Source organism: Vipera berus (assembly GCF_964194415.1).
Source record: "Vipera berus genome assembly, chromosome: 1".
Classification (NCBI taxonomy): domain Eukaryota; kingdom Metazoa; phylum Chordata; class Lepidosauria; order Squamata; family Viperidae; genus Vipera; species Vipera berus.
Window position 1 is genome coordinate 297,741,407 of NC_138202.1, and position 144,179 is coordinate 297,885,585.

General features: G+C 39.7%; 3 protein-coding genes across 4 annotated transcripts; 2 read left to right on the forward strand and 1 right to left on the reverse strand.

Annotated features, from left to right (window-relative positions):
- Positions 1–2,425: 2,425 nt before the first annotated feature.
- On the forward strand, positions 2,426–19,563 carry RNF8 (ring finger protein 8). 2 transcript variants are annotated; one of them, XM_081342159.1, is made up of 8 exons: positions 2,426–2,562; positions 5,233–5,361; positions 7,849–8,583; positions 10,704–10,766; positions 12,720–12,809; positions 13,119–13,226; positions 15,741–15,945; positions 17,702–19,563. In XM_081342159.1, exons 1-8 carry the CDS (start codon positions 2,440–2,442, stop codon positions 17,908–17,910), a joined length of 1,662 nt encoding a protein of 553 aa, XP_081198285.1. In that variant the 5' UTR covers positions 2,426–2,439; the 3' UTR covers positions 17,911–19,563. The 2 variants fall into 2 exon arrangements, with proteins under 2 accessions (XP_081198285.1, XP_081198286.1); XM_081342160.1 differs by having other exon boundaries at positions 15,741–15,952; positions 17,702–17,886.
- Positions 19,564–26,159: 6,596 nt separating this feature from the next.
- Positions 26,160–72,238, forward strand: CMTR1 (cap methyltransferase 1). Its single transcript, XM_081313683.1, has 24 exons — positions 26,160–26,327; positions 28,843–28,981; positions 31,742–31,896; positions 36,593–36,751; positions 37,267–37,359; positions 41,930–42,001; positions 46,721–46,815; positions 46,897–46,969; positions 47,169–47,367; positions 49,139–49,257; positions 50,863–50,959; positions 51,706–51,838; positions 52,453–52,632; positions 53,883–53,939; positions 54,759–54,816; positions 56,325–56,393; positions 57,485–57,616; positions 60,054–60,176; positions 61,456–61,547; positions 61,899–61,967; positions 62,921–62,968; positions 64,247–64,359; positions 64,442–64,550; positions 70,290–72,238. The coding sequence occupies exons 2-24, from the start codon at positions 28,849–28,851 to the stop codon at positions 70,423–70,425; spliced, it is 2,514 nt and encodes an 837-aa protein (XP_081169809.1). The 5' UTR covers positions 26,160–26,327; positions 28,843–28,848; the 3' UTR covers positions 70,426–72,238.
- A 1,033-nt stretch (positions 72,239–73,271) lies between these two features.
- On the reverse strand, positions 73,272–101,606 carry CCDC167 (coiled-coil domain containing 167). Its single transcript, XM_081313685.1, has 4 exons — positions 101,432–101,606; positions 85,246–85,340; positions 80,760–80,812; positions 73,272–74,446 (listed from the first exon to the last, which is right to left on the reverse strand). The coding sequence occupies exons 1-4, from the start codon at positions 101,603–101,605 to the stop codon at positions 74,343–74,345; spliced, it is 426 nt and encodes a 141-aa protein (XP_081169811.1). The 5' UTR covers position 101,606; the 3' UTR covers positions 73,272–74,342.
- Between the last annotated feature and the right edge of the window lie 42,573 nt (positions 101,607–144,179).

The window sequence follows — 144,179 nt, forward strand, 5'->3', positions numbered from 1 at the left end:
TTCTATTCTATTCTATTCTATTCTATTCTATTCTACTCTACTCTACCCTACCCTACCTTACCCTACCCTACCCTACCCTACCCTACCCTACCCTACTTTCTCCTCATTATTGGAAGGAGGCCCTGTTGAAGTAGAACTGTACTGCTTAGTCAATTAAAATGCTAACAGAAAGCTCCAATTATTCAGATATTTTGTTCTTTTTTGTCAATTCTATATTTAAATTCTTGATGAGACCTATAACCACTAAATCAAAATGTGGTTTGGTTGGCTATGGCTTCACATGCTATAGAAAGTAGAAACCCAACCAATACATTTTTGTTTATGGTTTATTCTTCGAAACTTAGCCAGTGGTATTTTATTCGGTTCTGTATAGACAAGAAAAACCAGGATTTAGAGAACAGCATGAACATACCCATTATCTTTCACACAAATAAGTGGTTCTTCTAAAATTACCAGCTGCTAGTTACAGTATGATAGATGTGCAAAGAATTTGAGGATCCTGATCCGAATTGGGGTGTCCCTGCATGGAAAGGATTTGGTATATTTAGAAGCAAGGAATCTGCTCCTGAAAGGTAGCTTCAAATGGGGTACAGAAATCACACATTTTTATAGAAAAGGTGATCTTTTGTGAAAGTGTAGTGTTTGAATGTGTTCATGTCATGTGATGTTTATTCTGATGAATGTGGGGTTCCTGGGAGAATCAGGTTTAATTAACTCTGTTAGAGTTTATAGATCTTTTTTCTTTGGTTTGTGTATTAAGTCTGGGTAACTTATTTGGCCGTTCAAGGAAGTTTGAGGTTTTTTTTCTGTTTCCTATAAAACTTTCCATACAGGCATAGCATTTCAAAATAAGGAATAGATATCTATTTCAAAAACATTGTTTTTATGCAAAGACATGCTGAAGGAAAAGTCTTCATCATGGTTCAGTCCAAGCCAGTGGCGTAGCGTGGGTTGTCAGCACCCGGGGCAAGCACCCGGCCGCTGCACTGTCCCTCCCCCAGATAGTCCCTCGCTCTCTCTCCGCACCGCACCGCACGCCTGGCACCCCCCCCTCCACAGTGGGCGGCGACCCGGCGGCTCGGATCGGATTCGCACAGCCAGCACTGCAGTGAGAGAGAGTGAGTGAGCCAGGCAGGGGCAGAGAGCTGCGAGTGCGACCCCCCCAGATGTTGCGCCCGGCCCCCCCAGATGTTGTGCCCGGCCCCCCCTGCACCCCCCACGCTATGCCACTGGTCCAAGCCGGGGATAAACAACATGGCGACTGCTTTAGGAAGAAGGTTACAGTTTATTGAAGAGGAAAGCCAGACAGAAGATGGTTCTAGCAGAAAAAGGACTGAGCACATGTAGGGAGTGGGTTTTTATACCTTCTGGAGCCCTGGATTTCCATCTGCATCTCTATAGAGCTGGTCCCTGCTTGGGGAAGGGAGACCTGGGGCTATTAAGAAAACTGGGCATGCTTTCCTGCCTCTTCAAGATCCTTTGAGGAAATATATTTTTCTGCCCTTTTAATATTTCCTTCTCTGGGGGGGGGGCTAACTTCCCACAAACATGTTTAACTGATGTCAAATATTCAACTGCGGTATTTCGCTAGCTAAAATAAAGAAACCCCCAAACCAACCCCCCCCCCAATTTGTTGAGTGCTTTTGAATTTAATGAACATAGGTGCTTAATCGGTTAAAATTAAGTTAAACTATTAAGCGAACGTAAGCTTATAATGAAATTGTAAAATATGTCACTCAAAGAATTTGGGTACCCTTGGAAGGGGGGTGATTTGGGCTAAATAAACTTCCTTTCATTACCAGCTGAATTCCTCGGAGTCTTGGTTTTTCATAGGTGCCCGGAGGACAAAGCGCTTTCTTGCAGACATTCTACTCCAGGGGTCTTCAAACTTGGCCCTTTTATGACTTGTGGACTTCAACTCCCAGAATTCCTCAGCCAGCTTTGCTGGCTGAGGAATTCTGGGAGTTGAAGTCCACAAGTCATAAAAGGGCCAAGTTTGAAGACCCCTGTTCTACTCGCTAACTTCAGCACAAAAGGAAATAAAAAGGCAACAATTCTTAAACCCACTCGAGAAGGTGAAAGTAAAAAAAGTTTGCGATGGTTTGCAAAGCGTTACTGTACCCCCCCAAACCAGCAGTTGGGGCACCAACGCCCCTTTCCCCGTCAAACGCAGCGCCCAACCAGCCCTGCAGAAGTCAAAATTGGGTTTGTGATACAACTGACGAATCAGCTAAACGCAACAGCAGCGCCCGCGGCTGGTCTCCGGTATCGATTAGTCCCGCCTGCTACTTTTGCCGCCTTGGGGGTACCATCTTTGTGGGGGGCGGCTGAAGGCTGCGAGACGTTGGATTTCTTTGCCCGACCTTAGGAGGAGCATGTCCGCTCTGCTCAAATCGAGCGATTGCTTCTGCCTGTAAGTGGCGGCGCGGGCCATGAAAGATGGCGGAGTGTTTTGGCGGCGACGACCGGATTTCTCGTCCCTCAGGATGGCTGGGGCGAGTTTGGTGCCTCAGGCGAGTTGGCACGAATGAAGGATGGCTGCTGCTGGAGGACGGGAGCGAGGTAAGAGGGGCCGAGGACCTTCTCTCTCGACCGGGGCTTGAGGGTCGAGGGAGGGACGGCGAAAGAGGGAGAAAGAGCCCCCGGCGCCCCCTGGTGGCTATTTAGGAATTACACCCGTGGGGTGCTCTGTGCTCCCAGGAACCTGCCAGCTTTTTTTTTTAATTTAAATTAAGGGGTCTGCATTGAGGATCACTACGTGAAAACTCACCTTGCTGCGTTAAGCGAATTACATTCCAGAACTGCTAGCGAGGTTCTTGGTGGGGGGGGGAACCTGTGCCAGACTAACCTATTTTTATGACAGTGATTAGTTCGGAGTAGAGCAGGGGTCTTCAAACTTGGCCCTTTTGTGACTTGTGGACTTCAACTCCCAGAATTCCTCAGCCAGCCATGCTGGCTGAGGAATTCTGGGAGTTGAAGTCCACAAGTCACAAAAGGGCCAAGTTTGAAGACCCCTGGATTGAGGAGATGCTGTAAATAAAGTGTTTTTGAAACTTGGCAACTTTAAGATGTGTGGACTTCAACTCCCAAATTTCCCTAGCCAGCATGCATGGAAGTTGAAGTTCACAACTTGGAAGTTGCCACCTTTTGAAAACGCCAATACAGATGCAGCATCCTTGACTTCAGCAAACATTTGGGAAGGTCTTCTTTCATAGTTACAGTGACCGTAATGCTCTTTATTATTAAGGACAGCTCTCTCTTATTTGGGAGAGCTGCCTTTTAAATTTATTTAACCGGTTTCCTGGTTTTGAGCTTGGATTTTCTCTTGTAAAGCAAAGTTTTAAATATAAGCAATTGTATTTTTTTATCCTCATGAACTTCTTTCAGATTTGCCTTCCTTTTTTTTTAGGTTTGCCCTTTATTTTATTTTTTTGCAAGAAAATATGTTACTATACTCAAGTTGCATCCTTGTGGGCAGGATGAGAAAATGTGGGCTGGATGGCACTGCTGTCCAATGGATTTACAGATGGTAGGACAGCTGCCTCTAAAGAGTGTTCACAAATGGTTCACAAAAGTATTCATCTATGAAGGGAAATTGTGCTGCCCTGTATCTTTATAAATGACCTAGAAGATGGGATGATGGGACTGTTTCTTGCATGCCTATTATACTAAGATAGGATTTGCTAATACAGGTAGTCCTCAATTTATAACCATTCATTTACTGACTGTTCGAAGTTAGAATGGCACTAAAAAAGTGACTTATGACCGTTTTTCACACTTAACGACCATTGCAACATCCCCATAGTCACATGATCAAAATTTGGATGCTTGGCAGCTGGAATTTATTTATGATGGTTGTCGTGTCCTGGGGTCATGTCGTCACTTTTTGCACCTTCTGACAAGCAAAGTCAATGGGGCAGCCAGATTCATTTAATAACGGTGGCAAAAAGGTCGTAAATAACTGTCTTGCTTAGCAATGGAAATTTTAAGCTCAATTGTGGCCGTAATTTGAGGACTACCTGAATCTTCCAGGACAAAAATCACAATTTGAAATGATACCAAAAGGTTTCATATTTAGCATACAGAAAGATTAATGCATAAGTATAGGAATATGGGATCCTAATCTGAACCTTCAGGTTTTCTAGTGGTGTCCCCATCATCACTGCAACCGAATCCATCCACTTTACTGCTGATCACTATAGTCTCTTTCCTTCCAACTTTCCCAACATTAGAATCTTCTCCAGGAAGTTAGGCTTTCATATTCATGAGAGACTTAAGCGCGTGCGCGTCCACATACACAAATCTCAGTATAGTCAGTTTTTGTATACTGGCTATGAAGGAGCGCAAATAACTGCTTCAAATGGGATAAACCCGCTTATTTTATTTTACTAAAAATAATTTTATACGTGTATATATGTATTTATTTATTTATTTTATTTATTTGTTTCAAACGACTGGGTGGCTTACAGCTTAATAAACATTAATTTTTTTAAAAAAAATCATTGAATATAAAATGAAAGAACAGACAAAATAAAATCATTAACACAAGATGGAAAAGGAGGGAGCTGGATATAAGGGGGTAGGGGTAAGGTTGGATTACCTTTTAATTAGTCAACCATCTCCAATGTAAACTCCCCCATTGGGACCCCAGGCCATCTGGCAGACCAGGGTTTAAGGCTCTGATGAAAAGTTAGGAGGGTGGGAGCCAATCTCACATCAGGAGGGTAAGATATTCCAAAGGGCAGGAGCCACAGCAGAGAAGTGTATAAAGAAATATACAAAGAATACCTCTTTTGGCATTCCATTTAGCTAAATTAAGATTTTGTTTTTATGTATATAATTACCTTTTTAAGTTCTTCTAAACTATGATTATAATTAAACTAAAAATAATTTGTAAATGTGTGATTTTTTAAAAAAGTGCTTTGGCAAATACATACATACATACATATATATATATATATATATATATATATATATATATATATATATATACATACATACATACATACATACATACATACATATATATATATATATATATATAACACTTAAATATTGCTCAGCAAAAGGACTGAAAAAATTGATTCTGCTCACTTTGGTGGTGTAATTGTATTACTTGCCATGTCCCCTGTAAATGAAGTGAAAATATCCCATATGCTGCTTTCCACTTCTGGCTTATAATAATTCATTAGATTACAATTTAAAACACATTTTGTCTATTTCTTTGTTTAGGTAACTGTAGGTCGAGGAGGTGGTGTCACTTACCAGCTGACATCAAAATCCTGTCCACTGATGATCTCTCGGAACCATTGTGTTTTCAAGCAAAATGCCAGTGGCCAGTGGACCGTGATGGATAACAAGGTAAATTAATCAGAAGAAGTGAAAGAGGCAAATGTGAAAACCAGTTTGAAAAAAATGACTTGGAAAGCCATAAGTTTTAATGATAGAAATATATATTTATTTTGTAGGCAGTTTTTGGAAAATAGCCTGCTATAATAAATAAAACAGATTCAGGATCTTTGTTTGTGAAAATGTCATCCAGAATGCAAGAGTATTATGTTTTACAGTATACTTTAAATTTATCATCTGGATTGGGGATTTGCAAGATGATAAGGGCATTTCAAATTTAATCAACTTTAGCTAGTACGGTCAATGATAAAGGTTTGTGGCTACTCCAGTCTGTTAACCTCTGAAGGGCTATTCATAGCTCACTTCTTACCTGAAAAATTGATGAAGATATTTAATGGACAATAGTTAAAGGTTGATGTAAATGGAAGGCCCCTTATCACTTAATTTCTTTGCTTGGTTGGATCATATCCCCCAGCTGACACATGATTAGTTTCATGTTGTTCAGGAGACCCCGTTGTTTTGAAGATTTTAGGGAACAATGCAGGGGAAATGGGAAGGTCCAATGCACAAGAGATAATTCTTACCCTATGTCATGTATTATTGAGTATAATCCTTTAAATAAATCTCAATAACTCAGCAGTTTTTCCCATCTCAGAGCTTGGACATTTTGGTATGGATACCTTCCTCTTCTCCCCCCCCTACTAAAAGCAGAGATAGAAAGATGAGATGTTGGTTCCTGTAGAAGGCGATAGCTCTCTTTTCCAGTTCAGACTCTGCCTTGCCCCAGATATCACAAATGGCTGAGTGCTCTGCCAGCCATTTGCTTGTCCAGGATCATCATCATAGCATATTTTCTACTGATTACTTTTCTTTCCTTTTGGTTGGCATTTATCTTGCTTTTGGGGAGTGTCTAAGGCAGGGGTCGGCAACCTGAAAAAGGAAAAGAGCCACTGGGAACCGGTTCCATCACACACACAAAAAAGTGGGAGCCGTGTGCGTGCGTCCATGCACGCGCATGTGCAAAAAACGTTTTGCGCATGCTCAAAATGTTTTTTCTTGCGCATGCGCGGATGCGCACAATTGCCATTTTTTAATGTATGATGGAACTGGTTGCGCGACGGCGACGGCCTGTTTGCACAGCTACCGCTTTCGGAGGAAGGTGGCAGCTCTGCAAACGGGCCGCGGCAGCTTTCCCAACAAGCGGCGCCACTGCCCGTTCCGAGAGGTGCGCGTGCACCTCTCGGAACGGGCAGCGGCGCCGCTTGTTGGAAAAGCTGCTGCGGCCCGTTTGCAGAGCTGCCGCCTTTGGCAGCCTGCAAACATGCCGCGGGAGCTTTCCCAAAGAGCGGCGCCACTGCCCGTTCGCGCGGAGGTGCGCGCGCACCTCCGCTCGTTCGGAGAGGTGCACGCGCACCTCCGCTCGTCCGGAGAGGTGCACGCGCACCTCCGCTCGTTCGGAGAGGTGTGCGCGCACCTCGGAACGGGCAGCGGCGCCGCTTGTCGGAAAAGCTGCCGCGGCCCGTTTGCAGAGCTGCCGCCTTCGGCAACCTGCAAACATGCCGCGGCAGCTTTCCCAAAGAGCGGCGCCACTGCCCGTTCGCGCAGAGGTGCGCGTGCACCTCTCCAAAGGTTTGGAGAGGTGCGCGCGCACCTCCGCTCGTTCGGAGAGGTGCGCGCGCACCTCTCGGAATGGGCAGTGGCGCCGCTTGTTGGGAAAGCTGCCGCGGCCCGTTTGCAGGCTGCCGCCTTCCTCTGTTCGGGCGGAGGTGCGCGCGCACCTCCGCCCATACCTCTCCAATACTGTATTTTCAAAGCAATCTCTGTAAGTGTGATGTTACGATAGACAGGTCACTTCTACATGTTTGAAGCACCTAAGTAAAGAATCAAATTTGTAAATTAACTGTATTTTGTCTTGCAGTGAAGATGCCTACATGATAACACTGCATTCCTCATTGGAGTGGGAGTATTCCAGCATGATTTGCTTGACCAAGTAGTTAAGATTCCCAAGAAATCAAAAGCAATAGCTGTTAGAAAATCTCGCGTTACACAATCAGAATTGGATGCTAGATTTTTTTTTTAGATTTTAATCATGGTAGCAGATTTCTGTTTAGGTACTTTTGCTTCTAGCAAAGGTGTAAAGTAGGGAATGGGACAACTCGCCATGGCCAACTCGGTGCTGCCAATTCACCAAGTTGGCCGTGGTGAGTTAGCTGTGGCAAATTGTCATAGACCCATGCAGGACTTTGGTAAACAGTATTATATAAGATTTCTATCTGGTTATTAGCTAATTAGAGGCCAGGCTAAATAGATAACTTTATTAAATAAATAAAAATAAAAATAAATAAATCCCTTAATAGCCATCTTAAATCTACTTATCCACTGGATCACTTTTAGTTTGGATCATTTTTTTTTCCTTTTAATTTTTTTTCTGTATTTTTCCCCATAAATTCTCCATAGCTCTTTTTTTAAAAAAATATGTTTTTAAAAAAATTTCTACAGAGTCTAAATGGTGTCTGGCTGAACTGTGAACGCGTTGAACCTTCAAGGGCCTATATTTTACAAGAGGGGGACTTCATCCAATTGGGTGTGCCTTTAAAACACAAAGAAACTGCTGAATACGAGTATACAGTAATAAAGGAAGAAAGGAAGATGATTAGCCCATTTTTAGCACTGAAAAATGAGCAGATGACAGAGAAAGTAAAGGACAGAACTAAACGTAAAATTAGCTTGGAGGAATCAGAGACCTCTGGAGCCGAAGGGCCTTCCCATTCTAGATCCAAGAGAGACCGAGTATCCTCTGATAATGACTCTTTGGGGAAACCTCAGGAAGGCGGTACTGACCTGTCTAAAGCACCGTTGGAAAACATGGAAACCCTAGTGCTGTTCTCATCAAAACCAAGCAAGAAGGAGAAGAAGAAAAACCATTGTAACTCAGTTCAACCCGATCAAGCGTTTCTCATTTCTAAGGAACAAAAAAACCCAAGTCTGGCAGAGTCTTGGAACAATTTGGAACAAGTCATAAAATCTCTGGAAGACATGACAAAGCTCAAAGCCAAAGTGCAGGAGAAGCAGACAGCCGTCTTGACTGTAAAAGAAAACCCCAAACTTGCTCCAGAAGAGATTCAGGTGTTGGAGCGGGAGCTACAACAACTGCAAGAACAGTTATGTACCGAGCAGCAGCAGCAGCAGCACCAAGTAGAACAGTTAGAGAAAACTTTCTGTGAGGAACTACAGGTAGGTATAACCACGATAAGCTTTTGTTTATCTTTTAAAATAGTCAAAAGTTTTAGGATGGACCTAAACTAAGGGGGGGCACTGCAATGTACTTGTATAACTTGGAAAATGCCAATATTTGGGGGGGTGGTACAGTATTATTTTAATAAAGTAACATTTGTGGACCTGAAAAAAGTAATGTTTTAAAAAAATTAGTTACATCTTATATACTTTTTAACTTTTTAAGCCTATTTTATGCTCAGTGGGTTAGGACGCTGAGCTTGTCGATCAGAAGGTCGGCAGTTTGGCGGGTCAAATCCCGAGTGCCGCATAACAGAGTGAGCACCTGTTACTCGTCCCAGCTTCTGCCAACCTAGCAGTTCGAAAGCACGTAAAAAATGCAAGTAGAAAAATAGGGAGCACTCCAGTGGGAAGGTAACAGCGTTCCGTGCGCCTTTGGCGTCTAGTCATGCCGGCCACATGACCACGGAGACGTCCTCGGACAAGCGCTGGCTCTTTGGCTTTGAAATGGAGATGAGCACCGGCCCCTAGAGTTGGAAACGACTAGCACGCATGTGCGGGGGAACCTTTACCTTTACCTTACTAGCTGTTCTGTACCAGCCTGCTACCGGCCCTGCAGAAAAGGCAGGGACAACCCCTTTTACAAGAACGCAAGAGGCTGGAATTACGCCTGCCAAATTTATTGCTACAAAAACAAACGGAACAAGACAAACCAAGAAACAGGAGCTTTAAGAAACAGGAACTATCCAAGCGGTTGCCTTCAGCAAACCAGCCCTCCCACTCATTCCCCTTATATAGAGTTCAGGGCGTGGCTTCTCTCTGCCTCCTTCCGAGGAGCCCCATTGCCTTCCTCTGTTTACTCTTAATTGACTGCCTCCTGCGTCGGGCGTCCTTGAACAGGGCCAGCTGTGGGTCATCTTCATCCTCGCTGTCAGGCTCACACAGCTGGGTCTCCGTGGTGACCAAGTGGGAGGGGCCTGGCTGAGGGCTCTCATCAGCAAGATCTTCAACCCCCTCAGCAAGGTCTTCAACACCCCCCTCCTCTTCTGAGTCGTCCGACCCAACTGCCGAACCCACAGGCTGACCCTGAATCACAACACTAGCCCTTCATTCAAAGAAAGAGTAAATACATCCTTTGGCTTCCTAAAAAGTGATCATCCCTAACATGAATGACCAGAGGGAGAAGGGAAAGGTCTGCCTTTTTAATATTGGCAAATCTTTTCAGATTTTTAGTCACTGTCATACAATTTCAGTCATCCTCTCCTTTCTCCACAGAACCTGAAAATGTGAAAAGGTTTCCTCTCTCCATAGGTTTTGCAAATTTCAGTCTTGATGATTCTAGGGAATTCCTCATATGTTTATTTTTAGAAATTGGAATTTGAGGGACTAATGTGTGCCAGTATGGGAAATGATGTAGTTCCCTGGGGTGTTTTTCAAGAATAAAACAGCATAACGAATGTTTAAAATATAGTTTTCAATTATAAAGAACCTTTAAGATAAAAGAGTAATTTCATTTAATGAAAAATATCTAAAATATTTATGGAATATTATATTCTGATTACTGGCTCTAGTTCTCCAGAGTAATTATACCTGTTATTTCTTGGGGAAGATATTTTGTAAGATATTTTAACTTGCAAGTTTTCAATAAACAATACTTTAAAAATACTCTTGGAAAAGGTAACATATATTAATATAGAAAAAAATCAATAGCAGCTACTAGGTTCAAGTGTTTTTAGCTGAAGGTATTTTTCTTCTTCTAGTATGATAAAAACCATTGATGTTTCACAGCCTTATCTGTTTCTTTAAATTTGTTGTTCGGTGGGTGGAAAAGAGAGAGAGAGACAGCCCTAATAGAGAAAAAAAAAGCATTTTGAACATTCAGCAGTAGACGAATTCATGTTAAAAGTACAGTATAGTGCTTAGCAGGATATACCTTTGACAAAAATAAAGATAATTTTTCAGGATTTATTTTTATTTTAAAATTTCAGTTTTCACAACCAGTAATTTTCTTCTGTTGCATTTTCTAAATGTCTGAAGAAAAACCTTTGTACATGATATCCAGCAAATTGACATTAATTTTTTTTTCTTCTGCTCGTGACTCATGTCCTGTTATTATTTAGAGAGCAAACAAAGAACATGGAGAAGAAAGACTGAAAGACCAACTAGCACAGGTTCTACTACAGGTAATTTAAGAGGTTTTTATGTTTTTATCACTTAAATCAGAAAGCTTAGTTATTAGGTTCACAGAAGTCTCTTCATTTCTCCATGGAATTAGCTTTATTCTGCTCTGTTTTATTTTCTGTTTATTACCTCTATGTTCACTCAGGATTTTACTTTCTTTGTGGCCAATTCCATCTTTTTCCTGGGCCAATCTAACTGGATTTGCCATTCCTATGCTATTTGTATCTTTTTTTAAAAGAATTTTTTGCCTTATTTTTATAAAAATATTCATCTATCTCCACCACATAATTATTGGCCTTACCTTGTTGGTCAAAAATTGAGAACAGAGTTAAAAACCTTTGGTTTGCCACAAATTCAGTTGTGAAGCTTCAGTCACTTAAGAGTTTCTCTAGTGAGGGACTGCAGGTTGTTTAATTACTCTGTAGTTGTAACTGCTTCATCCTCCTGATCTCCAGACCAATTATCTTCCTCTACTAGAGAAGCTAGTAGTTCCTGACATCTATAATTCTGTGTTGACAGTTGTACTACTACTGTAATTACAAGCTGTCAATTTTCCATTGTTTTGACAGCCTGCTTGATACTTTTCCATCATTCATTCTGTTTGGTTTTATTTATTTTTTATTGAAAAGTTTTAAAATACACATTTTTTAAAAAAACATAAACGCCCTCCCTCCCCCTCCCCCCCACTTCCCCTCCTTCCCCCCTGACTTCCCAGAGCTGAATACAGGGTATAAACTTTAACCAACTTAAGCTAAAATATGCTAACCAACTACAAAAAGACACTAGATTCTATCGCACTTTAACTCCTCTTAACATAACTAAATAACTAAATAATAATAACTAATAAAGTTTGGTTTTATTTTATATTTGTTTCTCATCTCTGTATTGCGTCCTGATGGGTTTCCTATCAAGTTTATATTTCCCCCGAAGTTTATATAATTCAGAGATAACCGAGGTGTGACCACTGATAAATTGCTAGGACATTAGTTTTGTATCTTGGTGTAATGCAAGTCATTATAGTGTGGGCTTCTGTGAGATAAAGGTAGCCAACTACTAATAAGACATTCTTCGTTATGAGGAAAATAATTGCCCAAAAGTATTGCAATGACATGGCTAACTACATTACCAAAATGTATATCATACGGCCACTTAGAATATTCCAGTTCATTTTCAGGAAATTGTTCTGGCTCGCAATTTATATTTTATTGGTCAATCTTTCAACAACATTTTATACTATCCTTCAGCCACCATGTCCCAGTACGTTTAATGCCAGAACAGTACCAAGTTATTAAAATAAAAAGTTTTTAAATAAAGAAAAACATATTTAAAGAAGAAGTAATGGTGCTAATGATGGTCGCTTGCTTTGCTTTCTGCTTCTTCCTTTTCTCCTTTAGGGTGATTGGTTTCAGAAGGGATTTGTGAGGGTGGAGGGGCTTAGTCCAACCTAATGAGGCAGCAACAGGAGGAGACAGTACTGAAGGCAATTTACTTAAGTACCGAACGTATACAGTCTATTTCTTTAATGTATATGTATATCTGCATTATAGATACCCATACAGCAGCATCTGCAGGGTTGGGGGCAAAGAGGGCAGAATGGTGAAAACAATGCTGTGATGTAGGACCTAGCCTTTTGTGTGTGTCTTCTGACATTACATGCATATACAAAAGGAATGGAGATTGCAGCACAACACCGCAATACCGTTTTCATCTTTTTCTCTCTCTGTGTGTATTTTTAAAGTTAATAGCTCTTTGTTGCCATAGGCTTCTACTTTTTTAGTGTTTTATAGTTTGATAATCTTGTATTGGTGATTATTTGCACATTTTATGGAGCACATTCAGAAGAACTGCATTTCCATGGCAATCAATTTCAGAGATATTAATTTGAATGCAGCATACTGTTTTTAATTTGAATCAGCATACTGCTGATACTGTTTTTGTTTGCTTCTAATTTTTAGCATCAGGCTCTGATGGAAGAACTGAACCGTAATAAGAAAGATTTTGAAGAAATAATTAAAGCCAAGGATAGGGAATTGAAAGAAACCAAGGTATGAACAGACCCCATGAACATATGGAAAAATGGATAGTGCAGACATTCTACAAATCCTCTTTTAAATGTCTATATGGTTTCTTAAGGAAGCTCCTGTCTTCCTTTCCACTGATAGTGTGAACTGCCTTCATTTCTCCTTCTTATGTTTAAATATGGTAGTGGACTGAAAAAAGTATTTTAACTATTTAATCATGTAGGCAAAATTTATATTTTGAATAAAGGGTACTTCATCTTATGAAGCATGCTTTCCATTTCCTAGCTTCAGCGATTGCATTCCTAGTGTCTTTGTGTTCTGTCTTGGCTATAGGAAGAGAAGGAGAAAGCAAGAGCACAAAAAGAGGAGGCACTGAGCCATATGAACGATGTATTGGAGAATGAGCTGCAGTGTACAATTTGCTCTGAACACTTTATTGAGGTAAAAATAAATATTATTCTTTTGTGTAAAGGAGAAAATTTCGGAGCAAAGTACCGGTTTGTTCTTCATATTTTCATGAAAATATGAGAGGAGATTAAAGCTTCCCTGTGAGGAAAGCTTAAATAAGATACAAAAGATCTCACAGAAAAAGATTTTTAAAAATGTAGAACAGAACTACTGGAGCATATCAAATCTATTTAGCAACAGTCAGTGAAAAAATCAGTTTAGGCAAAAATGAGAATATCAGAAATAGATAAAGGTTTTTCTGACATGCCTCCCTTTGCTTAGCCCCATTTTTCCAGGTTAGACACATGGATATTTGTGAGGGTGTGTTTTCAGGTGGTGGCATACAAATTGTTGAATCTCCATGTCCCCAGTGCTACCCCCTCTTGTAATCATACTTACCTGTATAATCCTTCTAGATGAGTTCTTTTGAGCTTTTAATGACTTGGCTGAGATACCCGTTTTCTCCTCAGTATTAATTATTTTGGATTCTCCCCCCCGCCCCCCAAGTTCTGGTTTATAAAGAGAAGAATGTGTGGGACATAATAGCTCTCTGTCGAGGCAAAATTGTTCCAGAAAACAGGACAAGTGGATTTCAGTTTCAAAAAAGAGTAAATTTTGGTTGAACATCAAAAAGAGTTTCCTTGGGTGGTGGTAAACCTTGCTGGAAAGGTTGGGACTCAGCCTGAATGGTTATCTGTCAGCGATATGTACTAGTTCGTGTACTAGGCAACATGGTGGACTAAATGATTTCTAAGGTTCTTTCCGATGCTGACATTTTATGATTTAGAACTTAACATATTAATACAGTATATAATTTTGGGGTCTGAAGGATGAGAGAATAGCAACACTTCAGACTTAACCTGTGTGAGGTGCCTTACACAAAAAGCATATCAGTGATGAGAGCTGTCCAATGACTTCTGCCAAGGACTGGTCTCGAGCCCAGGCCCACCTCAAGCGGCATTCAATCCAAGGAAGTAAATTAAAGCTAGACATTAGGAGGTAATATCCGATGAGCCTTTGGAAGTGGTTCCAAACTATGTGGTGAGTTCTGCTTTACTGGAGGTCTTCAAACGGAGGCTGTTGCCCCTTTGAGACCTGTCTGTTTCCCAGGCATGGAGACAGAAGATTAGCTGAGCCCAGGTGTGTTGGTTATTGGCCTTCTTGGATGCCATGTTATGTTTCTTTTATTTTTGATTATTGTTTTTACCTTGTTGGTTAGATATTGTTTCAATCTGTTAATCATCCAGAGTCATGTTTGTGAGGGGAATGGCTATTTATTTATTCAACTTATATAGCCACCCATCTCACTTTTATATGACTCGAAGCAGCTTAAACAACTAAAAAAAATGCAGTGTAAAAACAAATAAAAACAAAAACACATAGCAGCAAGGCATAATCTAACCTATCATCACATAACCAGGAGATGGGCTTTCACCCACCCTAAGAGTCCCAGGCCCGGGCAGAAAGCCAAGTTTAAAAGTTCTACAAGGATTTGGCTAATCTAATCTCAAAGAGGAGGATGCTCCAAAGGGCAGATGTCACAGCAGAGAAGGCTCTCCTTCAGGGGCCCAGCCAATTAATAGTATGCCCTTCCTGCCAGCTCTGGAAGGACAGGTAGAAACAATTAGGGAGAGATGGTTCCACAGGTAACAGAAGCCATGAGGGGCTTCAAAGGTGACAATCAGCATCTTCAGTTGCGCCTGGAAGCACACCAGAAGCCAGTGCAGCTTGTGGAGCAGTGGTATTACATGGGCCGAATGACTGGAACTGCCCACGTTGCTGCATTTTGCCCTAATTGAAGTTGAAGTTGAAGCATCCAAATGCTCTTCAAGAGCAGCTCCTTGTAAAGGGAATTGCGACAGTCTGATCTGGAGTTTGCAAGAGCATGAGTGGCTGTGAATAGGGTCCCCTAGTCCAGGAACAGGAACAACTAACACGCAACCCTAAGTGCAAATGTCTTGCTAGCCATGGCTGCCATCTGTTCTTTAAGCAGGAGCCATGAGTGCAGGAGGACTCCAGATTGGTCAGTGGATCTGTCTGACCAATGCCACCCATCCAAACTCAAAGATGGAAGATCCCTGGAACCATAAGGTCCAAAAACATAGTCCTACTTAGTCTTGCTTGGATTGAGGCAAAGCCTGTTGTGCCTGATCCAGGACCCCACCACTTCTAGACTCTCCTGGGATGTAAATTAACTAAACCAGAATTGGTTTAATACTATATAGTAGTGTTTTTATATTTTTTTATTTGAAGTCTTGTTTTTTTACCCAAATGTCTGTGAATGATACAAAATATAAATCTAATATAAATGTAGATAGTACTACGTAAGAAATATTAACAAAATCTGTTATACTGGACAGTGGAAATATGCAGAATAACCCTGGAAAGTGCTGGGTTCATATTTAGGAGTTTTCTTTTATACAGTTAATTCTTCCCCAGGATAAACTGTGATGAGCAAAAGACGACTTTCCATAAAGTGGCACTTTACTTTCATTCTTGTTTTTATAGGCTGTCACTCTAAATTGTGCACATAGCTTCTGCTCATATTGCATTGATGAATGGATGAAACGTAAGGTGGAGTGTCCAATATGTAGAGGGACAATATTATCCAAGACTCGGTCACTAGTTCTGGACAACTGTATTGACAGGATGGTGGAAAACTTGGATGATGAGACAAAGTGCCGTCGCCTGTCCCTTATTCAAGAGAGAAAAGGTGAGAGGTGGGTCTTCCATTCCTAGCAATTGCATCTTTTTTGTCAGCTGCTTATTTTAGGAAGTAATTTAGAAATGTATCAATAACAAGCTGAACATACTTCTTTAACTTAATTATTTTATTCATGATTAAATCTCTATCTACAACTCTGCTATAGTTTTAGGATTGAATTGAGCTCAAATTTGAAAAGAGAACAATACAACAAATTTGCCGCATATTTTACAAATTGTAAAGTTGCCTAGCTTCCCAGGATGTTTAAGAAAATTATGAAATAGGTTAACCCCCTATTTAATCCATATTGTTTAATACTAGCATGTATGTATGTAGTTTGTATCTCACTTTCTTCCATTATGGATATAGAAGATATGGTCTTCCATTGCAAGGACTGACCAGATACAGTTCTGCTTTGCTTGGGCTCCAAATAAGCTTGGGCTTCAAAGTAAACCAGGTCCTCAGGATCAGCTGATTAAAGTATCACGTTGCAAGTAAAGAAATGGTGTGTCTGTTGTGGAATGTAGTTTGCAGCTAAAATTTAGTGATCACTTTATATTGCTCCACTTTTCTGATATATAGTGATGAGATAATGGGTAGGCACCTTTTTGTAATAACTGATCTCTCTCCTCTTCTTAATATTCTCCTTGGAATAGTTGTGCCATTAAATAGGATACATATATAAATGAGACTTTTTCTTACACTTGTGGGAAAATCGTTCTAAAATGTTCTAAGAAGTCAGTAACAATAATTACTGTTGAAGTATTATGAATCAGTTCTTAAGGTAGCATAGTAATTTGCAGATTTTGTGTTCAGAATAAATTTAACACATCGGTGTAGGGCAGTGAACCCCAAACTAGTGTCTGAAGATCATTCACTGTCTGTGAGGTTACTGAAGATGGTTCCTGATGTAGGTGCAAGAATAAATATTATATTGCTTGAAAAAAGCCCCGAGATTTGACAATAGTTGACTTTTATGAAAAAAATGGTTCTAATTTTCTTGCCTTATATTAACAGCAGAGTTTTCAAACTTTGTCCTTGTGCAGTTAAAAGAAAAACTTCAAAAAATTCTTGATCAAACATTACTAGTTTAGGGCAGCAAAACTAGCACAAATGCAGTGGAACTATAAATTCTGATAGATTCATTAGGTTATAAAATGTTATCAACTGTAGGTAATAAAATATTAGAGTAAAACCATATGTATCTGCATAGAAACATGAAACCTGTGCATATCTGAATATGTTTATTCATGAGATTAATAGACTTCTACTCTGTATGTTTATATCTGACTTGAAATCATGGTAGGGCCCACCTCCTCCTCCACATTTAACTGCCTACGACCAATGGTTCTCAACCTCTGGTCCGCCGACCTCTGTGGGGCTGCCATGTCGTCACAAGGGGTCTGTGAAGGCTTGAAGAAATGTTACGATTTAAATCTTAAGTCTTGGGGGTCCATGACAATAGTCCATGGCCACAAAAGGTATTTAAAGGGGATCCTTGGTGAAGAAAAGGTTGAGAACCATTGGCCTGTGACTATGAAAGTTATCCAGTTGGTATCTCCACAACATTAAGACAGCTGATGGTGAAATAGCCTTGTCCAAGCCTTCACTAGATATTTTTGTATGTAATCTTGTGACAAGAGATTTATTTGAAAAATATTTAAATTACGGTAGATAACTTTAATATATTAAGGTATCTGTACCACCCTAAGTCATACAAACACTGTATAAACTAATTGCCGTATTTTTGTCTGTTTAATTGCAGGAAAGCAGGTTGTTCCACCAAGCCCACCATCAGACAGTGAAAGCAGTAGTCTTGCCTCTTCTTCAGACAGTGAGAGCAGCAGTCTTACCTCAACATTAGATAGTGAGAGCAGCAGCTTTCCATCTATGCATTCCCTCAGTAGCATTTTCACAAGCAGCTCTGAAAGCGATGATTATGAGGATGACTCTGATAGTCCCCATGTGATATGAAAGTATGCTCTGCATGCGTGCAGCTTTTTGAAATCTCCTCAGGATAGTTTCTGTGAGGAAAAAGGGTATTTGGAACAAAGAAGATGTGGAATTTTAAATTGTGGATTAAAGGAGCTTTGCAGGATCCTGTTCTTTTCTTCATTGCATATATGGGTATTTTTACTTCCAAAAGTCCAAATTTTCAGTTTTATGACTCATTTGTCACACTGGACTCATGGAGATTAAACCATGTCTGTTCTTGCTATGAAAACTAGGGCTATGCAAACCTATTTGAAAGATGCTTCACAGCATAAAGGAACACGTAATGAAAAACTCCTGTTTGAATCAACCAAACTGCTAATGTATTTTTCTCCAAATTCATGCTCTTTCTTTTCTACACTCAAGTGAAAAAAGCAGGAATAGCTTCCAGAGCAAATGCGTGAACCTGGCAAAACATAGCTGTTTATTGATTAGAAGAGTAGTGCTTCATACATGCTTCTGTATGTTACGAAGCAGATTTTTCCAAAGGTTTTCGTAGCTTGAATAAAAATTCTGGGTGAGAATGCACAAGCTTGAATATCACAAGCTTGAATTTTCTCTCAGTAACTTTAACAATGTTGGTCAACTGAATTGTATACTATGATATATATGTCTAATGGTTCATAAGCAGAATAAGAATGCTAGCCTCAGTTGTAACTTTAAAACACGTTGAAGATAATAGTTAAAGTTTGCAGAAACTGTACTGTGTTTTTCATAAAAGGATATAAATCTGTTTCCTCAATTTCTGTTGCCAGTATAGAATAAAATTAATCCAAAACTTTATGGGAGGGGAAAGTAACTTCCTTGAGATTAAAGTGAAGAAAACCACCTGGAAAAGCAGAGTGAAGAAGGTGCATTTCTGAACAAATGGAAGATCACACAATACCAGTGTTCTACAATTTTACGGTCATAAGTGTACAACATCCACGTTCCAGGCTTTGCATTCAGACCATCAAGCAATTGATTCTGCCTTTTGTTTTACTTGATATTACTTGAAGACATTGTTTATTTATTTATTAAGGTGCAAGATATAAAAAAGAAATTATCTTTTATTTCTCTGTTTATGAATTTTTGTACAGTCAGTTCAGTTTACCTATTTTGGTTTTGACAGGAATGATTAATTTAACACTTTAATAACTGGACTTTGCAAATGTAAATGTTAAGTATCATTACAAGTAATTGTAAGAAGCCTTAATAGTTATCAATACATTACTGCGGCAAAACTTGTATGTGACAAGGTCCTATTCAGACTACTTAGCCCAGAATTTACTGGTGGAGTTACGGTCATGTGAAAAAAGTTAAGTACACCCCCATTGAAATGTTTGTCTTTTTCAACGTATTTCAATATAGATAATTGATCTTAATTTTAACAATATTAATAAATAAGTATGCTACATTTATCACCTCAAATACCTAAAATTAGTTTCAGGTGCACCAGATCTGGTGCAAATGATTAGAATATTGTCAGAGAAGGTTTGGGAGGAACCTGTCTTATTCAAACCTAAGACTATTAGTTTGCTTTGCTCTTAGTTGCTGAAGTGTGTGGTATACACATGCTTATATCAAAAGATATTTCTGAGGCCTTCAGAAAGAAGATAATAATTGTCTGTGACCCTGGGAGGAGATTTACAAAGCTTGCCCCCCAAAATTGGGCATTAATCATTTCATTGTACAGAAGATCTACAAATAGAGAAGATTTCAAACAACTGCCAATTTACCCAGACCAGGTTGTCCCAGCAAGTTCAGCCCGAGAGCGGAACACAAGTTGCTGAAAGAAGTTTCTGAGAACCCCAGGATTTCATCATGTGATCTAGAAGTAGCTGTCGCTCCTGCTGATGTCAAAGGGCATGTCTACAATTAGAAGCTGCATAAATTAGATCTATATGGAAGGTGTATCAGGAGGAGACTTGCTGTTCAGAAAGAATATTGGGGCAAGAGTAAAGTCATGAACACCTAGGCAAAGACCAGGATTTGAAACAATGTGCTCTGGACAGAAGAGACAAAGATAATTATTTGGCCACAGTACCAGAAAACACGTTTAGTGAAAACCTAATGTATCACCAGAAGAACCTGATAAAACAACTGTAAACCATGATATGTGGAAATGTTTAAATTGGGTGATTTGCTGCATCAAGGTCTGGGTAGTTTATCATAGAATCCACTATGAATTCTTCATTCCATCTGTGGGCATTTAAGGATAATGTGAGACCATCTGTTTGAAGCTTGAACCTCAGCCAAAAGTGAACCTTGCAACATGACAATGAACATGTGAAGGAATAGCTGAGGGGGAAAAATAGAGGGCTCAAAAGCTGGACCTAGATCCCATTGAGGTGCTGTGGGGGCAGTTTGGAATGGTTGTGCATGCAATAGTTGTGCACCCCTCGAACTTTGCACAGCTCAAAAAGTTCTATATGGAGGAGTGGGAAGAAAATTCCTCTCGGCTGATTTCAGAGCAGCTAGGCCAGGGGTCGGCAACCTAAAAAAGAAAAAGAGCCACTGGGAACCGGTTCCATCACAAATTAAAAAAAGAGGGAGCCGCGTGCGTGTGTCCATGCACGCGCATGCGCAAAAAGGTTTTTTGCGCATGCGCGGACACACGCGGCTGCCATTTTTTTAAAAATGAGATGGAACCGGTTCCCGGTTGCCCGACGGCGACGGCCCGTCTGCAAAGCTGCCGCTTTCGGCAGCTTTGCAGACGGGCCGTGGCAGCTTCCTCAAAGAGCGGCGCCCCTGCCCATTCCGAGAGGTGCGCGCGCACCTCTCCGAACGACCGGAGGTGCGCGCGTACCTCCGCGCGAATGGGCAGCGGTGCCGCTCTTTGAGGAAGCTGCCGCGGCCCGTCTGCTAAGCTGCCGAAAGCGGCAGCTTAGCAGACGGGCCGCGGCAGCTTCCTCAAAGAGTGGCGCCCCTGCCCATTCCGAGAGGTGCGCGCGCACCTCTCCGAACGACCGGAGTTGCGCGCGCACCTCCCCAAACCTTTGGGGAGGTGCGCGCGTACCTCCGCGGGAAGGGGCAGTGGTGCCGCTCTTTGAGGAAGCTGCCGCGGCCCGTCTCTGAAGCTGCCGAAAGCGGCAGCTTAGCAGACGGTCCGCGGCAGCTTCCTCAAAGAGCGGTGCCCCTGCCCATTCCGAGAGGTGCGCGCGCACCTCTCCGAACGACCGGAGTTGCGCGCGCACCTCCCCAAACCTTTGGGGAGGTGCGCGCGTACCTCCGTGCGAAGGGGCAGCGGCGCCGCTCTTTGAGGAAGCTGCCGGCAGCTTCCTCAACGAGCGGCACCGCTGCCCCTTCGCGCGGAGGTACGCGCGCACCTCCCCAAAGGTTTGGGGAGGTGCGCGCGCAACTCCGGTCGTTCGGAGAGGTGCGCGCGCACCTCTCGGAATGGGCAGGGGCGCCGCTCTTTGAGGAAGCTGCCGCGGCCCGTCTGCTAAGCTGCCGCTTTCGGCAGCTTAGCAGACGGGCCGCGGCAGCTTCCTCAACGAGCGGCACCGCTGCCCCTTCGCGCGGAGGTACGCGCGCACCTCCCCAAAGGTTTGGGGAGGTGCGCGCGCAACTCCCCAAAGGTTTGGGGAGGTGCGCGCGCAACTCCGGTCGTTCGGAGAGGTGCGCGCGCACCTCTCGGAATGGGCAGGGGCGCCGCTCTTTGAGGAAGCTGCCGCGGCCCGTCTGCTAAGCTGCCGCTTTCGGCAGCTTAGCAGACGGGCCGCGGCAGCTTCCTCAAAGAGCGGCACCGCTGCCCCTTCGCGCGGAGGTACGCGCGCACCTCCCCAAAGGTTTGGGGAGGTGCGCGCGCAACTCCGGTCGTTCGGAGAGGTGCGCGCGCACCTCTCGGAATGGGCAGGGGCGCCGCTCTTTGAGGAAGCTGCCGCGGCCCGTCTGCTAAGCTGCCGCTTTCGGCAGCTTAGCAGACGGGCCGCGGCAGCTTCCTCAAAGAGCGGCACCGCTGCCCCTTCGCGCGGAGGTACGCGCGCACCTCCCCCCATTCGGGGAGGTGCGCGTGCACCTCTCCAAACGGGCGGTGCCACTCTCCATTTGGAGAGGTGCGCGCGCACCACTGCCCGTTGGAAGAGGTGCGCGCGCACCGGGTGGCTGGGAGCCGCAAGAGACGGCTCAAAGAGCCGCATGCGGCTCCGGAGCCGCAGGTTGCCGACCTGTGAGCTAGGCAGTTATAAGAAATACATATTTGAGGTTGTTTCTGCAAATGGGGGCAGAACCAGGTAATGGAGCCAAAGGTGTGCTTTTTCCACAGAATGAAATTTTAACGTTTTTTGTGGAATAAATATACAGTTAAATTTTTAATAGTTTTTTTCATTCAAGTACATCACCTGTACTGTTTGAAGATAAAATGTCAATATGTCGACAAAGTAGTATTTAAAAGTTTGTGTAGCTTTTTGAATTTTTAATATTTCTGCAAAAATAGAAATAACCTCATTAAATGAGCAAAAATATTGTATTTGCTTGGAGGTGCTTTTTCAAGAAGCAACTGGACTTTGTTTTTCCTTGACATTTTGCTTCTCATCCAAGAAGCTTCTTCAGTTCAATTATTTTTATAATGGTTTTTAGTACTAGTTCTTGATCAGCTATCATAAGAGTGTTCTGCAAACAAATTTTTTAGAAGAAAGTTCATCAATCAAATTTGAGAAGGTTGTTATTTTTTTCTACCATCATATTCCAAGAATAGGGTCTGCTGTTTCTGAACAACTTTACTGCTAAGTATTCTATACTTTTTCTCTTACGTTTTTCTCTCTGACCATTATGTCCCAAAGTAAGGCAAGAATTCCTTTCTTAATGCAAATACTGAAGATAGAAAAAATGTGCTGTACAAAGGACTTTTCCAATTTAGAATACCTCATAATGGTCAACCAGATGTATTTTGCTACTGATATTGCATTTCCATTCAGTTCTTAGCAGTGGGGATGGCTGCATGCATGTTTAATGTAAAAAAAAGGTACAATGCAAATAATAAGGAAATGGGAAAAGACAGATGAAAACCCATGTGACAACTTCACTGAATTCTGGCTCTGCTAGATTTATGTGAACACTAATAAGACAACAAAATCATAAATTGTATCTTTAAACACTGAAAAATGGAGGATATAGTTAAATTTTGCATCTACACAGCAAGTTATGAATAAATGGTTATCCAGAGAAGGAGAATTACTTAATCCAGCTACTCTTCCTTAAGTTTTTTTTAGCAAGTCCTTTGAGCTAGGACTGATTCCTTGTGACAGACATGTATATATTGTTTACTTGACAAAATGTTTGAACTGCCTTCCATGTTATTTTTCTGACTTTTCAGGCTGGCCTATAGTCCTCATATTTCTTGAGGTTTCCCATTCAGATCCAAATGATAAATCCAGCTTAGTTTTTTGAGATTACCCAGGTAATTCAACTTCCAGATAATTTAAATTAACTAGGTGCAGTAATCCAGTTTTTTTGTAGAATGCATCCAACATTGACTTTTTTTCCTTAATTTTTATTGTTTTCTCCATGTCCTCTATTCGAAATTAATATGCTTTGTATTTCTGATTGAACTTTCCTTAATATCTTTGCTATGTTATATTCTGCAAACTTTAGTTGCTTCATAGCACTTTAATTAATTTTGTTTTATTCTTGTGGTCAAGAAAATCTTATTCCAGAGCAGTTTAGAGTTCACTTTAAAAGTAGAAGGAATAGTCATAAAAAGGTGTACTGCAATCAAAATCAATACAATAGAAAAGCAACAAAGGAAAAATTAAAAATCACCCTGTAAAATGTCCAGATGTTTGAAAGTGTAAAATGTTTTCAAAGTAATATAAGAACTATTTCCAAGGCGTTTTAGTGTTTTGTTGGGCCAAGGATTGCAGGGCAAGGATGATCATGTAAGCAGGCAGGGCTGTATCACAGGGATTTTTTTAAAATGAAAATACAATTGGGTACTAAGGTAAGTAATCTTTGAATATTACATTGCTATTGTTCTGAGAGTACTGTATGTCTTTTCATATACATTTTTAAATGACAGGAATCTCACTGATTTTTGGCAACTCAAGAAATGATTGCTAAATTTTGGCAATATAAATAAAAGGGGTTGATGGCCTAGAACAGGGGTTGGGAACCTTAAACACTCAAAGAGCCATTTGGAACTGTTTCCCACCAAAAACACCGGGAGCCACAAAACCCTTCTGCTCCCCCCCTGCATGGAGCGCCCCGCCGCCACTGCTTCCCCCCATCCCCCAATGGAGTGCTCCATTGCTGCTGCTGCTGCTTCCCCCCCACATGGAACACCCTCCCACCACTGCTTCCCCCCACCCAATGGAGCGCTCCACTGCCACTGCTGCTTCCCCTACCGCATGGAGTGCCCCACCACTGCTTTCCCCAGTGGCAAAGGTGGTTTGGGAGGCAGTGGCAGGGTGTAGCCCAGGCGTAGCCCAGCAGCAGCAGCAGCAAAGCTCGTCCTCCCCACTTAAGAGGCCATCCGTGGATCCTCGGCTCTGAGTTGAAAGTGGAGGCGCAGCAGCGGGATTGCTCTCAAGGTGGGTGTACACAAGCCACCTTATTGTGATTGTTGGCAATCACAAAGGTCAGACATTTTTTGTAGATGGCCACCAGGTTTGCACACATCTCAGGAGGGACTTGTCCCACTCCTCTTTGCAGATCCTCTCCAAGTCAATAAGGTTTTGAGGCTGATGTTTGGCAGCTTGAACCTTCAGCTCCCTCCACAGATTTTCTATGAGATGAAGGTCTGGAGACTGGCTAGGCCACTCCAGGACCTTAATGTGCTGCTTCTTGAACCACTCCTTTGTTGCCTTAGCTGTGTGTTTTGGGTCATTGCCATACTGGAATACCTATCCAGGATAGAAGGGAAGGAGATTCTCACCCAGGATTTGATGATACATGGTCCTATCTGTCATGATGCAGTGAAGTCCTGTCCCCTTAGCAGGAAAACACCCCCAAGCCATAATGTTTCCACCTCCATGTTTGAAGGTGGGGATAGGGTTCTTGGGGGGGTCATCATAGCAGCATTCTTCCTCCTTCAAACACAGCAAATTGAGTTGATGCCAAAGAGCTCAATTTTGGTCTCATCTGACCACAACACTTTCACCAAGTTCTCCTCTGAATAATTCAGATGTTCATTGCAAACTTCAGACGGGCCTATAGATGTGCTTTCTTGAGTGGGGGGACCTTGCGGGCACTACAGAATTTCAGTCTTTCATGGCTTAGTGTGTTACCAATTGTTTTCTTGGTGACTATGGTCCCAGCTGCCTTGAGATCATTGACAAGATCCTCCCGTGTAGTTCTGGGCTGATTCCTCACAGTTCTCATGATCACTGAAACTCCACGAGGTGAGATCTTGCATGGAGCCCCAGACTAAGGGAGATTGACAGTTATTTTGTGTTTCTTCCATTTGTGAATAATCGCACCAACTGTTGTCACCTTCTCATCAAGCTGCTTGGTGATAGCCTTGTAGCCCATTCCAGCCTTGTTTAGGTCTACAATCTTGTTCCTGACATCCTTGGACAGCTCTTTGGTCTTGACCATGGAGAAAAGTTTGGAATCTGATTGATTGATTGATTGCTTCTGTGGACAGTTGTCTTTTATACAGATAACAAACTGAGATTAGGAGCACTCCCTTTAAGAGAGTGCACCTAATCTCGGCTCATTACCTGTATAAAAGACACCTGAGAGCCAGAAATCTTGCTAATTGTTGGAGGATCAAATACTTATTTCATTCATTAAAATGCAAATCAATTTAGAACATTTTTGAAATGCGTTTTTCTGTTTTTTTTGTTGTTATTCTGTCTCTCACTGTTAAAATAAACATACAATTAAAAGTATAGGCTGAATCATTTCTTTGTCAGTGGGCAAACGTACAAAATCAGTAGGGGAATCAAATGATTTTTCCCCCTCACTGTATAGTTACATCTAAATCTCCAGGTTTAAAATTAATGCCTCACTCACGGGGAAAGCATTAGTAGCTGTTGGAAAACAGAGAAGATGCCCTAACTTGCCTCATTCGTAGGCTGCAAAAATTGACAGTATACCGGTACCTTACGAAAGAAAGCTCTTAGTTCCGCTCGCACACTTGCAACCCGGCTGCCTTCGGGAATTGGAATAAAGCTCGGGCTGTTCGTCGCTCAGTTCTAACCGCCCGCCAGTAGGGGCGCCAGTCCCAGCCGCACCCGCACCAAAACTTTCCTTTCACTCGTCCTTTGTTTGCGTCATCAGTTCGCGCCTGCTAAGAGGAAGAACCCGCCCCCGAGAGGAGCTGCCGGGAAACGAAAGTGAACTGTGGCGGAGTAGAATTGGAGAGGGTCGGGCTGCCGTTCCTCCTGCCAAGCCCAGCCGCAGCTGTGTACAGCTCCGAGCCCTGCTCTTCCCTTCTCCTCTTTTGTTCCGGCCCGAAGCAGAACCCCTTCCCCTTTGTGAGTGTAGCAGGCAAGGGCCCGGGGACGGAAAGCGAGCGAGCCAAGGAAGCTGGGGGCTGGCGGTGGACGGCCACCTCCTCCGGTCGCGCTTCTTGCTCTTCCAGGGGGCTTGTCGGTTCGCTCTTGACGTTCCCGCCACACGAGAGGATCCCACGCTGCTCGCTCGCTCTTCCCTGCCTGCTTCTATGCCCGTTATAAGCCTGTTGATGACCTTTTCCCATCGCAGTCACTCGCATGTCGCTCGCTGGCCGTCTCTCACGCCTCCCTTAGCTTGCCTTCATTGCTTCGCCTTTCTCTCTTCGCCTTCACTTGAGCTTTTGGGGCCTCTCCGAGGAGTTAGCCTGGGATCTAAACCTATTTTCAAGAAAATGGGTTATTTTGGACTCAGCGGTGTTCGTCTTACCTGCTATCAAGATTCCCCATTTTGAATTTCCCTGGGTGACTTACATTTTTTTCAACCACCTTTTGCTCCCGAAGTTTCCCATGGAGCTTCCCTATTCCATTTTTTTGCTCTCTGTGTGTAAAGTTTACATGCTGATTTTTTTTTAATGTCTCTTGTCTACTGTAAAGGCATTCCTTCCCTCTTCTGCAAAATTTTGTTAAATATTTCTGTCCCTCAAGAACCAATACCCGAATTAAAATGCTATCTTTATAATTCTGAATACCTTATACTTTAAAAAGTGACTGCCCATCCAGTTCACGCTTTTTTTTCCTGTTTCTATTGGTAGGTTATAGGCATGGCATTGAGGCCAAACAACATCAGAACAAAGTTTTGGTATTATATTCCATCATACTAGAAAATCTAGCAATGTATTCTAGCAAATTTTTATATGTTCCAAAGTTATTAAAAGTCAGTGCTCTTTTGCTGATTTTTCCCATTATATTGTACTGGAATAAGGCCTTTTGAATGAAATGAGACTTGAATTTGTTATATAAAATTGGACTACAGAGGAGTCAAACTTTGAGCCATTCTCTGAATTGACCAGAGTATATTTTGTAATTGGCAGCTGTTCATCTGATTCTCACAGTAAAGGAAATTGATCTGTTATGAGAACATTGATTTTCATATTTTTTTCTTTTAAGTGTCTATGTAACTGTGGATAAATATGATAGAATTGACCTTTGTTAATAAAATACAATGTAGTTTGTTTCACCTCACTTTCATTAAGGAATGTATATAATATAGGAGATAGTATACTTTTTCTAGATATCATTATTATCAAAAGATTAACAATGTAAGAATTCTTCACTTAACTATAAGTATCCAGCTGCAACAGGCAGCTGTATATTCCATGCCAAAATGTTTTTGGATACCTCTATTTGCATTAGTGTGTCTTTGTGTTTCTAAAATTAGCATTTTTAATATTTGTATTTTTTAATGCTTTAACTTTTTTTAAAGAAACTATAGGGGTTTTTTGATACATGTTTTTAATATATAAATACCAGCTAAACTGGTTGTATGTTTATTATCCCTCTTATTTTCCTGGTTTTAAATATATGGCCCGTCCCTAACCTTGTACAAATCTTGATTCAGCAGTCAATTCCATTGTATAAATGGGGCTCAACATAAAAATATTTATGATTTTAGTCTCAAATATACTGTTTTTATTTTATTTTTTTAATTAAGATTATCATCAGAGAAAGAAACAATAAAAATAGGGGGAAAATGGTATTAAGGTATATCAGTTTGAAAGCTGGATTCAGTTTTAAAGTAAAACAATTTAAGTAACAGCTATAACAGTATGATTCAGTTTATAAATCATAAAAAGGCAAAAACTACAGTTACAATTAAATTCTATCTGGTTTGAAAAAGATTTTTTTAAAATCAACAAATTTAGCAGAAACAAAAATGGAAAAATTCTAAATGTTATAATCTGATGTTAGAAATTTACCAAATTTACCAAATCACTTCTTAGATTATTCAAAATAGTTTCCAAACCTACCTGAATTTTACATCAAATTTAGTTAGTTTTGATATCACATGCTCCCTTAACTTAATTTACCATTTTTTTGGAAAATTATGAAATATTTATGCTTTCCAGTAAAAATTATACTCTAATGAATTTTAAAGGGTCTTAACATATACACATTGAGTTCAGTAAAATGAAAATGATTATGATTTAGAAATAAACAAGGTAGTGGCATTTGACTAGGCTTAATATTTTAACATTTTTACTTTTTTAAAATACTTTGGAGAAATAGTATTATATTGAGATAAGTGAAATATTTTTTAAAAAATAACGTGCAAAAAGGTAACATAAAATGTTTTGGAAGGTAATTGTAGAACCTATTCAGACATGTTTTCTTTAGTTTTTTTTTTAAAAAACTGGGTAGAGCTTTATTTTTCCTTTCCTACTCTTTTTCTTTTAGATGAATGTTGTTTAAAATGCACAGAGGCACTCCAATTTTCTAGGTAAAATATTTACAAAAAGATTGGAAACTAGAATATTCTATTGCCTTAGAATTATGTATATGAATTTGTTGATGAAATATATACTCTGTTTTCTTACAGTTAAAGATGAAGAGAAGAACAGACCCTGAATATAGCAGCCCACAGAAAAGGCAGAAAAAAAGGATAGAAGAGTTGGGCCTGACTCTCAGTTCCACATCAGACGATGAAACCCAACTTAATATTAACCATGCTGCTCAAGGTACTTTCTGAAGCAATCACTACATAAATTCCTGAAGCTTTCAGTCACCTTGGGGAACGTATGATGGAGAATGCAGTTATGATAATTTTAAAACTCCCATGCTCAAACATTTATCTCTAACTTTGTTGCATTGAATTTATAGCAGTCTCCCCACTGTTCTTAGTTGAATTATTATTAATGAGAAGACTGTAATAAAAACACTATGAAGTATCAGGATTGTGAATCAGATGGTAATGGAATATTGATGATTTTAGCCCAGCCCAGCAAGATCTTGGTGTATGTAATCTGAGTAGTCAAAGAACATTCAGCATCCAGTCACACTAACTGCACAGAGAAGAGAAGGAAGCCTGTCAGATTCCAAAAATCAAAACATGTTGAGGTTCTTCTAAGCAGTTTCCTTTATTGTCCCTTGCCTGTATACAGAAATCTTGCCAAACTAAAGTAGATTACTTTAAACATACACTCTGAGAATTCCTAAGGAAGAGCTGTGTTAACTCTTTTTCTGCCACACAAACTTTAAATTTCGCTGTCTTTTTTGCTTCTCTGGAATCAACTCCCTTCAGACTAGAATAGAATGTTTCTAGCTTGTGCAGTCTAAGGATATTGACAAATGTATGGAAAAATGAGGCCAGCTACGTATTCTTTGGATCCTTGTGCAGTTTGAATTTAGTAGCCAGTTAAGAGTGTCTGTACTGTAATCTATACGAATAGATTGTAAAATTAGATGATAAATGTATAAGTGAGGGATAATATCATCCTATTGGCTTTGAAAGAGTTGGAGACAAATCCTATGACTTGGAAAAACTAGTTTGATACCTGGTTTGTAATTTTAAGCCAGACTCAGAATGAATAGTTGTTTATAAATGTCAAGCTGTCTGGAAAGGATTTATCTATCTATTTTCATTCCAGTGTGACTTTCAAGATGGATTTGGGAATGGAAGCTACTTTGGTGGATAATATTGCTGTTATTGTATCACTCTTTGCTCCAAAGAACCCCAGTGCTGTGCACAAGAGAACAATGAAAAAGAATCGATATACAGCTAAAACCCTTGTGTCTGTTTGATTGTTTATAACCTTCAGTTGGATGAAATAGTGCATCACAGGGCAACAATTTTGAAACGGCATACCTCAAATGGGCTAATTTATAGAATGCATCCAAAATCTAGTATCTATGACTTCTATGGGATTGAAAGTTGGCAAAATATATCGGCTTCAGTGCTGCTGCATGCCTGTGCCACTGTCGTCAGTCACAGTCATGTGCTTGTCTTATCCAACATTCCCTGCCAAATTTCTATAAGGAAAGTCAATGGGAAAGCCAGCAGGAAGTCAGAAGTTGTTCCAGGTCCCATTGGGTTTTTTTTGCCTTTGGTCATTCTGATTCTCTTTAGATAAGGAAATACACAATAACTGACAGGTCACGAGTTGTCTAATCAGTAATATAAAGTAAGTAAGTTGCAAAGACATTAAAAGTACAGACATTTAAAGCAAAGTTCATGTTTAATGGTCAGTTGAAATGGTAGTCTTTTGTCCTACTTCTCTCACTGTTTAGTTGCTGAAAACAGCCTGGAGTTAGGAGCTGTCATCAAGACAGCCTTCTTCTCAACACACATTAACTGATCTTAATATTTAGACTAGGAGCAGGGATGTTATTTGCTCTTTGTGTATGGATTGGATGGTTTTGAGGAGACAACATTTTAAAGTATTTAAATTATTAAAAACATTTAGACTAATAGACATCAACACCCTAAGTGGGGATGCTTGGAAATGAGTAAGTTCTCTTTGACATATCAGTGGTTTCCCATTCTGTTTGCTATTGTATTCTATGGTACTACTCTTAGCTTTTGAGATGCCTGAAGTGTATTCATTAGTAATACTTGTGGTTGTTAAACATCTACATGAAACCACTAAGCCATTATAATGAGAAATATGAATGGTAAGTTGATTTGGGAGAAAAATCAGAGGAATAGGAGGGAGTGGGAGTGTTTGTAAGTAGCTAGAATTCTGACTCGGTAAGAATGCTAATTTATGTCGCTCAGTTGTTTCTGCTTAACCTGTACTAGTAATGAAAAGGTGAAACCTAATCAGGATAGCCTTGTGAACCAGAAATCTTAATTTGTTTACTCCTTCTCTCCTAAAATGTCAGGTCATAACTAATCACGGCTTGTTAGATTTTCACATAATGCTAAACCATGAATTGGTTTCATTCATGCTAAACTTGGTTGGTTCAGCTACTCTGTATAGCAGAAGGATTAAAAGTGAGAGCACTCAAACATATGTACTACCATGCAATCCATACATTATCAATATATTACTTGATGTGATTTTATAATCAACTAATTTTTAGTAACAGTTTATTATAATGGATTGCAGTTACCCTACAGAAATTAGTTGTTATGTGATCCTGTTTCAGAAAGAGGCCGCAGCTAGAGGGTCACTTTCTCACATTCTCTCTATTCAAAAAGATCCTTCCTATTGATTGTTTTCAGTCTTCATGTGTTTGGAAACAGAAAAGATGTATCCAGATTCCACAGCTCTGTATTAGGACGCCTAATGTGAACGCAGTTGATGTCAACTTCAGAATGTGACATTTTAGCTAGAAATAGAAAGCTAAAATCTCAGAGAACTGCTCTCAATATTGAGACAGTTTTGAAGTAGGTAGTCCAATTTGATAAAGGTTAGCCTGTGTTCCTAGATCACAACCAATATATGTTGTTGTAGCACCGACTACTGAAGCTTCTATTTATTCTGTTTGGTTTTCAGATTCTTCCACCACAAGCAGCAGTGAATCTGATAGTGAGAACAGCGGGAAGCGGCCTACTCTTGGCACTTTCAGCAATAAATTCAATGCAGATTCCCTTGTGGAGGGCACATCTTCCCGCTACTCTATGTACAACAGTGTGTCCCAGAAGCTCATGGTGGGTCAGAATGCCTGTTGTTGTGTAGAATCTGTCAGCTTGGTCCTGAGAATACAACTAGAGTTTATCATCTTTATTTGTTAGGGTATCTTTGGATCCTGATTTTCAACACTACTAAAACATCTCTTCAAATTCTTGGGATCTCACAATAATGTAATAGAGGAGTTTCCTTAATCTTCTGTCATTTAGTTGTACGTTACTAGTCTTTCCGTTGTTTTCTTATGTCTTCAGCTATCATAAACGTGTTACTGGCAGAGCATTAGGGCTAAAATAGTTTAAGCTACTATTATTCAGTAGTTACCCTTTTCTGTTTATTTCCAGGAACTAGCAGCTTAATATGGGCTTTTTTTTCCACTTTCAAGCATTTTGAGGTTTAGTGCAATCTGTGGAATAAGCTTCTAGCTCCATTATGCTTGAAGAACAATTGGAATTTCTAGGAACCTCAAAATTTTCTGTTTTGGTTCAGCAAACTGGGTGACTTCCCTTTCAAATTTTTTTCTGTGCTAATTTTCAGATAATTTAAATTGACTTGTTGCTTAATTGGGTGGTTTTATAGTATTTAAATTAATTTTTGAAAACAGTTATGTTTTTTAAGTATTGTAGATTATACTGCTTTGTGTTTTACACAGATTGTATGTCACCCTTTAAGAGGATGCCTATAACCAAAGTATGCACATTAAAAAAAGTTTTTAAAAGCAAAGCATAATTGAAGGCTTAGGAGAAAGATAATTTTGGGTATGATTTTCAATAGCTCCTAGGAGAAAATTATGTGGTCATCTCGAACATTTTTGTGCTACATACATTATTTATCATTACGTATTCAACTCTATACATTTATTAGTATTCTAGGCGGCATAGATTAGACATGAACTGAGTTTACCCATATGGTTTTAATATATTAATTGAAATTATTGTTTTTTAGAAACTAAATTTAGCACAGAACAATCAGAGTGATAGAACTATAGATCATTCCTAGTTCAGTGAATCTTTAAATGTAAATGAAATTTCTTATTTGGGACCTTATTGCTCTTTGGCAATGTATTTCTATGAATATGAATATCTATGTAATACTTTGTTACATATGTACGTATGTGGTGCATGAAAATATGTAGATTTACATGACCTTTTTGAAATGTAGGATATTTCCTTTTAGGCAAGCATCAAAAACCTTAATGAAGTGCAGAACCAGAAAGTCCGATGTGATCTTTCAAACATTACAAAATACAATCTTTTTGTACTACATGTACTATACTTCCTAACAAATATTTTAGTGTGTTAAGCAGAATGTTGTGTTCTTCCCATTACTTCTGAGTGTTGGTAATTGGTAGAAAATGAGCCTTGAATTTCCTAAAAGATATAATCACTATGTTTAAGAAGCTATGGTTTACCCAGTCATGGGAAACAATTTTATTTGGATGTTTTATGCAAATTGGGATTTGTTCAGTCATCGTTTTTTAAATAAACCAGAACAAGTCTTTGGAGATGAGAATTTTTTTATTTTTATCTCTTGGTAATTAGTTGTTATCAAAGAGTTTACGTTAACTGTAAATGACAGTTTTACTAGTCATTGTGAATATTTTCTCTTTATGGTATAATTTGTCTATGGGGATTTTGTGGATTGAGCTTTTTTAATGTGGAGAAATATGCCATTATTTTTGTTCTGTTCTGTTTTGTTTTATCATTGTGACCTAAGGTGTGATATCCTTCTGGTAAAGCAGGCATGTCAAACTTGTGACGTCACATGATGTTGCCTGACGTATTGCGACTTTTTCCCCATTGCCGGTAATGGGATGGGTGTGGTTTAGGTGTGACGCATCTGGCCCGCGGGCCGGCAGTTTGACATGCCTGTGATAAAGGGATAGGAGTGTGCTATGTTTGTGTTGGGATTTTCTTTTGAAAGGTAAATTCTCATATTTTTTTTATGGAAGTGTGGATGTATTTTTGTAGTGTATATTTTTTGTGTTTTTAATATTCTTACGCAGTTGTATTTTTTTTAAAAGATTAGCATTATTAATCAATGTAAGAATATATCTAAAAGCAGCTATACAGTTTTATAGAAACAAAGTATACAGAAACAAATTACTTAATTTTTTATTTCCTAAATTTTAAAAATATTGATTCAAGGAAGTACTTCAGATTTCCAGTGTTTTACTACAGTAAATCTGGCAGGTAACAGCACACATATACATAAGAATTTAGGTTTTGCTATTGCCTTCAGATATATGGGCAATAAAGCAATAAAGCTACACTAATATTAGTTATTAAATACTGTTTTGTAATTTTTCCAGTTTCCTCAAAAATTATCATAGGAGATGATAAACATGTAGCAGATTGACATCCTATGTACTGGTTTGATTACAACCTTGCCAAAATAATCTTTTATTAACATACGGTAGATGATTTTTAAGGAGAGACAGTTTTAAGGAGAGATTTTGAATCAAACAACAAATCAGCGAACACCCTGATGCAAACAAAGTCATCACTAAAAGTCAACATGGGTTTGTCAAAAACAGATCATGTCAGACAAATCTTATTACATTCTTTGACCAAGTGACAAAATTAGTGGACCAGAGGAATGCTGTAGATATAATTTACTTGGACTTCAGTAAGGCATTTGATAAAGTAGATCACAACCTACTACTTGATAAGATAGAAAAATGTGGGTTAACATCACCACCAGATGGATTCGCAGCTGGCTGACAGGCCGTACTCAGCGTGTGGTCCTCAATGGAACTGCATCTACATGGAAGGAAGTGTGTAGTGGGGTGCCCCAGGGCTGTTTTTCTGGGCCCAGTGCTCTTCAATATCTTCATCAACGATTTGGATGAGGGGATAGATGGGGAACTCATCAAATTTGCAGACGACACCAAGCTGGCAGGAATAGCCAATACTCCAGAAGATAGGCTTAAAATACAGAAGGATCTGGACAGACTCGAACACTGGGCGCTATCTAACAAAATGAAATTCAGTGGTGAAAAAAGTAAGGTTCTACATTTAGGCAGGAAAAATCAAATGCACAGGTATAGTATAGGTGGTACCTTGCTCAATAGTAGTAAGTGTGAGAGGGATCTCGGAGTCCTAGTAGACAATCACTTCAATATGAGCCAGCAGTGTGCTGCAGCTGCCAAAAAAGCCAACACAGTGCTAGGCTGCATTAACAGAGGGATAGAATCAAGATCACGTGAAGTACTAATACCACTTTACAATGCTTTGGTAAGGCCACACCTGGAATACTGCATCCAGTTTTGGTCACCACGATGTAAAAAAGATGTCGAGACTCTAGAAAGGGTACAGAGAAGAGCAACAAAGATGATTAGGGGGCTGGAGGCTAAAACATATAGGGAACGGTTGCTGGAATTGGGTATTTGTAGTTTAACGAAGAGAAGAGTGAGGGATGACATGATAGCAGTGTTCCAATATCTCAGGGGCTGCCACAAAGAAGAGGGAGTCAAGCTATTCTCCAAAGCACCTGAAAGCAGGACAAGAAGCAACGGATGGAAACTAGTCAAGGAGAGAAGCAACCTAGAACTAAGGAGAAACTTCCTGACAGTTAGAACAATTAACCAGTGGAACAACCTGCCTCCAGAGGTGGTGAATGCTCCAACACTGGAGGTTTTTAAGAAGAGACTGGACAGCCATTTGCCTGAAATGGTATAAGGTTTCCTGCCTGAGCAGGGGGTTGGACTAGATGACCTCCAAGGTCCCTTCCAACTTCTTCTTCTTCTTCTTCTTCTTCTTCTTCTTCTTCTTCTTCTTCTTCTTCTTCTTCTTCTTCTTCTTCTTCTTCTTCTTCTTCTTCTTCTTCTTCTTATTATTATTATTATTATTATTATTATTATTATTATTATTATTATTATTATTATTATTTTCCTCAAAAATTTTGAATCACAGAAATTGAATCTGGAAAATTTTATTATTGAAATGACTATGATTTAAATTAACCCCTTAATCTCAGTTTTCATAATCCGCAAAAACATTTGAGCTACATTATTTGATGTCAAAATATTAGGATTAGCTTATTTCACTGAGGTTTGACTGTTACAGCCCAAGATATGAAAAAGCTTTAATATAGGAAGAAAAAAATATTTTAATCAAAACTAAAGTTGGCCAATAGGCAACAAAAAAGAATGCAATAAACTCACCTAAAGTGGAACATCCCCCTGCTTTTTATCTTTCTGGACCATAGCATTATCTGTTTTAATTATTTCTTGATGACTTTTTGAAATAGATTTGTATTTGTAAGGGTTTAGTTGAATGTGGGTGTGTATTTAGAAGACAGTTCTGGATTTTATATAGGATGTGGGCCTTTATCTTCCCTTCCACAAAATCGGCATTTTGTTCTTTATGTGTTATTTGGCATATGGAAGTTGTATTGCCATCTCTTTTGATAACGATGTTATTATGTTCAAGAAGAAATTCAGCACTGAAGGAAGATAACCGAACACAGTGAAATGAAGATGCCTCACAAGTATAGTAAGAAATAACTGCTGTGTTCTCTGCAGGTTGCTTATTTGTAATAGGTTTATTTTATTATTTGCTTTTTTCTGCTTCTAGATATAATTTTCCTCTTGATTAAGTTGAAGATATGAAAGGAGAATCTGGAAATCTTCTGTAAAAATATTTTTAATCAGACAGACCAGTGCTTTTTGTTGAAAGTAGCAGAAGGATATAAAACACCTTTTCTACTACCTTGTAGGCTAAGATGGGCTTTCGAGAAGGTGAAGGTCTTGGTAAATATGGCCAGGGAAGGCAAGAGATTGTGGAGGCCTCACAACAAAAAGGAAGGCGTGGATTGGGGCTCATTCTGAAAGGATTTGATGGAGAGATGAACATCAACTGGCAAGATGAGCCAGAGGTAATTACATTTCCTTTAAACCACCTTCTGATATTCTGTTCTCAGAATGTCCCATTGTGAAGAGGTCTGATAGATACTTTCCTTTGCACTAGTGCAGCGACTCCCAACCTTTTCTATACCCCACACCCCCAGAATGCTTCTGATACATTCTGGCAGCCCTTACAAATGTTCAAAATAACGGAAACAAATTATGCATATACACCATAATTTTGAAAACCCAGGTTTTTGCACCCCCTGGAATATCGCCTCGCACCCCTGGTTGGGAACTCCTGGGCTAGTGACTCGAGTAAGGTTCATTTTCAAAATCCTCATTTGAGGATTTACTGTCTGAAATCAGATACTGATTTCTCTTCTTGGATGAAGATAATGTTTTGATACCTATAATAATAGTAAGATTCTCTCCAAGCATTCTAGTAAACATTGAATTGAGGTTGGTTTTCTGATCTATGGATGTACACTGAGCTAGATTTATTATACTTACGACTCTCTTGAAATCTTCTTTCTCTTGTTCACAGGCTAGTGCTTATGAGCAAGTGGACTGGTGCCCAGAATGTACCACGGAAATTCCAGATGCTGAAGAATTGAAGGATTGGATGACAATAGGAAAGGTATTCAGGTTGCACAACAAGGGAAATAATCACCACCAAATCTTTATTACTGACATCTACAGTGAACAGATCTAAAAAAGAAAGCAAAAATATTCTAGATGAAGAGATCTATAAATCAGAAGTAATAAAAAAGGTCTAAGAAAGAGAAAATATGTTAGTGTATTGTGAAGATGCTTAAGCAGGGACTGCAAAATAAATAGAACACTTATAATACACAAATACTAAAATATTTATGTTCTGGTTCAGTGATTTTTTTTTAAAAAAAACACTACTCAAGAGATACTGTAAATAAATGTAATTGATCGGCTGGGTAGCCCTAGGAATAAAAGAGTGATGGATAATTTTTATTAATTTTTGTCAATGATAACATAGCATGAACGTAAATGTAAATTTCTTTAGGTAAACAAAGAAAATTAAATGCTGAGTTGGTTAAGAGTGAAAAAGTTCTAGCTAAATTCAGAAAGGTGCCGAAGTATACTAAAAAAGATACTTCAGGTGGAAAATTATAGTAATAGTCTTAAACTACACCAAGTGAGTCAAAGTTTTATTAAATATAATTGAACTGTATGAAAGCATATTAAAAATAAATTTAATAACTGTAAATATAATTAAAATATCTTGAGCTTTTTAATCTTTTATTACAGTTACTGGTGAGACCTAAACTTCACACTTTAGTACATGATTTTAATGGAATCCTATTTAAATGAATTTCTACTGAAGGTTTCTCTCCTCCCCTCCCCCCAAGTTTTAATTCTGCTCTTTCAGGGTGTCATACATAGTTCCATTTTTATTTCTAGTCCATGTTTGCCAAGTGAACTTTGTAGCCATAGGACTGAGAATCTATAAGGCCTGGATAGCAACTGTCATCATTCTTTAGCGTTATTTTATGAAAAGTACCTATAATCAGAACTGTTTTATTTTCCTATGTGCCAAAGAAGCCTTGTGGATATTTTTGTGACAGATACATATTCATGCATTGTGCTTGGGAGGCCCTTGTGAGCTCATACTCCTTGTGAAATAAGCAGGTTGATACACTTGAGTGTGTAGCTGGCTGGCCTTGTCTGTCAATTTCAAATTATATAATACTGCCGCTTCACTCCTCTGATTACTGTATTTGTGAAAGCTTGAATAGCTTGACAAGCTGTTTAAACACAGCAATAGGAAATCACATTTGCTCCAATGATATCCGCATTTTATAGAATGCCATTTGTCTGGCATAGACCACTGCTCTTCAATATTTACATGTTCTAAAAAGTGGCAGTGTAGCTGAGAATGTATGTAAGCAGAGAGATGAATAGTTTTTTCCCCTCCGTTGGATATTGGCATATTTTTAAATGATGTACTGACAATCACTGAGATACTGTATTCTTAGGGGAGTTTATATAAGCTTGCTTTCTGCATATTGCTCAGACTGCAAATATGCCATGGCTGCTACTTGCAGTGATTGGATCTATCATTGTTCATGTACTGAAAAATACAGTTAAGGTAGACTATTCCCATATCTGTAAGTACCATATTTCCTATTAATAGAAATAAATGATAGTGACAACGGTGATGATAATAATAATGAAAATGATGTGTTAAAATTATATGTTGTCCAACCCCCCAAAAGTCTGGGGGATGTAGATATGGACTATTAGCATTGTCTATGTCTATGCATTTATCTTGGTATAAAATGAATATTTTTTATTTATTTATTAATTTTCCACTATTACAATAATATCTTTAAAAAGCAATGTGGTATCTGGGTTACAATAGTTCCATTTCAGACAAATACATATAATTACAGATCTCCAAGTTGTTGTAACTAATATTCCCTCTCTCCTTTAATACATATTATCTCTTATCTAAATTAACATACTTCTCATTGCTATCCATCAGTCATTTAATAGTTTTCTTATATTTATCAATACCTTAGTATATTTTATATTTTAACATTCCATCCTTAAGATATCAAAACACCTTATATATTTTTCCAGCTTTAATTTTACATTAATAATAAGATTAAACGTTTAAAGTTTCTCATTTTCATATTTGTAAATAACCTCCTTTCCCTTTACACAATTTTCTCCAATACCTAGTAATGTAAATATACTTATTATTTATCTCATTTTCATATTGACGTTAGTAGTACAATATGAGAATGGTAGTCATTAGAATACCAATTGCAGGGAGGAGGAAGAGGAAGAGGACAATATAATATTCTTATTTCTCATTTATAATTTCCACATATTAAAAATTAACCAAAATTTCTCTGTTTCAACATTTAACACATCCTTTCATGTTACTACATCCAAGTATATTAGTTACATTGTATCATTCTTAACATATATACATCTTAATCCATTTCATTTAAAGAGTTCAATATTTCAATGTTAGTATTCATACATCTTTTTTTTAATTAGTCAATATTTTTATCTACTCATCAAAGCAATCTCTCATAATCCAAGTACAATCCTATCTATTTTGGTGTTATCTATTTCAGGCCTCTTCAGTATGTCCATATTTTTTCAATCTTATTCTTGCTTTCTTCCTTTGCCATGTCATTTTTCGCTTCTTTGCCTCAGGGTCCTCAAAGCATTCTTGTATTGTTGTATCATATATAAGTAGCCCTCCAGTCTCCGTTTTTGAAGGATTGAGGGGTCTGTTAACAACGCCAAATCTTCTCATTATTTTTGCCTCTTGATATAATTGTGCTGGGCTGAATAAATTTTGTTCCATCTGTTTCTCATTTTTGTCTTCGAAAATCTGTGTTTGTTGAGTAGTTAATTCTTCTGCCAATGTATTTGATTCTTCTGTTAAGGTCTGTCCCGATAAAATATTGGTTGTAGTCACAATTTGAGTTTGTTTCTTTGAGATACTTTCTAATTCTTTTCCAAAAGCTCTTATTTCATCGCCAGCTGCAGAAAGGAACTGATAGGTTTGGTAGGATATTTCCCACATAGCATAGATTTGTTTTTGAAACTCTTCCATGGTGGAGTTTTACATCTGGTGTTCAAGGTTAATCTTATCTTATTTTTCTTAAATGTTTTCTTAATTTTTTTAAAAAAAGAAAATCAGATTGCAATTTCAGATTTAGCCACTGGGTGTCCCCCAAATACTTTGAAAGTTCTTTTCTTTTAGTCAGTTTCTTTTTTCAACTTTTTTAAAAAAAACACCCCTGAGCTTGATCGCAGCTTGTTTGAAGGAAGGGTTGAATTCCCCCCTCCCTCTCCACAGGGGGGAAGGTACTTAGCAGCTTATTTAGATGGAAAAAAAAAGATTAAGGTATAAGAGAGGAATCTTACTCCTGTCTCTTCCACTCTGCTTTAATATTGCCTGATGGTAAATTTGACTTCGGCTGTCTGCAGCCTAGTAACTGGCCATATTACTATGGCCAAGTCTTTCGTCCACCGGTATGAAGGGAATGCAGGCACTAACGGGGGGGGGGGTTGCAGCTCCCCCACGTTTCTGCAAAAGCCCATTTTTCTGGTTGCCCCTCCAAGGCGACTCTTCGGCCCTTTTAGGACCCCCCAGTGATGCGAAACTGGACGTGGAAGACGAGAGCCATCCTCCAGACGTCCATGCTGGCTGGCTCGGCAAACCGGAAGCCATAAAATGAATATTTTATTAGCCCTGCGTTTGTATATTAGGGGAATCTCAATTTCATGTAAAGTCTTAATAAATTGGCCATGTTGCTCTCCGAATTCCATGGAGTAGATTTTTGAGACCTTATCAGGGGAAGGGACTTTGCAGCGGGAATAACTATTCCAGTTCAGCTGCTGTAAGTCATTCTGTTGTTGTGAAGTACTAATAAGATATATTTTAAAAATAAACTTTTAAGTGTCAGTTTCATTTTCACACGTGGACATTTTCAGTTAGCAAAGATAATTTTTAGAGTATCATAAGATTCCTTTCTCCCTGCCTGCTTTACTTTTTTGGACACATTTGTATGTGATAAGCAACAGTTTGGGCTCCCCATGATGGCTTTTATAGTAAAAGTGTTTATGTAGATTAAGTGTCTCTTTTTGGCCAGGTGTTCCAAAATCGGGAACAATGCATTGCTGATGATGTGGTTGTGAAACTATGTCAGGGTGAGCTAGGGCTTCCTTTCCTCATGCTCAATGGCTGAACATTTCTTATTTCAAGGACTCCTATTTCTCCCCCCCCCGCTCCCGCCCCACTACCTAAAATGTGCACATTGTCTTAATGGGTTTTACATTGTAAATTGTTCTGCCTTCACAGTTTTGGTTCGTTCTTAAATTTTATTAAGAATACCACTTCTTTCTAAAAAAAGGTGATGATCTTATTACGGCTGTGTAATGATTCAGATTCAAATAGGAAATAATGATTCATGCAAATTGCACCAGTCAGCAACTCGTTAAAGGAGGGCTTAGGCTGCTGTTGCCAACAATCCTAGGAAGAGAGAGAGACGTTTGATATAAGAGGTACCATCAAGTGCAGTTTGCAGGTCCTTCGTGGTTCTGAATCGCATTTTCTCTTTTTGAGCTGGGATCATTACATAGCCCTTGATCTTAAGACAAATGCTTTTGCACATGTTGATTCATTTCCCCCACATTTTGTTTTATAGAGGAAACTGGTGATTGATGATGAAACGGAATTCTGTGGAAAAGAACTCCTACACAGCATGCTCCAATGCAAGGTGAATTTTATCTGCTGGAACCACAACAGGCTTGTCAGTAGAAGGAGAAATACCAGTGCAGTGCAAAGGCAGAAAAATCTGAGGGCTGATGGTTGTGACAGATTTAGAATAGAGTAGCTTCCAGTAACATGGAGGCTTAAGTGACTCCCTTATTTGTTTCCTCTCAGACTGAACTTTGGATGAGTTGCTTTAGATGAACAGTCTTAAACTTGTGTATATTTCAGCTTAGTTTCCCCCCCCCCCGTTTCCCCCTAGCAAACAGAATACAAGAATAGTCTTATCCTGTTCTAACGAAGCTAGTTTGACTTCTACAGAAGAACACATTCAGTGAAATCTCTTTTGAGGATGGCGCTCTGATAATATTGAAGTGGGTGCTGCTAAGGAAGAGTTTGTTGTTGGGTGATTGTGAAATTGCAATCTATATGCAATGTTATTGAGTCCAGTCATAGGAAAAATGAGTGCAAAGCACCAGTTTTTATACGAAGCACTGACGTTGTCTGATACTGATTTGATTTATATGAATTCCTGATATTCACTTGATGTTTATCCTTTTGTGGTGGAGGCCAGTTCCCCGTTTATTTTCAGAAGCTTCAGATTGACTCCCTGCTTTGACATCAGAGACAGACTTTTACAGGGATCCTGCACTGAACAAGAGCCCACATTCAAAAGAGAAGGAGAGAAAGCACGGCAGTGGGTCTCCTGGAGCAGGGCCCCCCAACCCCCAGATCACGGCCTGTTCGGAACCGGGCCGTGCGAGCAAATCTCCCATTTGTTCAAGCGCAAATGGAGCTGCATGTGCGCATGCCTACCGCTTACAAAGAACCATCCCCTCTTTCCGGCCGCTGGGGCCCCCAAGCCAGAAAGGTTGGAGACCACTGTCTTAGAGAGGGTGGCAGCAAGGAAAAAGAAAACCTTGTTCAAGCAATTGAATAGTAATTGAGTTCTTGCCTGGCAAATAAGCATCTTGAGTCCAATAAGTGTATCTAATAAGTATTATTGGAGCTCAGCCCTAGAGAGCAGAGCCATTGTAGAAAAATGCTGTCACGAGTGGGGAAGTGTGAATTAATGCATCCAGGCACAGCCGTATAATCCAAAAACTGATTTCCTCTTCATCAAACTCTGATCATTCTGTGACAGGGCCATTCCTAACCATTCAGGCTATAATAAGCTGTGCTCTAGAATATACTCTTAACCAGGGGTAGGCAACCTCGGCTCTTTTATGACTCATGGACTTCAACTCCCAGAATTCCTGAGTCAGCATAGTATAGCTGACTCAGGAATTCTGGGAGTTGAAGTCCATGAGTCATAAAAGAAGTCGGAGTTGAAGTCCATGAGTCATAAAAGAGCCGAGGTTGCCTACCCCTGCTCTTAACAAATCCAAATTGAGGCATACCATTCCAGTTAGCATTTGGCCTTCTCTCCCACCAACGAGAATTGGACATAAGAATATTTCAACTCGTACAAGTCGTCCTTCTCTGTCCAGTGGGTGCAACCATTGGGGAGAGTTTCCCTTTAGAAAATATTGGCAGGGTAACATATTTTTCCTTTCATTGTTTTAACAAATGATGCAAAATAGAAAGATTCTTAGCCGATAATTTTGTCAGGCCAGTGCTTTAATTGCCAGAATGAAACTTGGTTATGGATATGGCCCCTTTCGTCCACCCAGGAAAAAGTAGCATCCTCAAGTAGCAAATCTCCTGCATTTGAGGGGAGAAGCAGAATGTTGCACTTAGCCATAAATTCCTGTTCTTCTCCAATATGGAAAGCTGTGCTTAGTTTCACTTGCAAAGCATTTTAATTCTAGGAGTAGAGGGATAGGCTTGCAATCGTGCCTACAATCTTACCTGAGGGATTCCTCGGGTTTCAAACCAGATTCACTGGAAAAGTAGTTTGGTTAGAAGGGTATGTGTAGCTTCTAGCTGATATTCTGCGTTTCTAGGGGGGGGAAAAGATTCTCTCCCTTGTAATGTTCCCATGAGATAGCCTTATTAATTTACAGAAACTAGAAATTCACAGGCAAGTATACTTTTTTAGCTAGAATTTTCCCTGGCACATAAATGCACATTCCATGTCTTCTTCCCAGCAACTCCACTCCTGTTTCTTCATCTTGTTCTCTTCATTTGGTCTGCATATGTCCCATTTTCACACCCTGATCTTCATCTCCTGGTTGTCAGCTACACACCCTAAATTTAGCACACCTCTGGTGTATGCTTGACTCCAGCTCCTCAGAAAGCCATGTGCATAGCTGGATGCCTTGCGCCTGCATCCTGGTTGCCAAGTGCTCCGGCATTCATCCTTGTTTCTGAAACTGAACCATGAACATTTGCTTCCAGTCCTATTCCTCCACATGAACACCATGCAGTCTGGCTGACAAAATGTCACTAAAAGAACCCAATTCTCTTATGATCACCTGATGCATCTAGCAGTTGTGATTGCTAATATGGCAATGTGCCTAGAGTTGGCTTGGTGTTTTGGTGTCACACTGACCATTGTGCCCACTAGGCACATCGCCATATTAACAATCATAACTGCTAGCTGCATCAGGTAATCATAGAGCAGGGATATCATTAAGATGTTACAATGTGGAAACGCGCAGGCCACTCAAGCACCATTCAATCTTGTCCAAACTGCCACTGGCCCGGAATGTGGGGTTCCATGATGTATCCAGTGACAAGCAAACTGACAATCTTTCCCTACACTGCTTCTATGACAGCACAATAAATTTTGTCCCCGGAGCAACTATCCTAAACGTTGTCTATATGTACTTTTCTAGAGACAGTGGATCTCTGTGAATGCATTCTTGTCATTTTACCTCCTCAGCAGGAGTCTCTGTCCTATTTTTGAAGAATAAATTTGCAAGGGAGGCTTCATCTTTGTAATGACTCACTATACCTAAATCACATAACTGGGTGCAACCAATGTTCTCTTCTGCTGATCTTGGATCTCATAGAATAATTATTCTCTGCCACTGTCACCGCCATACTGGATCTTCATGGAGTGTACTGTGTGATCTAGATCAAGAAAGGGGATTATCACCTTCCAGATCAGTTGTAGCCATTTCAAATACTTGGTCATGCCATTCACAATCCTGATGGTCTTCCAGCTTTTCATGAAATCTTCAGTTAGTGATTATTTGCTTGGACAACATCTTGATCTACTCCAGGGTACCACAGGACTATGTGTCAAATTCATCCTGTAGTGTCTCCAAAAGCATTGTCTGTACTCCAAGCTGGAAAGTGCACATTTGATCTTGCCAAGATAGAACTCCTGGGCTGTTTAATTTTCACCTGAAGTCTGGACATAGATCCTGTGAAGGTTCAAGTAATCAGTAACGAAGCTCTCAAGTAACAAAGAAGATGTGCAGTGGTTCATAGATTTTTGCAAACTTCTGTTACCAGTTTATTTCTGCTTTCTCGCATATCATTATTTCCTTCCCTGGGCTACTGGGAAATGAAAAGCCATTCCAATGAGGTTTTCCAACAACCAGAGATGTTTGTATCCATACTTCTTCAGCACCCAGACTCCAGTAAAAAGACAGCATAAAGCACTATCTTTATAGTTCCTGCTCCTAACATTGCCCTTGCAGGGCACAGCACCAGATCAATCACCTTTGCTCTGCTCCTTTTACTTAAAAAGGTTAGCTGCAGTTGAAATCATTGACGGTGTTTTCAAGGTTTGGAAGCAGCATCTAAAGGCACACAGTATCCAGTAATATATGACCCAACCACAAGAGCCCGGAGCAACTATGCACAGCCTGGAAACTCAATCATTGCCAGGTTTGATGGTCTGTCTTATTCTCATGCTTTTATTTTGTGATCTGTGTGTCCCAGCCCCCACACAAACAGGAAGATGCCTCATCCAGACTCTCAAATGATGGAGCAGATGCCATTCACAGCCACAGTCTTGCAGCTAGAAACCTTTGCAACCACCCTGGAGTCACCTCCCTGACAGCACTTATTTCAAACCTGCCGAGAAGAATCATTTCACTCAGGCTCAGCTGTAGAACACCAGTGCAACCTGGACCAGTCCAAGATTTCTCTATTTTAAGTCTGAGGATGGCTTCTTGCATTATCATGGTCACCTTTATTTACGAGACGAAACGCTACACCTGGCACACAGAAAAGCTGTGACAGGACATTTTGGATTTATAAGATCCTGGGTCTAATCATCCAGGATTTTTGGTAGTTGTGTATCAAAGTTGAGGTATATGTGTAACCACCTGCCATTTTGTAGGCCTCCACTGTCAAGTAGGGTCACCTCTGAAAGTTGTTGAGATCCGGCTAAGGAAAAAAACCTTCCTGCTTTGAGGTTGCACAGGAAAATTGGCAGCATGATACATTGGGCCATTTTTGTTCCTGGCACACTCACAAGCATACCCTTCCGCTCACATACCAGACCCATCCTGTCTTTCGTAGCTCCCCCGCACTTCCGGCCCTGGTCTTCCTTGCCTACATGCATACCCTCGTGCTCTCTTCTTTTATTCTGTTATTGTAGCCAATCTCAACAAAGTATTTTTAGCAATCATCTGGAGTTGAATTTTTTTTGGCCTTGTCTACTTAATGAAGCTTACATTCTGATTAAAGAATGAATGTTGCATTGCTAATTGCTCCCCATAATTGGGTTCTGTAAAGTAAAATAAAGTTCTAAGTATGGAACTGCAAAATGTTCTGTTTAGCTGTCCTTCCCACTTAGATTAGATTTTCTAATTTCTTTCTGCAGAGTGTTTTTGATGTGCTGGATGGAGAGGAGATGCGCCGAGCTCGTACAAGATCCAATCCTTACGAGATGATCCGTGGAGCCTTCTTCCTAAACAGGTCAGAGAATAGACTACGCATTACGACATATTTGGTCAGTGAAGGGCAAACTCTTAACAAATGCCCATCTTACACTTACAGAGCTGCAATGAAGATGGGAAACATAGATTATGTCTTCGACCACATGTTTACAAACCCAAAGGATTCTCATGGGGTGAGGGTTTTCATTTATTTGTGTATCTCTGGTGGCTTCTCTGAATGGGAAAAGTGAGTAGGAAAATCCTTTGAGCTTTATTAAAATGGTAGTTGATTAAGCACCTCAGAAGCTAAGCAATTTAACAGATTGATGCAACTATTTACTTGGGAGATTGATTTAGTTGCGGTGATTAAATTTCTATCCTTTCTGTTTGCAGAAACCACTAATTAAAGAACGTGGTGCTGAACTGTTGTATTTTGCTGATGTATGTGCTGGCCCCGGTGGTTTCTCAGAATATGTCCTCTGGAGGAAGAAGTGGCATGCAAAAGGTTTTGGGATGACCTTAAAAGGACCAAATGATTTCAAATTGGAGGATTTCTATGCTGCATCTAGTGAGCTTTTTGAGCCTTACTATGGTAAGCACACAAAATTGTTTTCGTTTTTTTTTAAAAATCCTCAATAGATGCATGGTTTTCTGCAAGAACGTTAATTATCTAAGAATGGTCGCATTGGTCGCACTGGTGAATGATCTCTGGCGGGCTCGGGACAGGGGTTGCTCCTCTGTCCTAGTCCTGTTAGACCTCTCAGCGGCTTTTGATACCATCGACCATGGTATCTTACTGCGGCGTCTTCGGAGATTGGGAGTGGGAGGCACCGTCTTTCGGTGGTTCTCCTCCTACCTCCTGGGACGTTCGCAGTCGGTGTTGGCAGGAGGGCAGAGGTCGGCCTCGAGGCCTCTCATTTGTGGAGTCCCTCAGGGGTCGGTCCTCTCGCCTCTCCTGTTCACATCTATATGAAACCACTGGGTGAGATCATTCGTGGTTTTGGGGTTGGGTATCATCAATATGCGGATGATACCCAGCTTTTTATTTCTACCCCAAACCACCCCAGTGATGCCCTCGATATGATGTCCCGATGCCTGGAGGTGGTTCGGGTCTGGATGGGGAGGAACAGGCTTCGGCTCAACCCTGACAAGACTGATTGGCTGTGTGTGCCGGCGTCTCGGGAAATTCAGATTGTTCCACCGTTAACTATGGGGGGTGAGATATTACCCCCCGTAGATAGGGCTCGCAACTTGGGTGTCCTCCTAGACTCACAGCTCTCTTTGGAAGATCATATAGGAGCTGTGACTAGGGGGGCCTTCGCCCAGGTTCGCCTGGTGCGCCAGTTGCGGCCCTATCTGGACCGGGATGCCTTGCGCACAGTCACTCATGCACTCATGACCTCCTGTTTGGACTACTGCAACGCTCTCTACATGGGGCTGCCCTTGAAAACTACTCGGAGGCTCCAACTGGTGCAGAATGCGGCCGCGCGAGTTGTGGTGGGGGTGTCCCGATACTCCCATGTAACACCTCTACTCCGCGAGCTGCATTGGCTTCCGGTTGTCCTCCGGGTAAGATTCAAGGTGCTGGTTACGACCTATAAAGCCCTAAATGGCATGGGTCCGGGTTACTTACGGGAGCACCTGCGGCCGGCATCAACTTCCCTTCGTCCAGTGCGCTCCCACAGAGAGGGCTTCCTTAGGGTGCCGTCGGTCAAAGCGTGTCGACTGGCGGCCCCCAGGGGGAGGGCGTTCTCTGTGGGCGCGCCAGACCTGTGGAACCGTTTACCGGTGGAGCTCCGGATGGCTCCCGACCTTCGCTCCTTCCGACATGACCTAAAAACATATTTATTTGAACAAGCCGGCCTGGTCTGATGGGTTTAGGGGTATTTTAATGTTATTGTATTAATGTATTGAATTGGGCTGTAATATTTAATATTTTTTAAATTTTTGTATGTTGTATTTTATTGTATTGCCCTGTACACCGCCCTGAGTCCTTCGGGAGAAGGGCGTTATAGAAATTAAATTATTATTATTATTATTATTATTATTATTATTATTATTATTATTATTATTATTATTATTATTATTATTATTATTATTATTATTATTATTAATTATTATTATTATTATTATTATTATTGGGGAAAAAGTGGCAGTATTAGGATAAGAAAAATGGCTTTCCTTTTATTAATCAACATTCTAAAATATTTTCTGTTGAAAGGTGGGTAATTGTTTTTTAAAACAGGAGGTTTTTTAAAAAACCGATTCTTTGGGAAGTATGGTATTAATATATGTGATTCAAAGTCCCAAAAATAAATAAATAAATAAATAAATAAAATCAAAATCCTTGTTTTCCCACTTAGGTGAAGGAGGTGTTGAGGGAGATGGCGACATCACCCGTCCTGAGAACATTTCTGCCTTTCAGCAATTTGTGCTGGACAATACAGATCAGAAGGGGGTGCATTTCTTAATGGCTGATGGGGTACGTTTTCCCCCCCTCCTTTTCTTTTATCCTGTGGGCATTAACTTCAGCTTACCTTTCATAGCATTCTGTGACATGCAGCCAAATTAGGCAAATAACCATAATGCTTTCCTTTGAAACAACATCCTGGGTCATTCTGTTTTATCCTGGAACTGGATTAATGAACTGTGTTGAAATGAAAAATGTAAATAAACATATGTTCACTGAATGTCACCAACTTATGTTACAGATGTTCTTGAGAAAGGTAAGCTTTGATGTAATTACATTGCTGATTTTGATGAACGTAGATAGATGCCGAGCCTCTATTGGCAGTTAATAAAACACATTTTTATGTCCTAAGTGAAGCAAAACACTTTGAGAGTTTTTTGGTCAAGACAAGTACATTTTGTGAAAGGTCTGAGATATAGTTGACAAAGTTTATCTAGCTGCAATAGTTATAAAATATCTTGAATTGAACTTGATTCCTAGTATTATATGGACTTAACTATGCATAGTCAATATATTTTTATTTTATTTATTTTTTATTTTAATCCCATTTATATCCCGCCCTTCTCCGAAGACTCAGGGCGGCTTACAATCTAAGCACAAATCAAATGTGCTTAGCAGTAGCCTTCATTCTCTATATATGCCTGCTTATTATTAGGGTTTTCGCCCCCCCCCCCCAGCGGCATTATTACAAAGTCAGCTTATTGCCCCCAACAATCTGGGTCCTCATTTTACCTACCTCGGAAGGATGGAAGGCTGAGTCAACCTTGAGCCTGGTGGGAGGTGAACCTGCAATAATTGCAAGCAGCTGGTGTTACTTAAGGAGGCATTAGCCCACTGCTCCACCAAGGCTCTTAATATATTCCAGAGAAATATGTCTATATTTAATAACACGGCAAACTCTGGAGTCAAGAGCCTTTGAAACTCAATGAAAGTCAATTATCATCTCCTCATTAATGTTCAAGTTCCAAAAGACACTCTGGAGGTAAGATGAATCTGAACTCCATCCTTTTCCTTTCCATATATACCTCAAGTGTACAAGAGCTGAGTGCTGTTGTCCTCTGCCAGAATAACCTTGGTCATTGAACTGGACATTATTTAAAACCGATAGTGTATTACAACAGACTAGCAGTGGTTCCTTAAAAATTACTATAAAATAACCCCCATCTACATAAGGGCAGCAACTCCCGGAATGTCCAGTAATAGGATTATACAGAAAAATGAGGTGAAAGGGAAGACGTGATCTTTTAGACAGATGATGCCCATCAGCTTATAACCAGAGAGGAGATAGTTCACTACTGCTTTTATTTTCTGTTCTCTCCCTCGATCCCTAATCTACATCTCTCAGTTGTAATTTGGTGCTAAAATAAACAAGGGAAGGGAAGCAGAAAGGCGACAAGCACATTCTACTGTGGTTGGTGTTGGGAGGTGAGAAAGTTGCAGAAATGTTTTGCTCAGTCGGCCAAGGTGCAAACAGGGCACTCCAGAGAAGAAAAGATTAGTTCTGATAGTGGATTGGTTGGAAGATAGCACTAAAAAAGACACTGAAGAGCCATTATTTTTTAATTATATAGATGATATTATATTAAACAATTACGTATTTAACTTTGTGTGTTTCAGGGCTTCTCAGTAGAAGGGCAGGAAAACATCCAAGAGATCTTAAGCAAGCAGCTGACTCTTTGTCAGTTCCTCACAGGACTCTCTGTTATACGGACAGGTGCCGTCCCATTTTGGCTTACCTCTGTATTTTATCCTCCTCTGTGATTTTGGTGGTAGATATTCTCCAGTCTCTTTTGTCTTTCTCTATTTATGAAGCCTTTCCTTTGAAAGTATTTGTGCAAACTTTGGACTGTAAGTGACAAGGTTCGCCAGTTTGGGCTGTTTTTGTTTGTATTTTATTTTTTTTGTCATTGTGAATTGCTGTTTCTAAAATGTAGATATTCTTGTAGAGGCCTTTATAGTAATAGTGTTAAATTGGATGTATTGTGATGTGTCCATAAGTACTTATGCCATTGCAACCTGGACAACTTGTAGCTTCTGAATGTGTTAAAAGAGTAGCCCCATGTAGAGTGCATTGCAGTAATCCAAATGAGAGCTGAACAAGATATGCCTGAACCAGGGTTGCATGAAACAAAAAAGGACACAATTGGATTTGTGCAATGGCCTTGACTACCACCAGCTCATCAAAATCTTCACAATTTAATTTTTCAAGATGTCTGTGGGTAAGGTTTTATTGCTATGATAAATTATGTAGCAGATGGATATCTAATAAAGCCTGGGACAGAATGAGAAAACATACACTCAGTTCTTTGATGAGCCCATACTCATTAGGGAGCTACAGCCAGAGCATTCTTGTCTTGATTTCATTTAGGTTTCAGAAAGATAAACTCAATTTCTTGATGGAAAGATGGAATATAAAAATAGTATGTGTTTTTCTCTTTTCATTGTTTTTTTTTCCTCCAGGAGGGCACTTTCTCTGCAAAACCTTTGACTTATTCACACCGTTCAGTGTTGGCCTTGTGTATTTGTTGTATTGCTGTTTTGAACGTCTGTCAATTTTCAAACCTGTGACAAGCCGTCCTGCAAATTCAGAAAGGTGAGATGTGAGAACTGTGAAGGCAATCTTTTTGAATGAGGAAACAGTGATAAAAGATCGGCTGTAGTTGTAATCTTGACACATGTTTTATGACTGGTTTTGGCTGTGAATTTTCCATTCTTGGAATCAGAGAAAGAGAAGGAACTATGCAAGGTAGTTGAGGGGGAGACAAGGGACACTGGGTAAGAATATTTTTTTTATTTGCCACCAAACTTTTTAAAAATGATAAATATTAGTAATCATGTAGGAAATGTTTCAATCAGCTATGATAGCTTAATATTTGGTGGCATATTAAAGTATGAATGGGACAAAATGACCACAATCTACAATTGATCAGAACCCACTGTTAGTTCATGCAGTTTTTTTCCCCCTGTCAGTTGCAGATAGTTTGGAAAAATAGCAAGGTCAGAGAAAGCATTAGATGATTCTGGGTCCATTGTCCTTCAAAAACTCTAGACTACAGGAAATACTGTACGTTTCTAATAGCATGATCTATGTTTCTTCAGAAGCATATATGCATGAGTTTAGCTTATAATCTAGCAAAAAAGTATTAACCATTGTGTAAAAAACTCACCCACAAAAAACAAGGAAAAAAGTCTTTTGTGCCTTTACAGGTATGTAATATGCCGTGGCTTAAAAGCTGGAATTGAAGAAGTGAGAGACTATCTTTTCACAGTGAACATCAAAATCAACCAGCTACGCAACTCTGAACAAGATGTTAATCTTGTTGTTCCTTTGGAAGTCATCAGAGGCGATCATGATTTCTATGACTATATGATCCACTCAAATAAAAGGTGGGTTAATACATTGAGAGAAAAAAAAACTATCTGCAGGAAAAAATAAAGGATTTTGTCTGCACAGTGGCATTCTTTTTGCCATTGATTTTACCAAGTATTTTTGCTGTCTGAAAATTATCAGTTACTTCACTGAATATCTTTTTAAATTTAATACGTTTACATAACAACATACTTTATAAGATACAAAAAGCAAATAATAAAATGCAAAGAAAGTTAAAAAAGAAATATGATATGAAGAAGACTCTATGTCTGAATTTTAAAACACAGTGAAAAAAGATAAAACACTTTTTAATTATTCTCCCATCCCCTTCTGTTTGTATCCCTAATCGCTGGCCACAGATTAGATAGTAGAACTTTACACCAAGCATTAGTAGATGTTGTTAGTTTCTATTGGAGCCCTGAAAAACACGTTCCAGGTATCCAGATCTGCCTTGCTTTGTAATATATTGTCTATAAGGGAGTCACTCCTGCTTGAATTAGTTAAACTTCTGTTGTGCCTGTATACTCTCAGTTGCAGCATTTTCTCCAAATGTAGTCTTCCATTCTGATATCATAGGCAAGATATCGCTTTTCCAAGACTCATTTTTTTCTCAAGCTAAAGAAGCCTAAGTCATTGTGTATGTTTGGCAAAAGGCAAGTTGTGAAATAGAATATTATATCCGATTCCTTACTTACTGAGGCTAGGCTAACCCAAGTTTTTGGGAGGCTGATTGTCTCCCGTGTGCACACTTGAAAATGATTGGAAAGAAACGCTTCAAACACCCATCTGTACTCGTGAGAGTAGACCCTTTGTTTTTCTAGTTTTCTGCGTTAAAGTCACCAAGTCTTCTTTCTTGCTTCTGTGACAGCCCAAAGAAAGGTTCTGCGTTAATAAATAACAGAGAGGTGCTACTATTTTTCTGCCTAAAGCATTGGCTTCAGCTCTTTGGAGGTGCAGGTATCCCTGTTGTGCAATAATATTATAGATAAGAACTCCAGTAATCACTAGAAACCTGGCTAATATTAATTTTCGGTTTTCTTTTATTTCACCCAATGAAAAATTATCATGGGCAAAAAGTGTAAATGAAATGCTCCTCAATTTCTAACAGTATCAGTGTGGTATGTTTTGTTATAATGTGGTACAAATGTACAGTAAATGTTTTATTTTTGTTATGCCTCTTATTTTTTTTATCCATATTTTGATTCATAAGACTTTCATTTAACAGGTTCTTCTGAATGCTTTAGAATAGACCTGTTTTCTCTTGCAGACTCTGTGCTGTTCAGATTAAAGCCCTGGCCAAAATTCATGCCTTTGTTCAAGACACGTAAGTAGATTTGATATTTTCAAAGTGTTCTACAAAACTATAGTTAAGGATTTTACTGGAAATTAATGTGTGGATTATTTGAGATGCGTGGTTAGTCACATGAATATAATCTTCATTTGTAGTGGTAAGGTACAAATTTAGCCATAGTATGATTACAGTGGGACTGATTTAAATTAGTAGGATTTTATTGTCTTTCAAGTCACTGGGCCCTACCTAGTGTGTTGTCACTAAATTTGTCCTATTGATTTTCCTTCAGTAGAAGCAGTGTTTTTTATGGCCCAAATCTGTAATATGGTAGGTTGGCTTTTTCTTATTTGAGCTACTATAGATTGAATTTTTTCAAAAGCAAGAATGCCATACTAATAGGGAAACAGGTTTATATGTGAGGCAGCATTGGGTTTCAAAAACTACAGGTAGCCATCAAATTACGACCATAATGGAGTCTGTCCATCATGGTCGTAAGTCATGATGGTGGTAAAAAGTGGCTGTGTTGTCAAGTGTCCGAAGTTCAGTCATGTAGCCATGGGGAGGTGGTGGTGGTGGTGGTGGTAACTGTTGGAAGTTTGAATCTGAGTCATAAATAGCCCAAGGTAGGTCAGCTGTAACGTCAAATGGTTGCTAAGCAACCAGTTGTAAGTTGAGGACACCTGTGCTGTTTTTTTATGTATTATTTATTACTCATAAGGTCACCCAACTCAAGCAATGTGACTCAGTGACTAGATGAATGGATAGTAATAAGTTATCATTGAGTAGATGGGATAAAAAGAACCTGAACTATCTTTTTTGGTGGAAGATACAGACACTTATATATTCTTTTAGGACTTTGAATGAAGCACGTCAGGCTGATATCCGAAAAGAGTGCCTCCGACTTTGGGGGGTGAGTAAGACAAAGAAGCAAAATATTACACCCACTGTATTTTGTGGTTGTCAACTTTCTTAACCTAAGAACTAGGCTTCTGCATTCCAAATAAGAACATCATATATTTTCTATCAGAAAGAATTCTTTTGTCTTTAGAAGGTCAAGAGCTAGGCTCAGGATGACTCTTCGCAGCCAGATGAGGTCAGTTTTTAATAACATTGCAGGTTCAAATTGACCTAGTCTGGCACTATTATTTGTTTAAACTAGTTCTATTGTCAGCTTCATCCAGCTGACACAATCTTCCTTAATATGTCTGAAACACTGCTGGAAGTTAACTATTTTACAGGCAAAGTCTCATCCTTTTGCGAGTTACTCTTCTTTTACTCCTATCACTGTAGAGAAGACTTGGGAAGTTAAAATTATAGCATTTCATCTCTGAATCGATAATCCTGCTTCTTCTTCAGATGGCAGCTTGCTCTGCTAGTCTCTGTGAGAGTAAGAGAGACCCAGTTCTGTATACAAAAAGCACAGACTGCAGAGATTGCTATTTCTTGCTCCTGGAGCTCTGGATGGGTGGTCGGCACTCATTGTTGAGGAAGAAAAACTGCTGGCTGGCCCAGCTGACCAAAAAGATGATGGAGAGACATGGAATATATATCCCTTGTTTTTAGGAGAAAGGAAGCGAAAATAAAATTGCCATCTAACTTACCCCACAACTGTAATCACAGCACATATTTTGCCATCCTGAATGATGCAGTTATTATGGCAACAGTTTTGTCACCTGATTAAAAAAAACCTGTCATTGATCTATAAAAAATGCAGTTATAAGCAAGGAATCACAATGCAGTGTTTTCTCAACTAATTAACTCAGAGTAAGAAAAAATATCTTGATATTGTTATGATAGCTCCAAATTGAGATTGCTAGCTGAGAATTTGCAAAGATCTCTGAAACATTTTAGGTTTGAAATATTTTCTACGGGGTATTTCCCCCCCCAAATATAATAAATATTCACTGAAATTACAGAGTAAATAATGCAGCAGAATTAAATATAGTTTACTGCTAATAGTTGAAGGGAACTAGTAGTTTCATTGCAGGATGGTTTCTCTACATGGATCTTGGATTTGGGGGATTTTTATTGCCGCATGTTTTATAGGCTAGCGGTGTATTGCATGAAAGGTATTTTATTGATTTGAAAAGGAACTCTCATTCTCATTCACGTTTAAATGAACTGCCTAATTCTTTTGGATAATTTGCAGGCATGGACAAAGGCCACGCAGGTAGCTTATTATAACAGAAAATTCCCACTGTTCTTTGTGTGGGATTCATGAGGAAGGAGGATTGAGAAGATAAAAATATATGTGGAAAAGGATTTTTTTTTTGATTCAACAATAGCATCTACAAGGATTAAATTGTCTATTTTTTTTTCTTTATAGTAAAATGCTTTGCTTTCCCCCCCTTACATAATATAAAAGTCATGGAAATGTAGGTAATTTATAATTTTAAACTAACTAACTAATCTTTCTAGATTCCAGACCAAGCTCGAATTGCTCCATCCTCTTCTGATCCCTTGACGAAATTCTACGAACTAACTCAAGTAAGATTTTCTGCCCCACTTTCTGGGTTGAGGTGTTCAGAGGGCATTCATGCCCTGTGTGGTGCCATCGTAGAAAGCAAAGATTAAAAAAAAAAATAACCTGGCAAGACTTAATGGTCAGCTGTTCTTTGGTTAACAGTAAAGCTGCTGCTTGAAAGGCACTGTGAAAGGCTTTCAGTTAGACACCATGGTCAGGTGCGATTGGTTGGACCTTTTCTAAAACTATAGGAAAGGGGATATATAGAAAGAACAAGCTTAATGGAAGTTATTTGATGCTAAGATAGGCAGGCTGATACACATTTATCGTGCTGATAGGTTCTGAATGTAGCACATTGTGTTATCTCAGTACATAAAGCATAGTGATGTATTTTAATGCCAGTCATAGATTTTGTTCTGTACCAGCCTGCTACCGGCCCTGCAGAAAAGGCAGGGACAACCCCTTTACAAACGGCAAGAGGCTGGAATTAAGCCTGCCAAATTTATTAACATAAAACAGAGCAAAACAAGACACCAACCATGAAACAGGAGCTATGAAACAGGAACTATTCAAGCGGTTGCCTTCAGCAAACCAGCCCTCCCACACATTCCCCTTTTATACAGTTCAGGGCGTGGCTTCTCTCTGCCTCCTTCCGAGGTGCCCCATTGCCTTCCTCTGTTTACTCCTGATTGACTGCCTCCTGTGTCGGGCATCCTTGAACAGGGCCAGCTGTGGGTCATCTTCACGCTGTCAGGCTCACACAGCTGGGTCTCCGTCATGACCAGGTGGGAGGGGCCTGGCTGAGGGCTCTCATCAGCAAGCTCTCCAACCCCCTCAGCAAGCTCTCCAACCCCCTCAGCAAGCTCTTCAACACCCCCCTCCTCCTCTGAGTCGTCCGACCCAACTGCCGAACCCACAGGCTGACCCTGAATCACAACAGATTTAGCCTTTTGCTTTCCTCCACTTAAGTCATTTTCAGATGCTCTCATTATGCTTGGCCAGCTTGCTCAGTAGACGTGATTGATGAAAGTTACAGATCAGATCTCTGGAGGTCACCATATTGAAATAAACCGTGGAATTATCTTTCTTTCTGTCTCTTTCAATTTTGCTTTAGGGTACTAACATAGAGATCTTTAGTTATAAACCAACTCCTCTCAACTCAAAAACTTTGGACAAAATTCGACCAGTGCTGGATTACAGATGCATGGTATCGGGAAGTGAGCAGAGGTTCCTTCTGTCATTAGGGGTATGTGATAATTAAATATATTGGTTAATTATCAGTAGGTGAAATAGTATATTTTAAGTAAGATGGAATTTGTAAGATGGAATTTATTTATTTATTTAGTTATATTTATATACCGCCCTATTCCCTGAGGACTCAGGGCGGTTTACAGGGAATTAAAATCCAAAATACAAAAATTAAGAACCAAATTAAAAAATATTAAATTGACCCTGTACTCAATTAAAAAGAACCCCAAATTAAAATTTCTCCTCAGTCTGGGCCCGAGAGCTCGAAGAGCCAGGTCTTCAGGCCCCGGCGGAATGATCGGAGGTCGGGGGCAGTTCTCAGCTCCACCGGCAGCTGGTTCCAGAGGGCAGGCGCTCCCACCGAGAAGGCCCTATCCCTGGGTGTCACCCGCCGGCAATCTCTTACCGGCGGGGCCCTGAGCAGACCCTCCCTGTGGGAGCGCACTGGGCGAAGGGCGTTTGATGCCGGCAGCAGGTGTTCCCTCAAATATCCCGGACCCAGGCCATGTAGGGCTTTATAGGTGATAACCAGCACCTTGAATTTCACCCGGAGGGCAACCGGAAGCCAATGCAGCTCACGGAGTAGAGGTGTTACATGGGAGTATCGGGAAACCCCCATTACAACTCGCGCGGCCGCATTCTGCACCAGTTGAAGCCTCCGAGTGGTCTTCAAGGGCAGCCCCATGTAGAGAGCGTTACAGTAGTCCAAACGGGAGGTCACAAGCGCGTGAGTAACTGTGCGTAGGGCGTCTCGGTCCAGATAGGGACGCAACTGGCACACCAGACGAACCTGAGCAAAAGCCCCCCTGGTCACGGCTCCTATATGATCTTCGAAATTGAGCCGTGAATCCAGGAGGACGCCCAAGTTGCGAGCCCTATCGACGGGGGGTAACACCTCACCCCCCATCATTAAGGATGGAATAACTTGGTTAACCCGAGATGCCGATATGCACAGCCACTCAGTCTTGGCGGGATTGAGACGAAGCCTGTTTCTCCCCATCCAGACCTGAACCGCCTCCAGACACCGGGACATCACGGAGAGGGCATCACTGGGTTGGTTCGGGGTGGAAAGAAAAAGTTGGGTATCATCAGCGTACTGATGATACCCCACCCCAAAACCACGAATGATCTCGCCCAGCGGCTTCATATAGATGTTGAACAGGAGAGGCGAGAGAACCGGCCCCTGAGGAACTCCACAAATGAGAGACCTCGGGGCGGATCTCTGCCCTCCTGCCAACACCGACTGCGAGCGGCCCTGGAGGTAGGAGGAGAACCACCGTAGAACGGTGCCTCCCACTCCCAGCCCCCTGAGACGCCACAGTAGGATACCATGGTTGATGGTATAGAATGCCGCTGAGAGATCTAATAGGACCAGGACAGAGGAGCAACCCCTGTCCCTAGCCCTCCAGAGATCATTCACCAGCGCGACCAATGCCGTCTCCGTGCTGTGTCCGGGCCTGAAGCCCGATTGGTACGGGTCCAGATAATCAGTTTCCTCCAGGAACAGAGGGAGCTGACGCACCACCACGCTCTCAACAACCTTCGCCAGAAAGCGAAGGTTGGAGACTGGGCGGTAGTTGTTTAAAACAGCCGGGTCCAAAGCAGGCTTCTTGAGAAGGGGTCTCACCACCGCCTCCTTCAAGGCGGCAGGAAAGACACCCTCCTTCAAGGAAGCAGTTATTACTGCATGGAACCAGCCTCGTGTTCCCTCCCGAGCCGCATAAGCTAGCCAGGAGGGGCACGGATCCAACAAACAGGTGGTGGTGCTCAGTCTCCCCATGATCCTGTCCACATCATCAGGGGAAACAGGGTCGAACTCATTCCAGATAATGTGCTCAAGACCGCCTGATTCCTCCACATTAGACTCTGCCCAGTCAGAGTCCAAGCCGGTCCGGATCCGAGCGATTTTGTCCGCCAGATGATGACTAAACTCCTCGGCTCGTCCCTGCAAGGGATCCTCTCTCACCTCCTGATTAAGGAGGGTGTTTGTTTAGATTTTTTATTTTTTTCTTTCTGGTTGTCCAGGGGGTCACCAGGAGTCAACACTGACTCAAAGACAGCCAAAACGAATGAAAAGATAGTTTGACCAGTGGATTCTCCTTGTCATTGTGGAGATAAATGAAAATTTTGTTTCATAAATTGATGAAATACATCTGCTCATTTCATCAACGTTTGGTTGCAATAATTAATATTTCTTATGTGAAATTAAGTCTCACATTTTTGGGAATAGTTAAGAGAGGCTTGTTAAGTAAACTAAAAACTGTTTATCCTCTTTCCTAATAATATCTGTTTCATATCCTTCTTAAAACATCTTCCTAGTTTGGATGCACATTTCTCTCACCTGTTAATACTACAAACTGTTTGAGAGCATGTGGTTTCTTCAGCGCACTGCTTCTGTCTCTAATCTGTCTGCCTCCTTTTTTGCTTATATGCAGAAGTTTCAGATATACACATGGCTTGGTCGCCAATCAGATCGCTGGACCAAACTGGACTTGAAGATAGAACTGCCACGGGATACACTTCTTTCTGTGGAAATTGTTCCTGAGCTGAAAGGAGAGGTTGATGACCTTCAGAAATTTTTCTTTAGAAAATGTTTTTGGCTCCTTTCCTTCCCTGAATAGTGTGATGGATGAAAAGATAGAGGAGAAGAGAGCAAAGGCATAGTCCCTAACCAATATTTCTGCTGGCCCCATTTATAACCACTGTGCAGCTCTCAGTAAAGTGTCCCTCAGGAGATCTAGCCCTTGACGGAAAAAAAGATCTCTTATGTTTGGCTAGGAGTTTCTCAAACTCAGCAGCTTTAAGATGCATAGACTGCAGTTCCAGCGTGCTAGCAGGCAACTAAGGGAGCTGAAATCCACATATGTAAAAGTTGCTGAGGTTGAGAAACATTGGCTGAAAGCAGACTAACTGTGGCCACCATAGCAAAAAATACAGTATTTCCACTTTTTTGATGTAGGAAAAACATCAAAAACTTAAGGCCTGTAGTATAATCCCTAAAATAAGCATCGCATAGTTGAAAAGCAGAGGGAGTCTCAGAGAAAAACTCCGTAATGTTTCTTATCCCTGGGCCAAACAGGTGAGGTGGTTGAAGTGTTGACCTAGTGGCTGGAGGCTGAAAAGATTCAGATTGCATACTTCCAAGACAGAGTGGTTTTGCATTTGCAGGCATGATATAAATATAAATGGGATTAAAATAAAATAAAAAAAAGATAATTCTAGAGAAATAACTTCATTGACTCTTAAGCTTGTCTGTAAATCCAAAGCCACACCATAAAATAAAACATCAATAAAAAGGGAAAAAAAGAATATATAAAAGCCAGTCAGAAGATTAAAATTACTTTCCACCTCAAGGTTTATAGAAGGTAGTGGGGGAGAAATTGATAGGGGCATCTTTTGACTAAAAATTCCACTATTTAATCTTACTGAAATAATGAGATTGAATGCAAGTAGACCTCACTTAGCAACTGGCTCATACAGCAACTGTTCGCAGTTATGACAGTGGTGAAAAATAACTTTATGACCAATCCTTGCATTTATGACTTTTGCAGGTCTGTAAAGAAAAAAACACCCTGAAGTTGTTACAGTTTCACTTAATGACTGAATTTCTGATCCTAACTTACTGCATTCTATTCTGAGTATCTTCCAGTTGAACTAAAGTCTATCACTCTTCCTGAAAATCTGCATATTGGTCAAAACTGAAAAATATTAAATTTTAGATTAATAAACTGTGGTCACTCATGAGGACTACTGCTATATGCAGACATTCCTTTTTTTTCTTTTTTCTTTTTGCAAAGAGTAGCACTCTGAGATGTTCCTAATTCCCTTTCTTTCTAGGGCAAAGCCCAGCGAAAAATCAATGCCATTCACATCCTGGATGCTTTGGTGCTGAATGGCAGTGATGTTAGAGAACAGCATTTCAATCAGCGGTAAGTAGAGTTAGGGTAGACTGTTGCATAAATATATTTGTGGGATAGTGGGGCTCCTTTTGACTTTTCATCTGCTTTGTTCAAGACAATTCTTCAGATCAATATTTGTAGCAAACCTTTGTGTTTTCTTTTTGTCCATTTTATCAAAGGAGACATGCCTGTAGGAAAGAAGACTAGGTAACAACTAATCACCTTTCTGCAAAAGAGGCTTGAATTATTAAATCCAATCATTTTTTAATGTTTGTTTTGGGAATATCCGCCCAGCAGACACTGCAGAAAATTCTCATATAAATTCTACTAATAGTTTTTTCCAATACTGTGCCATGTATAAATCTTTCTTTTTGATTGCAGAATTCAGCTGGCAGAAAAGTTTGTGAAAGCTGTCTCTAAACCGAGCCGCCCAGATATGAGCCCCATCAGGTGAACAAGTCCTCTTGGATTTTTCTTGGCTTTGAGGTTACGAGGATGACGTATAATGAGTAGAATTTTGACATACTCTATTACCATTGGACAATGACAAAGGGTACAGATGGGGTTGGCCTTCCGAGAAGGCTTTTCCAGCACTTTGGGAGGACTTTCTCACATTGGAAATAAACATTTTACTCCTGGAAGAAAAAGCATATTTGGTGTAGAGGTTAAAACATCAGGCTAGAAACTGGGTGAGTTTTAGTCCCACCTTAGGCACAAAGTCAACTGTGTGACTTTGGGCCAGTCCCTCTCTCTCAGCCCTAGGAAGCAGGCAGTGGCAAACTACTTCTGAAAAATCTTTGCCAAGGACGCTACAGGGATGCGTCAAGGCACTTGCGCAGTCCACACTGACTCCAAGGCATCTCCCCCAAAAGCAAGCCCGTTTATGATTTTTATTTAGCATATATTGTATAACTCTGGAACAGACTTTCAAAAAGCCAGCTTTAATTTTCTCTACACGAATAATTCTGCATTTTTCTGATTTAGCAGCCATTGGGGGCAAGGTTAAGTTGGTTTCACGCTCAGCAGAATTGTTTGACTTTGCTATCTGGAATTACCAAATGGATGATGGGTGTTGTCGCAGTCCAACCATGTTTTAGATCTATAGATTCAATTCTGTAATGATCTTGAGAGTGAAACAATATTTAAAAACTATATGCAATTACTCTTTGTGGTATACTATATATTGTTTTTTTAGTCTTTTTCAGTCTTTTCTCCTTAATCACGAAGGCCACAGTTTCTCATTTTCTGTGGGGTCATCATATGCTTAAAGGGCAAGGTATTGAAAATACTCAGCAAACGTTCCGTAGCTTCTTCCCAGCTCTTTCTATAAGGGGCTTATAGGAAGTCTAGATACAGTTATTGATTGGAGCCTACATATCCAGCTTACTAATTTTCTTCCACAGAGTGAAGGAAGTGTACAGGCTAGAGGATATGGAAAAGATCTTTCTCAGGTAAGTTCTCATATTTTTTTTAAAAAAATAGTTTAATTTGCAGATTGAAAACTCAGAATTCTGCTTCTGTTTGGGAAAGCAGTATTATTAAGTTCTAATTGATCAGCCTGTAGAAAAAAGAAAATGTATAGACTGTATATTGGAAGGAAAATCACGTATTCCTTGTTGCCAAATCAATACGGTTAAAAAAAACCAACCGCAGTTTGATATGACAATATCACTTTTGCCTAAAACAAGAGTGGGATAGATGCTTACCTATTGGAAAACGGCTTGTTTTTTTTTTTAAAAAAATCAGTGTAACCTGTATGCAGTCATAGTTAGGGCTAAAAAATGTTTCATCAACATTCCTCATCACTTTACATCTTGTAAGCTATGAATTTCCTTTATGGCAGAGATTCATGGAAGAATTTGACCTTAGTTCCCCTCATAGTTTTTATGCTTATTATGCTTTATAATATTCTGAGTCCCTCAATACCTCATTCAAAGCCTTTGCGGGCATTTCGCCAACCTCCGATGAATGTAATGGCCTCAAGGTTCTACGAACCTCTGGAAATGGATGAGAAAGTTATTTCCTCAAACTGCACACTTCAAATTATTTCTATTAGCTCTGCAGTTCTTGAGGCTTCAGAATTCCCAGCCAGCAGCCATGTTTATCACAGGATTTCATGTTGAAGTTGGAAGGTGCACCATAATGTTATGGACAGGACTCCAATAGTAATAGTAATAGCATTAGCACTTAGACTTACATACCGCTTCACAGTGCTTTACAGCCCTCTCTAAGCAGTTTACAGAGTCAGCATATTGTCCCCAACAATCTGGGTCTTCATTTTACCGAACTCGGAAGGATGGAAGCCTGCGTCCACCTTGAGCCAATCGAATTGCCAAACTGCTGGCAGCTGGCAGTCAGCAGAAGTAACCTGCAGTACTGCACTCTAACCACTGTGCCACCATGGCTCTTAATTCTTGGAGGAGAGTAGAATTCTACATTTTTAAAAAATGGGTACCAAGCTTCATACAAAAATTGTGATCCAAACATCTTATAATTTCTTCATCTTTACAGCATCTGTCCGAGATAAATCACTATTTCTGATAGAGAGCTACGGTGTTGTATTGATTTGGCCAACACTGAATTTGTATTGAACAAGAATTTAAACTAGATCTCTTTGTCCAAGTCCTCTTTACCTGCTAGCAAGTCATATTGACTCTCAGAGCTTCTATGATTGTTTCTCATTCTTATTCTTTCTTTCTCTCTCTCTCTTCATATGTTTGGTAACTTAGGTTAGAAATGAAGGTTATCAAGAGCTCAGGTGGAATTCCACGGCTATCCTACACTGGTCGTGATGACAGGCATTTTGTACCTTTTGGATTGTACATCGTTCGGACTGTCAGCGGTAAATCAATTTCTAGTCATGCAAAATCTGATATAATAGTTCTCTTTTGTTTTTGATTTAATCTTCTTGGTTTCCTTCAAAGAGCCCTGGACAATGGCACGCAGCAAAACCTGTAACAGAAAGTTTTTCTACAATAAGGCAACACAGAAAGCCACATACGAACTGCCTCCAGAGTCTGTAGCACCATTTCAGTGAGTATTGAATTTGCAAATAGTAGCCATTCATCCAGGAGGGGGAAGCTAGATGCAGCGTCACATTAGAACTTTTTATTTATTTTATTTTCCCTTCTGTTCTGTAATGTGTGTACTAATTTTTAAAAACAATGAAAGCAAATAAAAACCCATTAGACAATTCTGAACCAATATGGCTTTCCAAGGCATTGTATTCCTTGTCGACCAAATTTCTTTTGTCTGATAAATCCTGGCGAGATATTTTAGATTCCGGTACAGATGCCTACTTGGATCCTGCATTCTTGTCAGCTTTCCTCCTTTTATGACAGGAAAAAAAAGGTGAAACAGAATTCACATGGGGATTGGGTAATTTACTTCTCACAAAAATTGCACATTAAACGTAATTTAGATTTACATTTAAAGAATGGGAAACCAGAAATTGGTTTCCAAGTGTAGGAATAGTCCAAGAGAAGACAGTTTTATCAGCACTTCTGGCAGTGGTTGGGAATTTTGGATGCTTATATCTTTAGCAAATAAAAATATTTACATTATATAAGTCAAAAGTAGAGACATGCATTAGTAATTCATTATTCCAAGCAGAAAGGTTTGTTTCTGTCCTGGGTCCTGCAACTAACCTGCTGGTCAAAGGGAGTGAGTTGTGAATTTGAAGTCCTCAGACTAAGGGAGAACTAAGAAGGCAGTTCATTATTGTTCATTTCTAATTTCTTAAATGAACTGTAGCAAATTTCTTTGGTTTACAAGTCCAGATCTAGTTTGTTACATATTTTACCATCTATCGCATTTGCTATTTGCATTTGCATCAACTGTTTTAGTTACTTTATAACAGGGGTGTCAAACTCAATTTCATTGAGGGCCACATCAGCATTGTGGTTGCCCTCGGGGGGCCGCGTGGGTGTGGCCTGGGTGGGCATGGCCTACTGGGTGGGCGTGGCTAGAGTGCGTATGGCCTACTGGGTGGGCATGGCCAGCTCTACATCGTTCGAATCAAGGGTGCCTATGGGGGCCTGGGCAGGAGTGAGACAGATCTGAGGGTCTCTGGCAGGAGGAGGGTCTCTGGGTCAGGGCCAAGGCAGAGGGGGCCGTTACCTCACTGTTTCCAGGATGGCTTCGGGGGCCACATGAAACCACTTCGTGGGCCGGATCCGGCCCCCGGGCCTTGTGTTTGACATGTCTGCTTTATATCATTTATAAATAAGCTCCATTTTTATTTTGTTTATAATTTATAATGGGATTACATTATATTTTAATTCATAGCTCTTTCCTTGCTTCTTTCCTAGGCTTGAATTACAATAATTCTTCCTATCAGAGAACCATCTTGGATGTCTGAAATTTTTTTGTAGTTGTAAATGACTTTCTGCATCTGATGACACATTAAAGATATTTTGCAGACAACATTGTGAAGTACAGATTGCTTTACAGCTTGGCATAAATAAATTCAGTCTATATTTTGGAAATGGATATGGGATGTGTCTTTCCCAGCTTGATTAAGCTTAATTCATCATTTCGTTGGGAGAGACTTTTTTTTAGAAAAATCTCTTCCCCTGATCAGTACTTGAGAGGACACAATTCTATCAAAGATGTGAACATTCCAACAACCAAACTCATCCTTTATGATCTTAAATTTGTGAAGCTTCTGTAGCCCTCAGTCAGCTGTGATCATTTTCCTTCACAACCTTTCTGTTTTATATTTTTGGAAAAACTTGTTTTGATTTACTTGCCTGAGGTTCTTTTGAGAAGACAGTCTTTGATCTTGTGGACTTCCTTTAAATTTCCAACTGCTTTCTGTAAGAAGTGTGCTCAACCATTCACTTTCCTCTGCCAAGCTTTTGTGTCATAAAGGAAGGCTAGAGATGTACAAATTTATTTCTCAGAGATGCTTCTCTCATTCATAGCTTTCTGATGAAATTTTCTCTGTTTCTCTGTATTATCTTTCTTCCATTTCCTTACTCTGTAACTTGGGGCTTCTTCCTGAATCTCTCATGTGAATTTCTGTCAGAACGTAAGAACTTTTTTTCTCCATTTTCTCAAAATAGTTCAAACAATTTTACTATCGCCTAATTTGTAATTTTTCTCATCTCGTTCCAACCAGTCTTTGTCATTCTGCCCACTTTGTATGCCATGCCAGGGACAAGAAATCTTTTAGTTGATATTTACACTTTTGACATCTTGAGAACATGACAACAACAATAATAAAATAACAACAACAGCAACAACAATAACAATAATGTTGGAAGGGACCTTGGAGGTCCTCTAGTCCAACCCCACCCTGCTCAGGTAGGAAATCCTATATCATTTCAAATTGTTGTCCAGTCTCTTCTTAAAAACGTCCAGTGTTGGAGCATTTACAGCTTCTGCAGGCAGGTTGTTCCACTGATTAATTGTTCTAACTGTCAGGAAATTTCTCCTTAGTTCTAGGTTGCTTCTCTCCTTGATTAGTTTCCATCCGTTGCTTCTTGTCCTGCCCTCGGGTGCTTTGGAGAATAGCTTGGTTCCCTTTTCTTTGTGGCAGCCCCTGAGATATTGGAACACTGCTATCATGTCCCCCCTCGCCCTTCTCTTCATTAAACTAGACATACCCAATTCCAGCAACCGTTCCCTATATGTTTTAGCCTCCAGTCCCCTAATCATCTTTGTTGCTCTTCTCTGTACTCTTTCTAGAGACTCAACATCATGGTGACCAAAACTGGATGCAGTATTCCAAGTGTAGCCTTACCAAGGCGTTATAAAGTGGTATTAACACTTCATATGATCTTGATTCTATCCCTCTGTTAATGCAGCCTAGCACTGTGTTGGCTGTTTTGGCAGCTGCAGTACACTGCTGGCTCATACTGTAAAGTGGCATTGTAAAGTGGTATTAACACTTCATGTGGTGAGGGCGCGCTTCTAAAATTGCTATTATTTGGAGTGGGAGTGGAGATAGTTTGCCATCATGATTATGGATAGTCATAAAACTTTCACTTATGTACCATCTTGTTTCCTGCTATCACTTCTAGGTTTTCATCATGCTTTTTGTTATGTAGAAAGTGTGCAGATGGGTGTGCTTTCAAACAGAACAGTGAGATGCAGCTGCCCCCCTTTTTATTTACAGATTCAGATGCACTTTTTCCAAGAAACATGATCCTAAATATTAATGTTTATCTTTGCAGTATTGCAGCATCCCATTTTTTAAATTAAAAGAATATTGGAAAAAAAACATTTAGTTTAGTTTAGTTTAGTTTTATTTGATTTCTATACCGCCCTTCTCCCTAGGGACTCAGGGCGGTTCACAGGGCATATATAAATCACGATACAAAAGTTAAAAGGAAATTAAACCAGTGCCCAGTTAAAAACAACAATAATAAAATACTAAAAATCAATTTAAAAACCCATATTCCCCATCAGGCCAGACCAGCTAATTCAAATAAGTGGGTCTTCAGCCCGCGGGGGAAGGTTCGGAGGTCTGATGCCATCCGGAGCTCAACCGGCAGTTGGTTCCATAATGCCGGAGCGCCCACAGAGAAGGCCCTCCCCCTGGGGGCCACCAGTCGACATTCCCTGACCGGAGGCACCCTGAGGAGGCCCTCTCTGTGGGCACGTACTGGGCGGAGGGAAGTTGACGCCGGCAGCAGGTGGTCCCCGAGGTAGCCCGGACCCATGCCATGTAAGGACTTAAAGATCATAACCAGGACCTTGAACCTCACACGGAAGACAACTGGTAGCCAATGCAGCTCGCGGAGCAAAGGTGTAACATGGGAGTACCGGGAAACTCCCAAGACAACTCTCGCGGCCGCATTCTGTACCAGTTGGAGCCTCCGAGTGGTCTTCAAGGGAAGCCCCATGTAGAGAGCATTACAGTAGTCAAGGCGAGAGGTCACGAGCGCATGAGTGACCGTACACAGAGCATCCCGGTCCAGATAGGGCCGCAAGGGGTAACTGGATGGATGGAAGGGTAGCATAGTAAATATTTCATTATTACTTTAGTTTCTCTTTTTAATGAAGGTGCATGTAGTTCTCACATCCAAGACTGCCAAGATTTGTGAAATCCCTGATTTGTTTATAGCTTTCCTCCTCTTTTAGTGATGAATTTGACAAGATACTGTGAATCCTTTGAGCCTCTTTTCTTTGCTCTCTAAGTACAGTAAATAATGTTTTGTACAAACTTTCCTCTTTATTTTATCATCACACTGAATACTTTTTCTGATAGTACTTTGTTAATAAAAGGAAGCTTTTTGAATTATTCTGAGTGTGATTTTAGTAATGGATGCATTTCATTACCATGTGAGCTTTAGTGTGTTAGACACTGATATATGTTCTTGACACAATGTTTTGAATCCAATAATCTCTTTAAAATACTGTAAATAAATAGACTCTGAATATTAAATGCTAGTAATTGTTGGGCCTGGATGTAATTTCTTGCTATGAGGTGCTTGGTTTTTATCAATTTGACAGCAGTCTCAAGTCAAGAGAATCTGAGGTCTGGAGCACTTATTCAGTAAGATGGTTTAAAATACGGGACGTGTGCATGCATGAGCACACACATGTTTAAGTATGTATCAAAGTTCTGCATTTACACATTGCTATAGTTCCGACTGCATTTATTTTGTCAGATCTTTCTGTGTGAACCATTTTTATATATTCTTGTGAGTTTGCTTCATTTCCTTTGCCAGATACTTTAACATTCTCGATTTCTGTGTTTGGGCTATCATCCCATCCATCTATGTTCTGACTTGATATAAAAATAAAACAGTTTCTGGTATTTTATCTTCTATGTCTAGTTAGGGTGCCTTTGTAGTAGCAGTCCTTCTGATTGCAGAATATTTGATCTAGGTGAAGTTAGACATTTAATTAAGGTGCTTGATAGAGCAAAGACAAAAATTTATCCACATTTGATTAGATACTGACTGCTCTAAGTCGGCAAATCCAGCTTAAAATAGACATTTCCACTTTGCAGTTGAGGGCAGATTTCCCCTCCCTCCCCTGCTAACTGGACCTTCATGGGGAAATGTAAAGATAATGCCACAAAATATATTATTGACTCAAGTCAATCTAATTGTGTGAAGCACTAGAAAGTAAGACTGTGGACCGCCTGAACATTTCCTTTGGAGATGCTGGAAAGGCCCTGGCAGAGGGAGAAATAAATTTGAATTGGCTAGTGTAAAAATAGAGTGCTGTTTGCAGAAGGAGCGTTTCATCTTCTGAGAAATTGGCAGGCATTCTTTTGGATCAGAACATCAGGTTTCAGATGAGCATTTTTATATTTCAGGCTAATCATACTTAGCATTACCATTTGCTTATCCTGTGCTTACGGTAACAATAGTTCTGTAAGTGAGCCAACTCTCATAATAGTCCTTAAGTAATTGTGCTTATATTTTCCTCAAAGATTTTGTCCGTAGGCCCTGCAAGAGTGGGCCCCTCTGATTTAACTTGATAGTCCATGATGCATTTGCCCTGGTATTTTTGAGAAATTAGAAATGTTCGTGATTGGGGGGGGGGTGTCTTTATACTTGCAATCAATGCCAGTGGTATTTTAGCTGTTAGATTAGGACCAGGGATACCCATAGTAAATGAAGCTTCCAGGGGTGACTTCATGCCATTCATTATCTTTCAGCCCAATCTGTTCTTTATAGTCGTTGCTGGGATAAATTGGATGATGGTCCTGTTGGAAAGGATGGATATTAATCTACCAATGAAATAAAAGCATTGTCATTCCATCGGTTGGGCCAAATATTTTTACTGTTTTGTGTCTTTTTTTGCATGCAGCATCTGTTACTTCGGTCGCCTCTTCTGGGAATGGGATGACGGTGTCAAAATGCACGACTCTCCGAACAAAGAAGATTCAGAGAAACTATCGAAAGAAACTGTTCTGTCCTTCATCAGACAACATTTTACCCAGTGATTACTCTCTCATCGTATCGCAGGGTGTGGGGAATGACCCAGGCGTGGAATATTCAGCAGGGAGCCATGGAGAAAAACAGTTTTCAAAATGGTTCGATTGGATGATAAGGACTCAGTCCAAGAGAAATAGGAGAAAGCTTTGGATTGGAAACAGTGCAGTATATAAGTACCTGCTTCCTGGCCACATTAAGACTGGAGCAGTGCACGTTCTTCTGAATGGATCATCACTGGATCTTCTAGGGCTTCCCCCCTCACCCGGACCTCTGAGCTCTACTAGTAGGCAACAAAAGAAGAGGATGCACTGAACAGGTGGCATTTTGTAAAATGGGAGGCCAGACAGCTTTTGACAGAACTACTTAAAGGAGGACAGAAAAATGAATATCCTTTTAGTAATCCTTCTTGTTCCTTTCTCTGTGAATTCACTGGGAAGCATATTTGGTTTTTGTAATTTGGCTTGTGGATGCAGCCTAGATATTTTGAGAGGTCAGGTCTTAGCAGGAAGGAACCAGACAGGTAGTTTTTGAATTAATAACTTAGGTACGCTTGCTGTCTACATAACTTGTGACTCTCATCAACGTTGGAGTTTTATGCTTCTATGCAAGTAAATATATTATGCTTTTTTCACTCTCCACCTTCAAATATGCCAGTCCCAAGTATTTTTTCCTCTGAATTCTATACCCAATACTTTCCCTTCAGAAAGTAAAGATTTTCAATTTAGAGAATTGGCTTTAGAGGAACTATATAGATTAGATGTAAAAAGCTGGTAACGGTATTTAAAGCACTCCATGGCATGGGGCCGGAGTACCTCAGGGAACATCTGCTGCCGGCATCAAGCTCCCTGCGCCCTGTGCGTTCCCACAGAGAGGGCCTCCTCAGGGTGCCACCGATCAGAGAATGCCGATTGGTGGCCCCCAGGGGGAGATCCTTCTCTGTGGGCGCTCCGGAGCTGTGGAATCAGCTACCGGTTGAGCTCCGGATGGCGCCCGATCTTCGCTCCTTTCGTCGCGATCTCAAGACATTTCTGTTTGTACAAGCCGGCCTAGCCTGAGGGGGAGTGTTGGGGTTATTTTATTTTTCGTTTTTTAACTTTTCTGGGGGTTTTTAGTGTTGTATTTATATTGTTTTTAACTAGGGCAATTTGTTTAATCTTATTTTAATGTTTGTATTCGCTATTTTATTCTGCCCTGTGAACCGCCCTGAGTCCTCAGGGAGAAGGGCGGTATATAAATGTTATTAAATTAAATTAAATTAAAATTTTGCTTTACATACAAAAGGTGTTATCAATTTTTCAGGTTATATTTCTAGTTAAGAAGCTCATCGCAGGTTAGAATATTTCAGAAGGAAGATTTCATTGCAAGATTGATTTTAGTCTGTTATTAAAGAGCGATTGGCAGATAAGGTTGTATATGGAGTCTCAGTGGTAGACAAATTATCTGCTTTTACTTTATTCACTTTAGCTGTAACTAAAGGCCCTGGTTTGTGGCCTTCTAGGGAAACTATTTAAGGGATTTAAAAATCTTAAAAGTGTGTGTGCCTAGAAACCTTAAAGAAAAATTTATAGCAGTCCTGAAAAATGACTTCATGTTGATTCAGAGCCCAAATGTCCAGAGTACAAAGAGAAAGTTAGATTTGATCAGTGGATGGTTCAACTGGTTTTTGTTCTCCTACTGGTATGTGAAGGGTTGAGGTGAGGGGAAGGAGATAAAAATGTTTTGCTGAAAGAAATGTTTAGTGTTCTTTGAACCCATGTACCAGTTGTGATAATTTGTCTGTTTTTTGTCTGCATTGCCAATACAATCCTTATAATTTAGAAATGTGTTTTCTTTTTGGCTTAAATATTCCAGCTCTTTGTGATAAATCCCTGGCTCAGGAAGAACACGTTTTGGCACCACCTGACTCTGGAGCTCCCCGCATGACTTTAGGTCTGCCACTGTTTCAGCCCAACCTGCTTCATAGGGTGGAACTGGGGATAACATTAGGAAGAAACAGAAAAACTGTTTTAAAAGCTTAAATTTGGGGTAAAAAATATGTGTTTCCCTTATAGAGCCAAAACCCCATCAGAAAACAGGCAGCTTCTGTGTAACCAATCTGCAGGAGTCAAATTTTAGGAAATGCAGTTGAAAGAACACTGCATAGAAAATGGGCTCTTCTGGATAAAACTTAAATATGCCCTTTTTTATTTGCAATATACATCATGTTTTTTTCCTATCTAGCTTTATAATTTGTTAAGTGATTGCAGAAAAGGGTCAGATGATCAGTGAAATTAGAACAATTATTTTTGTGGCCCTTGTGAGTATACAGTTGGGGTATATATAGATTTGAAATAAATGCTCACTCAACTACGGTATGTCCAAAGCAGCTCTACTCAAAACCTTGAAGTACCATGTCCTTTGGAAGCCTCACATGGCTCCTTCAAGTTATCTGAAAGTCTGCTTATGCATACCAGTTGGGCATGCATGAATAGACTATCAGTAACTGAAGAGTAGGGCACATTCTTTAGCACTTGAAATGGGTGCTTTGCTAGTTTTAACAGACTTTCGGAAATAGTTCTTTTGCTTTGTATAACACTGATATTTGGGCAAAATAAGGTTTTATCTTCAAAATGCTTGACTACATTGCTGGGGAGGCTGCTTGAAGAGTGATAGTCACTATTGATGAGTTGATGACTCCTTAAGGCTGTAGTATCTTTTTAAGGTTTATGCAGAAGATTGAAAAATAAGGTGCTTTAATGTATAGAGAAGGGCTCGGATCACATCTGGTTTGAAGTACTTTTTGCAAGTCATTTCTAAAATGTGCAGAGTCCTAATATTTAAATTATGTTAAGGAAAAAGGATTTAAACCAGCAGACACAAACAGGCAATTTATTTATTTGCAAGGAAGTAAGAGCAGCATTTCTGTCTTCTTACTTAAAATAGCAAAGTTCAAAAGTGATTTATATACTTCTTTGGACAGAAAGATGTACTGTAACTGAATCACAGACACAAAAGGGAGCCATGGTTATATGGCCGAAGCAGAAAACAAAAGGAGTGAGGCTTGAGTGCATTTTTGAAGCAGAAACTAAAAGGAGCCATGACTGTATTTCCAAAGCAAAACAAAGCAGCTTGACAGCATTAGAATGCCTTCTTCCTTCAACAACGGAGGTGCTAATAGGTACTGCTAATAGGTACTGAACTTGAGGCATTGTTGCAGTCAGGAAAATGTCAAGCCAATTAACTCGAGCAAGGTGAAAAACTTAAAAAGTCAGGAAAGGAAGGAGAATTACAAAGTGTTCCTGATAAAAAATTGACAGGGGAGACCTGACTGGGAAAATGGAAAGGAAAAAGGCTTTTTTGGGGGAAAAGGGAAGCACATTTATTTTTAAATTTCCATATTTTATTTCAGTTCAAAATGCAAATATTAGTAATCACTTGGATTGATGTTTTTTTTTCAAAGAAGGCAAAACTATACATTAACCTCTTGCCTTAAAAAATTAACACAGTTTGATAAAAGTAGTCAACTGGCTCACAAAATACAACTGGTAGTCAGCTAAGATTACAAAAAGATCTATGAATTAAAAACATGTTAACATGATTAAAAGGACTTAATGAAAGACATAGAAGCCTCTATAAAGATATATATATTGCCTGCCGTTAAAAAAAATTGCAGTGGCCCCAGCTCAATCCCTTTGAAGGCTATTCCATAAGCAGGGTGCAATTAATCTGCCCTCAGAGTCCCATCCGTAGCCATCAGCTGGAAGGTCCAACTAAGCCCGCCTTTTGTCCTTGGTTAATTTTCTACCGATGTTCTTTGTGAGGTCTACCTTAAGATGGTCCAAGCTGCAGAGCACATTGGTATGGAAAGCTGATCTCACCCTTGGCACAATTTGGGAAGGGAGGTAGAATCATCACTGTCTAGTCATTAGATTTCAGCACCTAAATGTTACATGGACCAGCAGGTGTAAATAACAAACACTAAGAGGATGATGGCTGCTGAGAGCACTACAGTCTTCCGATTCTCGTGACGAAGCATTTTGAGCTCTTTCTCTGCAAAAAAAAAAAAAAGCACATCGTAAAGACACTATAGACTTCTCAAAATAAAATGTAATTTGTTTTAAATATCAAGGTTCTCTGTCTTAAGCCTTTTGCAGTATTATTAAACTGGACAGCATTAGGATTTTAGGTCTTTCTTAAGCACCAGAGAGGACAGTAAAAGAAGCATGATTTCCGGGGGGGGGGGGGAGGGTGGGAAGAGAGGAAGGGACCTCAATCAGCTGCAGTTGTAGAACTTGTAGAACAAAGGCCATTTTAACATTTCTTAAGTAACGTTTCACTTGTCTTTGGAGTATCATTGTAATTTTCTATTCTTTTCCCCATATTATAATTGCCTATTACATTTTTCTTTTTCTGTCATGTATTTTGCACATGGGTAAATTTTCCATGGCACTTGACTCATAACAACCTGAATAGGGCTCAGCATGAAATCTGTGAGCTTTTAGTTTACTTTATATGTACTGTGTGTCTGCCTGGTATCTCCATACTGCTCTCAAAAGATGAACAAGGTTAATCCACTGTATTTCATGAAAGGAAATCTCAAGATGTTCGAAGTATCTTTATATAATTAAAGCTGGAATACTGACAATACTTGTTGCTTTTGCTTAATGCTTTTAAGATTAAGTAGACCATTTTTTTTAAAAAAAGAATATAAAACGTAGTATTTTAATTTAACCCACTAAACGATTTAAAAAACCCCATGATGGTAGGATTGCTCTGATTGACTTTACATAATATTCACAGGGTTGAAATTTTAAATGTTTAAAAATGTATTTTTAGGGCAGCAACTTAGGGGTTGGGAGTAGAATAAAGTATAATCAATGATTAAGGTGCTCCTCCTCAAAATTAAAGCATTTAAACCTTTGAGCCAAGAGTTTTAGGTTTACCAATAGATTAGCCTGAGACTGCTAAACAAACATGACTTTTGATCTGATCTCATTCATACATAGGCATTTTACGTACTTATGTGCCACAAAACACCTTGAATGGAGAAAAAAAGTTGCTTCAAAAGGAATCATTGTAGACAGTGGTCAACTGAATTTGTGCAGGCTGATCTATATAATCTAGGTATATGAGGACTTCCCACAGGGGAAAAAGAAATCCCATTTTATAGTATGGTGCTAAATGCCATTCTGTATATTCGTAGTTCCTCAGGGTAAGGGTGACATACAAATGTAATAAAAAGCTGCTTTAAAATAAAGTCAAAGGCTGTTCAACTTCTGCACTATACAATTTTCATATATCTTATTTTCTGCTGCTATACAGCAATCAAGCCCATTCAGAGACCATTTCAGTGCTTTTGTAATTTCTGGAAGAGGTCAGAGTTTGGGGACGGCTTATTTGACAACAGAATCATTGTTACTGACTGCAGTGGCAGCAGAGGTCAGTGCAGTTCAACGTGGGACTGCCAGAGGAGTATGATTTTAATGGGAAGTCTTGGGTGTTAATATAACAGCTCAGGCAGATGTCCCTTTATATTTGCCAGCTCCCTAAGGGAGGCAGCGTTAGTGTGAAGAGCTCAGTGCATTAAAACATGGGCAAAAGGTCTCTAGCCCTTGGCTGAATGGCAGCTCCAGATTTATTATGGGATTCTTTCTCCTTGTTCTCTGCGCTTTTGAATGCTGACTCTTTCGCAATGTAGTATTGATTGTGGGCATGAAAATACTGCAAATTAATTGTTAGGGGGGGGGAAATCCAACCCAGAACCATTCCTAGATAATATTGTAGCAAGGAGGTTATTAATTTTCTTAGTTTTTTTTTTTAAATAAGTCTTCATATAATATGTATTTACTATTAATTGAATGGCTTCAATAAGGGCCAGTGCTACTTGCCTTCCTAAGTACTAAGTTCCACAGATGAGCAAAAGTTGCACACGAAACAAGCAGTGGAAGGAAGATTTTATATAAATATGGGCATAATAAAAAACAAAGATGGTAAAATTGTACTGTAGACAGATAAAAAGAACCATGAATATGTGGAAGAACCGTACAAAATGATTTTAAAAAGTACAGTTGAACTACAGTTAGAAAATCTTGAAAGTAAAGTTATTTGGGCCCTAGAAAAATATTGCTAACAACCAGCAATATTGTTTAAAATCTTATACAAGATGAGGCAGTTAAAATGCCCCAGATTTTATAATTCAGATTTTTAATCACTAATGCATTTTCATGGAGGCTACAGACATTTACAAACCTGGGTGCTACTTTCAGATTCTAAGATATAATCTTATGTATTGAAAAATATTTTCAAATACATGAAAAATATACTGAAATTTTCAATATTCCAGCAGGTGGCAGTGCAACCTAAACAGCCAAGGACAGATGGTAGGAAAACAATTATCCATTAGGACCTTTCCATACAGCAAAGAAAAGCAAGAATTAAGGCAGTATTTACGCTGTCAAAGGTATTAGACCAGTCTTGCATCTATGGAGGAAGGGAAAAAAAGGCAAGTCTGGAAAGGAATTTGCTGCCTGTCACCTTAAAAAAAAAAAGGACAAACCCTCATTTTTCTTTGCCTAATCTTCAATACTTGGTTCCTGTGAAAATGTATCCCTTGCTCAATTAGCAATGTGTTTTACAATTAAAATTGCTGATTTAAACAATGGGCGTAGAATGATAAACGCCTGACCAATACGGTGTATGTATGTCCAATCACCTACACACGTTAAGTTAAAAACCGGTTTAACCTTTTGAGTATTCTTTCCAGCGTTAGGCAATGTTAACTAGTCTGGGCCCTTCTGAAATGCAAAAAATAAAATATAAAAATCCCTGGCATGATGACACCTTGTGTCAGCGCTGTTCCCTGCTAATGCTTTTGAACTTAGTTCAGGGAGTCTAATGCTGTTCTTTGATAATTTCCTGCTAGAGAGAGAGAGACACTTTGCAGGGAGGGAGATATTTTGATTCTTCACTATCAACTACTGACTGTGAATTCCTTTCCAGGAGTTCTGAGACTTTTCTGTTTCTTCCCAATTAGGCTGTATTGACTTTATCTTTGTACCGCTTGCTGCTGTCGCAGCCAATTACTCAACTGTCTCCAATCACCTCTTGATCCTAAGATACTGTGTTCCTTTCTGGGCCAGGAGATTGTAAGATATAGTCTGATACAAACTAAAGTTTTAGTTTAATCAGGAGCTGGGAACCCATAGCTCCCCCCCTCCCACCGTGCAACTGAAGTAGAATTCTAAGCAATGCCACACAGCATGCTGTGATGAGGAATGCACTAAATTTACCCATCTGGGGAGCCACAACTTGTAAAAAAAAGATAGCTCCTCTTCAACCAAAAAGCTTTACCCTAATGGCTTCCTTTTTATCTGGAGTTTCCACAAATGAAAACATGAACACAATTTTGGAAGATTCGTGTTCTTCTTTTATCAGGAGGCTACTCGAGTTATGCTTTTTAATGTTTTATGCAGAATCTAATGTAAATGCAAGCGTCTTCTCACCACAGGACATCCAGAATTGGGAAGCGTCATCACTGCTTCTACTTATGGTTCTTGTGCTGGACAAATCAAAGCTGATAGAAGTGTATCCTGCACAAACTAGTTTGCCCAAAGGTACCACTAAACAACCGTTTCCCTTTGATGGACAAAAGGAGTGCCAAGACAAGACAGACAATTTTACACTCCCTTTATTATAAGGAAGACCCAATGCAGATTTTCTTTGCAGTGAACTTAATGTAGCCTGTTTTCTCAAGATAGGTTAATGCCCTTAGCTTGTAGAAAGCTTTATTAAAACCAACAGTTCTTTTCACTTGTATTTTTAGAGCATGTGTACTTATTTCTGATACGGAACTAAAATCACTTCACTACAGAAGAGGTCAAGTACATCTGGTGGCACACATTATTTCAAATAACTGAAGTGTCAAATTACATTTGTTTTGCACAAGTACCCAGAAATGTATTTTAAGTCTGCCCTGGAGCAGTATAAAAAAAGGGGAAAAAACAAATGAATGAGAAGACAGATAAAAAGCACCTGTTTTGAATATCATAACACTTGTGGGAAGTCAGCCCCCGCCTCCCAGAGAAGGAAATATTTTTGGAAATATTTAAAAGACAGAATATATTTCCCTAAAGGATTTAAATGCAGAACCCCGAACCCCCCCCCCCCCAGTCTCTCTATCCCAAATAGAAACCAAGTCTGCAGAATTGCAGATGTGATAATCTTGTCAGAAAGATTGGAATCAGGAAACTGGGATTAGGAAGAAAGAACCCTAGAATCAACACCAAAAATCTAACAGTCATCGGCCACGGCCCCAGGGAAGCAGGATATGACCCTTGGGACATAATGGGATTAACCCACCACCATCAGAATACCAGAGAGGCACACTCAGATTCAGGGCAAAGTTCATGCCACAGGAAAAACTCCAGAGGGTATAAATACCCACTCCCTACATGTGCTCACTCTTTTCTTCCAGAGCCATCTTTCTGTCTGGCTCTCCTCTTCAATAAACTGCAACCTTCTTTCTAAAGCAGTCGCCATGTTGTTTAGTCCCAGCTAGGACTGAACCATGATGAAGACTTTTCTTTCAACACACTTAATAGGTATTCTCCTCCAAGTATCATTTAATTTCAGTAGCTTGGTCATTTTCAAATCTAAAATAAGAGGGTTTATACCTGTTCAGACAGCTGTAGGAAGTATTGTGAAGTGCTTGGCCCATTTTGTTTATGTAGCACTTTGTCAGACAGATAGGGGGAGACGAAAGGTCTCTTTCGGGAGCATGAAGTGCAGGCAGTATCTGGAGGCTATTATCACCTCTAGAGTGTAATGCTGCCTGGAGCTGCTTTTGAAGGCCACCTGGAAGCTGTAATTGATGCAAAATGCAAGTCCCACATGCTGCTGGATGACAGTTTTCAGTGCCACATATAGAAGCATTGAGGTTTTATGGGCACTACAACGGCTCCAATATGCTTCAAAGTGTTGGTTTTAACCCATGCAGATCTTTCTGGCTTAGCACCTTCAGGGCCTTCAGATATATTTTATCTTGAGCTGGGATGCTGAGGGCCCTCTCCCCTCAGCATTATCTTGAGCATGGCATTTATCAGCATTATGTCCCATTCCTATGAAACACTCTATCCACAGAGATACTGATGGCATTCTCCCTGATTATATTTAGAAGCACAGTCAAAACAGAGTATATGGAAATGTTTTAATATGTAATCTTAAGTGATATTACTGAGGATTTTCAAACAAATGGTGATCATTTGTTGGAATACTGGGACAGATTTTGAATCTTGCTTTTAGTGATTATAAATTGTCTATGTATTCTTGTAAGCCTTTGAAAGTCCACAGAGACTCAGCAGTATGCAAATATTGCATGTAAACAAATAAGAACTGATGATCTCCAAATTTTGCTACTGGGGTACAAAACATAGTGTATTCTCTTTAAAGAAACCCAAATGATAAATTGCTGCACATTTAAATCTAAGTAGTCCTGAGAGTCCAATTTTCTAGGTCAGGAGACATGCATTTTATTTATATTTATTTAAATATTCTTTGTTTTGTACTTTGCTCTGGACAGATTTAAAATGTAATAAAGCCATTTTTAAAAATCTCCATTGATGATCTTGACTTTTAACATTTATAACAGCTCAGTGTAAATGAAACAGACTTACATTCTGCCTGGATTAAAATGAGCTTGAGTTTTTTGGTGAGGGAGCCCCATAAGTGGAGCAATGCTATAGAAAAGGTCCTAGATCAAGAATCTCCTCTTAATGATGGGATACACAGCAAGGCCAGTGAACATCAGAGGTTACGTAGGTATTTCAGTTATAGCAACTTATAACAGTTGTTTTCTGCTAGAATAGGCAGAAACATCTTCTCTCATTTCTTCATTGACTTGTGCTATAAATGCTGCCAAACCTCCTTATCTGCCTCTGCACCTACAAATTAAATGGAGGGACCTCTTGAACCTTCCAGATGTGTAAAAAAATCATTTTAATGGTGTCTTCTGCACCTTTCTGGATTGTAGTTTTTTATTTACTTGCAGTTCTTCTTTTGAAAATGTAACTCCACAGAAGTGTAGACAGGCAAATATATGACCATTGTCACAAAGTGTGAGACTTCTAACGTATCTAACGTATCAAGGAATTTGTAAACTTTTAAAAACTTTTTATAATAATACTATTTTAAAAACTCTGTTTCCACCTCAGATAACTTTGAATGCATTTTTTTCAGTTTCAGAGAAAATTACCTTAATTACTTCCCAAATGTGGTATCTTCCAGCAATTCTTGGCTGGAAATTCTGGTGGGTGACATCCAAGCTACCCGAAGGGCACCATAACAGGAAAATTTATATATTTCTTACCATAAATTTCAGCTTTGGTTTCTAGCATGTTTTTCTCTTTTTCCAGTGACTCTCTGCAAGGAAGTGGGAAAGACAGACTTAGGGGAAAAAAAATAAAGGTTTCTGGCCCACAAAGATCTAGTTAGCTCCTACAGCAGCAGACGAGATACAGCCTAGTTATATTACTTGTTTGCTAGGAGGTGACTAAGTGTTCCTTTGAACATGCTTTCATTTTGCTATGTTAATTTTCCTGCACACTTTTTAAAATCAGTCTTATGGTTCTTTCTCTGATTTGGAAGTGACATAATTGACTTGTGAGTTGTTACAGTACTTGCTATATGTAACAATTAAAACCAAGTTTGTGCATCCCCTTAAAAAGAGTTTTTAGAAAAGCCATGGAAATGGGATCATGAAATTCTCTCAAAGAAAAAATTTGATCTTTTTCTCTCACTTTTAAACTCTTGACTGCCTTTACAATATGAAACATTCAGCTTGGAATCCTTTTTTGTGCATGTTGGGTGAAATCTATACACATTTTAATCCTGCTTCATTTTTTATAAAACTTGTAGCTAAATTAAAAAAAACCTCAATTTTAAACAAGAAAGGAATTAATCCAAGATTTATATTGTTAGCACAAAAATTAATCCATAGTTTAAAGCATGAGAACAAAACAAAACATCTGAAAGTAATCTATCAACAGCTCCATTATAACACAGAAAACACATAATAACACATAATAACACAGCAGCATTGGTGTAGCTGGAAATAAATATACACTAGCAGTTTGTTTGTCAGTTCCCAGTAAGCTCTCTAGTATAGTTAGGAAAGGCAGTAAGTACAATACATTTTATCCCTAGAGAATGAAACAAGAGCCAGAGTGAAAATGGTGCCAAACTAGATCACAGAGTGAATTAAGGGTGAAGCGCAGGATAAAGTTATATTGGAAAAGCAAAAGCAGGGTTCTTAGAAGTGTATTGGAAGAAAAAAACCCGTCAAATTGAGACAATTCTACAATTACTGAGTGTCTAATACAGGTAGTCCTCAACTTACAACAGTTCATGCAGTGACCGTTCCAAGTTACAATGGCACTGAAAAAAGTGACTTATGACCATTTTTCATACTTACAACCATGGCAGCCTCCCCAGGGTCATGTGTTTTACATTCGGATGCTTGACAACTGCTTCACATTCATGACGGTTGCAGTGTCCCAGGATCATGTGATCACCTTGGTGACCTGACAAGCAAAGTCAATGGAGAAGCCAGATTCACTTAACGGTGATACTATTTAACAACTGCAGTGATTCACTTAACAAATGTGGCAAGAAAAGTCGTAAAATGGAGCAAAATGTACTTAACAAATTTCTCAGTTAGCAACATAAAATTTTGGGCTCAATTGTGGTTGTAAGTTGAGGACTACCTGTATATATAAAAAAATCTTGAGAAGTAGAGATGAAGAGTAATTTGAGAATTAGAATGAAATGGAACCCCAACTTTGTAATCCATATGCCTTCTCCTAGGGTAGGTGTCATAGGAAGACTAAATTATTTGTGATGGCTGTGTACTGTTTTCAGTAACACCAAATGCCCCTGAATAAAATTGCTGAGGAACATAAACAGAGAAAGTTTAGTTCTTTGATACGGTATTTATGAGTTTCCCACAATCCAGAAAGTGGAGCAGAATAAAGCCTTTAGTCCAATCCCACAGAATATTTCATCATGGTGCAGCTACCTTTCAATGTTTGCTATTGCCAAAAGCCATTTTCTGTCCTGAAATCTGAATGATAATGGGCAATTACATCATGTCACATCCTTTAATAGTAATACTTTGTGGAGAGGAATTCCACAGTGTCAGCAGCTGTTTTCTTGTGCTGAATAATAATAATAATAATAATAATAATAATAATAATAATAATAATAATAATAATAATAATAATAATAATAATAATAATAATAATAATAATAATAATAATAATAATTAATAATAATTAATAATAATAATAAAAAATAATAATTCTGGAGGCAGGTTGTTCCACTGGTTAATTGTTCTAACTGTCAGGAAGTTTCTCCTTAGTTCTAGGTTGACACCAGAAAGTGACTCTGAGGTGACAAGATGCTACTGGTACAATAAAAAGCCAAGGAACAACTATGAACAGAATAGCTTCTGCTTGGACTGACAGGACTTTAAATCTCTAAAATTACTGAGGACCAATTAATTTACTTTTATAGCTTTTCTTCTTTAAAAGTAGAGCCCCACTTTATTCTGTGGTAGCATAAATGTCAATGAAGCGTTTGTTCAGTTTGGGGTACTTCAGGGCCGATATATTGTAAATAAATTAGCACAGGTTCAGAGGAAGGTAACAGACAGGGTGGAAAATTATCCCTAAATAGAAAAGGAGTAATTGGGCTTGTTTATTTAGGTCAGGGGTCTGCAACCTTGACAACTTTAAGACTTGTGGACTTCAGCTCCCAGAATTCCTCAGCTAGCATAGTTGAATTCTGGAAGCTGAAGTCCACAAAGTTGTCAAGGTTGCAGAGACCCCTGATTTAGGGGAATAGGAGCCTCAATAAGCAATCTCTAGATACCTTGTATGGATGAAAGGCAAATTGTTTTCTGCTGATTTAGAAGGCAAAATTATGCTTAGTGGGCTCATGGTATAGAAATGTTAATTTCGGGGGAATCTCAAGGGAAATTTTTATACAAGGAAAAGGTTTTTGAAAAGGAAAAATATCTATCAGGGAAGTTCTAGCTTTGGATTATCTTACTTTAACTCTACAATTTATGTAATATAATTAAGATTTTTTTTATCACACTTAGAGGAAATAAAGTGCTGCAAAATATGAAATTCTAGGCAGCTGGAGGGCAGAAGCTACTCTAAATGGCTTCTAAGTATTAATGAGAGGAAAACATCTCAGCAGCAAACATATGGTTTAGAAAGGAAACTGAGGGAAAGAGTAGCATGGTTGAAAGTGCTCCTCTGCATTGGGAAGAACAGCACTAAAGTAGCCCTCTCTTGACCTTCCCAAAGCTAAGTTGAGCTAATTTCTGCCTCCCTCCTCACATCCCTCAGGAGAAAAGGATGTGAGAATTAGTCCTGTCCTGGCTTTGCCAGAAAGCCAAACGAAGGAGCTTTGCTGGTGAGCTAACTGGCAAATACCCACTGACAGGCATTCATTAACTGGATCTCGGCCAGCTAACTGGCCACATCCAGGTCTTTTGACAGGCATAATAACATGCATAGCTGGCTAGTTTAGCCACACCCCAGCTTTTTCAAGAATAGGCCGACATCCCATCTTGCCCCATCTATACCCTCAGCATAGAAAAAGGAAAGTTAACCTAGAGACTATATGGGTCAGACGGTCAACAGAAGAAAAGATAGCAATGGGATTAGCAATGGCATCAACTTCCCATCGTCCTGTGCTCCCACAGGGAGGGCCTTCTCAGGGTACCGCCGGTTAAGGAATGCCGGTGGGTTATTCCCAGGGGAAGAGCGTTTTCTGTGGGCGCGCCAGCCCTATGGAACCAACTTCCCACGGAACTTAGGACTGCCCCCGACCTTTGTTCATTTCGCCGGGACCTGAAAACTTGGCTCTTCGAGCTGTCTGGCCCAGACTGAGGGGTTTTAATTTTTAATTGGGTTTTAGTTTTAAATTTCGGGGACTTGAATTAATTGTTTTAACTGATTTTAATTTTTGTATGTTATGCTTTTAATTTTCCCTGTAAACCGCCCTGAGTCCTACGGGAATAGGGCGGTATATAAATTTAATAAATAATAATAATAATAATAATTAGGAACTGGGGAGCAACAGATGGGCAACATCAGCAGCAACAAGCGATAACCATGGTGACATCCATCTGCATAGGACCAAGAGCCACAATAAGAAGCTTGATCCCTGCTTAGAGTTCAGTCTGACACTGCAGCTTAATGCTCAGGAGCAACTGTTTACAGATTGGCCTAGAGCTTGGCAACAACTTTGTTCTGCAGCTTGATATATTCAGGGAACAACCAAGCTGAAGCTGCACAAATCCCCAATGCGTGTAAGAAATTTTAGAGGAAGACAAAAAATTATATCCCCTTTTAATATATCAGAACTTACAAAAAGGCTGAATTCACCAAGATCTGGCTATCATCTCATTAGAACTGAACAGTGAACACTACACAGCCAGAGCACAAATCATGCGTTGGGAAAGTGTGGAATATAATACAGTATTTGTGCAAAGTTCTTATCCAATCTGCGAAGCGTCCAGTCAAGGCAAAATCATTCTCCACAGAAATATTTAAATGAACTATCAGAAATTCAAAATATAAAGCAGCATCTCCCAATAAAGAGAATTCAATGAAGTATTTCTGCCTTGTCCTCTATATTCAATATACTCCTTTTTAAAACAAATGAGAAGCTCATTTTTATCACTGTTTGATCCAGAACAGCACGCAATAATCAAACCAATATATTGTGAAAGCCACAGATATATGCAGGTAGAAGAGACCCAGAACAAATTCTAATAGTACCTTCGTGCAGATGTTAGTTCTTCTCTGCGTAGCTTAAAATCCACCTCTTCCAAGGCTTGCCTGCAAACGGTCAACTTGTCTTCTAGGGTCTCTACCTGAAACACACAGACAAGTAAGAATGACAAGACATTTCATTGAGGTCCATTCTATTAAACAGCAGCACTTGACCAGAGAGTGCATCTCTTGCATTTTAGCTGGAGGATTTGCTGCAATTAAAATTCTCATGACCAAATTTTCTGAGCAAAACAGACAAAACCTCTGGATTGGAACCATCATTACCAATAAGGCAAACAATACTGAGTGAGCCCATAACCTTCTGTTCCACCACCTGTACTTCAAACTGCACTTCCAATATTTATTGTTCATCTGTTCGTGTGGGGTAATTTTATTACAAATTCTGTGAAATATTCCAGAGACACAACTTCTGATTTTCAGACAGGAGGAAATGTGACAGAAACAAATAAAAACAGTGGTTACAGATAATCCAACTTGCAACCATTCAATTACTGTTTGAAGTTACAACAGCTCTCAAAAAAGTTTTGTACAACCATTCCTCGCATTTAATGCCCACCACAGCATCTCCACAATCATGTGATCAAAATTTGTGGGCTTGGCAACCACCATGTATTTATGACGGTTGCAGCATCCTGTAGTCACGTCATCACCATTTATCACCTTCCCAAGTCTGACAAGGAAAGACAATGGGGGAAGCCAGATTTGCTCAATGATCACAAGACTCATTTAGTAGCAGTGATTGGCTTAACTATGGCAGTGGAGCAGTGGGCTAATGCCTCCTTAAGTAACACCAGCTGCCTGCAATTAGTGCAGGTTCGAGTCCCACCAGGCTCAAGGTTGACTCAGCCTTCCATCCTTCCGAGGTAGGTAAAATGAGGACCCAGATTGTTGGGGGCAATAAGCTGACTTTGTAATAATGCCGCTTGGGTGTGTGTGTGAAAGCCCTAATAAGCAGGCATATACATAGAATGAAGGCTACTGCTAAGCTTGTAAGCCGCCCTGAGTCTTCGGAGAAGGGCGGGATATAAATGGAATTTTAAAAAAAAAGTCATAAAATTGGGCACGACTCACTTAACAACCACTCTGCTTAGCAACAGAAATTCTGGTCTCAAATGATCATAATAGAGGACCAGCAGTATTTAAATAAGTTAAATTGGTTTTCTAGTTGGAACTCCACCAGGACTGAAAAGAGATTGGGATCAACCCAGCATCAATGATAAGATTTCAATCCCTGTAATTAAACATTCCAAGAGTCACTGAATCCAGGCATAGGCTTTCAGAACTGAAATTGAATTTGGGCCAAATTTCAAATAGAAATAAGCTGGGATTAACATTAAAATGCCCAGTTCCCCAGCTTTAGTTTTATATACCAGCAACTGAACAAATTTCTTCTGCTGACTAAATTATCAGGTAGTGGCTGCCTCTGCCATAACTGTTTAGTCCAATTCTCATGACTCATAACTTATTTGACCAATGGCAAGGGTTTACAGAAATTGTGAATCAAAGCGTATATACAGAAATTGTGAGTCAAAGCATATCAACTAATTAAGGAACATCACACATTACTAGTTCTGAGCTAACGAAGGCTAAATTGCTACGGATGGGAGGATGGGGAAAAAGGGAACCTCCAGGCTTCCAGTGACCTTGTGTAGAGACTGCTGAGTGCCTATTGCCATTAGCTATGGAAACAAACAATAAGTAAGATAATTACTTAGAGAAGAAAGTGGTACAAGATCAGTAATCTTTTCAGGTAAGCTACATACATGTAGTCCTTGACTTAGGACCACAACTGAGAACAAACTTCCTTTTGTTAAGCGAGGTGGTTGTTAAGTGAACTAAGCCCAATTTTATCACCTTTTTTGTCATGATTATTGAATTGCAGAGTTGTTAAGTGAATCTGGCTTTTCCACTGACTTTGCTTGTTGGAAGCTGGATTACGAATGGTGATCACTTGATAGCAACCTTTTCACCCACTGTACCACTTTTAGGATATGGCAACATCCGAGTACCACAAGTCGCCTAGCAAGGTGTCAAGAACTTGATGACAAAAAAAAAGGAAAAAAGTGATGAGGTACAGGTAGTCCTCGACTTACAACAGTCCGCTTAGTGACTGTTTGAAGTTACAATGGCACTGAAAAGTGGCCCCCAAGCCACAGCCAAGCAAGACACCTGCCTGCCCACCAGGTGGCGCTCTTCCTCCTGTGCGAGGTTTTCATTGTTGTGAGCATTTCTGTTGAGGATTGGCAGTGGGGGTGGGGTGGGGTGGGTGTTTGGTTTTTATTCCTCCCGTCTGGTGAGTGGTTGCAGCAGGTTTTGGTCACTTCACATGACCCTGGGACACTGTGACCATCATAAATATGAATCTGTTGCCAAGCATCTGAATGTAAATCACAAGACCCTGGAGATGCTGCAACATTCCAGCTGATTGGCACTTCTTCTGGGCTCAGCAGAAGCACCGGGATCAGCGCTGAGCTCCAGCTGGAGCCTGGCGCTGATCCTGGTGCTTCCGCTGAGCCCTGACAGCCCTGCAGCTCCAGCCATCTCTTGCTCAGGCTTGTGTGGTGCTGCCACCGGTTCAGCTCATTCCCCTCCTCCGCTACCACTTTTCTAGGATGGTCACGTACCACCTGCCAGGTGCCAATGTACCACAGGCGGTACACGCACCACTGGTTGTAAAGCCCTGTTCTATGCTGTGCCCAGATTTTGATTAGATGATCACAGGGATGCTGTGGCAGTCATAAATGTGAGGACAGTTTGTAAATCATTTCTTCAGCATTGTCATTTATTTGAGCAGTTGCTAAATGGTGGCAAGTCAAGGACTACCTACTTGTGCTACATAACCCCTTTCTCAAATTTGGAAATCAAATCTAAGGGCCAAATGATAGGACCAAAAAGACTATTTGCATTCCAAGGGCTGTTTTATATAATGCATGTATCCCCAGTAATGGAAACAGAGAAAAACTATCCCTTCAGATAACAAGTCTCAACCTGGCTAAGGGTATTAAAGCATAAAATAACTCATAGCTGATATGGATGCACATCTGGATCTACATCAGTTTTTTAGTTTTACTTCTGCTCTCCAGATGTTTGGGGACTAAAACACTCAGAACAATTTGTACCTTCAGTTTCTCAGTCCACAGTTTTTGAAGCAAAATAAATACTTCTGCTTCTTGAAGCTGATAATATGCACATATTTTCCTACAAGCAATTAATGAGAAATCTCCCATGTTATTGTTAATATATACGTTACAACATATAGGTATGGAATATAATCACAGTCATTAAAATAATATACAGGTGGCCCAACCTGGGAAATGTTGATATGCTTTTTTCCCCCAGCTGCTTGGATTCCCCCACCCCCCCTGAAATAAGACATCATTTATACTACCTTTACTGCTTTTTTTTTACATCTTCAAAATAAAAAGCTGACATTGGAAGAGGCCCAGGGACTTGCCCCAGGTGGAGCAGGCAAATTAACTTGGGCAATTCTAAGTCTCAAGTGGATACTTTTAACTGCTGTGATCATCTTGTATTCAGCTGGAGTTGTGGCAGGAAGCAACTGCTGGCTGCTTAAGATAGTCATCTAATTAGTCTGCTAATTTATTTTTCAGTAAAGTGGAAAGACAAGAGAGGGAGAGGAACAGCTGAAGCAGGCTGCCTAGGCAATCAAGGTTTTGAGGAGGGAAAGAAAGTCACGCCAAAGGGACAAGGGCCCTGGGGATTCTCACCGGTTTGGAGCCCAAGTTAAACCGCTGTTTTGTCATTCTGGGTACAAAGAATATGGTCTTTGCTGGCTAGGAGAATATCTTATCAACTTTCAAACTACTGTCCATCTAGCCATGCAGAGTACACCCACTCATACAAATATTTCACTCTTTCCCTTTTATTGAGTTCTGCGCTCTTATTCAGAGATGCTACAGTCCAAACACCGGATGAGGTGTTCTCTCTCCCTTTCAGGAGGATTAGACAGGGCACTTGGCATGATGAGAAGATAATAAAAATGGCCGACAAACTTCATGCCTGCTTCCTTTCCAATTCCCTTTTTCATTGCATATGCTGCCTCACCTTTGCCCCCAAAAGTCAAGGGAAAGTGGGATTGTTCACCTGGTCTGCCTCTCCCATTAGCCCGATGAGATAATACGGAATTGGGAGAAGTGAAAGACATTTCCTACCACAGCATGTATCCCTTCCACAAGTAATATTTGAAAATCAATTCTACTGATCCCTGATTAATCACTTTATGGGTTAATTCTGGGCTAATTAGCAATTCTCACACTCTGCTTTGGGAAAGCAAGCGAAGTTAGCCTCAGGCAAGGGACAGGAGAGAAAAACAGAGGTGGGGGACTAATTTATGCCAAGAAGAGCAAGCTGCTACGGAAAAAAAGGTACTGTCTTTCCTTGTAGATCTAATAGCTGATGACAAAATAGATCAGTTGAAATGTTATTATGTAAAGTACTGGTGTTTAGCAACAATAATGGTAGGAGCAGAAAACTTCAAGTTGCCACTGGCCTCTGCTTTTGCTGCAAAAGGCAAATAGAGTACAAAGAAAAATTATTCAGGATAATACCAAAGGTTCAGCTAGTCCAGCATCCTTCTTGCCCAAATAATCAAATACTTATGGAAAGCACACAAACATAAAGGAAAGAACTACTCCTGCTGTTCTTGCTGCTTAGCAACCAGCCCTGAGTGTCATCATATCTAATAGATCTTTAAAGACCCTTTCTGCACAAATTTGACCATGCTGCCACAAATTTTCCTGTTCTGAGAGCAGATGTTGTTCTCAGATACATGCTGTTTCTGTGGCTATTATGAGAATTCATATGGATTTAATTTAATATGTACTTAATTCCCATCGTCTCTATGAGCTACTTAGGAGGAGGTGTGAGATCCAAAGAAAAGGTGAAGATTTTTTTCTTCTTAAACTGACACCCTCCAGTGGACTACAAGTCTACTGACCCCCAGGCACATAGTCGTCCTCTCTGATTTCAAGGTCCTAGCAATGTGACTGTCTTCTTCGGTTCCATGTTTTGCTGAGCCTTTCATTCATTCATTCATTCATTCATTCATTCGTTCGTTCATTTATTTATTTATTTATTTTATTAAATTTATATGCCGCCCTTCTCCCTAAGGACTCAGGGCAGCGCACAACAATAAAAATTTAAAACATAAAATAGAAAATTTAAAAAGAAGTAAACAATAAATACAATAATTATATGACAATTTAAAAACCAGTAAAAAGCTAATTAAAACCGTAGTCAGTCCAGGCCCGCTTGTTGGAACAACGTCTTCAGGTCACGGCGGAAGGACCGAAAGTCAGGGGTCGTCCGCAGCTCCGGGGGCAATTCATTCCAGAGGGTCGGCGCGCGCCCACAGAGAAGGCTCTCCCTCTGGGGGTCGCCAGCCGGCATTGCCTGGCCGACGGCACCCTGAGGAGGCCGACTCTGTGGGAGCGAACCGGGCGATGGGAGGTTGACAATGGCAGCAAGTGGTCTCGCAAGTACCCCGGGCCTAAGCCATGTAGGGATTTAAAGGTTATAACCAGCACCTTGAATCGCAACCGGAAGCCAGTGCAGCTCGTGCAGGAGTGGTGTAACATGGGAGTACCGAGATACTTCCATAAGCACCCGCGCAGACGCATTCTGCACCAGTTGAAGCCTCTGGGTGCTCTTCAAGGGCAGCCCCATGTAAAGAGCATTGCAGTAATCCAAACGAGAAGTGATGAGGGCATGGGTAACCGTGCATAGGGCATCTCGGTCCAAAAAGGGGCACAACTGGCGCAGCAGACGAACCTGTGCGAAGGCCCCCCTGGTTACACCCCCAGAAATGCCCAAGCTCAGTCATTTACCACTCCCCCACCACCACCCCAGTATCTTCTGATGGGAATGGAGGAGAGAATCATATTTACTGCTTACTCCTCCTTATCTAATTAGCTTTTTCCTCTTTAGAATAAATGCAGCAGAACTTTTTTGAAATAAGCATTTAGGCATGTGTTCAGATACAATGACCCCTTCTGAAATTTGGATTCCCTTGAGGGATCTTGAGTCAATTGCCCCAAAAGATAAGCTGGACCTGCAAAGGAGAAAGAATTCATAGCCCCACTGTACATACACTGTACACTTAATGCTGATATTAATTTATACTATCTCTGGTTAAAAGACCAAGAATTGAGACATCACAACTGAGGAATGACATCTGAATACATGCTCAAATATTTTGAGATTCCAAAATAAACAACTTTTCTGATGAAAGAATAAAAAGCACTGTTCCTTGAACAAAGGCCATGAAAAGATGTTAAGAAAAGCTTTTCCAAAACTTTGTCAAGTAAGAGATATTTGATAGGGAATTTTATCTCTGGCATTTAACAAGGTTTATATTAGAATTGTACCAAAAGCAGATAAGGGTCATACTAAGTGTGCTAATTATCATCACCTTATGGTGATGGTGATACAAAGATTTTAACATTGTCACCAAATTATTTATTATGTGTTAAACACTTTTATATGGTCACTCTATTCATGGTGACTCGGGGCAGTTTACACCATTAAAATTCTGCAATATAAAAAAACCCCTAAACCCTTTCTTAAACTATTCAGAACTACAGAATGTAATGAGTAATAAAAAAAGATTCAGCTCTTTTTCTCATGCTAAATTAACTTTGTGGGGCAAACTTTGAAAATTAGGAAATTTTGATAATGGAAAAATTGATTGGAAGCAAAGACCAATTGATAGATGATGAAGTTGAATTTGTTATCGATAAACCAATCTGATATGACGATATTAATAAATAAATGAAATAAAGAATTAGAAGTTCCCATATTGCCTAGAAAATGGGGAAGTATTTTAACTTCTATAACAGTGTAAATGGACCTCAAATTAAGACGTATGTATACACCAAAAAATATTTAGAATTTGCTGGATTCCATTACATTTATACAAAAAAGCCTGTAAAAATAGCATTTTGTTGGAGACAACAGAATAACAGAGTTGGATGGGACCTTGGAGATCTTCTAGTTCAATCCCCTGCTCAAACAGGAGATCCTATATCATTTTAAACAAATGGTTGTCCAGTCTCTTCTTAAAATCTCTGGTGTTGAACCAGTTTGTCGTCACTGTGAGTTGTGGTGTTGGGGGGGCACGAAGGGAGGCTCAGCCAATCTCAATGTATACATGTTGTACTTTGATAATAAAGGTTTATTCATTCCTTCTACTTCTGAATCCACTGGTTGATTATTTTTACTGTCAGGAAATTTCACCTTAGTTCTAGGATGCTTCTCTCCTTAAGTTAGTTTTCATCCGTTGCTTCTTGTCTTCCCTTCTGAGGATAATGCTCATCTAAAATACATTTTTATTACCATGTTTTGGGCCAAAGTATTGAATTAAATAAATATAATTGTGTGACAAAAGCTAAAATTTTCAGATGATAACATTCCTTTGAACTATGTTATCTAGTTCATGGAATTCGACAACCAGAAAATGTAAATGGGATTTCTCCATGCCCTTACCACAGCTAAAAAAAATGTTATTGCAATACTGGAAAGATAAATATATGGCCTCATGCACCCAATGGATTGATTGCGCTTGCAGCCTTTGACTGGATTGCCTATAGACATAGACTTTTTGTCTGGAGAAATATAATAAAAGATGAGATTCATTCACACAAAATACAGATTAAAAATATGACAGCTATATAAATGCATTATATATATATATATATATATATATATATATATATATATATATATATATATATATATATATATATATATATATATATATATATATATATATATATATATATGTACTTGACTAATTGCATTAAATAACCATACGCAGAATTGTAACTACAGCTTAAATGATACATCTTTTTTGTTTTCCACTTAAAACATTGTTTTCTTTGTCAATGCATGTATTTTTTTTAATCTTTGTGGGTTTCCCCAATTCCTCTGTCACTATTTTAAAAGTAATAAAAGAATAAATAAATAAAAGAAATTGCATCCACCCTTGCCTTTATACGTTCTTTAATGAAGAACCTGACATTTAGCTACATCACACATTTTCTGACCATCAAAGGTATTAAATAATGAGGCTACATACCTTCTGACCCTCTGAAAAGAGAAATGAAACTGCTTCTCTCTCAAGTATATTTGCCCATGTCCTTTGCTGGCAGCTTCCCCTCATGCTCCCATTGTTAACAAGTCTATCATAACGTATAAATTGTTTGGATGTTGGAAAAGCACTGGAAAGGCACAAGATAAAGTGAGAAGGAGTAACATTTGTCACACTTCTGTTTCTCACTTAGACCAATATAACCTCCTTATCACTAAGCCAGACCACTGCAATGTGCTCTACCTGGGGATACCTGAGCCAAGAAAGCCAGCTGGTGACTTTGCACTCTCTCTCAGCCCAATCTACCTCATAGGGTGTTACTGTGAGGAAAACAGAAAGAGGAAGGTGTGTTAGATATGTTTGTCACCTTCAGTTATTTTAAAAAACAATAAAGGTAGGATCAAATAAATAATAATAAATAATATCTTGGAAGACTCCTTGGAAGCTGCAGTTGGTGCAGAATGCAGCTGCCCACATGCTGGTATAACAGAATAACAAGAGTTGGAAGGGACCTTGGAGGTTCCTGCTCTGGCAGGAAACCCTATACTATTTCAAACAAGTGGTTGTCCAGTTTCTTCTTAAAAGCTTCCAGTGTGCAGCATTCACAACTTCTGGAAGTGAGTCATCCCGCTGATTAATTGTTCTAACTGTCAGGAAGTTTCTCCTTAGTTCTAGGTTGCTTCTCTCCTTGACTAGTTTCCATCCGTTGCTTCTTGTCCTGCCTTCAGGAGCTTTGGAGAATAGCTTGACTTCTTCTTCTTTATGGCAACCCCTGAGATATTGGAACATTACTATCATGTCACCGCTAGTCTTTTCATTAAACTAGACATACTCAATTCCAGCCACCATGTTTTAAATATATTTGAGCCTCCAGTCTCTTAATCTTCTTAGTTGCTCTTCTCTGTACTCTTTCTAGAGTCTTATTTACTATTACTATTATGATTTTATTCTTACTTCTGTTATGCTGTGCTGTTTTAACCCTTCATTTTGATGTCTTTTATGAATGCATAAGGGACGCGGTGGCTCAGTGGGTTAGGACGCTGAGCTTGTTGATCAGAAGGTCAGCAGTTTGGAGGGTCGAATCCCGAGTGCCGCGTAGCAGAGTGAGCGCCTGTTACTTGTCCCAGCTTCTGCCAACCCAGCAGTTCCAAAGCACGTAAAAATGCAAGTAGAAAAATAGGGACCACTACGGTGGGAAGGTAACAGCGTTCCGTGCACCTTTGGTGTCTAGTCATGCCGGCCACATGACCACGGAGACGTCCTTGGACAAGTGCTGGCTCTTCGGCTTTGAAATGGAGATGAGCACCGGCTCCTAGACTCAGAAACGACTAGCACACACGTGCGGGGGAACCTTTACCTTTACCTTTATGAATGCATATCTTCATATACATAGGATTTTGGTAGTACATTAGATAAACAAATGATCACTATCTATAGACAAAGCCTGATATCAAGAATTTGCTTTCATATAAAATCAAGACAAAGGATCTGTTCAAAGCCAGTAGGGGAAAAAAAACCTCTAATACAAAAGAGCCAGCTTGGTGTAGTGGTTAAAACATCAGGCTACAAACTGAGAGACAGTGAATTCTAGTTCCATCTTAGGAACTAAGGCAACTAGGCGATATTGGACCAGTCATTCTGTCAGAGCCCTGGGAAAAAGGCAGTGGCAAACCACTGATGTGCAAAATCTTACCCAGAAAACTGCAGGGACTTGTTCAGTCACCAGGAGTCAAGACTGACTTGAATACCCCAAAATAAAACAAAACACAAATCCCCTCCAACATATACCTTCGTGACTTATACACCAATACATCAGTTATACACCAGCAATGTATTATTAAACCAGTTCCTTCAAAAAGGAAGATTTTTTTTTACTAAAAACATAGCTTTGTGTTTCTTGTGGAATTCATAGTTGTGAAACAAGCATATGGAAAAGAAGTTATCTGTACAGGATAGTGAAGATTTAGTTCTGTACCGTCATTAATGTATTTCATTCAAACGTATTACTTTTTGCTAGGACTGTAGGACAACTGAACTAACTTAAAATATCAAATACTGTTATAACAATCACATATATTTAACACTCTAAAGCAAAATACCCTAGGAAAGAATTGGGAATTTATAATCTCCTTGCTGAAGGACAGCAATTTTAGATTGGATCAATAACAAGTCAGAAGTTCCGCAGGACACAATGGATGTTCATTTGACTATGTACATCAGGCATGTCAAACTCGTGATGTCACATGACGTTGTGCGATGTATTGCAATTTTCCCCCCATTGCCGGCAATGGGATGGGTGCATTTTTGGGATGATACATCCAGCCCATGGGCCGGCAGTTTGACATGCCTGATGTACATCAAAGGTGATAATCACACAACAAGTACAGGACTTATAAATTAATATGTTTACTCTCTTCTGAACTATTGGAGAGTTGAAACAAGCAATAATATATCAGATTTTACAAGATTTTGATCCAGTTTCACAAGGGAGAAAGTTTGCCTTTGTAGGACACTGCAACTTACATGTTTAAACATACAGGTGACCCTGCTATTCTTACCTAGACAGTAAATTCATCTTTGTGTTTGAACAGGAAAAAAATTGTAGATATCCTAGTCATTTTTATTTCTCTCAGACTATGAAAAAGAAGTCTTCCCCTAGGGACATTGGTACTGTCAAAATTGAGGTTGGGTGCAGAATGGACACGTTTGGTAGAGCCATAAACCTCCTGCTTTTTTCCTCTCACTCTTTCACTCTTTCCCTATATTGCTATTGGAAAGAGTAGAAATGAAAACAACCATCATTGAGGTGGAGCACTTATGAGAGTCCTCCTGTTCGCAGCCTTTTTCTAGTCAAGGTCATTGGAAGGGGCAGTCAACCCTCTAGTACAGGGGTCTTCAAACTTGGCCTTTTTATAACTCATGGACTTCAACTCTGACTCAGGAATTCTGGGAGTTGAAGTCCATGAGTCATAAAAGAGCTGAGGTTGCCTACCCCTGGTATAGTCCAATCCTCCTGCTGGCAGGAGATAATTTAACTTCAAACAGCAACAGGTATGTTTGGAAATAAATTCAATCCCCTCAGGTTTAAATGGTTGATTAATTCCATTGGGGAGTTTATCTGAGATGCTTATTTAACCTTCTCTTATCCATGTCATGTGAACAATGTCACAATACTTCCTCAGTATTATGGAAGTCACAATCCAGTTGACTTTGACTGCAGTGAAGTATTAATACAGATAGTACCTTACAATGAAAATCAGTATAAACATTTGAAATAAACATATTCTCATCTTTATAGACAAATTGTGGCAAAAGTTGAGAATGTCAACTATTACTATTTATGTAGACTTTCAACACACTGTTTATTTATAGAGTACAAAAGAAGATATGACTACTCTAAGAAGGCAATAATTTAAAATTCAGCGAAGAGGTAACAGAAAAACAAAAACCAAACCAGAAGTAAAAGCAGGGAGGTAAATGGGTCCCTACTACAAATTCAGATTTTTAATTTTATGTATATTTAAAACTTTTTTTTGCTTTCCTTTACTTATTCTAATTGAAACCATCTGCTGAGAAATGTATGCTGTACTTCTGTACTCAACAGAGCCCTAGGTAGATCTAGTAACAATAGAGAAAACTGCTAAATGTTGTTCTCACTAGAAGATCCCAATACAATTATGTATTTTGAGGCAAAATGCTATATTGCCAATATGTAACAGTCTCAAAATCTCGCTTCGTGCTTGACTGTACATGTTAGTCTTTAAGTGTTAGCCCCTTTCAATTTTATTACTTGTATTTTTGTTTCACTGACTTTTCAGTGAAATACATTTCACTATATTTAGTACTACCTTTCTCCAAAGTATTGTTAATGAGCAAATAAGGATCATAGTTTTTCCAAAACAATCTTTATTTCTCCCCCCCCCCCAAATAACAGCATAATTTGAATTAATGATGCCAAACTGGCACCCTTCACATTGACTGCACCACAATTTCCCATCAGTGGGGCTAATATATATGGTGGTTTGGGTTTTATAAAAATTGATGTCCACTACAACTGGGCAACATTACTCAGGAAAAAAGTAATGTATTTTTTTTTAGGTCAGTGCAAACATACACTGGTATTAAAGAGTGAGTGGGAGTCCCTTGAAAGCAGAAGAATCCCTCTGATGTAGACATCAAATGATACCTTGATGAATACATTAGTTGAAGAATAATTTATGGCTGCATAAATTATTACTGCATCCCCACAATTCATGAAAAAGATACAGCTCTTTCAATGAGTTGTAGAAAGGTGTTTCATTTGTGTTTCTGCATATTCCAAAATTCCTCTTCTGAATTTAATCAGGGGTACTAACATTGCCCCATTAGATTGATTCCAGGAATGATGTGGCTACAACTCCCAGAATTCCATTACATTGGAACACAGTTTCCCAAGCTATCATCTACCACTGAATATTGTGTCTGGGGATGATGATATCTGCAGTTCAAACATACTGAGATTATTAGATTATAAAAAGTTGGCAGCTGGTTAAGGAGCTGTTTAAAAAGGATTTATTTTTTTATATTTCAAACCAACATTCTAATTCAATGAAGTTATCAAGTTTGCTATTAGGGGGAATGATGATCCTGGGATTGCTGTGAGATATAATTTTCTGGATGCATGAACTAAGAATTACTCTGATAGTTCATTGGGAATTGATTAGACACGTTCAGATTCTTAAAAGCTTTTTGTTTATATAGATTCCACTCTTAATATTTAAGATGTATTTAATAAATTGTTCATATAGACATCCTTTTTACTAGTATGTGCAAACTGCTATAGGAATTAGAATTCATACTACTGTATAAGCATAATACAGGGGGTGGTGGTGAGGGGTGGGGTGGGGGACATTTCATTAAAAAAACAGCTTATACAATGATTTAAACAAGATTTCTATGCAACAAAGGAAAACATTTGCCTATATTAATAAGAACTAAAGCTTCTGCAAAACAGGCTGTCACTTTCATTAGTGAAGCTTGAAACCTTACATTCTCATTCCAGGGTTTTCCATTTGTGAACATTTGGTAACTCTGCTCAGATCAGCAAGTTCTTTTGATTAAATCAACATATCACTGCTTCTCTTTGAGGCAAGTTTTTAAAAGCTCAAAAGAAATGCAGCAGTCAGGTGAAGATTTTACAACACAGGATAGGAATGCCAGTGAGTTGACTCTTGACACTGCAAATGTCAGTAGTGGGAATGGTGGTTGGAAGTGTGGAAAAAGCAGAAACATCTGATTTAAAAAATATTTTTTACCTCCTGAATTCTAAGCCAGGGTTGGAGGAAGAAATGGTGATCAAAACAAACATAGCAAGGAAAAAAGAGTAACAGTGTGTACAAAGAGCCCCACATGTTTTTGTCACAAGGGAGTTAATTTTGATATTGACTCTGCCCCCACACAACAAATACTAATGCATAGGAATCCACCATTTTATTTCCATCCTTGTCACACACATGCGGAAACATATACAAAGGAAATATGGAAATAAAAGCAAATGGTCTTACTAGTTGAGGAAGAATGCCAAGAAAGCTCTTGTTAATTCCCTTATACACCCCCATATAAAGTCCTATAATCAAATAATCTTCCCAGACCAAACAAAAAAATAATAAAATTGCACATTCATAATAACAAAAAGAGCAATATATGCATGGGTTCTAACCTAAACTTTATTTTTCAAAACTGGATAAAATATAAATTTATATAAAAATGGTAACTAATGAAATAATTTTACAAGCCATGCTAATTCCCATAAGCTAACATTTAATCCCTATTTTACTACCCAAAAATGGTGAAATGGACTATAATGCTCCTTATGGAATAGAAACAAACTGGGAGATCAGACAGAAAGGACCTAGTTATTTTTTTGACGATTTTTAGAAAGGCTTAGCGTGAAATTAAAAAAAAAGATACCTCTCCCCTGCTACAATCTTAAACTGAATAGTTCATTCTGTTATCCATGCTACTGAAAACATCAATTATGGTCCTCTTAAGGTGGCTCAGTGGGTTAGGACGCTGAGCTTGTCGATCAGAAGGTCGGCAGTTTGGCGGGTCGAATCCCGAGTGCCGCGTAACAGAGTGAGTGCCTGTTACTTGTCCCAGCTTCTGCCCACCTAGCAGTTCGAAAGCACGTAAAAAAAATGCAAGTAGAAAAATAGGGAGCACTCCAGTGGGAAGGTAACAGCGTTCCGTGCGCCTTTGTCGTCTAGTCATGCCGGCCACATGACCACGGAGACGTCCTCGGACAAGCGCTGGCTCTTCGGCTTTGAAACGGAGATGAGCACCGGCCCCTAGAGTCGGAAACGACTAGCACACATGTGCGGGGGAACCTTTACCTTTAAGGTTCATCACCTCTAGCTTACAAGAATTCATCTGCAGCTTTTCCAAAGTGGCTTGCCAGTATGTCCAATAAGTAACACTGCATCTTTATCAGAACTAAAGTGGACTTCTTGATTCTCACCCAAAATGGCTAATTCCTACACTGTGCAATTTTTTTTAAACCAAGGAAGTTTTTTATTCTTCCACTTCAGCACATCAATTAAAGTAATACAGTAATGCAGGAAGCAATCTTTAGAAAGTCACAAACTAATAAGGAAGAATGTTATATCTTCTGTAATTTTGTTTTTAAACAAAAATAACCCCCATTAAGTTTACATCCAAGCCATTGCACTGAATTATAATGAATGAATGAATGAATCTTTATTGTCAAAGTACAACTATGTATACATTGAGATTAGCTGAGCCTCCCTTTGTGCTCCCACAAAGGAGCACAAATCTCCGGTTTATAATGACTACAAATATGTAGAAAATGAAATGGCCCATTAAATGTTGTTCAACTACAAGCATGACAAACGGTTATCCTGGCTGGGGATAAAGTGAGCAAAAAATCACAGGAAGCCACAGATTAGGCAACCTAAATCCATAAAATTGATTAATTGCCTATTCCTGTTGGAATAAATGGAATCCATGTTTTATTCTTCATATGATGGCTTTAAACCGTTTTTACTGTGTTGCAAACTTTTTTTATAAACTGTTTTGAACGTGTTATTTAAAAAGTAACTATCCATTTCAAAACAAAAGATAATACCTCCATCAATATTTCAAATGGCAGACGAAACTGGAAGATATTAGTCGCTGCCCTATACGAATTCTGTTTTATTACATACGGCTACGCTAGAATAAATTAAAACAGGAGCGTGTTCTAGGAAATCCAGGAACTGTCTCAGCGTGTTGTGTGAAGGAATGGCTGACTTTCCTGGACATGGGTTGCTATGTGAACGCATTAAGTGTGTTTTGCTGGCTGAGTCCAGAAGGAGGACTGTTGTTTAGTCGTGTTTTTTGTTGTTGTTGTTGTTTCAATCCACCCTTCTTTCCCAAGCTCCTGCCTTTGGGGGTGGGGAGCGGCGGGGGCCTAAAATTCCGTTATTCTTCAATCTGCTCATCTACAAAAGTGGTTTTTTTTAATTCCATTTATATCCCACCCTTCTCCGAAGACTCAGGGCGGCTTACAAGCTTAGCAGTAGCCTTCATTCTATGTATATGCCTGCTTATTAGGGCTTTCACACACACACCCCAAGCGGCATTATTACAAAGTCAGCTTAATTGCCCCCAACAATCTGGGTCCTCATTTTACCTACCTCGGAAGGATGGAAGGCTGAGTCAACCTTGAGCCTGGTGGGACTCGAACCTGCACTAATTGCAGGCAGCTGGTGTTACTTAAGGAGGCATTAGCCCACTGCTCCACCAAGGCTCCACAAAAGTGCCTTAACCTGAGGGCTTCCTCAGCTTGCACACATATACAGCCAATATACTGCAACACACACACACACACACACACACACACACACACACACCGCAGTTACTTCTCACAGCACCTCTCTTCTTTGTTGTCCTTCCAGCCTTCGGGTACACAATTCACCTTCCCTCACTTGACCCCTTAACAGGACCGCAGCCAGGTCCTCCTTCCTTGCTCCAGGCCTCCCCAGGATGGTCTTCTGGTTGCTTAAGGCAGCGTGCCGCCCTCCTCACCTGCTGAGCTATGCTCAAACCCTCTGGTTTCTCAACCATTTTTCTCCCTCCGCGCGGTCCGAGTTGGCTCGTGCGGACGGCGCTCCTCTCTCGCCAGATCTTTTCAGACGCGAGGTGCTGACGTGGCAACCCGTCGGGTAAGAGAGCCTCGGCTTCGACAACTGCCGCAGCCATCTTTGTCACGGGCGGCGCTTGCCCTCTCTTCCGACCGCGCCCCGCTGTGTTCGAGGGGGCGTGGCCTCGCGACGGCTTTCTGACTGTCCCGAAGCGACAAGATTTCAAGAAAAAGCGATTGCGACGCTTCTTAGGCAATCGTTGATGTCGTGTAGCCGATTTTTTTTTTGGCATTGAAGTCGCTTGAAAATAAAATCATTCCAAAACCCACCGGTTTGTGTGTATGTGCGGAATGCATTGTTGTTATTATCATTATTATTATTACTTAGATGGCGGCTCCTTCATTTCCAATTGCCTCAAGAGTCTCGTTCGTGGATCGATCTTAACATTCATTGGAGAGCTTTTAAAAGGCTCGTGCGATGCTCTTTTACCAAGCTATAATTATAAAGTGCTACTGAACTATTGTCGTCTGTCCTTAAAGTTGTGAAATACAGGGTAACCATCAGGATTTTATATAGCCTGCAAAAGAATTTTTCAAATGTGATTAGTTAGATCGCCAGAAACGTATTCCTTTGAGTTCTTCCCAAATATATATATTTTAAAAACAAGGAAGGAATGGTGTGAAAAAATGGGGTAATGTGACCAGAAGATCCATTAAAATGAAATAATGTCTGAGACAAATGTATTAGAGATAAATGACATTGTGTAAGAACTGTGACACCCCCCCCAGCAAGACCAAAAAAACGATAAAGAACCACATTCTGTTATCCATGTAAGACAAAAATCGACAGAATTTGAAAGACACATTTCTTAGCCAAACAGTCCAAACACACTTAAGATGTGACACATAGGGTCATCCATGTGAAGTTTAGTTCTTGGTTAACTATAGTGTGGTGAATTGCTGTCTTGATCTGTCTCTGGCAATTACAGGTAGTTGTCGACTTACAATAGTTAATTTAGTGACAGCTCAAAATTACAACAGTACTGACAAAAGTGACTTATGACCATTGCAGCATCCCCAAGGTCATGTGATCAAAATTCAGATGCTTGGCAACTGAACCATTTTTGACAGTTGCAGTGTCCCGGGATCATGTGATCACCTTTTGTAACCTGACAAGCAAAGTCAGCGGGGAAATCAGATTCACTTTCCAACGGTGTTACTAACTTAATAACTACGAGGATTCACTTAAAAACTGTGGCAAGAAAGATTGTGAAATGGAGCAAAATCGCTTAATAAATTTCTCACTTAGCAACTGAAAATTTGGACTCGTTTGTGATCGTATATTGAGGAGTATCTGTACTTACAATTCTTTCATGGGCATTCCAATAATTTGTTTGATTTCCTTATCTGTTGTCTTCTACACCTCTCAGCCTCCCAATGTAAACATCTTTTCTAGTCCTCCATCTACAGGCATTATATACCCCAAATATGTAAGTGTGTTGTTCTTAAGGAAACAGCTTCTATATTTAATCCAGGTCTGATTGATTGGCTGTTCTTTTAGATGGTAACTTAATAACTATCTCCTACATTTTGAAGGCATATCTCTTGTTCCTTTTGCTCTTTCAGGTTTGACTAGGGTTACCTCTGACAATCTTTTTGTCCTCATGTCCACCATCTGACAGACAGCCTTAAAATCAAGGACTGTATTGTTCAGGTTTTTGTGTAATATTTATGCTGTCTCTTTTTGAACAGTTTCTCTCCATGGCACAGGGCTTTATTAGTACAATAAGCATTAACCACAGTTAACAAGCTACAATCTATGACTTTGATTAGTACTTCTGGCTGGTTCTGCTGTTGCCTGAATTGACAAGACCTTAATCACTTACAAATTGAAAATTCTAGCACTTTCCTGCAACGGAAAAAAACCCCTAGTCTTTCTGATGTTGGAAAAAGCAATTTCATATTTTTCATTGTAATTTTTGGATACCAAACAAACTATCAGTGTGTTTCCCCTTTCCCCCTATTTGTCTCCTTTCTAATTGTGCAACAGGTAAACATTGCATCTTCAGCTATTTGGTCACCCAGCTATATTATCACTGGAAAAATATTTTTTGTAATTCTGGTGTTTGTTGTCATGAAAATAGACAACTATTACAAACCAAGAGGGCAGATAATTTGAGACCCCACTGAAAGACACCTTTTCTCAAAGGTTGTCCAGTAAAATATTCTTATGATATGTTGTCACCAGTCAGGCTGACTCACCTGACAACCTCTAGTCTTCGCAGCCGGGAAGCCTCTCTAAAGGTCTTATAGCCTGTCAACCCAGGAAACTAGAAAGGGCAGTTGTCTGGATTTTTCTGCCTAACACCCAGCAGTCCAGGATTTAACAAATCTCCTGTTAAACTTGAAACATTAGGAGTCTTGTATGTATGGAAGTTTTAATTCTTGCATTAAGCCATTGAAAATAAATCTCTAGGCATTAGTAAAATAGAATTTAAGAAAACACAAAGAAATAGTCATATACAGAGCTTTCAAAATAAAATCAACACAATCAATTTAGTTAAACTAGTTACATAATCTCCTTGAAAATGCTCTTGGATTCTAGCTCAAATGCATTGGAAATCTATTATTTGGCCTTTTTGCAGAAAAGTGTGTTTGCAGGTCATCATTGTTTGTCTTTTTCTTTGTTTTTCCTTCTTCCTTGAGTGTTTATCTGCAGTTTTATAATTAGGAGAGATAAGTGAAAACTAGGCCTTTTGGAGACCCACTATTGCTTTGCTCCATCAAGTTCACTGTTTCAACTTTGATTAACTATCTCTAGTCAGGAAAACTAAAAATTATCTATTGGGGGATACTGGTAACAGTATCTTGGCTTGCAAGTTAATATCTAGATTAGGATCCTAACTTGCATAGATTATAATGAGCATAGTTGGATTAAAACTGGACTTTGGTTGTAAAACAAACTTTGCCTGTGCTTGTGGCATATGGGTTAAAATATACTTAAACTGGGCCACAATATACTTAAACTGGCCAATATTGTCAAATATATAATGTTAGTAGGGAATGCTGCATATGGCCATAGTAAGAATAAAGTTGGTAACCAAGTCCACATCTCTCTTATCCAAATGTATTGTGTAAAAACCTTGATTCGGCAAAACCACAGACAAAAGAGAATCAATATCTAAGTCTATCTGGGGACAATTATAGCTTATGGAAGATAAAAACTTAAATTTAAGAGAAGTACATGGTAAAGAGCATGGATTAACAAATTCATGAAAGAAGCAAACATTGTTATGAGAAACTATGAGAAAGAGGGAGTGGAACCTATAATAGAATTGAATGAAAGCTGTCTGTTATGGTGTAATTGATGAATATATATTGGAAAGTGAATGTGTAGATTTAATTAAGATGAAAAGGACCAAAATACATGTCAGAAGGTATAAATTAATATTGGATATGAAAATAGGATTCATAGGTTGATGATACTTGTGTGTTGCAGTGCGGTATATAGTGATAATGAAAGAAACAGGGATGAATTATGGACAAATAACGTGATCTGTTAGGTGATATGAATAAGTGGGAACAAAATGAGGGAATACAAAAGGAGATTGGGCTATTTGGAGATTTGAGAATCATGAAAATGGTGATTTTTATGAATAGATGCTTAGGAAAAAGTTCTATTTAAGTATATCAATTTATACACACATGGAAAAAGAATAATTCAAAAACTATGAGTTAATGAAGATTATGGGGGAAATGAGAAGTTCTGCATTTGAGAGACAGATCATTAATTGATGGAATGAGCAATGGATCTTGAAAAAAGTGGTATAGTGATTTGTAAAGAATGATGTTATGCAGTGATCCTCAACTGGCCAGGGGTAATGTTGGTAACAATATCCTGGCTTATACAAGGTAATCTCTGGAATTCTGGAAGCTGAAGTCCACATATGTTCATATTACCAAAGTTGAGAAATACTGTGCTAATGTAAATGAGATCAGGCTGTATTTCCTTTTCTTTTTTCATATCCCAAGCATGGACTTTTTTAAAGTTTATAATTTTTTCTTTTTTATGGACATGGGGAAGCTAGATTAGGTTCAGAGGAGAGCTGCTAGAAAGGTGAGGGGTTTAGAAATCAAACTGTATAAACAATTTTTAAAAGAACAGGGCATGTTTATTTTACAAAGGAGGTGATATGATAGTGGTCTACAAATTCCTAAAAGGGTGTGAGATGCAAAGGGAGTGGATCTGTTCTGTTTAGCAACCAAGAGGAAGACAAATACAAATGGGTAGAAATTAAAATAAAGGATATTTAGTTTGAATAGTAGGAAGAATTTGCTGACAATAAGATCAGTCAAGGACTGAACAGACTGCCTTGACCAGTAGTGGATTCCCCCTTCTTATGCGCTCCTGGCTACTTTTCTTTGTGACCAGAGGCAAACTTGCCTGACCAATAACCAGCCAAGCACAGTGAAGGCCTATTGTTTCATTTATTGAAATAAGTGGTGAGAGAAGCTATCAAAGCTTGGTTCTCTCCAAAGTTTCAACCCAAAATATTCCCTTCTTTATACAACCCTGTCCTGACCGCCACGTTCCCCATTGGCTGAGGTACCATGAGGTTACACTCTTTCTGACCACCTCCTACATATTTCCTAATACATTCCTTAAACATACTAAATCAAATCCCATGTACATTAATAATATAAAATATTAGACATTCATATGGTTGTTTTGAGCTCTGTGGATATTTTATGGCTCCTTAGAACAATAGGTTCTTTCCTGTTTTTCAGTTCAGTATGCCTTTCCTATTATCTCATTCAGCTAGTTTTCCTGTTATTCCATTCAGCTGATTTTCCATGGCTAGCCATTTCCTCTTGCAACTGTTTTTATAGCTTGTATTCTTCCTTTTCTCACTCTGGAGACCCAGCTAATTTTTGCCTACCTGTTTATCTTACATCCTTCCTTTATGCTACTCATTCCTGGTTCTAATCCATTGTAGTTTTTTTTTTGCAAGCTTGTTTGGCTACTCAGTAAGTTTCCATTGCACAGCAGATTCAAATTTTAAATTTTTCTTTCAGTATTAAATTTTGAAGACCATTCACTTAATCCTATCACACTTGCTGAAGATTTTCATGTAGGGCATGGTTTATTGATTTTTTTTTAATGCTGAGCAGAGGGTTGGATTAGGTGAATTACAAAACTTGGCTTATTCTCTTCCTTATTCTGAATTCATTTTTGCACATTTAGCACTTGTAAACATTTTTCAGAGGAAACATCAGAAATTCTGGCACATCTTTTATTCTTATTGTATTCCATTTGGCAGGCATGGTCACATGTTGAAAGGCTTTGCTACAGAATGAAGCAAAGATAGAAATCCTTCTTGTATTCTCTTGCTTTCTTCATTATCCATCTTGTATTAATTGTCTGATCACCCGCAGGTTTGTCTTTTCTGAAATCTGCTTGCTGAAACTTTGCTCATCATAAATGGCTATAGTCTTTGTAAAATATTATTCATTCATTTTAAAAAATATAGATAGCCACCCATCTCATATATATGACTCTAGTCAGCTAACAATTAAAACAAAAGAAGAACAAGATAAAACCCAAGCAGTGATTAAAAAAATGACACTAGAGAGCATAAAATAATTGAGAATAACCAAACACTTTACAATCAATATAAACCAGACAATGAATTCAACCATATTATCAGGGACTCAGGCTTGATGGGAAAATCATTTAAAAAAAACAAGTTTTATTGGTTTTTCAGTTAAAATCTACATATTTAGAAAGTATCATGATGACTGGGTAATCAGAGATTCAGTAACAGAGTTTTCAGTACATAATTCAGGTTACATTATCAAAACATCCTTCTCAATTTCCCTTAACATTTCATACAACCAGTTTAAACTAATAAATTTCTAGAGATAGCATGGTCAGTTGAAAAATTTGTCAATTCAATTTCATTGAGATATATTTATGTCCTGTTATAAAAGTTTACCTAATTTTAATTATATTATTCAAATTTAGCCTTTAACATCCCAAATAATATTCACAACCCAAATTTCCCTTATTTCATTACAGCAAAAACTATAGCATTTAACATGTACACAGTGGCTGAGTAGCTATGTTCTACCTAATAAACATTGTCCGTTTCACATCCTAATACATCACACGTTACTGACAGGACCACAGCCTATGTTTATCAATCTACAACTATTTATACACAATCAGATTCTGTTTTAAATTTTAGCTAATTCTTAATTCTTAAATAGAATAATTAAACGTCTTTTAACATCAAACATGGGATCTATAAACCAAATTTCCATTATGTCAGTGCACAAATTGTCTAGAATAAGCCTAATAGATACATAAACACATTCTAATTCTATCTCATAAACATTTTCTATTTTAGATCCTGATAGGTCACTGATTACTAAAAGGATAACCTTTAATGGTTCTCTGAGAACTCATTTTTTAAATCTAACTCTGCCTTTTTTTTGCCAATCAGGTTTCCAGACCAAGGCCTTTGAATTGCCAGATAGGTCTCCCTTCGCTCCAATACATATTATTTGAATCGAAGGAGGCCATCTAGCCATCAGTGGTCCACAAAAACTAAACCATTTGTAATCATTATGTTGTTGCCCTATTAGTTCTAGTCTCTGTATTTGCTCTAAAAACTTTATCTTCACTTCAGTCTGGATTTCTCTTCCATCTGTGTTCATCTGCTTTGAATAGAGGGTCTTATCCAATTTTGTAATTAATGCTTGGCTATCCAGGCTTTCAGGAAACTGTCTTTGTTGATCTTCCACGTCCTCTATGTTAACATCACTATCTTGCACATTAAGTTTTCCCATAGTATGTTGTTGGTCCTTATTTATTTGCCATAATGATAGTTATTTGGTTATTTGCCATAATGATAGTTCCTTGTACTTTTAAAGTTGTCGGTTCTTTGGATAGTTGTTGCTTATATTCCTCTGTCTCAATAGTAATACCTTCCAATTTTATTATATTCTGAAGTGTAAATTCTTTAGTTGCAGTCTGGGTTTCAATTTGTGACTTAAGGTTAGCATGTAAATTATTAAATCTGGAGATAGACATCTCAGTGACTCTGTAGATTGTTTCAAGTATGAGGTTATAATCAAGCAAGGTTTGTGGCTGATCCTTCTCCATTTTGTAATAATTATAAATAGTCCTTGGTGGAGGCTATTTTTCTTTAAAAAAATCAATAAGAGTCCACCTCCACAAGTCTAAGCCAAATTCATCTCCAGGTGTTTCAGGTTTTTATCTTAATGCCAAGGTAAGCAAGCTTGTTTGCCAATAGTAGTCACTAAAAATCCTCTCCTCAGAGTACTTCAGAAGACAGTATCTTTTTATTTATTTCTTTTTTTGTCCCCTTTTTTAGACTAATAGGTAGAATAGTCCATTTCTGTAAATATAGGAACTTTGGGCCAAAAGTAGAAAGGCAGTAAGTCCAATAAATCAGTATAATTTAGTAGAAGGCTGATTCTTTTCTCTCCCAATGTAGACAAAGGCTGCTCTTGAGGAGGGTGGGGAAAAAATCCCTTCCCTCTCTCCTCGCAGGGGGAAGCAAATTCAATTAGCTTTTGACAGGGAAAGTAGACAGTTCGGAAAACAAGAAGGCAATTCTCACCCAGTTTTCAAGTGCATTCAAGTGCTTTGTTGTGCTTTTGGCTTTGGCAGGAAACGGCTAAATGATGGGCCATGGGAGTGGCCGATCCTTTCTTCTTCGGTTTGGAGAGTAGCTCCAAGCCAACGGGAGGACCGCCGCTCTTCTACCGCCAACTGGAGAGACCTCTCCCCCACTCATCGCCCCTCCAGGGCAACTTTCAACCCCTTTACAGGGCCCCCCTGATGAAGAAATCCAGGCGACACAAGGAGCGAATCCCTCACACGTCTGGGAGCACTGAAATTTCGGAACCGGAAGCAGGAAAAATCAAAATTTTAACGCCTTGTGAAAGGCCACAGGATCCGGACAAGTCTGATTTCCAGGGGAGCAATGTTCCAAAAGCTATTCTGATAATATTCTCCCATGATAGAAAAGGCTCTTCTGCTGGGTCTTGTTGGGTGACACTGTCTTGTGAATAGGAACTGGAACATGCCTTTCCCTCTGGATCTAACATGACAGGGAGATGCCACTGAGATCAGACATTCCCATAAGCAACTTCTCACAATTCAAAATAGGTTTGCATGAACAATTAATGTAATAGTTTGGCACTTTACATTTTCTCTTGCATTTGCCTTCTTTTGTAACAAGCATTTCCAATCTTTGGACCATAAACCTGTTTTATATTTGTCGACATACAGCTGTTAGCACTTTAACTGCCTCTTTTTTCATGTTTTCTGCTTTCCCATGTGATAGCTGGTATATTGTTTTTTATTCTAAACTTTTGACTGGAGTTGATTCAGGAATACATTTTATTCCACAAATGTATCTGCCATTTCGTAAAAGGTTTCTGTATACTCTCAGACCTCTTCTGAGAAAACTCTTGATTATTTCTGTCTTAACTTTACATTTTACTCTGATTTCTCTAATCTTCTTAAAAACATGTCTCATTTTGTTTTTCTCCTGTATGTTGTTTGTAAAACTGATTGATATATCTTTCCTTGTGCTAGCTTATCTTTACAACTAAATATATATTCTTATTTTTGCTCAAGAGTTTTCATATTCTTTTTTGCCCAAATTCTAATAATTATTTGTTCTGCGACTTACTTGGATATTTTTTCCATAAAAACTTGAAAATATTTTTTCCCCAATTTGCTTTTCATGATGAGATTCATTTCTTTCCATAGCTACTTAGATTTCCTTTTATAAGCTAAGCACACTGAGTCTGTTTGGATGCTTATTTTATATTCTGATATTTCATAAGTCATATCTAGTGTGCACACCTATTTTCTTGAAGTTTCTGATATGTGTCTTTGACAATTGCTAATCATATTGACAACAGCACCTGGAAATGTCCTGGCTGATTAGACTGGATGATTCCTACTGTTTCCTGTTATGTACTCCATTTTATTCCAAAATTGTCCATCTAGTGATGTCCAGGTATAGAGTCTGCATTTATGTTGCTTGAAACAGGTGTTGGCAATAAAGCATACTCTTCATAAAACTCTATTATCTCCTTCATCACTGTATTTATTCAATTTAAATCTTAATGTTTCCAATTTCTGCATTTCAATCATCTATAATACTGTGTCCTTTCTTGATGTTGCATCTAACATTTCATGCACTTTCTTATAGAATTCTTGTAATGTGTTTGTAGAAAGTACAAACACTTGGCATTTATCAGGCTGTAATGAAGCACATATTTAGCAATGTTCTTTTTTAATATCCATTTTTGTGTGGTCATCCTTCATTCATATATATTCATTCCTTAAATTACATATCAGGTAACATCTGATTTAAAGTAGCTAAATTCCAGACTACCTAAGTTTTCTTATTCCATAAATACCAATGCACTACACTTGAATTTTATTTTTGACTATTTCATTTCTTCTTTGGTTTGTGCTTCTGATTATATAGTGCATCCAGAAAGTATCAGACCCCCTTCACTTTTATTTATTATTTATTTATTTATTAGATTTATATACCGCCCTTCTCCCAAAGGACTTGGGGTGGTGTACAGGGCAATTAAAACATGGCATACAAAGTTAAAAATAAATTAAATTAAATTTAGCCCCAAACCAAGTAAATCAGATTCTAAAATTTAAAATCCCAATCCCTCAGTCCAGGCTGGCAAGCTCAAATAACCAGGTTTTCAGGTCACGGTGAAAAGAGTGAAGGTCGGGAGCCATCCGGAGCTCAACAGGGAGCTGATTCCAGAGGGCAGGCGCGCCCACAGAGAATGCTCTCCCCCTGGGGGCCGCCAGCTGGCACTCCCTGACTGATGGCACCCTGAGGAGGCCCTCTCTGTGGGAGCGCACAGGACGATGGGAAGTTGATGCCGGCAGAAGGTGCTCCCGTAAATAATGCGGACCCATGTCATTTAGGGCTTCGTAGGTCATCACCAGCACCTTGAATCTCATCCGGATGGCAACTGGGAGCCAATGCAGCTCGCAGAGAAGAGGTGTTACATGGGAGTATTGGGAGACCCCCATCACAACTCGCGCGACCGCATTCTGCACCAGCTGGAGCCTCCGAGTGGTCCTCAAGGGCAGCCCCATGTAAAGAGCATTACAGTAGTCTATTTGAGAGGTCACGAGCACATGAGTGACTGTATGTAGGGCATCTCGGTCCAGATAGGGCCGCAACTGGCACACCAGGCGAACCTGGGCAAAAGCTGCCCTGGTCACAGCTCCTATGTGATCTTCCAAACGGAGCTGTGAATCAAGGAGGACGCCCAAGTTGTGAGCCCTATCTATGGGGGGTAACACCTCACCCCCCATAGTTAAAGATGGAATAGGCTGGATTACCCGAGATGCCGGTATGTACAACCACTCAGTCTTATCGGGATTAAGTCGAAGCCTGTTCCTCCCCATCCAGACCCGAACCGCCTCCAGGCAATGGGGCATCACGTCGAGGGCATCACTGGGTTGATTTTGGTGGAGATGAAAAGCTGGGTATCATCCGCATACTGATGATACCCCACCCCAAAACCACAAATGATCTCACCCAGTGGCTTCATATAGATGTTGAAAAGGAGGGGCGAGAGGACTGATCCCTGAGGAACTCCACAAACGAGTGGCCTCGAGGCCAACCTCTGCCCTCCTGCCAACACCATCTGTGAAAAACCCAGGAGGTAGGAGGAGAACCACTGTAAAACAGTGCCACCCACTCCCAACCCCCTGAGGCGCCGCAGTAAGATACCATGGTTGATGGTATCAAAAGCCGCTGAGAGGTCTAATAGGACTAGGACAGAGGAACAACCCCTGTCCTGAGCCCGCCAGAGATCATTCACCAGCATGACCAATGCCATCTCTGTGCTGTACCCGGGCCTAAAACCCGATTGGTACGGGTCCAGATAGTCAGTTTCCTCCAGGAACAGAGGGAGCTGATGTGCCACCATGCTCTCAACAACGTTCGCAAGAAAGCGAAGGTTGGAGACCGGACGATAGTTGTTCAGAATAGCTGGGTCCAGGGCAGGCTTTTTGAGGAGGGGCCTCACCACCACCTCCTTCAAGGCGGCAGGGAAGCTACCGTCCCTCAAAGAAGCAGTTATTACTGCCTGGAGTCAGCCTCGTGTCCCCTCCCGAGCTGCATACACCAGCCAGGAGGGGCACGGGTCCAGTAAACACGTGGTGGAACTCAGCCTCCCCATGATCCTGTCCACCTCTTCCGGAGTCACAGGGTTGAATTCTTCCCAGATAACATTCCTAAGACCGCTCGTCTCCCCCCCGTCAGACTCTGCCCAGTTGGAGTCCAGACCGGCCCGAATCTGAGCGATTTTGTCCACCAGATGCTGACTAAACTCCTCGGCACAACCCTGCAAGGGCTCCTCCCTCACCTCCTGATTAAGGAGTGAGCGAGTCACCCTAAACAGTGCGGCCGGGCGATTATCTGCAGATGCAATGAGGGCAGCGATGTAGTTGGACTTCGCCGCCTCCATCACTGTGAGATAAGACCTTGTAAAGGTTCTTAGCCGCAATCGGTCAGATTCAGACCGGCTGGATCTCCAACAGCTCTCTAGGCTCTGTCTCTGATGCTTCATCTCCCGGAGCTCCACGGAAAACCATGGAGCCCACCGGGATCTGTGCCGGGTCAGGGGCCACATGGGCACAACGCGGTCGAGTGCCTCTGTGGCTGCCCTTTCCCAGGCTTCCACTAAGGCATCAACCAGACTGTGAGCGAAAATCACAGACACAGACCCAAGCGCCACCTGGAACTGTTCAGGGTCCATTAGGCGCCTGGGGCGGAACCACCTGGTCAGTTAAGCAACCTAGCGATGGAGGGTGGTGAAACGGAAGGCCAGCCACAGGAGATGATGATTGGTCCATGACAGGGGTATAATAGCTGGAAATCCCCCTCCCAGATCATCTAGCCACCGTCCAGATAGAAAGATAAGGTCGAGTGTGTGACACCCCCCCCATGAGTCAGGCCCTGAATTACTTGGGTCAGGTCCATGGCCATCATGGAGGCCATGAACTCCCGAGCCAACTCTGACGAGCTCCCCAGGGACGGCAGGTTGAAGTCCCTCAGAACCATAAGTCTGGGGAACTCAACTGCCAACCCCGAGAGGATGTCGAGGAGCTCGGGCAGGGCTGCTGCTACGCAGGTAGGCGAGAGGTACGCCAGCAACAGACCCAACTGAGCCCCAGGGCCACATCTCAGGAGGAGTGACTCACACCCGAGTATCTGGACAACGGTAGCCTCCCGTGGGCATAAGGTCTCCCTCACAACCACCGCAACACCCCTGCCCCTACCCTGAGCCCGAGGCCGGTGAAGCACATGGAAACCTGGTGGGCAAAGTTCGGTCAGAGGGACACCTCCCTCTGGGCCCAACCAGCTCTTCGTAATGCAAGCCAGATCCGCACGCTCCTCTTGAACCAACTCTCAAATGAGAGGAGCCTTGTTAACTACTGACCTGGCGTTAAAATACACCAGCCTGAGCTCAGGGGCCTGCTCACCCCTGCTCCTGGAAACATGGGTTAAATCCGGAGGGTCGGAGCACACCACCACTTGAAGATAGCGGGGGTGCGCTCCCAGATGTTGATACGGCCCCCCGTGCAGCCACTTGCTGCCATTCCCAATTGTTGTGGGGATCTGCAACCCCACCCCCCACTCCAGAGACCTGGGGGCGCCCAACCCAAGCCCCATCCCACCGCGACCTGTCCCGAGCCTGGACTAAAAATCGGTTGGTGGAAGCCCCCCAAATTCCAACCCAAACCGCGATCCAACCCTCCTCCCAAACCCCTTAAAATATTTCGATAAAAAACAAACCAGGGGCCTCTTCCTAGATTTAGACCAGAGACCCCAATCCATGCCCAACCATCTCTCAGGGTCCCAACAATTGGGCCCGTCATCAAGAGGAGGAGTAGAGAGAAAGGCGGGTCGCACCCAGGAAGGGGGGCACCCCTGAGGGCGCACAAGTCCGTGCATATATAATGTAGGCGAGCCATAGATTGACCATGTGGGTCCAGCAGATGGCAGTCAGATGTTAAATAAAGATGGTATAAAATCAGAAGGAATATTTAAGTCCAAATCCACCAGTCCAGCTCCACTCTCACTTGAGCTGGATACCTCCAAAACAGGTCAGCAGCCATCCTCTCACCACTGCCACAGGTCTGATCTGGGAAGCGGAATGGAATCCAAACCCCGGGGAAAAAGCATACCCTCGCGGATCTTTCACCTCCAGGGAGGGTAGCAGGTGGTAAGTCTAAGCCGCCCTCTCACAGCGACTCATCAACCCGGGTCCTTCTGAGTCCTTGGGGTCACAGGAGACAGGGTGCACTAAGCAGCGAAAATATGTCCAACGGGCACAAAGGCCATTTGATGACACAGGTGGCAGATGTCCCGGCTGCAAACAAAGCCCTTCTCCATATAGGCAACAAGCGGGCCCAGCCCTGGCCAATGCCATGCCGACAGTCATGAGTCCGGCACACCCCACCACAAAGGGGAGGGCCATGGAAGCCACAACTCCAGGGCGCGATTGGCAGGCCAATGCTAGCCAAAAACAGGCCAGCACGCCGCCCACCCAGCCACGAACCTGGCAGGCAGCCAAAACCGTCTCAGGTCCCTCGAAGGCAGCAAGTCTTGACCGGCAGCCACCCGGGTCTCCTCCTCGCCGGTCTCCGATGGCTCCCTTAGGACAGGTGGGGGGGCAGGTAGAAATCCCCCGCTGATCTTCCACCAGGGCCTGATCTTGTTCTGGCTGGCCTCTCGGGACACGGGCGACGCGAAGATGGTGTGCGCTGCCCAGCACTCAGCAGCAAGGACTGTCGCACACAAGCGCTCCAGGCCACAAGATCTCCATGCTGGAACAAACCGCAGCACTCCAACTCACCCCCCTGTTGCAGTTCTTCCAGCCACTCCAAGCTGCGGCTCTATCCGCCCAGAAAATCAGCTGATTGGGGCATTTCAAGCCGCGGCTCTTCAGGCTCTTCAGGCCTCTCAACAGGTCGCACGGCTCCCAAGCCCCATTTTGCCGATACGGAGGGCAACAATGCAACGGAAAACAGTGGCAGTAGGGCAATCTGTCTATCCCAGCCCTAGCACGGAAGCTAAAAAAATACCTCCCTAGGGCTCCCCAGACTGCGACTAGAGCTGAAACTCCTCACGGAGCTCAGCCCAGCACGTCCGCCATCATGGGCATGCGCAGTGGAAAAAAAACCACCAATGCACTACACTTGAATTTTATTTTTATTTTGACTATTTCATTTCTTCTTTGGTTTGTGCTTCTGATTATATAGTGCATCCAGAAAGTATCAGACCCCCTTCACTTTTGTCAATTTTGTTATGCTGTTGTTGAATTTAATTATTTTTCTCATTAAACTACACTCAGTACCCTAACTAACAGGATGCTGGTCTGCCGGGAAGGGAAGGGTGGAGCAGCAGGGGAGGGGTATTTAGGTAGCACTGGGAGCAAACCACTCCCAGTGCTAACTTTGTTTACATTTCAGCATGTGTTTTGGTTTGCGTTCCTGTTTCTCGGTTACCTGCATTCTTTTTCCTGTGTTGGTGTTAGAGGAGGCCAGGACCGTTATGGACGTGACATCATGTCCAATCAATTTAGTTTACCACAGGTGGATTCCAAGGTGTAGAACATGTCAGCAATGATAAAGAGAAATGGGAGGCACCAGAACTAAATTTCATGTGTTGTTGCAAGGGGTCTGAATTCTTATGCCAATGTGATATTTCATTTTTTTCTTTTTAATAAATTTACAGACATTTCTAAAATTCTGTTTTTATTTTGTTATTATTGGGTACTGAGTGTAGATTAATAAGAAAAAAAATGAATTTCAACAACCATAGAATCAGGCTGCAGCATAACAAAATTGACAAAAATGAAGGGGGTCTGAATACTTTCTGAATGCTCTGTATGTGCCCCTTTTCAATACCATTGATGACTAGAGTTTCTTGCAGCTATGTCATCATTTCCAGAACTATGCATGGAAGGTATTTCTTTCCTAATGCCTTCTTATCTGGTAATCTTATCATCTAGTAGCTATCTCCATGGTTTTCTATGTTTTATTTCTGTCCCTACCATGTTCTGTTACTTCTTTTGGGCAAACCAACTTAATTCATAAAGAAAATCTCTAAGGCTTGGTTTCAAGCCAATCAAATCAAACAACCAGGTTCATCAGTTTTGCAGGACTGGGTTTTTTTTGGATGAAGCAAGATGGGCAGTATGTTTTGTTAATTGGATCCATTTTCCAGGCTGCCAGTGATTGAGTTCATTATTCATTTAAGGCTAGATAACATTTAGGTATAAGACATACAAATATATGAAGAAATCACTACAACAAGCCCTGAGTAATAATTAGAATTTTGTGAACACAGCTGCAATGTACCCATTTTACTAATCCTTTGTAAAAGATAGAAGAGATACAGTTAATGGTATTATTTCCTTTGTCTTAATAATAGACAGAAATTTAATCTAATGATGTTAAATTTTAATTGTTGGAAATTAAAGGCCATTTCTTTAATTTTAAAAATATTTATTCTGTCTTATTGCTGTAATATTTATAACAGTTTTCCAATCTCAAAATGAATGGTGCTGTGTTTTCATTCTTATAAAGCAGCCAAGCTAATTTTTTATGCAAATGTAGAAGAAAAACTTACTTTTCTCTTACTTCGCAACCTCTAGTAACAATTAATGATGCAGGTTCCTTGTCTCTGCCCTGATTAAAAAGGTTTGTAAATATTAGAGTTCGGGCTTTGGTTTTTTCCTGAGGTTTTTGTTTAAATTATCATTGAATTCCAGTCTTGAAACCATCTAAGCAGTGGGGAGGGGGGGGTCCAACCTTCGGCCTTTAGGCTGCAATTCACTCTGGACAGCTCATCATGAGGCTGCACAAAATCATAAACTTTTAACATTATTATGTGAATTTATATTATAAAACTATATTATGTTTTATAATATAGTTTACTATATTATGTAGCCCAAGACAATTCCTTTTCAGTCAATGCAACCCAGAAATCCATGATCTAGAGCAGGGGTGTCAAACTGCCAGCCTGTGGGCTGGACCCGTCACGACGAAACCGCGCCCACCCCATTGCTGGCAATGGGGGAAACAAACTGATACGTCACGCGATGTCATGTGATGTTGCGAGTTTGACATGTCTGATCTAGAGTTAGAAAATGACTGCATTTTGTTCTTCTGACAATTGGAGATGTTGAAAAGTCTGATGTTTTTCCCAAAGACAACAGGCACTTCCAACCACTGCCAGTGTTTACCCTCCCCATATACTTTGCAGCATTTTGAAGAAGATCCACAGAGCATCTCAAAACAACAAAACTAGATTTGGTTGTAGCTTGACATGAACTGCAGCTATTGAGAAATAAATCAGCTCAGCTTTCCAACACGACCAAAGTTGGGAGACAGCAAAGGTCAGCAACTGCTTTCAAACTAATGTAGAAAGTGCCCAGAGTGCTTTTGCTTCCTTTTAGAGAAAAGAAGAAACCACTCACGTCAGCTGGGTTTACATACTTTGCAGGTGATTCAGTGTTATCAAGTGGTGTTTTCTTTCATTACTACAACAGCAAAGTGAGACTTTGAGGGTCACACTAAGGATTGTGAAAAGGATTGTAAAAAGAGTCTTAATGACACCTCCAGTGTTATTTGTTCTTTTTTATCCAAAGACAACAGAACAGATTTATTTTATTTTATTAGATTTATACAGTGCTTTTTTTGTAAAAGGAAAAGGTGCCGGAACTCACACATGTCATACAACCCGCCTTGCCTACCCTACAAGGTTCCATCCAAAAAAGGTGCCAGAACTCCGTTCTGAGCGTTCTATGAGAAAAAAAGCCCTGGATTTATATACCGCCCCTCTCCAAGGACTCGGGGCGGTGTACAGGGCAATTAAAACACTAACAACACGCAAGGTATAAAAATTAAAATAAGATTAAATCAATAGCCCTAAGTAATAAATACAATCTAAAATTTAAATTTTTTTTAAATTTAAACACTAAAATCCAATCCCTCAGTCCAGGCCGGCCTGTTCAAACAACCAAGTCTGTACATTTACAACTTCTATTCTTTACTCTCTGACTTTCCACTCATTCTTACAATCAACACACTTGAGACTACCTGATTCAAAGTCTAGCTGGCTAGGCTAGGTTTAAATTCCAGGAGAACAAGGTGTGACCCTATAGGTATTTGCCACAAGTACACTGATATTGAAATGACGATATGGCCATCATGATGTCATCGGGCAAATTATGCAATTATGAAATTTACAACAATTGCATCATGATGTCTGATGCAAGTATGAAAATTACACAATTTGTTTGATGATGTTGTGATGCCGCAAACATAAAAACGAAATAACATCAGGTATGATCCACAAAAATGTATTTTTTAAAATGCAAGCATTTGTTGTATGCATGATAAGCTTGTAACATAGAAAACATATTTTCAAAAACTGATCAGTGGTGTTCTATAGATATATATTTGAAGTGCCTGACAGAATGTAGATAAAAAGTTAATTTTGTTCTAAATCAGTCCAATTTCTTTACTGAGTATAATTCTGGACATTTATATACTGCTCAAAAAAAAAATAAAGGGAACAGAAAATAAGACATCCTACTATTAAATACAGTACATTGTGTTGTTTAAGTGTTCCCTTTATTTTTTTGAGCAGTATATTTTAGAAAGGACTTGAGTTCAAGTACAAGAGAAGGGTAACAAGATGATCAGGAGACCAGAAACTAGAGATTGGGGGTACTCAACCTGTTTAGGTTTAGAGGAGAAGATTGAGGAGCAATATGATAAAATTCTTTAAATATTTAAAAAGCTGTCACGCAGAAGGACATAAAATAATAGATTGACATTATAGGAATGCACATATCAACCTGAATATTAGGGGGGGGGAATTCACAAGAGCAATTTGATGATGGAACTAAGCACCCAGAAAGGTAATGCGTGCTCTCTTTTGGATTCCTTCATTCAGTAGTAATAGGAATGTCTGTGCTATAAATAGATTTCATATGCATGCAGAGCTATAGATATTGATATTAATGTGTTTGTTCACGCAAGCCCTGGTCATTTCACATCTGAACTATTGCAATGCACGCTACAATGGGGCCACCCTTGAAGAGCACTTGGAAGCTGCAGCAGAGTGTGGTGGCGCAGGCAGTTCTTAGGGCCCCTAGAATGGCCTGTGTTACACCTCTGCATCATGAGCTGCACTAGTTGCTGGTTTGCTTCGGAGTGCAAATCAAGGTGTGGGCTCATCAGCTTCAAGCCCTGCATACCCTGGGTGCAGGCTACTTAAGGAACCATCTCACCCTTATGGGACTGGCTTGCCCCACCTGTGCTTTCAGAAGTGGCATATTGTGGATCCTGTCAGCCAGGAATTTCAGCTGGCGGATCAAGGAGAAGAGTCTTCTCTGCTGTGGCTGCTGCCCTCTGGAACACCTTATCCCCTGAGGTGAGATTGGCTCCCGCTCTTTTGGCCTTCTGTAAAGGCCTGAAGAGCTGGCTCTGTCAGATGACTTGGAGACCCAATGGGGGAGCTTCATACTGGAAGTGGTTGACTAATTAAAACTTAATCCCTCCTCTCCCCCCTCAAATGTGTCCGGCTTCTTCCTTTGCTATCTGGTGTTAATGACTTTGTTAATATTTTTGTCTACTGTGTTTCTACGATTGATGATTTTAATGTTTTTTAATGCTTTAATGCTTTTGTTGTAAGCTGGCCAGAGTCACTGGATATGAAATGGGCAACAAATATATTTCATAAATAAATAAATAAATAAAATTTCAAATACTTGGTGATGCATTGATGGATTGGCAATATATGTAGAGAATGAATGAAATCTGGATTTGGGTAGTTTGGCAGGTCGAATCCCGAGCGCCACGTAACAGAGTGAGCGCCTGTTACTCGTCCCAGCTTCTGCCAACCTAGCAGTTCAAAAGCACATAAAAATGCAAATAGAAAAATAGGGACCACTATGGTGGGAAGGTAACAGCGTTCCGTGCGCCTTTGGCGTCTAGTCATGCTGGCCACATGACCACGGAGACGTCCTCCGACAAGCGCTGGCTCTTCGGCTTTGAAATGGAGATGAGCACCAGCCCCTAGAGTTGGAAACAACTAGCATGCATGTGCGGGGGAACCTTTACCTTTTACCTTTATAAGATAATAAAGGTCAGTATCTGTTAATCTTGCTATACAAAAAGCACACCCAGAAGTACTTGCTCTATATTTATTATAAGGTTATGTTAACAGGATCCTGCAAGTCTGAAAATACATCACTCCTTTATTGCTTTCACAGTCCAGGAAACTAGGTAGGTTCTACATCCACATTCCTTCTCCAAAATCAGCTGTTGCTTATCTGACTGTTGACTAGTCTGTGTCTCTTCCTCCTGTCTCCAAAGGTAATTTCCACATATCATAACAACAACAACAATAACAATAAAGTTGGAAGGGATCTTGGAGGTCTTCTAGTCCAATCCCCTGCTCAGGCAAGAAACCCTATACCATTTCAGACAAATGGCTGTCCAGTCTCTTCTTAAAAACTTCCAGTGTTGGAACATTCACAACTTGTGGAGGTAGTTGTTCCACTGATTAATTGTTCTAATTGTCAGGAAATTTCTCCTTAGTTCTAGGTTGCTTCTCTTCTTGGTTAGTTTCCATCCATTGCTTCTTGCCCTGCCTTCAGGTCCTTTGGAGAATAGCTTGACTCCCTCTTCTTTGTGGCAGCTCCTGAGAGATTGGAACACTGCTTTCATGTCACCCCTCATCCTTCTCTTCATTAGATTAGACATACCCAATTCCAGCAACTGTTCCTTATATGTTTTAGCCTCCAGTCCCCTGATTATCTTTGTTGCTCTTCTCTGTACTCTTTCTAGAGTCTCAACATCTTTTTTACATCATGGTGACCCCAACTGGATGCAGTATTTCAAGTGTGGCCTTACCAAGGCATTATAAAGTGGTATTAACACTTCATATGATCTTGATTCTATCCCTCTGTTAATGCAGCCTAGCACTGTGTTGGCTCTTTTGGCAGCTGCAGTATACTGCTGGCTCATATTTAAGTGATTGTCCACTAGGTCTCCGAGATCCTTCTTTCAGGATATATCCCAATATTCCACAAATCTAAGACTTTGTGTCATGATAGTAAGACAAGGAAGTAAAACAGCAGCATGAAAGATATAAATTATTCTATAGAGCATTCAAGTGTTAATCTGGATCAGTATGGATGAAATGTTAGGACCACTGGTGGGTCAGCTATACAATACAATAATTTCAGTCCTGTTACATCTTATTAACATTGCAGCGATGTGAACCAAGTAAACAGTAAGAGAACAAAGTGAGATTGGGATTGAAAATAAACTCCAAACATTGTAAGAAACAATGTTTCTTACAGGAAACAAGTTTGCATTATTTTTTTTTAAAAAATGAAAAACATCTTCATCTTTGTTTTTTCGGCTTCTTGCCTTTAATATGCATACTGCATGCATCTCTCCCCTGCAACCAATGCAACACAGAATTTTAATTGAATATTTATTAAAAGAAAACAGCATCTTTCTACAGATTTCTTATATTTCTAGCAGCCTAGAAACTCTCAAAATTATGGGTCTTATAATTAAACTAGACAGGTAAGTACCTTTGGGTACACTGGGAAATCTATCCAAAACAACACAAGCTGCCACTAAATGGCAACCATCTTGTGTTCTTGGGCAGAACTTAATAATCTGTTATAACAGATGGGGCAAAATAGCCTGAAATGAAAATAAAGCAATGGTACTGCTTAAGAAAAAAAGGGATGGATGTTTTGGCAAAGTGAAAGTGAATCAAAATATTGCTTTCATATAATCAGAAAAGCTATTGAAACATAATTCTGATTAACATCTCATTAATATGTAAATACACATATTACTGAGCACCGCTCTCATGCATTTATTGGTGTTTTTAAAAATGCACCTTGGGGAGTTTTGTCTTTATGCAAGACACCCTTCTACAAATAACCTCTTTCTCTCCATTCCATAGAATTTTTCATTATAATAAATCTTATGTGCTTTGCCTTGCATTTGAATCCTTTTTCTTTATTTCCTAGATCCTATTACAGATAATCCTTAACATATGATTGTAACAGAGCCTGCTCATTATGGTTATATGTTGGGATGATTGTCCTGTGTTTGACCCAATTTTATGACTTTTTTTGTGATGGTTGTTAAGCAATTGCTGCGGTCATTAATGATTGGCTAGGGCACAGTTTTGTTAAAAACTGGAAGTATTAGGGGTTTTTTTTGTTTTGCAGAAGTGGCATAAAACATGGTCACATCACCACATGATGCTGCAAACAGCCGTAAATGTTGCCATGTTGCTGTATCCCTAAGTTTGATCATATGACTAAGGAGGAAACCTGACCACCAGAACTTTGGATCCGGGTCGTAAATCCCCTTTTTTGGGTCTGCTATAACTTCATATGGCAGACAATCGTAAATCAAGGACTACTTATAATCTGCCTTCCTCAGGCTGGCTTCCACAAAATGCATGGCATGGCAGTACAACTGTTCTCATCTTAGATCAGCATAACTGTTGACCTTGAGGCTGTTTTGCTTATCAACTTTCTTTCTTTCTTTCTTTTTTTGCTCTATATCAATCTAGACCTCATTTCCAATAGACATTTCCCCCTCTTCGTAGCATTATTTTCCTTTCATAGAAGCGGAAATGGTTCAGAAATGAAAATCCAAACAATGTTTAGATAAGCTGAGATGTTAATTGCAAAGTAGCTGAGATGGTTAATGAATCCTTCCTTAGTAAAAGCATTTTTTAATGCAGTAACATCAGCTGGAGAGGGTGAATATTACTGGAGAGAAATTCCATTCTTTCCTCCCTTGTGTTCTTAAGAAAAATCACTCTGAGACTGCATCAAGGAAAACTAGCCCACTAGCTGTGATGATGGATGTTCCAGCTAATACCGGTTCTGAAAGATTTTCAAGATCCAAGCCAGGCTGTTGAAAAAAGTATGAAGCAATTCATCCTTCTTGCTTCTATGTTCCTAGGAATACCCCCTTCGCAGTGTTATTCACATTCTTAAAAGTGCATACCTAAATTAAAAGATGTATTTAAGATAGTGTCTCATTTGCTCTTTTGCTCTTTGTTTCATTTCACTCTTTCTTTTTCGTCTGCTCCTCTCAGTGAACATAACAATAATACATAAGGCCTATTAGTTCACTCACTAAAAGGTTTCTCATATATATTGGATTTACAACAGAGTGTAACTTTGTGTAAATCATAAAACTGTTCTAACTAATTTGCCAAACAGCTTCTTGGATTCAGGTTCATGAAACACTGACTTTTTGAAACACACTGTTTAAATGAATAATGCTGTGCCATGTTTCTGGCTTTATGTGTATTGTACAATGCATCAAAATTTTCCTTCCATAAATCTCTGCTCCTATTCATAAAAAATCAGGAATCAAGATTGTGACTTGGACCATTATATTTATCTTAGAATAGGACATGAACGAATGAACAGGTTTGCAGCTGAAAATGACCTACAGTTGTGATTCTTTCCATGCTTGTTTAAGAATCCCATTGAAGAGTAGGATTTTTAGATCTCTTCAAGTTGGACTGGATATAGAGCAGGTGCAGAGGTCCCATTTTTTGCCTGCTGTCTGTTTAATAAATTATGAGAACCAGGAGCATTATTTCAATCTAGCTATTTTGGGGAAATTCACCAGGTTCTACGCTAAAACCAAACTGGGATTCCAACGATTATTTTAAAGCATATACAGTATATGAAGAAAGAGTTTTGCTTCAGATGCTACTCTTGTTTAGGTCATAGTTTTTAATAGGGCAAACCATCCATCAGTTCTGTAGCAACAAATTGCTGCCTTAGAAAAGTCAGTATTGATTCAGCGGTGATGGAGCTTCTGTACTCTCACTACTAAAAGCATACATGTTAGCATTGTCCTCTTCTTGACAGGATGAGGCTGAAAAAAACGGAATAACTGGTATTCCTTCAAGACAGAATGGAATATATTGTGTGCTGTACCTAATAAATTATTATTAATTGGTCCGCCCTCAAGAATTGATGGACCTGTAAAGGTTCCAGAGGCAACTGGGGGTTGTTCCTGATCGTCTGCTGCATGGTCTGGTGAAGGCCTTTAGTCATCACTTGGAACAAGAGGCCTTGGATCAGATTGCACCCATGTGATCTTTCCCTTCCTCTGGATCCTGGCACTCTCTGTGATTTACAGAAGAGATGAGAGAGATGAAACTGGGAAAAGATGTCTAGAGTGCTGCTGGAAGTCAATGAAGGATGCTTTGTGGCAGTTAGGGTAGTGAAGTGACAACATTTTGTACATCTTATAGCATCAGTGGATTGTCACCCATTTTTCTGAGGGACATGAACCTTTTTGAGCAAGGGTGGGGAACTGGGAGATTTCCCTACAAGGCCACATGGAAGAATTTTCAGAGCACTTGTTGGACAAAATTGTTCAAATTTGTTCCCAGTGCCAGGCTTGGAGCAAGACCCATGAAGATGTCTGGAGCACAGTCATCCAGTTATATGGGAGCAGTTTGAACCTATTTGGCCTGAGGAAATGGACAGGATCCTTATGACTGTGAGTATAGCCACCTGCCCTTGGTTAGCTAATGCTATCCTAGGGGTGATATGTAGTGGGTTAGTGTAGTGGTGAATTCATTCTGGAGAGAAGGGGTTGTCCCTTTATCTCTTAAGAAGGCATAGATTTAAGAATTTATTGTTGGTAGCATATGGATGTTTATGATTGTTCTTTGTTTTTATACCCTGTACTTAGCTCTGGGAAGTGGGGTGGGGAGGGGTGGGAGGGGGGGTAGGGGTAGGGAGGGATAGGTAGGGGAGGGGGAGGGGGGATTGTTAAAGATAAAATGTATTTTAAAACTTTTCAATAAAAAAAAGAAGGCATTGGTCTGACCCTTCCTCCTAAAGAAGCCATTGTTTGATCCCACCATACTGATAATCAACCAGTATCCAACCTCCCATTTTTAGGGAAGGTTGAAAGAAAGTACTCATATAGCAGCTACAATGAATTCTGGATGAAGTGAATTATGTTGACCCCTTTTAGCCAGGATTCAGGCCTAAATAGTAAACATGGGACAGAAAGAACATTGCTCATGTTTTGGGATGATCTCACGTGGAGCACGATGGGGGTGGTACAGCCATTCTGATTCTTGGCTTCTTGGTAGCTTTCAGTATCATTAATCATGTTATCCTTTTGTATTGGCTTTGTGGATTAGGAGTGGGTGGCACTGTATTTGCTTGTTCATTTATTTCCTATGGGGCTAATACCAGTCAATGTTGATCAGGAGTGAGAGGTCCCACCCTTGGCCCTTATTATGTGTGATATCACAAGGTATAATGCTCACTTCACCCCTCCTTAACATCTATATGAAATAGCTGGAGGAGTTAATCTGTCATATGGGATGAGGAATCATTAATATACTGATGGTACTTCAGCTATACCTCATCACTCCTGGGGAACTAACTGATGCTGATGATATCCTGTTCCAATACCTGGAGGCTATGGGGGTCTGGATGAGGAACAACAGGCTTCAGCTGAAACCTAGTAAGACTGTGTGGTTTTGTGGTTTTGGGAAATACCCAGCTAGGCAGGGAGGAGGAATCAAGCAGGGATTCAGCCTTGAATTGTTGTGCAGATGCAAGAGATCTAAGACAGACTCAGCTTAAGTTCTTTGGAACCTTATCTACCAAAAGGAAAGCAAGCAGACTGAAGAGATTCCTGTATTATAGGCAGAATACAATTAAGTATTTAGCTTGGATTCTACATGTGTGGATCTGGCTGTTTGCAGCTGACACGGACTTTCTGATTCTGGGATTCTACCATTGTTGGCACTGGATGAGGTTACGTTGCCCCCAAACAGACCTAGTATGCAATCTGTGGATCCTTCTGGACTCATGACTCTTGCTGAAGGAACAGTAATGGCCAGGAAGGCTTTTGTGAAACTTTGTGTTGTGCCTCAGTTCTGCCCATTCTTGGATTGTGACATTCTATTCACAGTTACTCATGCTCTGGCCATCTTTCAAATGAACTACTGTAATGTACGCTACATGGGCTGTCCTTGAATAGTATCTGGAAATTTCTGCCAGTGCGAAATGCAGCAATATGGGCACTTATAAGTGTTTCTAGAAGAAAGAATTTTTTTTTGTTCTCTGTGCTGCATTGGTTACCAGTTTGCTTCTGGATACAATTTAAGGTGGTAGTTTTTAATTTTAATGCCCTTTGTGGCATGAGTCCAGTTTATCAGGTCTAGCATGACAGGCATGTTACGGATCCCATCTGCTAAGAAGTTCCTTTTTAAAATAACTTTGCTTGAGTTGTAAACAAGAAATATAAGTTAGAGAATTCCATCTAATATGTCCCAAGAGAATAGTCTTTTGTGCTGTGGATCTACACTAGTTTTCCCCCACTTGAACACCATCCTCTTTGAGGTGAAGTTAGCCCACATGTATGGCATTTTGTAATGCAATAGCAATGCCACTTAGACTTACATATCATCCCATAGTGCTTTACAGTACTGTACTTTCTAAGCAGTTTACAGAATCAGCATATTGCCCCCAACAATCTGGGTCCTCATTTTACTGACCTTGGAAAGATTTCATTTGGTTATTTTTTACCATTTATTGCTCTATAAACATTTTGGATTGTAATTTTCATCATACTTTTTCAACTATCACTTAGGGCACCATGTTGGGAAAGGTCTACTGTACTGATCTAGCCCATATTTCCCCTAATGAATGTCTCCTGGAGAATAACATGGTTCCTGTGTTACAAATATATGATTTAATGTTCAATTGGCCGCTCATCCAAATGATACACTGATAAATAAGGTGGAGGTTTTGTCTTTTCTTGCTCTTGTACTACAGAATACCAGTCACTTTTTGCCTTGATTCTTGAATAAGAATCAAGCTATTGTCCCATGCAATAGCTTAAAACCCTGTATTTAACAATGTTAACTACAGTCCCTTAGGTATTGACCATAGGCTCTTTCAGTGGCTCGAATTTTACCCAAGGTAATTGGAGCTAGTTAAATAAATTTAAGGAAAGATGTGAACAAGAGACAAAGGATACCCCCCACCCCATCCCAGCACCAATTTGAGGAGAATATTCTGCTTGATCTTTGACTTTGTAGAACCAGAGTTCATTTTAAAAAAGAAAGAAAAACAATCTGATAATTAATCTTATTAAAAATAGAAATAAGCTACTCCAGGACTCCTTATCCTTAATATTTTTCTTCATATTTGAAAAAAAAATTGTGAAGTCACCTATGGATAAATCTGGCAATGATATTGCAAAAGTGTTGTATTCTATTATCTATGTTATGCTCTTTTCTTGCTTGTGGTCTGGTTTGTGGCAATTTTACTGAATGTAGACAGAATTACAATCCTGGAAAAGCATGTTGGTGTAGCAATTAGTAAAAATGTCCTATGAGGCACTTTCGTAAGGGTAAGCACTGTTTTCTTAGCATTTATTTCTTGGTTTCACTGCTGCTAATGTCTTGCTTCTTCAGTCAATTGATGTTTGGCTGTTTATTCATAGAAATATGGAACATCATCTGGATGGAAGTGTCTAGTGTTGCCATCTTCTGATGGATCATTTCATCATTTAATTGTCACAGTATAGTTTGGGGAAAACAGCCTATATTCAGGTTTTGTGGAAGAATGTTTTGTGTTTCCATTTGTTTGCAAAACAATGCCTCAGTAGCAGAAAAGGCCATGGAGCAATGTGATCCTGTGATTGCTGGTGGTAGGAAATGAAATACTACGCCCAACAATTGGATGGTCATTTGGAAATCAAAGAAAGTAGCTTCTTTAAAACTGTCCCTGCAATGCCTCACTTTTCTTCAGAGAACTGAGGCAGGTATCTGTCTGTCTGTCTATCATGTATCCACCCATCATACATCACAGTTGGAGAAATGGTCTGATCCTATGCATTAGCTCTGCAGTTCTCTTCTCAAACAAAAAATATTTTGATAGGGATATATGAGGCAGTTGCTGTTCTTCTAATAATGAAACCATTGAATTAATGCCAATAGAATTTTAGCAGAAAAATAGTGGTAGAGAAATGAATGGGGATAATATGCTCAATATGCAAATTTAGGAGTTTTAGTAGGAATAGTAAAACAGGTGTGTGCGTTGAGAAGAGGCATTAAGTGATCTGATCCAACTTCTTACTGCATCAGCCTACTGAAGAGATCTTAATAAGCTGGCTGGAATGTTGTACTTGAGGATTCTTCTCTAGTTTCTAGATGCATATCTACTGAATGTATTGTATGGTGACAAAGCATGTATGTATTTCAGTGCAGGCTAGCTGGCTACTAGTAGGATATTTTTTGCACTAAAGGAGGGCAATAATCAATATGGTACTCAATTGGAACAGGAAGGAAGGAACCCAGGGTCAGATTTTATTTTTTTTAATATTGAAGCTTACTTGGGTGACTCTAAGCCTATCACTGGGTCTCAAGATTAGCTACCTCATGGAGCTATGTGAATAATTTGGGCAAATGTTGTTGGGTCCTGAACCCTTTGAAGTCATATGGGAGGCCAATGTAATATATACATACACATGCAATCAGTTCAATACATTAGCCATTTTGAATTAATCACCTGCCATCACCTACAGCCAGTTAGCCCTATTCATAGATATGACGGAATGAGTCCAATAATGGCTTTTTGTTTTGCTTTTTGGCAGAGTTGGATATAAAATATGCTTACCTTTGCAATATGTTTTACCCATGGCCACACAGAAAACATTAAATGGATGCTGTGACTATGGAAATGGCAGAAAATGACAGCAGGAGTCCTCCAGGTTAGATGGTACAAAACTGGACAGCACTGTCTCCCAAACTCATTATCTGGCTGAGATAAATTTACAGAAGTCCTTGAACTCGGTCCCTGTTTGCCTCTATGTCACCTTCTGTGCTTCTACCTTGACAACTGTGTGCAGGTTTTAGGAACAGCTTGAGATTAGAGAATTAATTAGAATTAAATTAATTCACACACCCACTATGAGGCTGCCTGGTTCCACAAAGTGAGCAATTCTCTTAAGATGTATTTCTGTAGACAGGGCTGATGTTCATCACAGTTGTCAACACCTCTCATTTTTGATGAAGTTTTGTCTCTTTCATCCTTGGAGTTTGTGATGGGGACTGGAACTCAAACACTTGAAAAGGTATATGACAGAGATGCTTTCCGTACATTGGGGGCAAGATGAGATGTAATCATTTCAGGAAAGAAAATGGAAAAGAAAGGCTTATAATTATTATGCCTTTGGCTCTGTCTGTAACTCAAATTTATTTATGGACAGTGAATATTAATTTCAGCTGCTGGGAAGAAACATCTGGATCTTTCACAACAACTATGTCAGCACCTTTAGAAATACTTTCAATCTCCAAATGGTCATAATGAAAAAGAGAAACTGAGAGGAACCGGCTGTTAAAATGATGTATGAATGTTCTGTTCAATATGGCTTTTCTGCGAGAATTACAAATGTGAGTAATGTAAATAATATTCTTTGGCTAGAAACAGAGTAAGGATCCCTTGGGGTACTTGAGTCACTTCAGCATTAAAAATGCAGGAGAAAATTACATTCAACTTCACTTGTGCCACATGCGGAGGGTCTAAAGTTGCAGGCCTCTCTAAGCTTAATAAATTTGCAATAACTTTTATAGTTGGTTCAAAAGAAGAGGTTGGATATCGGGTATGAAGAGGCTTGGTGTAAGGTTCAGAGTTTCAGAGGGTTTACCCAGAGTTGCTTAAAATTGATCATTCTTTTGCGGCTATTAACAGACAGTCTCAGAAATGTGTTCCAAGCTCTGCACTGTTGAAGGCTAAAATTCAATTTTCCCCTTCCATACAGAGCTGACAAGTGCAGGCCTGTCTGATAACAGTACCAGTTTAGTCTACTTATTCCAAATATACCAAACTCTTGTATATCCCATGTAAAACTTCAGTAGTGTTGATTCCTTTTTAAAATATTAATGCTTTATATTTTCAGCTCATATGAATGGCAACTAACCAGGTCACACACATTCCTGAGCATTAACAAATGGGAATCTGAGAAGAAAGCTGTAGCTTAACCATCATATCTTAGTTTTGTATGTAGTTTTTGCCGACCACAAAGTAACAAACCCTGTGATCCTGCACCTGAGGTTTGAAGTGATATAGTCCAGACAGGGTTTCTACTAGAGTCTGTGTGAACCAAACCCTTAAGCAGTTTGTGAGAGGCAAAGAGAAAACAGGAGAATGAAGAAAGGGGAAGCCTCAGCACACCCAGGCTTCTATCAGTGCAAACCTCTCTGCGATCAGTGATGATTTTATATTTTCTAAATAGGGCCAAGTAATTACATACTTCCAGGCCTTTGCTGAGCTCTGTGGGAATGCCTGGTTCACTGCTTCCAGCTGCCTATGATGAAGAAGTTAGTGGGGAGCCTGAATTGTATATTTCCCCCGATATCATTTTTCTAGCTCTAGACGCCTACAACCCAGAATGATCAACAGTGACAAACGTGCTTGAAAATGGGAAACTGACAATGCATCTTAATGTCCTGCGGACCACAAAGTTGAAATCCACCTTGCTCAGGGACACAAACAGAGTTATAAATGAATGGAGAAAATCCCTCCCTTAGCACCTTCTCAGAGACCTAATGAATCCTCGCCTACTTTCCCTTCAGCCTGCAACTACTACAAAATAAAATATGCAAATCATTAGCCAGCCCAAGTTCAGCCACTATCTAGCTAACCCAATTCTTGATCAGTTCTTTTATGACCTCATTGTGCTTACCAGAATAAGCTTTGGGTAGAAATAGATCAATAAGTTGATAGATGAGGGATCTAATGGATATTGCATAGTGCGTGGATGTTCCTTATCTCATCCTCTCCATGCAGGTATGCTAACTAAAATCTATTCTAGCACCCATTTGCTGGGAGACAGCATAGTCTCTTGAATTTTTTATAGCTTCACTTAGGTTGGAGACAAGCCAAAGGTCAAGCAGTGTGCTATATCTCCAGTCACCTTGCTAGTCAGCACAGATTGCAGGACAATGGGACTGTCTGAATCCTGATTGCCTGCAGGGCACTAAATTACTGCTCTTATGCTTCAATTTGCAATACAATATTACTCTTTGATACAGTACCTGTCTTTGTCTGTCTGCATAGCGGCAAGGACTGTATGCATTATTTACCAACCTAGGCACAGTTCTGCAGGTGCTGCAGTTTCCTGCTGCACAAATAGAACTGGAAAGTGAGTTTGAAATAGGAGAAGAAAATAGGATACGGCAAATTGGCATCTCATCTCCAATGAAAAATAGTGCTGGGTTGAGTTTGAGTTTGGCTGTATCAAGCTGGACTTTTCAACCACTGAAACACTGAATTTCACACTGAATCCCCAACAGATGTTCCCCCCCTCAAACATTTACTTCTAGAACAGGATTGTTGAAGTTCAATGACAAGCAATTATTTCTAATTCCTGCAGTTATTTGGACATACTGTACCTTTGCAAAGCTTTGTGTTTATATAATTCAAAGTCTGGGAAACTTGTGACTATGTTGTACATATTCCAATTTAAGGAGAAGCTATAAAACCATATGAATCCACAGAGGGGATTAAAAGGATGGGGCTTTCATTGCAACGCTCTGTCATTGTGCTGATTTTGACACCCTCCCTCCCCCCCCAGCCTGTGCATGAAATATTATTCAGAGAATATAAGATACAGCTTGGCTCCATTGAAGTCAGAGCTACTTAGGCACGCTTAAACACTTTAAATCATGTTGATTTCAATGGAACGTAATTGATTTAATTTTTTTATGATTTATGCCTCGTATATTAGACTTGACAATTGCAAACTGTATACACCATCTGTTTTGCCTCCTTCAGTGGTAAATTGGAACATATGAAATTAAACTGTTTCTGTGGGATAGGGATAACATTTTAGGGCTAGCTAGACTGAGCGGTATGGGCTGGTTCCAGTATACTGTATGGATCACCCATTCCTGTATAAATATCCTAGTTTTCTTAGAGCACTGTGGGAGACTTGATTGTGTTACTTTTTCTAGCTGTGTGGCATCAGTGTCTCCCCAGATCAGAGTGACAGATTATTTTTTGATTTGTCTCTAAGGTCTTTGAAAACCCAATTGATTATGACTTTTGTTATTCTTTTAATCTTGCTTTAACTTTCTGGTAGGTTCATATTATGTGGCATTTATGTGTTTCAGCCTTTTCAATGGACTGTACTATCTTAGGCAATGTTGACAATGCAATATCAGGGACAGCCGATTTTAGTGCTTTTGAGGGCCACCCTCCTTTGTGTATAGTTGGTTGGGAGCTACAGGCCATGGTTCATGCCAAGAGTGGGCTGAAGCAAATTTAGGCAAGGGTCAGAAAAATATTTACTATACATATTTTTGAAAGTTATTGCCTGCTTTTCTGCCTGTGGCAGAAAATAGCTGAGCACACTATTCTGACACCCTCAATTTTTTCTCTCTATTGCATTGCATTTTTTCTCTACCTGCAGCTGGCTGCCAAGAAAGGAACAGATCACTCTTGCTGAAGGTTTCAGTTATTAACACACAAGTGATTGAAGAGATTAAGGCAAGGATTGCAGTAAGACCTTTATTCTAAGTAATTATATTAATTAACACCAACATTTTGCAAGTCTCACCTTGGATTTTTCTGCAAAGTGAACTTTGGCTGTTTTGTCATTAAACTGGAGTATATCATATAATTTCAAACATAATGCTACCATAAAGGAAGTATAGCTTCTGATGTGTATACAGTTAGAAAAATATATATACACAGACCTTGGGTGTGACAAAATTCACTGTTTCTTAGAAGTCAAAGGCAATTTGTATAAGGACCTGTCATTTAAAGTGGAGAAATGAAGAAAAGACAAGCTCTACCTATGTCCAATAGGAGTCAATGGGCGTTGGATATTGGGGCAATCAAAATATTAATAATATTTTAATAATAATAATGATGATGATGATGATGATGATGATGATGATGATGAATTGGAAGGGACCTTGGAGGTCATCTAGTCCAACCCCCTGCTCAGGCAGGAAACCCTATACCATTTCGGACAAATGGCTGTCTAGTCTCTTCTTAAAAACTTCCAGCTTCTGGAGGTAGGTGGTTCCACTGGTTAATTGTTCTAACTGTCAGGAAGTTTCTCCTTAGTTCTAGGTTGCTTCTCTCCTTGATTAGTTTCCATCAATTGCTTCTTGTCCTGCCTTTGGGTGCTTTGGAGAATAGCTTGACTCCCTTTTCTTTGTGGCAGACCCTGAGATATTGGAACACTGCTATCATGTCACCCATTGTCCTTCTCTTCATTAAACTAGACATACTCAATTCCAGCAGCCGTTCCTTATATGTTTTAGTCTCCAGTCCCCTAATCATCTTTGTTGCTTTTCTCTGTACTCTTTCTAGAGTCTCAACATCTTTTTTACATCGTGGTGACCAAAACTGGATGCAGTATTCCAAGTGTGGCATTACCAAGGCATTGTAAAGTGGTATTAATACTTCACGTGATCTTGATTCTATTCCTTTGTTAATGCAGCCTAGCACTGTGTTGGCTTTTTTGGCAGCTGCAGCACACTGCTGGGTCATATTTAAGTGATTGTCCACTAGGACTCTGAGGTCCCTCTCACAGTTACTATTATTGAGCAAGGTACCCCCTATACTATACCTGTACATTTGGTTTTTCTTGCCTAAATGTAGAACCTTACTTTTTTCACCATTGAATTTCATTTTGTTAGATAGCGCCCAGTGTTCAAGTCTGTCCAGATCCTCCTGTATTTTAAGCCTGTCTTCTGGAATGTTGGCTATTCCTGCCAGCTTGGTGTTGTCTGAAAATTTGATGAGTTCCCCATTTATCCCCTCATCCAAATCGTTGATGAAGATGCTGAAGAGCACTGGGCCCAGAACAGAGCCCTGTGGCACCCCACTACACATTTCCCTCCATGTAGATATGGTTCCATTGAGGACCACACGCTGAGTACGGCTGGTCAGCCAGCTATGAATCCATCTGGTGGTGATGCTGTCTAACCCACATTTTTCTATCTTATCAAGTAGAAGGTTGTGATCTACGTTATCAAATGCCTTACTGAAGTCCAAGTAAATTATATCCACAGCATTCCTCTGATCCACTAATTTTGTCACTTGGTCAAAGAATGCAATAAGATTTGTCTGGCATGATCTGTTTTCGACAAACCCATGTTGGCTTTTAGTAATGACTTTGTTTGCCTCTAGGTGCTTGCTGATTCATTGTTTTATTATCTTTTCCAGAATCTTCCTAGGTATTGAGGTCAGGCTGATAAGTCTGTAATTTCTTGGATCCATTTTTGTTCCTTTTTTGAAGATGGAAACTACATCAGCTCTTTTCCAGTCCTCTGGTAGTTCCCCAGTGCTCCAGGATCTTTGAAAAATATAGTTCAGTGGTTCTGAGCTCACATCTACCTATTCCTTGAGAACCTTGGGGTGTAATCCATCTGGTCCTGGTGATTTGAACTCATCTAGGCTGGACAGGTGCTCATTTACCATTTTCTTGCCTATCTTAACCTGTGTTTCTATTCTGTTTTTTATGGCACTATTTTTGATAGGTTGGTCTGTTTTTTCTTTTTGTGTAAAGACAGATGCAAAAAATGAGTTAAATAGTTCTGCTTTCTCCCTGTTGCTTGTCACCTTCTTGCCACTTTCACTCTCTAATGGACCAATCATTTCCTTAACTTTTTTCTTGTTTTTTACATGTTGAAAGAAGCTTTTTTTTGTTATTGTTGACTTTAGTCGCAAGCCTTAGTTCATTTTGAGCCTTAGCTTTCCTCACTTCATCTTTGCAGGCTCGGGCTATTTGCTGATAATCTGACTTAGTTATGTGCCCCTCTTTCCATTTTCTATACTTGTCCTTTTTATCTTTCAATTTGTCAGAGAACTCTTTATGCAGCCATGCTGGTTTCTTTTGAGAGCTGTTATTTTCCCTCTTCATTGGTATTGTGCTAGACTGGGCTTTTATTATCTCACTTTTCAAAATTTTCCAAGCTTTTTGAGTTGTTTTCTCCTTGAGGGTTCTCATCTATGGAATCCTTCCCAAGCCCTTTCTAAGTTTATTGAAATTAGCTTTCTTAAAGCCCAAGACTCTAGTTTGACTGTGTGTTGTGATTCAGGGTCAGCCTGTGGGTCCGGCAGCCGGGTCGGATGACTCGGATGACTCAGACGAGGGGGAGGAGGAGGGTGTTGAAGACGAACTTGCTGATGATGGCTTGGAGGCTTCGCAGAGCCCCCAGCCAGGGCCCTCTTACTTGGTGGAGAGACAGCTGCGCGAGCCCGACAGTGCGGATGATGATGACCCACAGCTGGCCCTGTTCAAGGACGCCCGACGCAGGAGGCAGTCAAGCAGGAGCAAGCAGAGAAAGGCTGTGGGACTTCTCGGAAGGAGGCACAGGGAGGCCACGCCCTGAACTCTAATAAAGGGAGTGTTTGGGGAAGGGCTGGTTGCTGAAAGCAACCGCTCCGTTTGAGGATCAAAGTTCCGGTATCTTGTTTCATGTTCTGTTGTTTGTTTGTGTATTAAACTTGGCAGACGTTTTCCAGCCTCAGACGCTTTCCAGCCTCTGCCGTTTGTACAGGGGTTGCCTTTCTGCAAGGCCGGTAGCAGGCTGGTACAGAACACTGTGTTCTATTGCTTGTGCTTCCATAATGTTGAATTCCAATATTGCATGATCACTTCCTCCCAAGGTTCCTGTGGCTTCAAAGTATCAAAGTATCTGACCAACATCCAGATATGACACAATAGTATTTTATTGATAGACACATATATAGAGAATCATACAAAATGTGGAATATGAGTTAACTATTCTTTCTTATCCCTATTGATTCAGACATCAATAGTTTTGAATAGTCCAAAATGAAAGTGAAACAAAATAGAGAAAATGGATTGATGCACACCATGACTGCAGATGGAATCTTATCTATTCTGTTGCATAGGTCTCAAAATTTTTGTTGTATGTAGCTGCTCTCAGATGGCTTGTCATTTTTTAAGGTCCAATATTTCAGCTGTCTCTTGTATCATCAGTCAATGTATTTGCATTCCAGACAAAAAGCCCACATTGTCTCCATGCAGCTTTTTGAGTTTTTACTGGTTCTCTTTTCTATTCATTAAGCTGGTCATTTATGAATGACAGTTCCTAAAATATAAAGAAGCCACCCAAATATAAAATAAAATATGAACAAAGTAAAAAAAAGCCCACAGAAACCAGTATCTGGAGTTCAGGCAGCATTGTCAATTGTGCTTAGAATGCAATTCACAGATCAGACAATATTTCCTCAGTAGATAATTGTCAGGGGATGGGAGTGAGAAATTGAGGCATAGTTAATATTACTGTAGAGAACCTTAAAATTTGAATTGCTTGGCACTTCGGTCAGCTGTATGATGGTTTTCTGACCCCAGACTGTGCTGGTGGGATGCACTTGCTTTCTTTCCTGCCGATTTCCTTGACTCAGGCTGGATTCATTATTATTTTGCCTTAGGAAGCAGATTGCAGGCTGCTGTTCCAACTCATTCCTAAAAGCAGCCCTTAAAAGAAATGGTTTTCTGATTGAAATACTCCCTTTCAATTGTTGCGGACACTCATCGGGAACAGCATGGGCAGATAAAGTTGTCTGGGGAAAAGAAGATGTGCCCCCTGATTTCTTCTGCTTTTGCGTAGACCGGTGTGCCTTTTTTGGGTGACCTCTCCTCTTGCTTCTGCTCTCTTGATCCATGAAAGATAAATGGCAAATGTGAGTCTTCTTCTGGAGCCCCAGTTTGCCCATGAAGACAAAAAGGGTTTTCTTCCTCTGTCCTGATGCATTATTTTGTGGCCTTTTGTGCACTTTTGCCTGCAACAGAGGGCACAGCTAATTTTCACCATGAGATTGATTTCCCAGCATCTGTGTAGTTTCTACTTACATTTGCATATTTTAGAGGTTTCCCTTGCTTTATACTGCCTGTAATCGAGATGCTTTATGTATTGTTTTTGTAGATGAAATACCTTCTCTTTCAAAACGGGAGTTGCTTTATTGCAGGATTCAGCATTAGAAAGACTTGTTTCCCCACTCCAAGCAAAGACAACTTGAAAATAAGAGCGGTTTATGTTCTTCCAATCCAGCTGCAACATACAGCATGCTTGTTTAAGCACAGTGGTTGGAAAAACAATCCCTCGGTGCTGAAATTTGATTGCCTTGGGCAACCCAGGACAGATTTCAAAGCTGTGAATCTGTATTATGTATTTATTTAAATATATTGCCTATTTTACTCTTACCCCATAGGCACTTATCTGGACATCAAAGCACACACTGCTAGAGAGGAATTTCCTGAAGATGGGCTCCAGCACGTGTGCAAAAGTTTGGAAAAGTAAACCTCTAGTCCTGGTGACCGACCCAGACTGGATTATCCTGGAACATGAATATTTGCCTTCATTTGTGAGTTCCTAAAGGCTATAAAATGAAACAATTTTAAAATGCAAGGCAAAGCTTTAAAGCAGATGTAGGGACCTCGGTGGCTTTCTTCTGGACATTGTGGAAAAGGTGAAGGTGATCTATTTTTTCCTAGTGGATCCTGAATTTTGATAAATGGCCTCCCATTTAAACCAATTATTTGGATCCCAGTCAGAGACACTTTGGAGAAAAAGAAAACTTCAGATCAGTTCAAATCTCCTCCTATCTCTTCCGTGGAACAAGCCATTTGAAAGCTTATATTTTCCAGAAACCATGCTGGGATGCTGCCTTGCTGCCAGAGCTGCTCTCTGCTAATAAAGTCATCCCCTTCCTATTCTCTCTCCATGAGTCTACAGAGGAGATTAAAGTGCTCTGCCAGTTGTCTAAAATCAAGCTAGACACTCAGTCTCTAAAACCAGTAACATAAGGAAAACTAGCATCTTGATATAAATTATACAAAGAGCAGCAATCTTTGGTATAAGGATCATTTTATGTCTTTGGCAATTCTTCTTTCATCATGTTCAAAATTTAAGATTTTTGATAACTTATATGCAAACTTTAGAAGCTTTTTGTATACAGCAGGGCCAAAGCAAAATATGATTTCACCAAACAGCCAAACGAAAGACAATAAATACATTCATGGCTAATATTTTTTTATTAATCAGAAAAACGTACTGTGATTTTTATCTGGACCATTAATTTGTCTCCAGGAATGGAGACCAGCATGACTACATGTGTCATGGCAATTCATGGATTATTTGTTCTCAGTGACTTGTAACAATTTCTAACATCATCTGCTAGCATTGAAATTCTGATAGAAAACTTGTCTTCATTATTGTTATACAATGATAGCTAGATAAGCCTAGGAGATGTTGGAAGCTCTTTCCCATTTGTCTAAAAGTCACTCTCAGATGGATATATATTTTTTTGCATGTCAGATTGTTTCTTTTAAGGCCTTTGCTCACTGCTGAGTTGAAATGTTAAGCACCATCCACAAATAAAATATATTGATGTGAAATTTGCTGTCTTTATTGCTGATCCCTACCTTGCCTCAAATGCTTGTTTCATTTGACTTCTTCTAAATTAATGGATTAGAAAGCCTAACAGAATTTCCACACCTTGTAGCTCTCTTTGACAATGTTAGAATAAGGAGGAAAATACTATTTTAAGTATTTTAAGATAGATTTTTGGATGGTCACATTCATGACCTTGGGATGAGATGAATGTCATGATAGCACAGAAGAAGAAAAAATACTGGCATGCCATGCTTGACCCATACCTAAATATAAATGAGGAAAGACACTTAGGACTATAATTGGTTACATGCATGGATTCTGCAAATAGATTAGCATTTAAAGCAAAACATTATTTGGCACTCCCCAACTCCCCAATGTATTCAGACTTCTGATAAAGCAACTCAAGAGAATAGCAAAGCACTTTTGATGTCTCAGTCTCAAGCATATCTACATTGTACTGTATACTGCTCTGAATGATTTTTCTGTCCTTACTAATCTTAGGTGATAAAACAAGAAAGCTGTTGGTCTTTGCCACAGACTAAGAACATTTTTAAAAGACTCAAAATTTTAGCATAAACCAGCTCTAAACTTATACAGTATATGTACAGATTATGATAGTTATTTTTGATTCCATCTCTTTTTATCGCTATAAAAAGAAACACTTTTTAAGTATTTGAATCCCACTGCATTTAACTTTCTTTTATGTTTTTCCTGGCATATCCACCTCTCACCTTCAATTCGTTACTTGCACAGAGTATTCCATAATTCAAGGCAGTTCATTTTATCATACGCATTCCCTAAATCTACAAATATACAATAAAATTCTCACCTCAATATCTTTCTTCACAACCTGCTGAAAGAACAAACATTTGACTTTTGCCTCACTCTACTTCCCAAATTGTTCTTAATGGTACTTCTCTTTTTTCAATCAGAACTCTGACAATTACTTCCTTTAAGCATACAGTACTTAAACAACAAATACCTCTATAATTTTTATATCACTCTTACTATCTTCCCTTTGTATTGGAGAATGCTAACAGCATTCTAATAATTTGGTACAGATGCATCCATCGAACACACATTAAAGAAGTCACACAACCACTTTGCAAGCAAATCACATCCATATTTTAATCTTTCTCCAGTTTTGTCATTTATGACTGCAGCTTTACTATTTTTCAACATTCTCATAGCATGTATAATTTCTTTTCATTATTTTTATTGGATGCTAGCATTTCTAACGTTCTTTTATATTCCACTCTTTGACATATTACTATTCTTCCCATATAAATCTTTAAAATATTCCCTCCCAGCATTCCCCAATTTCAGATTCATCCCAAATAATTTCATCACTTTCATTTTTTACTTCTGTTTACTGTGCTGGAGGCATCATGTTTAGCTTTCTTCATTCTTTTTCAAAACAATTTTCATCCTCGTCAAAATCAACCTGCATTTTCTTTGCCTCTTTTAATCTTAACCATTCCTTGTTTGAGCTACATTTTTTTGCAACTATCTTTTTTCTTCTATACACATTATGCAATAACTTTCTCTCATCTCATTTTTTCACAGAAATAATTCTTTTATATGCATTTTCAGCCATAATCTCTTTCATTTTGTTATTCTTCGAAGATCCTTTTTTATACTTCTTATTAGTGAAACACCCTACATTTCTGTAGCACTCTGTAACATAGTTGTTTTCATGCTGTTTGAAAAGTTTCCACATCTTTTCTTAAATCCACTTTCTATTCATTCTGTTGGGAAATTACTCTATCTTCTAATACTTTATCATACAGAATTCATGCTTCTTGCAGTCACTTTCATTTCTTTCTTTTTCATGCCTGGTTTTTCTCCCAACAATTTTTGCTATTTCCACTTGCAAATAAATGATCTGTCTCCCATTCAGAATACCTCATCACCGAGGTATCCTTCATTAATTATTTTGATCTATAATAAACAGCCAATCATGTTTTATATTTATATTAATTTTTGTAATACTAGCTTAGGTCTGAACAGAACTTTTTCTAAATAGATCCCCATCAAATATTTACCATTCTAAGTCATTCTTGAGTTTCAGAATGGTCCAAACCATTTTTCTGCACCCTCGTTTCATTTCCACCCAACCATTCATGCCACCATCATCACCAACAACGAAATTCCCCAGATCCCATTTATTTAGAATGTTGTACAATTATTTTCCCCATAACTCATCTTCCATTATCGCCAATCATTATAGCAGGATATGCATCTTTCACTAATCTATGGATACCTATAAGATGAAACCATTTCCATTTCCGTCTATATATTTCTTTTTTTCATAGTTTTATAGATACACACAATTTACCTAGTTTTGTTTTGTTTTTTTATTTCGTTTGTTAATTCATGTTGCATGCCATTTACTTTCCAAGTCATATTTTCTTTATGCTGTGCTTGACATCATATGGTCCCATAGGTATTAATTTCTGCTTTTGGTCAATCAAGGCATTCATCTAATACTTTTTAATAAGACACAGAATGTGGATTTTGTTTATATCCATGCCTGCAGCATTCCTTGCTAATGTTAACAAAACTATTGCCCTGTTTTGACATACAGTATTCTGGTCGCATTTCACAAATGCAACCAAAGCCTAGTTTTATCCTAAACATATCCTAAATATATTCACATTATTCTATGCAATTTTAATCAAGGAATTTTAATTAAGGGTATCTTGCAAATTAAAATACTGTTGCCTGAACTTTAGGGGTATGTGCAAGCTACTGATTGTACAATCAGAACGCAATGATTGAATCTAATATTATTCTCTAGTTTAGCCATCTTTTCATTTTTAATTTGTTTTTTTATTATTATTTTTACTTGAGTCTAAGCTATTTAGGGATTTGCAGATTAACATCAATACATCAAACTGGACCAATTGTTTAATGCAAATTTCTTTCAGGACTGGTGTTATATAGTTTCCATTAGGCTGCTCCATTTAATTGAGCAATTATGTTCTATACACATTATAGCTTCTGCACAATATACAAAAGTAGCTGTTGAGTGTATTGTAGTAATCCAATCAAAGAAGTTTTGAGGACATAGATCACTAAGACTAGATTGTCATGATCCAGGTAGGCTCAAAATTGGTGCAGCAGCCAAAATTGTACACGGCCTCCCATTGTCTTTAAAACAATCTGAGCCTCTTGTGATATATTGGAATTAAAGGAAACCCCCAAGCTATGCATCTGTTCTTTCCACTTGTTTCCCAGGCTAGATCTATCCATAGTTTCCTCATATTATCTGGATTTAACTTTAGTTTGTTTGCCCTCATCAAGTCCCTTACATCCTTAAGGTAACAGTATCCCTTGATTCAGACAGAAAGGAGAGACAGAGCAGAGTCTCATCCACATGCTGATAAAATTTTTAGCCCATGGTTTCAATTAGGGCTAGGACTAATTAATATAGTGGATTATAACTAGAAGATTGCTGCTATTATTCTTGAGTTGGAACAAAGCAAACAGGAGGAAAGGCTGAGTGTGACTCAATGTTCTCATCAGGAAATATGAACGCTAATTAGAAAAACAGCTGTAAAATGAAGAAATGAAAATCAAGAAGGGAAAGCAATGAAAGGAAGGAAGGGATATAGAACAGAACAGAACAGAACAGAATAGAATACAGCTGGAAGGGACCTTGGAGGTCTTCTAGTCCAGCCCCCTGCTCAAGCAGGAGAACCTATACCATCTCAGACAAGTGACTGTCCAGTCTCTTCTTAAAAAATAAAAAATATCAATATAAAATATAAATATATAAAAATGTAAAAGTAGAGAGCCAGTTAGGAGGGGAACCAGAAAGACAAAATTGCTGACAAAAAAAGGAGAAATCTGCAAGAAGGTAAGAGTTTCGGTGAGTATTCAAACAATGAAGAATGGGAATGACTGGCAGGATTGTCATGAGGAACCACCCAGTTGATTGGCTGGGGATTAATGCCAGAGGGGCCAGGGGGAAAAGCAGGGAGAGGAGAAATGGACTTAGCCACCCATACCAGGAAGAAGGAACAGAGACAGTGAAAGCAATCCAGAGGGAGAGGAATATGGACTGTCTGGCAAGGGGATGAGTAGCTGTGGAAAGCCACAGAGATGACCTTGGAGATGACCTTGGGGCTACTAAGCAGAGGCAGCAATGATTACACAGCCAAAAGCATACTTCAAGGCTGGATGAAATTCACCCTAATATCAGAAGGAGGGAGGGGAAAATTCATTAAGTCTGTCAAGATTCCATTACAAAAGCCAATATCAATAAAGTAGAGTTCTAGTTGGATTTGTAGCATCTCTTTCCTGGCCTGGGCTCAAAGGGCTGATAGTAGTCTGTTACCTTTAAATGGTTGCTTTGGAAAATGCAGATTCTCTTGAGAAGATCCAGTTTCTGGAATCCTCAGAGGAGATGCTGGATCTATGAGGATAGATGAGGATAGAGATCTCCTCTCTGAGATTCAACTGGGACTGACCCTGTTAACCTTTGGAAGCTTTTGAAGATCTAGATGTGCCTTTGTGAGTTGGGACCAGGACACTGATAAACTCATTCCTCAAGATGTAATGTTGGGTGTGGTGCCCCAACTGTGTGCTATGTTTGTTTTGCTTGCTTTCATGTTTTTATGTTATTCTAATTATTGCTGTACATTGCCGCGAGTTGCATTTTTGAATGTTGGGTAGCCAAATCAATAATCAGCAAGTCTCTCCAAAGGACAGAAGGGGTATCACTCCTTAAGTTTCATAGGGCTGTTTAAACAAATTCTTTTGAAAGCACATAGAAGGAGATGTGGGAATGACTTTGGGAGACTGGGCAAAGTGATGCTGCCAAAGGAACAGTCAAATAAGAGACAGTACAGAGGCAGCTGAATAGTGGGCGGGGCAAGAGTACCACTTCAGGTGAGAGCTGAGCTGGACTAATGGACTGTGGTACACCTACCGGACTTAATACCATCAATATCATCGATCCACCCATTATTAACATCAGCCCTATGCGGACATTTTTACTTTTGTATGGTTTACCTGCATTACTCTGGAGCCGATTTGTATGCCCTTAGGGGGGTTTCTTCCTCCTGGGTTCGACCTG

Bases quoted from the DNA above. Each gene is read 5' to 3' on its own strand.
- RNF8 (XM_081342159.1), top strand. From the start codon at position 2,440: ATGGCGGAGTGTTTTGGCGGCGACGACCGGATTTCTCGTCCCTCAGGA. The intron at 10,767-12,719 runs GTAATTTAAGAG...TCTAATTTTTAG, and splicing joins TAGCACAGGTTCTACTACAG to CATCAGGCTCTGATGGAAGA. The intron at 13,227-15,740 runs GTAAAAATAAAT...TTGTTTTTATAG, and splicing joins GCTCTGAACACTTTATTGAG to GCTGTCACTCTAAATTGTGC.
- CMTR1 (XM_081313683.1), top strand. From the start codon at position 28,849: ATGAAGAGAAGAACAGACCCTGAATATAGCAGCCCACAGAAAAGGCAG. The intron at 42,002-46,720 runs GTGAATTTTATC...TTCTTTCTGCAG, and splicing joins ACAGCATGCTCCAATGCAAG to AGTGTTTTTGATGTGCTGGA. The intron at 50,960-51,705 runs GTGCCGTCCCAT...TTTTTCCTCCAG, and splicing joins ACTCTCTGTTATACGGACAG to GAGGGCACTTTCTCTGCAAA.
- CCDC167 (XM_081313685.1), bottom strand. From the start codon at position 101,605: ATGGCTGCGGCAGTTGTCGAAGCCGAGGCTCTCTTACCCGACGGGTTG. The intron at 85,341-101,431 runs GTGAGGAGGGCG...TGTGTGTTTCAG, and splicing joins GTTTGAGCATAGCTCAGCAG to GTAGAGACCCTAGAAGACAA. The intron at 80,813-85,245 runs GTACTATTAGAA...ACTTCCTTGCAG, and splicing joins GAACTAACATCTGCACGAAG to AGAGTCACTGGAAAAAGAGA.